Genomic DNA, 113432 nt, shown 5'->3' with positions numbered 1-113432 from the left:
ATAGAATGGAAAAGACAGGCGATTTCTTCAAGAAAATTAGAGCTATCAAGGGAAAATTTCATGCAAATAGGAACATAACAAAGGACAAAAATGTTGGGGATTTAACAAAAAACGAAAGAGGTTGAGAAGAGGTGGCAAGAATACACAGAAGAACTATACAAGAAAGATCTTAGCATCAATGATAACTATGATGGTGTGGTTGTTGATCTAGAGCCAGACACCTTGAAGAATACAGGCAAGGGGGCTTTAGGAAGCATTACTAATAATAAGGCTCAGAATTCTAGCTAAGCTGTTTAAAATCCTAAAGAAAAATGATGCTGTTAAAGCGCTGCACTAATGTGTCAGCAAATTTGGAAAACTCCAGAGTGGCCACTGAATAAGTTTACGTCCCAAGGTAAGTTTATGTTCCAGTCCTAAAGAAGAGTAGTGCCAAGAAAAGTTCAAATTACCCAACAATTGTTCTCATTTCACTTACCAGCAAGATTATGCTTAAGATTCTTCAAGCTAGCCTTCAGCAATATGTGAGCAGAGAATTAGCAGAAGAGCAGAATGGTTTTTGAAGAGGCAGAGGAACTAGAGACCAAATTTCCAATATTCACTGGATTATGGAGAAAGCAAGAGAAGTCCAGAAAAAAATCCCTTTCTGATTAATTGACTACACTAAAGCCTTTGACTGTGTGGATCACAACAAAATGTGGTAAACTCTCAAAGATATGGGAGTAGCATATCATTTTACTTGTCTCCTGAGGCACATGTATGCTGGCCAAGAAGCATCAGCTAAAACCAAACATGGAACATCTGATTAGTTTAAACTTGGAGTAGAGACAAGGTTGTATAGTGTCACCTTGTTTATTTAACTTATATGCAGCCTTGATTATTCAAAAGTTTGAATTAAGGTTGGTGGGAGAAATACTAATATTTCAGAAATGCAGATAATACCACTTTGATGACAGAAAAATAAAGAGGAATTAAGAAGCCTCTCATTTAAGAGTGAAAGATGAGTATCAAAGCTGATTTGAAGCTTAAGATTATAAAACAAAACTAATATCTTGGCAACTAGCTCCATCACTTCCTGGCAGGTAAAGGGAAAAGAAATGGAAGCAGTGTTAGATTTTATATTCTTGTGCTCAAAGATCACTGCAGACAGTGGCTACAGCCTTGAAATTAAAAGAAACTTGCTCCTTGGAAGGAAAGTGATGACAAATCTGGACAGTATACTAAAAAGCATAGGCTTGACCTTGCTAGCAAAGGTCACTATCATCAAGGCTATGGTTTTTCTAATAGCTATGTCTGGTTGTGAGAGTTGGACTATGAAGAAAGCTGAGTGCCACAAAATTGACACTTTTGAATTGTGGTGCTGGAGAAGACTTTTTGAGACATTGGACAGTAAAGGGATCAAATCACTCAATATTTAAAGAAATTAACTCAGGCTGTTCAATGGAAGGTCAAAAACTGAAAATGAAGCTTAAATACTTTGGATATAAAATGACAGCATGGGACTCATTGGAAAAGACCGTGATTTTGGGAAAGATGGAAGGTAAAAGGAAAAAGGGATGGCAGGAGATGAGGTGGATAGACAGTGTCAAGGTAACAATAAACAGGAACTCAGACTTCAAGAGATAGTAGAGGATAGAAATTCCCGGCATACTATAGTCCATGGAGTCATGGACTAGTTGGACAAGACTGAATGACTAAATAACAAATACCAATTGTCTTCTGTTCTGGCCAGAAACTGAAGATCTTCCCCTTTCAGATTAATACTTTTATGATGGTAAAGTAAACCATATTTTGTCTACCCCTTAATCATTGAACAGGCATTACCTCAGATTAACTGAGACCTAGGAATGGCCTTAGTTTAGAAAGCCCAAGGTCACTCAGTTCATCTTGGGCCATTATCAGTTGGCTTGACTTTTGTGTTGCCACTGAACTCTGACTCTGGAGGAGAGAGTGAGGCTGACAGTTTTGTGCAACTCTGCCTCACTTAAATACAATTCATATGAAAGTCAAGATATCATTCTCATAATATCATTGATCCTCTTCAAGAACAAAGTACAAACGATACTAAGTTGGCCAATATGATCCATCTGTCAAGCTGTTCCCAGATATGAGCCTCTGAAGCTTTAGTAATGATCTTCTGGCAAATAGGGCAATTTTGTAGAGTAGTAATATAGACTATAGAGTTTTGGACCTGTAACTACTTGTCTTATGCTGTCTCATAAATTATATTTGTTAATTAAAATATGAAGCAAAAAATGATACTAAACCACTCTCACAGGCACTACATGAATCTTTTTCCTAGTACATACACCAGGCACAGGTACATGGCAATATAAGAAATGGCTAATGACTTCTATAACCTTAGAAAATATAAATGAAATTTTCTGTAGTCATAGTAACTCATAATATCTGGTGACTGGAAACTGATTGTAAAGAGCTAGAAGAAGTCTGAATTTCTACTTTCTATGTATTCCTATTCAATAACATAGTGAATCCATAATGCAAAGGTCTCTTTATTTTGGCCAAGTTCTTTGATTTGGTCATTTCGAAAGTCACTTGCATGGATAAACAGACTTTTATTGTTAACACAGAATTCAGTATTTATCAGCATCAAATTAACCTTTGGAACTGCAGAATACATTAGAACAAAGATTATAAACCTAATTTGTTTTTCAATATATATTTTTAAAATGTATTTCAATATAATTGATTTTTATAATTGTATCTATTTTATTTTATACATTTAAAAATTGTTCTAAGAGGGATTTATAGACTTCATAAAACTCCCAAAGTGTTTCATGACACAAAAATGGTTAAAATCACTACATTATGGTTGAGAAAAATAGAATGACTTTGATATTCTTAAAAGTGAAAGGAAACTATGGAAATAATGAATTGTCCTGACTTCTTTTCTATATTGAATAGCTCAAAATGCCTGTAATAATCTGAATGAAATACCATCTAGTAGAAGACATACAAAGTGACTATCTAAATTTGGTAAACAGATACTCAGCAGGGTAACTTCCAAATCATTCTCAGACTTGTCTAGTCAGGAGAAGTCAACAAGTATTACACTGTGCTAAGCTAAAGTGAAAAACTTAAATATATATATGTGTGTGTGTGTGTGTGTGTGTGTGTATAAAATTTTAAAATTCAGTGAACATATTACTATCTTTTTATTACTATAAGCTTATATGAAATGGAAGATGCTAGAAAGAAAAGAAATGTCAATTTTCTAAATTACATTAACTCAGCAATTTATTTCTATTTGACTAGGATTATGACCAGATAAGATAGTTAATCATCACTAGAGTGATTAAAATTTAAGAAGAAAAAAAAAAACACTGAACTTTCTACTTAAAGACAGTCCATTCAATATCAACAGGAAAGGGGATGGATGTACCACTGCTGAAACTGAATTCTTAGTCTAGGTAAGAACTTCTAGATTTGTTCATTAAAACGTTTTTTCTGTCCAACCAGTTTTTGCAAGCAGTATGAATAGTCATAAAGAATATTTCAGTTTTTCAATATAAAGTTCTTTTTACGACTTTGCTCTTTTATTCAATGTATCTATACTTTGCCTTTACTTTGTGCTTAAAGATAAATTTGAGAATTGTGCATAGCTTAATTTTGAAGTGGGAAGAACTATTTCTATTTTTAAGTCCCAAACAGATAGATAAAGATAGATAGATAAAGGTAGAGAAACAGGTAGATAAAGCAGAATGTTTGAGGAGAGTTCCAATTCCTTTTGTCTCATTCCCAACTTACTCTACTTCATTACTCAAGTATATACACTTTTTTCAACTGGCCAAATAATTTATAAAGAAAGCTCATCTCCCCACACCATTCATGTACTTTCCATGAATAAGTCATTGATCACAGACACTGCTAGTAGTTGAGGTAAGGGTAATTTTGGAAAGTAGTTGAATGAGAATAGAGAGATATCAGGGCACACCTGCAGGAAAATTATTTCATTTTGATAGCAATTGATGTGAATTAAAATTTAAAAGGAAACCAGAGACAATTGAAAATAGTATCTCTGTTCCCCCTCCTTCAACTTCTTGAGATTCATGGCATTTTATTTTCAAGACTCAAAACAGTAATTAAACTCCCCATTCCGATACTCTGAGGGTCTCAGGAAGGGGGGAAGGGGGTGCTACCGGTTTACATAAGTGACATGCAGTTTTAGAACTATTTTGGTGCCTTAGAAGTACTGAGATTCCTAGGTGTAGTTCCAATCACACTAACTGGGCAACCTCAGGAAAATCACTTACCCTTGAATACCTGAAAGGAGATTGTGATTTGATATCTAAGATCCTTTCCAAATCTAAAATTATATGATTCTATCTTCTCGCTCTTAGCTATCTTGACTTACTATTAAGAAAAGTATAACTTCTTGGAGGTAAGAACTCTCAGTATTTTTCCCTGATGAGACTACAACTAAACTGTGTTTACATCTGGGTCCTAGGACCTTGATAAACTAGAGGAGTTAAGCCTAAATAGTAAAAGGTTTAAAGTCCATGTTAGGTAATGAAGAATGGAAGGAATTGAGAATGTGTTTCATTTAGAAGAAAAGATTCAGGGGAAACATAATAGTTCTATTAAAGTGTTGAAGACTTTTCATTTAGAAAAGAAATGACTTATTCTGCTTGACCTCAGAGGGCAAAATCAGAACCAAAATGTCAAAGTTGCAAGCAGATAGATTTAGGTTTGGTGTCAGGAAAAAAAAAAGAAAACAAAACAGATTTCTACTAAGTAGAGCTTTCCAAAATCAGAAAGGGCTGTTTAGAGAGGCATTGCGCTTGTGCTAACCAGGGTTTCACAGGAAGATTGGATGACCACTTGTGGGGTATGAGTTGAAACAGATGATCTTTTGAGTCCCTACCATCTCTAAAATTCTGTGCGTTTGTGATCTTCTAACTCAAAATCTAGTGATCTTTCCCACCCTGCCATACTTCTACTAATTATGAACAAGGGAATGGGGGAAATACCTGTTCCCATTTAATCAAGTATCATATTTCTCTCTTCCTTTCAACAAATATAATCCCATGCAAACAGGCTCTAAAATGTATACTAGCTATTACAAATAAAATATGGACAGCCCCTGCTGTTTCTTGTTTTCATTTACATTCCTTTAGCACACATTTCATACTTTCATTTTGACTAAATAAAGAACAAAGCTTTAAAATTTTTAAGTTGGCATATTGTGTGTATATGTATACACATATACACATGTGGGTTTTATATGTATATATGTACACATTCATAATTACATACATGTATTATATGTAATACAAAAAGAAAAGGATGTGTTGTGATCTGATTTTACCTACTTCAGTGAAATCAGTGAAATCACAGATAGAAATATGTAAGTTTATAAAAGTGTATGGATATAAATGTGTAGACATATCTTACATCTAAATGCAGTTTTTTTGTATATGCAAGCGTTGTACACAAAAATATACACACATACAGCCATGAGTTATAATATACTGATAAGTGAAATCATGTTTCAACCAAATATATCATCTTATATCATGGATATTTATTGGTTTATAGCAGCACCTACTCTGCAACTCACAGTCTTAGAGAATTTCCTGGGACACTGGGAGGTTAAGAGGTGGGCCCTTTGACACAGGGATAGTATATATTTGAGGCAAGATTTGAACCTAGGTGCTCTAGATCCTAAGAGTTTTATTCATGTTCATTGGAGAAGAATTTCATATCTCTGTTTGTTGAATTTCTATACATCCTGCAAAACATAAAAAATGCTATCTCTTGTTGATTCGGACCTAAAATTTTCTATTTTAATGTCTCTTCATTTTAAAATGAGGAAACTGAGGCCCAAAGAGGTTAAACAATTTGTTCTAAATACAAAAGTAAGTAGCAGAGTGGAGATTCTTAATCAAGTCCTTTGACTTCAAATCTAGTGATCTTCTAATACATTGGAATCTTCTCATGCTTTCAGATAATCTTTTATTCTGAGCTTCTTTAATATGTCATCAATAATTCTCGCTAATTAAGAAAATATTCTCTTGCTCGTTGTGTTATATTCTCATTTCTTTATGATTAAAGACCTGTGACTTCACTGGTTTAAAAAACTCCCACTGAAGAAACCTTCTTCCACTTCAATCAGCAGTTATTTCATGACTGAGTCACTAAGAGTTAAAGTAACTTGCTCACAGTCACATAGCAAGTATATGATAGAGCAGAACTTGAGTCCCCAATATTTTAATAGATAATTCCATAGTTTTCCAAGACCAAATGGATTTATCCATTGATGTGCAGCTCCTCTGGTCACCACCCACATGTTTCTGAATAGTTCTGGAAGAAGCTGAGAAAACATGCTTGCTATGTCCTGTACAAACAAACCAGTAATCTCAACTAGGACCTTTCAAAATCAAAGCAATGTTACAACTTTTCCCTGATAACCTAACCTATTCAATGCAGCTGCTGTTCCAAATCTTGTTTTTTATTTACTCAAAGATCCCATGATATCTCTGCTGAAAACCTTTATTATTTCCTCAGCAGAATATTGAAGTTATTCACCACGTCTTCTCTCCCTTCTCTTCTTCAACATTTCACACACTTTAGACATCATCTTCTATTATTTCTCTTGCATTCCAGTCTCTAATGAGGTGACACTTCCACTTACCAAAGTAAACTCATCTACATGTATCCCTCATCCTATTCCTGTGGTATTTTCTATATGAAATTGCCCTCCTCATCATCCCCATTCTCTCTCAAATTTTCAGTCACTCTCTATATACTATCTTCTTCTCTGTAACCTGCACATAGTCTAATCTTCCCTACTCTTAATAAAAATACTTACTATATATACCATCTTAGCCAGTTATAATCAAATATCTCTCATCCTTTTCTCAGTGAAGGGCCTTGAAAAAAAATCTTCTACAATCATTATCTCTACTACTCTTTTTTACTCTCTTCTAAACCCTGTGGATTCTGATTTCTGATCTTATCACTCAACTAAAGATGGTCTTATTAAAGTACTTCTAGTACTAAAGCACTTACTAAAGTACTCTTAAATATTAAATCTAGTGCCCTATTTTCAGTCCTCATGTTTCTTTACTTCACCAAAACATTTGATACTTTTGACTATTTTCTTTCCTATCTGGGTTTTCATAACTTTCCTCCCTTTTTTATCTTCTTCCTGTCTGACCACCTGTTAGTCTCTTTTTCAGGATGTTTTTCCATGTCATGATTGATAACTGCCAGTGTCCCCCAAAGTTCTGTCCTCAGTATTCTTATGTTTTTTCTCTCTGTTTTCTCACTTGGCAATTTCTTCAGTTCACATGTTTTTATTATCATCTCCATACAGAACATTCCCAGATCTATATATTCAGACGTAGTTTTTCTCCTGAACTGCCATCCTATATCATCAATTGATTTGTCCGCATCTCAAACTGAGTGTCTTGAAGGTGTCTCAAATTCAACATTTTCAAAACAAAATTTATAATAAATCTTCCCTTCTTCTGAATTTTCCTATTATTGTTAAGATGGTCATCATTCCTCCTATAGCCTATTTTCAAAATCTCAGTTTTATCCTTGGGTTTTCTCTCTCAGTCATCAAGTATTTATGTACATACATACATATAATGCATATACATATATATACACATATCCAACCAGTTGCCCAATGTTCAAATTTCTTTTATTTTTGTACAGCTATAACATACATACCCTTCTTTCTGCCTACAGAGGCACTGCCTTATCTTAGACCTTTATTATCTCTCTTGGACTATTGCAATAGCTATCTAATTTGTCTAACTTCCTAGATTTTTCCCCATTCCAATCCACTCTCTACTTAACTGCTATAGGAAATTTATAAAAGTGTAGATCTGCCTATGTCACCTTCCCCTAATCAGTTAAACTAGAGTGGTCCACTCTTACCTACAAAATTATATTTAAAGTATTTTGTTTTGCAATTTAAAATGCTATACTACGTAGTTACTTCATATATTTCCAGTCTTCTTATATTCTCCCAGCTATGAACTCAAAGATCCAGCCATATCAGCCTACTCACTGTTCATAACAAACAACACTCTATCTCCCATCTTCTTGATTTTGTACTGGCTCTTTCTTATGCCTAGAATTCTTTCCCTTTCAATCTCTTACTTTGCAGATTCCTTGACTTCCTTTAAGCATCTGCTTAAGAACCATCTCCTCCAGAAAGTCATTCTGGTTTCTCTAATTGTTGGTGCTATTTCTTTTGTTAGGGGCAAGACTGATGCCAGTACTTTTTTATCTTAGATTCAATGTTTGGACAAAAGTGGCACTTCTAGGAAATTGAACATTTACTAAAAAACAAAAAATTGTTTAGCCCTAACATAGTAAGGATATTAAACAAAAGTAAAATATACTTAATGTTAGTAAACATGTCTTCTCTCCATATAGAAAGGGCAGTAGAAGAGGTTATGGTTTCTTTTGTGATCTCTGGATATGCACTATATCTGAATGACCCTGGACAATGTGGGTGGGATTTTTTTGTGCCCTTTGTTGATCAGTAAACCAAAACACTACCAGAAGTTAAAAGGAAACTGTGTTAAGGAGGCATATTTTGAGACTTACCCTACCCTCACCCTTAATGAATCAAGTCCTACTTTTGTAGCCTTTTAGGGAAAATCTATTCTAACCCATATTGAGGAAGTAGAGGAGGACTTTGGTGTTCTGATTTCTATATGTTGAGTCATCAACTAGAATGTAAGTTCCTTGAGGTCACAATTTCTTTATAGCCCCAGTGCTAAGTATAGTGCTTGGCACATATTAATTTTTAATAAAAGTTTATTGAACATGCCTTTTTCAAACCAATCCTCAAACAAAGGCACAGTTGTTTTGTTTATTAGGCCTATATTTAAAGTTCTTCTAGGTTAGTAACATATTCATTACACACTTACGTATACATTTATAAATGAGCTGTATTTTATCTTAGATCTCTTCTTCTCATACTTATTCCATCTTCTTGAACTGAAAGAGACCTGAATCCTTCTAAAAGACCTGTCTTCCCAAGTTCTCCTTAACAGCACAGGATTCCCCTGACACACTGGTCCAAAAGGAAGAGAGGAGATTCACTTCGTTCAGCAATGACACTTGCAAGCCCACTCTCTGCCTTCATCATTCAGTAACCTCTCTTCCTTAGAGGATCACTGTATGAAAATACATCACCTTTTCAAGATACCTAAAAGAATTCATCTGCTAACCCTCTCATCATTCTCCCTCCTTTCTGAAGGAGTTTCATAACTTCTAACAAACTTCCTGTCCACTCTAGCCCATATATTTTTAGTTAAGAATTTTATCATTGTATTGATGTTGCATTAAATACCCTGGCCTTCCAATTCATGAATCCAATCAACTTCTAAAACCTCTACCTTTACTACAATTCAGCCACATATATCAACAGTCATTCTTAAAATCGCTAACTTCCTTCAAATCACAATTTTAGTGCTGTACAAAAGTCCTCCCTTCTCCAAATTACCTTGTGTATGTTTTGTATATTTTTAATTTGTATGCATACATATTTTTCCCAGCTAGAACATAAGCCCCATGAGGGAAATACCACTTTCATGTATGTTTTTGGAGTTCTAGTACCTAGCAAATTGTAGCACATTGTAGGTATTTAATAAATGCTTATTGGTTGATTGACTAATGCAACTAAAACTTAGATCCAATTATACATGCAGATTTAAGTGCATACATACATACATTGAAATGTATGCATAGGGAGGTGGAGCCAAGACGGCGAAGTAGAAGCAGGGACTTCTAGAGTTCTCCTCCCAGGCCCAGCCAAATACCTGTAAAAAAAATTACTCTAAACAAATTCTGGAACTGCAGAACCCACAGAATGGTGGAGTGAAGCAAATCTCCAGCTAGAGAGAGTCTAGAAGATCAACGGGAAGTGTCTATCATGACACACTGAGAGCAGAGTGCAGTCCAGCATGGACCACATCAACATAGATCGGATCTGAGCAGGCCTCAGGGGACTGAATCTCTGGTACCTGTGGCAGTTTCCAGACTTCACAACCCCAAAAATGCCAAGGAAAAGTTAGAAGATTAATGGAAAAACACCTGTTGGACTTATGTGAGAGAGTAGAATGGTCCAACCCCAGACCCAGGAAGATGGAGGGAGTCTAGAGGAGCCTGTGGCAGCTACAGCAACAGGGGAAGAGACAGTGGCTATTTCTGGAGCTCTAGGCCCACAGATTGTGGAGGGATCAAGTGACTGATAGTACAACCCCTACCCCCACTAGAAGCAGAGAACTATCTTGACAAAGAGTTCTAAAGTCAAGTAAATGTCTGGGGAAATGAGCAAAAACAGAAAAAGAATCAGGCTATAGAATCTTACTTTGGTGACAAGGAAGAACAAAATATATAAACAGAAGAAGACAACAAAGTCAAAGCCCCTACTTCTAAAGCCTCCAAGAAAAATATGAATTGGTCTCAGGCCATGAAAGAGCTACAAAAGGATTTTGAAAATCAAGTAAGAGAGGTAGAACAAAAATTGGGAATAGAAATGAGAGTGATGCAAGAAAATCATGAAAAATGAGTCAACTACTTGCTAAAGGGGACCCAAAAAATGCTGATGAAAATAATGCCTTAAAAAAATAAACTAACCCAAATGGCAAAAGAGATACAAAAAGTCAATGAAGAGAAGAATGCCTTAAAAGCAGAATTGATCAGATAAAAAAGGAGGTCCAAAAGCTCACTGAAGAAAATAATTCCTTAAAGCTTAGAATGGAACAGATGGGAGCTAATTAATTTATGAAAAATAAAGAAACTATAAAATAAAACCAAAGGAATGAAAAAATAGCAGACAATGTGAAATGCCTCACTGGAAAAACAACTGACCTGGAAAACAGATCCAGAAGAGACAATTTAAAAATTATTGAACTACCTGAAAGCCATGATCAAAAAAATTTCTTTCAAGAAATTATCAAGGAAAACTGCCCTGATATTGTAGAACCAGAGGGTAAAACAGATATTGAAAGAATCCACTGATCACCTCCCAAAAGGAAAACTCCTAGGAATATTGTAGCCAAATTCCAGATCTCCTAGATGAAGGAGAAAATATAGCGAGCAGCCAGAAAGAAACAACTTGAGTATTATGGAAACACAATCAGTATAACACAAGATCTAGCAGTTTCTACGTTAAGGGATCAATGATATTTCAGAGGTCAAAGGAGTTAGGATTAAAACCAAGAATTACCTACCCAATAAAACTGAGTATAATATATCAGAGGAAAAAATGGTCATTCAACAAAATAGAGGACTTTCAAGCATTCTTGATGAAAAGACTAGAGTTGAATAGAAACTTTGACTTTCAAACACATGAATGAAGAGAAGCATGAAAGGTAAACAGGAAAGAGAAATCGTAAGGAACTCACTGAAGTTGAACTATTTACATTGCTACATGGAAAGATATTTGTAACTCTTCAAACTTTTCTCAGTATTACGGTAGTTGGAGGGATTATATACATATGGACAGAGGACACAGGATGAGTTGAATATGAAAGGATGATATTTAAAAAAATAAACTTAAGGAATGAGAAAGGAATGCATTGGGAGAAGGAGAAAAGGAGAAGTAGAATGGGGTAAATTATCTCTCACATAAAAGAGGTCAGAAAAAACTTTTTAAATGGAGGGAAGCTGAGGGAGGTGAGAGAGAAAGAGTGAACCTTGTTAGCAGATTTGGCTTAAGGAGGGAATAACATGCACACTCAGTTTGGTATGCAAAACTATCTTACACTACAAGGAAGTAGGGAAGAAGGGACAAGCAAGAGTGGGGGAAGGATGACAGAAGGAAAGGCAAATGGGAGGAGGGGGTAATTAGAAGTAAATACTTTTGAGGAGGAACAGGGTAAAAAGAATATATGGGGAGCAGGACAGGATGGAGGTAAATATAGTTAATCTTTCACATCATGACTGCTACGGAAGTGTTTTTCATGACCACACATGTGTAACCTATATTGGACTACATGCCTTCTCAGTGGGGATGGGTGGGGAGGGAGGAAGGGAGAAAATTTAGAACTCAAAGTTTTAAAAACGAATGTTAAAAATTGTTTTTACATGTAACTTGGAAATAAGATATACAGCCAATGGAGAATAGAAATCTATTTTGCCCTACAAGAAAATAGAGGAGAAGGGGATGAGAGAAGGGAGAGGTGCGATAGAATGGAGATCAGATTGGGGGAAGGAGCAATCAGAATGCACAATGTCTTGCAGTGGGTGGAGAGGAGAGATGGGGAGAAAATTTGGAATTCAAAATCTTGTGGAAGATAATGTTGAAAACTAAAAATAAATTAAGAAAAAAAGAAATGTATGCATGAACACTATGCCATTACATTTAGAAAATACATATGCATAGATGGTACGGTGGTACAGTCAACTAGTTGCTGGAAAGCTCTCCTTGAAATTAGGAAAAAAGACTAAATTCAAGTCTTGTCTCTAAACCTTATTGACTATATAAAACTGAGGTTGAGGAGTTAAGAATCATTTAACCTCTTAGTGGCCAGTCAACCCTATGCATTAGTAGACTTTCCACACTGGGAAAGTTAAAAGAATGAAACTGTACATCTGGACCAAAAAATAAAATACCCATACACATATACATATTTAAATAATTCAGTGGTTCTTTCTGTGATCTTTTTGGTGTGGATTCAATCAGACCACAACTCATCCATACTTTCTTATTTATTGTATATTGTTCATGTAATATATACTAATTGTCTAAAAAAACACATATTTTATTTAACCATAAAGTAAAAATGCATAGGAAATCATGCCTGTTATTACAAGAATAAATGAAAAGCAGAAACAAACTATAGATGCCTAGATTTCATTTTTAATCACTGATCTGAATTTTTGCGTGCATCATGCAGTTGTACTTGCTGAATGACAAAAAGAAATATTTACCCAGATTGCAATGGAGATAATCATTCTCTTGACAACAATAGGTACAAGTAAGGCCAAGGGATCCTCCCATCCTACCCCATGTCAGTGAATAGCTGTGTGGTCTCTGGAACATTAGAATTGGAGCCCAAGGTTATTAGGGCTCTGGTTGTAGTTCTTGGGTGACCTTGCAGTTATAATACATTTTGTACTACTATGTACTCAGTTTCCTCTTCTGCAAAAAAAAAAAAAAAAAAAAAAAAAGATCAGCTGATTTTAATTTTCCTTCTAGACCCAAATGCATTGACCTATGGAGTTTTTTCCCCTAGTAGAGCTAGGAGGGAAAAGGCAGTCATGTAATTTTAGAACTGAGGGAACTTAGGAATCATTAAATCAAACTCCCTCCTTCCACAGATGGAGAAACTAAGGAGAGATGACTTCCTAAAAGTCGCATAGTTGTGAATATACATAATACACACATACACATATGCACGCACATATATATGTATATGCACGCACATATATATGTATATGCACATTTAATTCAGTTTAATTCAATAAACATTTATCAAGCTTTTCCTGGGTATGGATCATTGGTTTTAGTGCATGAGAAGAAAAAATTGAGAGAAGAGAGAGATCCTAAACTCAAAAAGGTTGCAATCTAGTAAAAAAAAATATTCACAAAATAAATATAACACATGACATAGCGAGGGCATCAGGGAAGTGTAAGTGATTTGCTTTGAAATATCTAAGGAGGTAAAGATTATTACCAGCTAGGGGCTGTCATGAACAGCAGCAGAGAAGAGATGAGTGGATACTTAACTGTGGATTTAAAGACTGAGTAAGAATTAAAGAGCTGTAAAAGTGCTTATGTGTTTATATAGGGGGCAGTAAAATAGGCATAAGATAATTATATGTATATGTGTGTATACATGTATATATATAGGGTATATATGTGTGTGTGTATATGCATATATATGTGTATGTATGTGTGTATATATGCATGTGTTTGTGTGTGTGTGAGTATGTGTGTGTGTGTGTGTAGGAAAAGGATAATTTTCTGTGTGGTACAGTGAAAGATTGACATTCTTGGAAAATCATGGGAGCCAAGGTAACCAAGGTGGAACAAACATATTTGGGTTAGAATTCAGGCTAGTGATGGATATTTCAGAGCAAAACCTCCATCTGAGAAACGTTCACAATGCCCTTCTCCCTCTTTTCTGCTGATCTAAATCTTACCCAAATGTCAAACATCAGTTCATATCCCACCTGCTCCATCATGTCTCCTTAAGTTTACAATGATCCCCTTTATTCTCTGAATTCTTATAAGTTTTCTAGTCTTCAATATGCAAGCTAGCACTGAATATATTATTGTGCATTGCCTTTCTGTTGCTTCTTGTGTAAGTGTGTAAAGGCAGCAACACTGACATACCCAGGATGGCTGCTAGCACAAATTCTTAGATCTGTTTTACTAGAAAAGATAGCTGTGTAAGGGATCAACAATCTTTTTTAAATTACATTTAATTACATTACATTTTAATTACAATTAATTACATTTTAATTACATTCAAATTACATTTAATTATATTACATATTATAATTTTAATTACAATAATCTAATGTAATCACATAATTTTAAATTACATTTAATTTTTTTATTACATTTAATTAATTACATACAATTTTTAATTACAAATATAATTTGTATATTTTGTATATTTTATATTGTATATAAATTGTATTGTATATATTGTATATTTGTATAATTTGTATATTTTACAAATTACATTTTAATTACATTTAATTACATACCAAAAGTCAGCACCCTGAACTTCAGAAAAAATATGGAGAAAATATAACCAGAGAAACAAAGACCAACAAACAGATCTCTTCTGCCTGAATCAAAGCAATATTGCTATACACTTTACATACATCTCTGGATCAAGAGAAACTTTACATCTGAGCAGTCAGGGATCTCTGAACATACTGTCACTCAGAGTCTCGACCAGGGCAAAACAAACTCCTTCTCATAAGTGAGCCCCCAAAGAAAAATACCATCTAAGAGCATATATACACTTCTCAGAGTCAAAAGCATCACAACCCTTGTGACTCAGTGCCTAATCAACTTAGTATCAAAAGGTATGCAAGAGTTTCTACAAGCAAGCCTCTGCTAAGCAAACTTCCCTTAATGGGATCCACAGGAAATCTATTAATGGGAGGGAAAGGTCTTATATCCCATTAACATTACAATGAGTGTTCATTATCTTGATAATAAATTACTCATAGACAGGAACACTGTCTTATAGTTCCTTTGTATTCATCAACCCATAGAATTTAAGAGGTAGAAGTTAATTCTATTAAACAAACAAGTTATGTTGTTCAGTCATTCAGTCATTCTGACTCTCCATTACTCTCTAGACCATACAATTCATGGGGTCTTCTTGACAAAGATACTGAAGTGGTTTGCCATTTCCTTCTCCAATGGATTAAGACATAAAAAGTTGTGAGTTGCCAATGGTCGCACAACTAATAATTGTCAGAGGTGAGATTCGAACTCAGGTTTTCCTGACTCCAGGGCCAACACTCTGTTTACTGAGCCACCTCGCTGCCTCCTAAGCCAACAAATAGTAGGTACCTACTGTGTACAAGGCAGAATGTTGGGAAGTGAGGATGAAAAAAAGCAGGTCCTGACACAAAGGAAATTAAATTCTATTTGGGAGTAACTTTAGAGGGAGACTATTTAATCTAACTCCACAGTTTACATATGAGGAACTGAGATTCAAAGAAATCATGCCATAGCACATAGAAATCATGTGTAGCACAAGGTCACATAGTATTTAGTGACAAGTCTGGGAATAGAACACAATGTTCTTTTTCCAGGAATTTTTCTCTTTATCATGTTAGTGGAGACCTGAGAGGGTATTGGACACACAGAAGACTTTCCAGAATTCTTGATACTTGATTTTGATTGATGCGAATGATGATAATAATTACAGCAAAGTGTGGTGGGAGGGGTACATCCTCTAGGTGCACAAAATAAATATAAGTGTAAGTGATTTGCTTTGAAATATCTAAGGTGGTAAAGATTATTACCAACTAGGGACTGTCATGAACAGTAGCAAAGAAGAGGTGAGTAGATACTTAATTGTGGCTTTAAAGGGTAAGTAAGAATTAAAGAGTAAGAAAAGTGTTTGTGTCTATAAATGGGGATGGCACAACAGGCACAAGATAATCATATATGTGTGTGTATGTATATCTGTAGTCTGGGTTTCATTCCAATTTAGTCACTAAAACTGGCTATGTTATGTACTCAGTTCTCTACTCCTCTCTGAGTCCTGGTTCTTCATTTATAAAAGAAGGGGTTTGACTGATCAGTCTCAAACATCTGTCCCATTAATAACATTTAATGTTCCTTTGATATGGAAAGATGCATCACAAGATAGGTGTTGGGAAAGAAGAAGGTAATGATCATTTCACACATTAAAATAAAGAAAAATCTGATCTTCTCCCTCTAGGTAATAACTTCAAGAAAAGAAGACATGGCAGCAAAAACAGATCTCTCAGACTCCAGAAAGAACTCAAATCAATATGCAACAGATGTACAGTCATCCGTCAAGAAGAAAATTAAGTGTATCAATGGCTTGAAGGTTCAATGAGTTACATTCTTTTGATATTTAAATAATTGTATTAGGAATTGTAGCTAAGAGGAAAGAAATTTCCAATTTTTGGAGGTAAAAATACTGTTGAGAAGAGACAGTGTTGCAAAGTGGATTGAGAACTGGTCAAGGTGATACAAATCCCAGGGTTCAAGTCTCACTACCAACACATACTGCTTATATAACCCTGGAAAACACTTTAAGACTGAGTTGCAAAGAAAGTTTTGATCTGCATGGGTGGAGAGAATTCCTCACTGAGAATTTATGGTGGTGGTATCAGAGGCCCCATCCAAAAGAAAAAATAACCTAAACAAAACTTTCTAGAATAGTCTTACTTTTAAATAAATACCCAACACTGTCTCCTTTACATCTAAGTTTAATATTGCAGGTTCCCAAAACCCTTAAATAAGCCTGGGAACATCTCAGTGATGGTTTAGTGGTGAAATTACAATTTTAGAGGTGACAAAGATTGAAAATCTGAACCTCAGAATTTTGATTCCTCCATTTGGTTCCTCCATGATACTTGGCAGATGAAAATGTGTGTGTGTGTGCATGTGTGTGTGTGCGTGTGTGTATGTGTGTGTGTGTGTGTAAAATACATGACACTTTTCATGTTAATAGATAAAGTATCCATCCATAGGAACTGTCCTCATAAAAGTACTGAGCACTAAATATGAGACTTTATCAGAAAGAAAATGTTCTGGATGATCTCAGAAAAAAAGTAGTCCCTTTGCTTGAAAAACCATAAACAAACAGGTAACAGCAGAAGAAGAAGGGAAAAGTAGTACTTGTAGCTGTTGAGGGGTACTAGGATAGCTAATGACCAGAAAAACTTGACTTTCTGTCTTACTGAGACATGTCTGAAAGAGTGGAGGATTATGGAGAATTATGGACTACGTGCCAGAAGCTGTTCTAAGTGGTAAGGATACAAATACAAAAGGGAAACAGTCCCTGTTTTCAAAAAGCCAGGATTCTAACAAGGTGAGACAAAACAGATTAGGCAGTGATGCCCCAGGAAAGAAGTCCTGGTCTAGTGATAGTCTCTCTAAGGCAAGTTTCAAAGTGACCAGGGTGGACGGTGGGCTGGATATAAAGCATGATCTATTCTGGGGCCAGCTAAATGAAGTGGGTTAGGTGAGTCTGCACACAACAATTGGAAGAGTATATGTATGTGTGTGTATATACAAACATACAGTATTATAGGTTCCAATCAAGAAAGCTCAATCCCAGAACAAGAGTTCCAAAGTTAAGTGGATTGAGTTCTCCAGGGATTGGAGGCATGATTTCTGTATGCTTAGTGGCAGAATCCTGTTCCAGATGGAGGAAAGCATCAGAAGAAGCAGGGAAGATGGTGCCACAAGAATCGTGCTAGAACGAATTTACAATGGAGTCTGCAATCAACAGTATATGGATTTAGGACCATAGCAATCAGGAATCAAAGTTTGGCTACTAGAATAAGGACTCAGTGGATATCTCCACTACAAAAAGTCTACAGGATTATATCTGGAAACAAAATGTAAAAGATCATAGCCTCCTGGCTTGAATGTTATCCTTCAATCTAAAGTATTATCTCTCCTTCTCTTCTGTAGTCACTTATTCCATGTTTCCAGATCCTTTGACTGCTACTTCTCCCTGAGTACATCGCCACTAGGTGAATGGAATCATGTTTTCTGATTTGGAGGATGTTGATCCTTAGTCCCCTTGCTTACCCTTTGACTTTCCCTTGTGGGCTAAGGAAAGATCAGTTTAGCAAAACTCTACCTATATCCTATTTGATTTGTCCCTAATTCAGGTTATGTAGTGTTACTTAGCCTTTTTCTATGTTGTCAGCATCTGCTATCCTACCCTTCACTGAAAAGCCCTCTTTTACTTTCAAAACAACCATTTGTTGAGACCATCCAAAGGGAAAAGTGAACGTAAAGTTGAGAAAAAGGCAGAAAAAGGATAAAAACTTTAAAAAAGTAGACTGAACCAGCAAAGTTTTGCCACTAGTCCTGTCCTAATAGCTGAGTAACCTTGGTGTAAAACTTTTGAGCACCCAAGTTCCTAATCAAGAATCAGAGTCGAGGTAAATTCTCCTTCCACACAACTAAGCAGTCTGTGGGCTATCCAGGCAGCCCAAAGTTGACCTACTGAAAGTGCTGTCTAGCACTTCTGTAACAACAGGGACTCACTAGAAACTGTGTTGAGTAACAAAGAGCAAATAGTGCCATATTCATTACATGAAGCCATCCAGAAACAAACTACAGGGAATATCTGAGATGTATAGATCTTCAAATGTGGTATAGCAGAGAGCTGTACCATTTTTTCATATCTACTATAATGAGGGAAAATTGAGCAATGTTCCCAGAAATTTTAGACTACTTGATATTAAGGTTACAGAATGACTTTGGCAAGTGGTGGGGCTTCCAATGAGCTTCTCTATTACAATAGAAAGGGCAAAAATGATAGCCTCAACTGGGAAAACGACCCCCCTTATCCACACCAACCAACAAATCTATCCCCATTTTGCCTTTCAACTGATTTGTAACTCTGGCAAAGGCATGTACTAATAGTATCCTTACTATCCAGATATGATTGTCGCTTACGTGGTAGCTCTCCAAAACCTCCCATTCACACAGGGCTCCAATTTTCAATTAAATGTGGCTGTTAGGAATGATGGTCATCTTAAATTTTTATCTAAAGATCTGAAAGTCTTCTTCTACCCAAAAAACCACCGCTCAGGCATAGGACCTATTGCTACCTTCATTTCCAATGTTAAGAATGAAGAGGATTTAGGGTAGATGGCCCCATGTAGCCCTATAATCTTCTTGGAGGCATGAGGGAAGAGGTGGCACTTGCTTTTTCTTCTTTTCTTGGTATATTCTGATCAGAGTACTAAGAGGCTGACCAACTATCTCTCTTTTAATGATCCCATGTTTTGATAACCAGATTCATAATGCTTCTTTATTTAAGGAAACTTTTCCTTTTGTCCCTTGTGAATGGCCTAATTATGAAGGGTACTGTCTGCTTAACCTTATGGAAGACCACCTTAACCTCAAACTTGAGGGTAGTATTTGTTCAGATCAGGAGAGTAATAAATGGGTAACCATCCATAGGAAGCATTTGCTTTCAGAAAGGAGGATACAATCCAGGAACTCAATTCTAATGTTCTGTCATGCTCCTAACCCCAAAGACCCCACCCAAAGGAACTTTGAACTCTGTGCCTTGGATGTTGGGCTCTCATACATCAGCATGCACTTTATCTTGTCTAGAACTAAGACTTCATGTAGTTTTCAATCTATCATTTTCAAATAATCCCACAGAACAGATACAGCAACCCCCAACCCCTTCCAGTTCCCTTCTATGTATTCTTTTTCTCACTAAAATGTAAGCTTTATGAAGTTAGGGAAAGTTTGATTGCAATTACCTGTATCTCAAGTGTTCAGCATAGGTCTGGGAACACAGAAAGTGCTTAATAAATGGTCTGTTGATCTTCTATGAAGTGGTCTTCTTCTAGAGAGATAAGATCAGTGGTCAGTATTGCATAACTATTTGATAAGCCCCAGTTCCCAAATAGTGAGTGTCATTCTGAACCTGCCTGTAGGTTAGAACAGCAGCAGGTAAATCATCCATCAGGGCTGAGTCCTCATAATTCCTTTCCAAACTTACCAGAACAGGGATAGGATTCTATGAGGACTATATAGTGTGTCAAAGTTTCTTTCTTCCTCTTCTTCTTCTTCTTTTTCTTCTTTTTCTTCTTTTTCTCCCCTCCTACTCCTTTTTGTCCTCCTCCTTCTCCTTCCCCTCCTTCTTTTTCTTCTCCTTATTCTTCTTCATTTTTTCTTCTCTCCTCTTCCAATTTCTTTCTTTCTTCCTTTTCTTCCTCCTCCTCTTTGTCCTCCTCCTTCTTCTGCTTCCCCTCCTCCTTCTTCTTTTCCACTTCATCCTTTTCCGTCTCTCTTCCTCCTCCTTTTTCTCTCCTCCTCCTCTTCTTCTTCTCCTCTTTCTCCTTCTCTTCTTCTTCTTATTATTATTATTTTGCTTAGCATAACTAAATATAATGAGTAGAAAATACATAATCAAAAAAACTGAGCTAGCTGATTCTTTAGGTAATTACTAGGGTGGGGGGGAATAACTAAACTCATACACCTGCAAAATGGTGATAAAGATTGTCAGCTCCACTAACTGACAGAAGTCTTGTCAAATGATAAAATGGGGACTAATGATTTGAAGATTTTCAAAAGGAACTTTGCATATTGTCATTTAGGACTCTTTTACCCATAAGTTTTTCTTCAGCTTAATTTGTGCCTGGACAATTAAGAAAGTATGTCAAATGTTAGAATGAGTTCTAAATAAATGACATGTAACTCTGACCTTTTACCCAGAAAACACAAAGTTCTATTTGTTTAGGGATTAATGAAAAAACCTTTTCTGTTTAAATATTTAAGTAATATTTAAAGAGTAAGATGGTTTATCACCAGGAGCAGGGGGGTGCGGGGGGGCTATGAAATGCAACGCGCTGTGATGTCATGAGCTGTCATGTTGTGTTTGTTCCTCTTGCTGTGAAATGCACATTACTATGCTTCCTTTTAAAAAAGGTAGGCTTAAGGAAGTAGCAATCAGGGATAACCAATAAGCTCACCAAGGATTATATATGATGCTATATTAAAGAGAAGACACTGGGATTTATACATTCAATCTATTAGAATTGTCTGAAGAAAATATTAGCAGTAGGGAGAGTAACACAGTTATTGAATGTATTTGCAGTCACTGTTTGTCTACTTCTCTCTCTATAGACATAGCCCTGTCTATTGTAGACTGTATTAGATGATCAGCTGCACACACTTGGCAGATGCACAGTTGTAACATGGCCCTAGTTGCTGACCATTCTATGCCTGTATTGAACCTTTCTCCACTACAGGAGAGACAGATAAGTTGACAAGCAGTTGTTCCTCACCAGGTCCCATCCAGACCCCCTGCAGATAACAATAACAGGCAGGCAGACTGGTAGACTGCTCCTGGCCAGGTCTTCCACCTTCCCATAGCTCTAAGCCTCATACTGTCCACTGTCTTCCCTCTTTTCCTTTATCCCATCAAAGTAGCAATAGCACACTTCTCATTCTTAGTATGGTCCCCATCAAATACTGAACAGTAGACTGCTACATGCATTTGTCTCTTATCTTACTTAGACAAGTAAGACCTTCATACTCTTTTTAAAAAGTTATACTAAAGGTAATTTAACGAGTATTATTTAACATAATTGGAGATTTATTCAAAATTTTTTCTCTACTCAAAAATAAAATTTCTTCTGATATTATTTACCTCTTTTCTTTCAGATGAATTTTATTATAATTTTTATTTGTATATTTTTACTACCACATTAACTTTAGATTAACTTGGAGCATTTTTCTTCTGTGCCATTATGACTTAACCATGAACGTAGAATTCTGTCTAATTGCTCAAATTTTTTATATACTTCTGGAGAAAAAAATTTATGTTGTGATTATATAATTCCTGCTCATAACTTGCAAATATTTCATGTGTTTTGCTATTTTAATAATATTTTTTCTTTCAATACCTTCTTCCTTATTTTTGTTAATTACTTCCTTGGGTTTAATGAAGTTGATTTTTCAGCAGCTCTTTCTTATTTGTTTCCCCAATATTTAATAATAAATGCTTTCTAAGTGAATGCTTTTGAATGAAATTCTTTTCTAATTGAAGCAGGGCTTCATATCTGATCATATGACTATGTGCCTTCTGTGCTACTCTTGTCTTCAAACCAATCTCTAACCTCCTTTGGGAAAAGGAGTAGGGTCTTCTATTCAAGCCTGAAAATTCTCACACCTCAATATATCCTTCATATCCTAGTGATTCTGAAACCCTCTAGGTCATTATGCAAGTAGCATTCCCAACCCCCATCAGCTAATCCTTTATTACCATCCACTCAACCCTTCCATGGCAAAGTTCAAAGCAAATATCACCTCGCCTTTCCTCTGTGCCCTGCGGTATGTCTCTTACATAAGCAACAAATTTCCCTTTATCCTAAATTTTTTCCTCTTACACTCTTACTTACACATCTTACAGTCTTTCAGCTGTTAGTAAAACTTGGCTTCCCTCATGATGACACAGCCTCCTTGGCCAACCTTTCCAGTGTTAGCTCTACCTTCAATTCATTCTCCTCAGCTCACTGTTCAAAGCAGGGAATTAGAATACTCCTTGCTCTTCATTGTGACTTCCAGGTTCCAGATTTATCTCTAATAACACAATCAAAATCCTGTTAGTTGTCTGCAAATCACTCTCCTTTCCTCAATGATTTTGGTATATGGCTCACAATTTTTCTCTCTTCTTTAACTCCTGCCCTGATACTAGAATACTTCAACTTGCATGTTGACTCTCCTTCAAACACCCTAATGATTCAATTCTTCAACCTTCTCAATTCCCACGACCTAATCCTCTACCCCACTTCAGTAACACAGACACAGTCAAACACTTGATGTCCCCAGTACTCAAAGATGCATCAAATTCAAAGTATTCCAAAATCCCCCATCCAGTCATAATTCATTGGCTTTCTAACTCTCCTTCTGCTTTCTCTTACTAAATCCTACTCTTCATCCACAGCATCCAATCCTTTGACCCTCATTCCTATACCAGACTACTTCCCCTGAAATGGCCACTCACTTCATGTTTCCCTATCTTGACTCCCTGGGGAACCAATTCAACTCCATACTGTCCTCCTCTCTTGACTACCTAACCCCTTTATTATTTCACTGATAACCTCTTGCCAAGACTCAGCCTTGGGTCATTCTCACCATTCTTCATTACTGCTCCTACTCAAGCTCTCCTGAACATAAACGTGTGGGGGGGAAATCACAGAACTATTCTAACTGAATGCACTTCTAATGCATTATAAAACCTTATGTTTGTACGTAATAGGGAATAAGAAGACAGGAAAAGATAAAAGCATTCATAAAGTGGTGGTGGCAGAGGGGGCAATCTGTTAGAGAAGGCAAGATGGAACTGGATAAGTTAAGGTGTAAATTTGCCTCATCATGTGAGACAAATATAATGCAAAAGATAGATGGGGAAGAAGGCACATATGCAATATGAGATGAAGAACAAGAAGGAAGCTCAGGGCAAATGTCATCATTATTTTTTCCTGTAAAATATGAGGCATTTTTTTCACCTGAGAGAGTTGGGGGGAAGAGAGTTATGGGGAATTCAAGGAGGAACAAAAAGGTTTGGAAGAGCCACTTTGGAGAGTAGGATAGTGAGTTGATGAGGTAGGTAAAGTAAAATTGTCTAGCATCATTGAGGGCTTAAGAACTTGTCAAAAACAAAGTCCCAAGAGTATGTAAACAGATGAATTATGTACTCAATTTGTATTACTGCTTTATGAATGGGATATATTTCTATTCTATTCTAAAGAAAAATGCTAGAGACTTAGACATATAATCATTCAATAAATAAGTCAGACAGTAAATGGCACCAGGCAATATACTCAGTGCTGGGGATACAGAAAGAGGCAAATAGCAGTCCATGTACTCAGTGAGTTCACAATCTAATGAAGGAGACAACAAGCAAAGAAATAGGTACAAACAAGCTGAATATAGGATAAATGTGAATATTTGGCATTCATATAATTAGTAATAATATAAACAGTACATAATTCATCTGTTAGCATACTCTTGGAACTCTGTCTTTGACAAGTTCTTTGATGTAATCAATTCCGTTAAGCCTTCCAACTCTAAATCCCAGTAGTCTGGAAGAAGTGGCTTCCCAAGATGGGTTTTCTAAGCTTAGATCTAGTTAGTCAAGGATATTTGGCTAGTGTCAGGCAGCAAGCTTTGGTTCAGGTCTAAAGAAATCCTATTTTTCCTAAATCTTGAGACAATAAAAACACTTTATTTTTGACCATATATTTATTATCCTTAAGAGTATAGCTCTTTTGGAGAGAGAGAAAAAGATGCTTTCAGTAGCTTAAGTAAGAAAACAAGAAAAAAGTTAACAAAGTTGCTTTTAAGCATGTAAAAATACTCCCACCAATACACATCCACCTATATGTGTATGAGTATATATGAACTATCTAATGCAAATGCTTCTATTCTATAAATCAATCTATAAAGCAATCAGTCAACATTTATTAAGCACATACAATGTTCCAGGTACTGTGATAAGCCATGGGGATACAAAAAGAGGCAAGAGTCCCTGCCCTCAAGGAGCTAACAGTCTAATGGGGGAGACAGCATGCAAACTAGACAGACAGACAGACAGGTAGATCCATAGATACATAGAGATAGAGATATATACACGAGAGATAGAGAGGATAAATAGGAAATAATTAACAGAGGAAAATATCTGAATTAAGAGAGATTGAGGAAGACTTTCTATAGAAGATGGGATTTTATTTGGAATGTAAAAGAAGCCAGGAAGGTCAGTAGTCAGGGTGGAGGAGGGAAAGGATTCCAAGTATTGGAGATAACCACAGAAAATGCCTAAAGACAAGAGATGGAGTTTCTTGTTTGTTTGAAGTCAGAAGGCCAATGTCCCTGGATCAAAGAGGATGTGTCAGAGAGTCATTTATAAGAAGACTGGAAGGGTAGGAGGGGGCTAGGTCATGAAGGATTTTGAATGGCAAACAGAACATTTTGTATTTGATCCTACAGGCAATAAGAAACCACTGAAGTTATTGAGTGGGAAGGTAGAAGTGTGGGAGGAATTATTGGACCTGCATTTAGGAAAATCACTTTAGTGGCTAAATGGAGGATGGATTGGAGGAGGGAGAGGTTTGCAGCAGGTAGACCTACCAGCAGACTATTACAATAATCAAGGTATCCACTTTCACTAGAATGGTGGCAGTGTCAGAGGAGAGAAGGGGGAATATTTGAGAGATTTTGCAAAAGGTAAAATTTACAGGCCCTGGCAACACCTTGGATTTGAAGGAGATAAGGAATACAAGAGAGGAATCCAAGAAGACTCCAATGTTGTGAGCCTAAGGAAAATAATATTGCCTTCTCCAGTAATAGGGGAGATGTGGAAGAGGGTAAGAGGTAGTGAGGAATCTAAGAAGACCCCTAAGTTGTAATGAGCCTGAGGGACTAGGATGATTATGTTGTCCTCTCCAATAATGGGGAAGGTAGGAAGAGGAAGGATTGGGGTAGAAATAATGAGTTCTCTTTTGGACATATTAATTTTAGTGTATCTACTAGACACCCAGTTTAAGAAGTCTACAAGACAGGCAGAGATGTGAGAGTGGAGGTCATCAGAGAGACTGGGACAAGAAAGGTAGATCTGAGCATCATCAACATGCTAATAATCATTAAAGATGGTAATTAAATCCATGGGAGCTCAGGAGATCATTAAATTAAAAAATGTGGAAGCCATAAACTAGAAAAGGATACAGCAAAGGAGACTAAGGAAAAGCAGCCAGACAGGTAGGTGAAAAATTAGGAGAATATTATCCCAAAAATCTAGAGACAAGAGAATATCAAGGAGGAAAGGGTGATCAACTGTGTCAAAGGCTGCAGAGAGGTCAAAAAGAATGAGGATTGGGAAAGGACTATTGAATTATTGGATTTTGCAATTAAGAGAACATCAGTAACTGTGGAGAAAATAGTTTCAGTGGAATTATGTTAGAAAGTAGATTGTAAATGCTTAAGGAGAATGAGACAAGAGAAAGTGGAAGAACCTATGGTAAACAGTATTTTAGAAGAGTTTAAGTACAAAAGGCAGAAGAGATATAGCATGGATGGAAGGTTCAAGTGAGAATTTTTTCAGAATGTGGGAAACATGGGCATGTTTGTAGGCAGTAGTAAATAAGCCAGTAAATGGAAAGATTGAAGATAAGTGAGAGAATGGGGATGACAGAGGGGGCAGTTTATTGGAGGGGATGAGATGGAATGAGGTTCTTTAAACAGGCATTAGCTTTGCTAAGGAGTAAGACCATTTCATTATGTGAAATATGGATGGAGGAAAAAACTGCAGAAGGCATCTGAGTGACAGGTGATGAGAAAAAGGGGAGAAGAGAAATTTCATGGTTCTTGGCCTCAATATTTTTTGTAAAATATGAGGTAAGCAAGGTTCTCAGCTAAGAGGGTGGGGAAAGGGGAACCATGAAAGGTTTGAGGAGAAAGGAAATGGTTTGGAAGAGCTACTGTGGAAAGTGGGGTGGTGAGTTCATGCGGGAGGCGTAGTAGGATTGCCTAGAAGAAGAAAAGACCTAGTTGAGGTTATGTCGGATAAATTTATAATGAACCCAGTCACAACAGTTGCGTGATTTTCTCTACCTTCATTATCAATGGCACATGTGTAGGAGCTAAGGGAATGAATGGTGGAAGTGAAACAAGACTGAGGTTTGGCTGAGTATTATCAGTGATGTATTTGGGGGGAGGTGGGGCTAAGAATTCAAGAGAGGAGATAAATTTATGATTTTGTTATACTCATATTTTTCAATTTTATCTTATAGTACTTAATACAATTTTTCTTTTCAACCAGCACTACAAAGTTTTTATTTCCACTTTTCTTCCTACTAGGCTTCAGCAGATGAAAAACAAAAATAAAAACTGCATTGAATAAAGCAAGAATTTACAAATATTCTCGTTAAATTTCAGCAGTAAGGCAGACAAGACAAAATTAAGAAAAGAGACTAAAAATATTAGGCAATCGGAATGTAACATTCATTTTCTTTTTGGGGGGCTTTTAGCTCTTAGCTCACTATTTAGATGTACTCCTAAGAAAAGGATTGTACATTAAAATATTGTTTGTGTATTCACACACACACACATATGTGTGTGTGTGTGTATATATATATATATATATATATATATGTATATATATATATATATATATGTCTCCATATGTATATATGTATGTGTGTGTGGAGGGAAAGAGAGAGCGAACTGTGAAATGAGCTATATTTTAGCCCTGCAACTCCACTTACTGGATTCTATAAGGCTTTCTCTTTATCTTAGAATAAATAATAGGTAATGTGGGACTCCATTCTAAGGCTTAAAAACAACACAGGATCAAAGGTCTATAGATTTGGAGTTAGAAGAGACTCCAGAAGTCATCTATTGTAAACCCCTCATTTTACAAATGAAGAAACTAAGGCCATGGGAGGTTAAGTGACTCGACCAATGTCAGTTAGGAACCTCAGAGGTAGGATGAGATTCTCAGATTCCAAAGCCAATGTGCTTCCCACCTTACCAATCAGCATCCAATTCCATCTGCTAAAGTTGCCAGGAGTATCCTGGCAAATTTTGCTAGGTGTTTTCAAAGTAATAATCATTTTGCATTCATAAATATGAATAGCACCTATGACTACAAACACTTTACATTATTCTTTTATTTGTACCATAGGATAAGTTAAGGCTAACATTAAACTCAGTAAATTAGCTAACTTAGTAAATCAACCAGTAAGGTCACTCCAATAGCATTATTCAGAAATGACTGCATTTTGTTGATTTATATCTTGGAAATTAACTACAATTATTAATTAATTCTCTAAGTTTTTCTGTCATATCAGTAGTATATGTTGGTATTGTTGCCTGCTTTCTCATAGCTTCTTCTCTTAATGTTGTTATTTAATTGCTATGACTAGCATTTGTAAGGTTTTTTTTTCAAATAAGTTGCCATACTTGCTCACCCTAAATATTATTGAGAATGCTTCTGGTGTTAATTCATTATAATTACTGCTAGCTATTGGCTTTTTTACCATCTTATCTTTTCTAATTATACGCAAAAAAAAAAAAACTTTCAACATTTGGCAGTTTTTTGTTTGTTTATCTTGTTGTTTTTGGTAGGTAATTGGGATTAAGTGACTTGCCCAGGGTCACACAGCTAGTAAGTTTCTAAGGTCAAATTTGAACTCAGGTTCTCCTGACACCAGGACCAGTGCTCTCCACTGCACCACCTTGCTTCCCCTCACATTTGTCTTTTAAAATGTTAAGTTCCTAATTCTCTCTTTCCCTCCCTCTCCTGCCTCCTCCTTGATAGAGCAAGCAAATAAATATAGGTTATGCATGTGCAGTCATGCAAAACATATTTCCATGTTAGTCATGTTGTGAAAGAAAATACAGACAAAAATAAAACAAAAAGCTAAAGAAAAAGTATGCTTTCAACTGCTTAGAGATTCCATCGGTTCTTTCAATCTGGAATTATATAACATTTTCATCATAAGTCCGGAATTGCTTTAGATCATTGTAATGCTGAAAAAAGTTGTCACTCACAGTTGGTCATCATACAACATTGCTGTTACTGTATATACAATTGTCTCCCAGTTCTGCTCACTTCATTTTGCTTCAGTTCATGTATGTCTTCCCACATTTTTCTGAAAGCATCCATTTTGTTATTTCATATACCATAATAGCATTACATCACAATTATATACTACAACTTGCTCAATCATTCCCCAGTTGATGAGTATCTGCTCATTTTCAAATTCTTTGCCACTACAAAAAGAACGCACGTGTGTGTGTATTTCCTAGGATAAATCCCACCTGTGTGTATTTACATATATGTATGTATGTATATATTATATATATATATATATATACAAATAGGTCCTTTTTTCTTTTTTTAAATATCTTTGATCTTTGATTTTATCAAACTATGGTCATTTGCTGCTATGTATTGTGAACCCACTCTATTCCACTGACCCACTGCTCTATATTTTAGCCAAAACCAGATTGCTTTATTGATGGCCACTTTGTAATGTGGTTTGAGATGTGGTATGGCTAGGCTACCTCCTTCACATTTTTCACTGATTCCTTGATATCCTTGATGTTTTGTTCTTTTGGATGAATTTTGTTATTATTTTTTCTCACTATGTAAAATAATTTTGGTAGTTTGGTATGGCACTGAATAAATAAATATTTAGGTAGAATTGTCATTTTTATTATATTAGGTCTGCCTAATCATGAGCAATTAATATTTCTTGAATTACTTATATCTGACTTTATTTTTCCAAAAAAATGTTCTGTTATTATGTTTGCATAGTTCTGGGGTTTGTCTTGGCAGGTTGATACCCAAGTATTTTATATTGTTATTTTCAATAGAAATTCTCTTTCTCTTGCTGCTGAACTTTGGTGGTAATATAAAGAATATTGTTTCTGTCTGTGGGTTTATTTTATATCCTGCACTTGTGAATTTCATTAATTATTCTGTTAATGATTTCAATCAGCTTTTAGTTGATTCTCTAGGATTCTTCAAGTATACTATCATATCACCTGCAAAGAGTAATAATTTTGTTTCATCATTGCCTATTCTTATTCCTCACATTTATTTTTCTTCTTTTATTGCTATAGCTAGCATTTCTAGTAGAATATTTAATAATAGTGGTGATAATGGACATTCCTATTTTACCCCTAATCTCATTGGGAAGGCTTATATCTCTTTCCAGTTACAGATAATGCTTGCTAATTGATTTAGATAGATACTACACATCATTTTAAGAAAAGCTCCATTTATTCCTAAGCTTTCTAGTGTTCTTTGATAGGAATCAATGTTGTCTTTTGCCAAAAGTTTTTCTTCATTTACTAAGATGAAATTTACATTTATTATTGATGTGGTCAATTGTACTAATAGATTTCCTAATGTTTCTAATGTTCAACCAGTCCTTCCTTCTTAGTATAAATCCCACCTGGTCATAGTAATTGATCTTTGTCATATACTGCTGTAATCTACTTGCAAGTATTTTATTTAAGTTTTTGCATCAACATTCACTAGGGAAATTGGTCTGTAGTTTCTTTCTCTTTATTTTTCCTTCTTGGTTTAGGTAACAGTATCATATTTGTGTTGTAAAACAAATGTGGTAGAACTTCTTTACCTATTTTTCCAAATACTTTATATAGCAATGGAATTCATTGTACTTTAAATGTTTAATAGAATTCACTTGTGAATCCATCTGATTCTGAGGAGTTTTTTTCTTAGGGAGTTACTGATGACTTGTTCAATTTCTTTTTCTAAGGTGGAGTTTTTAAGAATTGTATTTCTTCTTTTATTAATCTGGGCAATTTATTTTTTGTAAATATGCATCCATTTCACTTAGATTGTCAGATTTATGTCATATAATTGGGCAAAATTTCCACTAATAATTGCTTTAATTTCATGATCATTGGGGGTGAATTTACCCCTTTCATTTTCAATACTGGTAATTTGGTTTTCTTCCTTCTCTTATAAACTCAAATTAAATAATAGTTTATCTAATACATTGTGGGGGTTTTCATAAAATTAATTCAATGGTTTTCTTAATTTCAATGTCATTGACTTCACTTTTGATTTTCAGAATTTCCTGCTTGCTATTTAGTTCAGGATTTTTAACTTACACTTTTTCTAGATGTTTTAATTGCACGCCCAATTCATTAACATGCTTTTTCTCTATTTTACTGATGCAAACATTTAGATATATAAAATTTCTTCTAAGTACTGCTTTGGCTACAGCTCATCAATCTTGGTATCTTGTCTCATTATTGTCATTCTCTTTGATGAAATTATTGACTGTTTCTATGATTTATTCTTTGATTCATTCATTCTGTAGGATTAGATTAGTTTCCTGCTAATTTTTATATATTTTTCATGGTCCTTTATTGAATGTAACTTTATTGCCTTATTATCTGAGAAGAATGTATTCAATAGTCCTGCTTTTTTGCATTTAATTATGAGGTTCTGATGCCCTTACACATGGTCAATTTTTGTGTGGGTGCCATGTACTGATGAGGAAAAGATATGTTCCATTCTATTCCCATTCAATTTTCTCTCAAGGTTTTTCATATCTAACCTCTAAAATTCTATTCATTTCCTTAACTTCTTGTTTATTTTTTGGTTAGATTTACTTAGTTCTGAGAGAGGAAAGTCAAAGTTCCCCACTAGTACAGTTTTGCTGTCTATTTCTATTTAATTTTCTTTTAAGAATTTGGTTGCTACATTATTTGGTATGCGTATGTTTTAGTATTGCTAATACTTCATTATCTTTTAGCAAAATGTTGTTTGCCTGATTATTTATTTTAATTAGATCTACTTTATGTTTTTGCTCTGTCTGAAATCATGATTGCTATACCTCCTTTTTTTTCACTTACCACCACCCATTTTCCCTCCTTTGTAAAAGCTCTTTCATACCTCTTTCATGTCAAATAATTTACTCCATTCTGTTTCTCTTTTCTCCTTTCTCCAAGGACATCCTTCTTTCTAACCCCTTGATTCTTTTAATATTATCTTATCATAGTCATCTTTTGCACCTCCTTTTCCATTTTGCCAATTATGCTTTTTAAGATATTTTTCTCATTGGCTTTTTTTCTCTCTTTTGCCATTTGGCTTAGTCTATTTTTAAGGTGTTATTTTCTTCGGCATTGTGGGGGGATCTTCTTTAGCAGGATATTGACTTGGTTTTCATTATTTTCTTGTATCACTCTCATTTCCCTTCTTAATTTTTCCTGTACTTCTCTTACTTGATTTTCAAAATCCTTTTTGAGCTCATGCATGGCTTGAGACTAATTCACACTTTTCTTGGAGACTTTGGATGTAGGAACTTTGACTTTGTTGCCTTCTTGTGTTTGTATCTAGTCACCAAAGTAAGATCTACAGTTTTTTTTAGTTTTCTACAACTCCTTTTGTTCTACTCAATGAGCTACCACTTGAGTTCAGGCCCTCATCACTTCTACTGTAGATTATTGAAATGATTTCCAATTAGGTTTTCCTGCCTCAAATCTCTCCCCAACCTATCCATTTTGAATTTAGTTTTTTCCTTTTAATTTTTTAATTGTATTATCAGTTCATTAATCCATTCTTCTCTTTGTTAATATGTGTTCAGGGATATAAAAGTTTTATATGTCTATAAGTCAATTTAGCTTGCATCTATAAATTTTGTCATAAAGTCTTATGATTATTCTAGTAAAAAGACTGTGGTTTCTTGGCTTTCACCAAGAAAGATGTATGGGAAATTCAAGGAGGACTAGAACCTCTAATGTAAGAGCTTTTCTGATCCCTTTTCAGGCCTATTCGTACACCTTTGGAGTCTACCTGCCACTCCAATCTCACCTGTAACTTCAAGAAGTTATAGCATATGCAGTGGTCACACCCCAATTAACCATCATGACTGATAAGTCAGGTTGAGGGTAACCAACAGGCCTTAAACCTGTCAGTGAGTTGAGGAGGGCTGTCTACCCCAAAACATGAAGACTTTCACCAGCAGAGTGGGTGAATGAGAACAATTTGTTCCGATCATTAGGAAGTCAGCAAAAGCAGGCAGTGAAGCAATTAGAACTTGGGAGTCAGTGTCATTGAACCAAAGAACATATTGGGGAAAAAGGGATTGTATATGAAAAAAGCTGGAAATGTTGGAGGGGCAGGTTATTCAGTACTGTCAATATCAAAGAGATTTTATATTTGATCTTGAAGGTAATAGGGAAACTGGAGATTATTGAGAAAGATAGTGACATGATCAGACCAGCATTAGTGGAAGATCACTTTGGCAGCAGAGTGATGAAATGGAAGGGGAAAAGTTTAAGATGCATTGTAGAGAATAGGAGGCATTTCAAAAGTGTTGTATTCACCCTTTCTGAAGAAAAAAAACTATTTCTTACCTTTTTCTCCTGCTCCAGTGAAATATCACACAATTTCTTTCTCCTTTCATCGGACATTAGGATTTAGAACTGAAAGGTGACTTAAGGATTATCTAGTCTAAACTTATTATTTTACAGAGAAGAAAAATGAGGACCAGAAAAAGAAAGTGACTTACTGAAAGTCACACAGTAGGTACTAAATAAAAGACCAGAAAATGAGCTCAGGTTCTCTGACTCCAAATTAGAAATGATTTTACAAGAATGATCTTTAGAAGATGGCGGAGTGAAAGCAACGACTCACCTAAGCTCCTGGAAAAACTCTTCTGGATATATCTGGGGGGAGAGTCTGACCAGACTTTGGAGGTGTAGAATCCAGTGGGAGACGGGCTTTGACAGATTCGGAGCCCAGGCTGGACTGGAAGGTCCACGGGAGGGATCTGTTCCGCGGGGGTAAGACCCCAGCGCACAGCGCAGCGCGGTCGGCGCGGCAGGGCGGAGGCGACCCGAGGGGACCGAGAGTGGCGGGCGAGACCAGCGGAGCAGGAGATAAGCCAGGCCGAGCCAACAATATCAGCACAACAGCCTTTGAAATCTTCAGCCTAAAGACGGGACTTCAGTGGGTCACTACTTGAACATCCAGGAGCTGGGATGCCGGAGTGATCAGTAAGTGCTCTCCCCTCCCCCCCGATGACCGTGAGGGAACCATAAAATTCTTCCCCAGATTGATCCTGGATCAGTGGGAGCAGCAGAAGGGGGCGGGTGGTCTCATAACACCAGAGGCTGGAGAGGTGGCAAAGGGGGATTCTTCCCACCGTGGTGGAGGCTATCTGGAGGGACAGATGACCCAGGGCAGAGAAAAATTCGCACTGAGACCCAAGCAAGCCGCAGCCCGGGAGACGAGCCCCAGGAGGGGCGGGAACACGCATTAGCCTCTAGGCGTGCCCCAGCCCTCCAGGGGAAAAGGGAAGACAATAGGGAAGCTGGGATCACCATCCCCCGGACCTTGCCTTTGCCTCAGGCCAGCTGAGGAGATATCCTGAGACCAGACCACACCTCCCACACACCTATCAAGATAAACCCAGGGTTGATCTGGGAAACAACAACAACAAAAAAAAGCCTGCTTTTAGCCTAGACAAACATCAACTCAACTTAAAAGATCTGTATCTTCTGACTGAAAGAACCAAAAGCTACAACACTCAGCCAACATCATGAATTGGAAAAAGCAGACGAAAAGTGAAAAAACCATAGAATCTTTCTATGGGGATAAGGACCAAAACACAAACACCAAAGAGGTCAGAGCTGAGACTGTACTTCCATCTGAAACCTCAGATGGGACTATGAATTTCTCGCAAGCACAACTAGATTACCTGGAACGTCTGAAGAAGGATATAAAAGAAAAACTGGCCAATGATTTTAAAACCATAAAAAAAGAATTCACTGATGAGAACATCAATCTGAAAAAGAAAATTGAAGAAATGGAAAAGGAAGTTCAAAAATTAACTGGAGAGAATAATTCCCTAAAAGGAAGAGTTAATCAAACGGAAAAGGAAACTCAAAACCTAATAGGGAAAATTGATCAGATGGAAAAGGAAACCCAAAACCTAACTGGGAAAATTGGTCGAATGGAAAAAGAAGTACAAAAATTAAATGGAGAAAATAGCTCCTTAAAGGGAAAAATTGGCCAGATGGAAAAGGAGATGTGAAAGCTAACTGAAGAAAACAATACGATCAAGATTAGAATTGGGCAAGTAGAAACTAATGACTCAATGAGGCAACAAGAATCAGTCAAACAAAATCTAAAGAATGAAAAGATAGAAGAAAATCTAAAGAATGATCTTTAAAATTTTTTGTGGTTCTAATATTCCATAATACTATGAATCTTCATTATCTTTCTTCTTTCTAATCATCTTCTAGATTCAATTCCATCTTTGGTTGTCACTATCTGTATGACCTAACACTTAGTCTATGCTTTATATTCTTTTTTTATAGAATGAAGCAGCTGAATCTGTTAGCCTCTCACATCCCTACCAGTTATCTGTCTCTTATCCTTAATTATATTTTTCTTCTCATCCAGGTATCCTAGAATCTCTTGAATAAGCCAATATTTAGGAATTTCTCAAGCTCTTTTGCATAATTCTCTGACAGGGAAATATGATTACAGTAATTAACATACATAATCTTTGGTCCTTCAGATAGGAAAACAAAAAGGACATATGTTGAATAGCACTGAGAGAGTTCCTTCATGTCCACATCTGATTTTCACATTGAACTGTAACCTTTTGTAGCTCCCCTAACAAACTTTCCCTGAACAGCCATAGACAAATGCCTGTTTGCCTCTTGGTGCCTTGTTAAACATGTGATTAGGACTATTGTTTTTAAACTTAGCTGCTTCTCCCCCCTTCACTTGTGAACTTCAGTTAATACATTTGATGTTTGGAAGAAAATATTGTTTATTTCCATGGCTACCTAAGGCCATCTAATGATGGATGTAGGAATTCATCATTAATTGGTTTTAAAATGTCATCACCCTGGCAACTCTGCCTAGTGAAGTTATGAAACCTGAGCCAAAGGAGTCCTTTACTGACATGCTGGTGGTAAGGTTAACATTCTTTTATTGAGATCTTATTCTAAGGTTGAAAACTGTGAGAAAGATAAATGCAATATTTATGAAAGTTGGACACACTTATGAGAATAAAAATGAATGCCATATTTTGAAAGAAGTAGAGATTGCCTTAAGTTTATATATGTGAACACAGAAACACTTCAGCCATTTCATTCAACCATGTTTTCCTTTCCATTTTGTCCCTTGAACAGATGTTCATGATAGCCCTGACATTCAGTTATATTTGCAAATCACTTGCAGCAGTTGTTATGAAAGGCACCATCACTCAGATAGAAAGAAGATTTGGTACAACATCCTCAGAAGCCGGTTTAATTGATGGAAGCTTTGAAATAGGTAATTTTATTTCATTAAAATCAGTGCCTAGTCCATGGGTGGGGAACCTACAGCCTTGAGGCCACACATGGCCTTCTAGGTCCTTGGGTGCACCCTTTTGACTGAGTCCAAGTTTCAAAGAATGAATACTTTTATTAAGGGGATTTGTTCTCTGAAGTTTGGATTTGGTCAAAGGGCCACACTTGAAAATCTAGAGGTTTGGCCTTGCGGCTCTAGGTTCCCCATCCTTGCCCTAGCCCCAAGTCTTGGAAACAAAAATAACTTCGCAATTTTAACCTCTAACAAATTAATTACTGCCTAATTTCATAATGAGTCTTTCACCTTGCTCTCTCTATGTCTCTGTCTGTCCTTCTATCCCTTCCTCTCTCTGTCTCTGTGTATCTCTCTCCCTTTGTCTCTCTCTGTGTCTGTCTGTCTCTGTCTCTGTCTCTCTCTTTCTATTCTCTGTCTGTTTGTCTGTCTCTCTTTTCCATAATTTTTTGCCATCAAAAGTACATAGCATTCCACTTATTAACAACCAACTGCAAGACCTCTTTATTTTATCCCATCGCCGCCCTATATTTCTCCTTTTCTTTACTGACAGACTTCTTAAATAAACTTTGAAAATGTTAAAGTGCTGATGATGTAAAAATTGCTCTCCAAATAATTTTAACCATGCACAACTGGATTAGGTTGCCCCAGGAGATAATTGATCTCTTCCTCTCTGAATATCTTCAAACAAAGCGTGGTCTATGCAAAAAACATGGTAGAGAGAACTTTTATTCAGATTGGACTATGACCTCTAAAGTCCTTTCCAAATCTGTGATTCTAAATCAGGTATAAAATCTCTATTTTTTTCTTATCCTCTCAACATGAGATGGCAAATGGAATATTCCACCTTCTCAATGTTCAAATAATTACTCAGCCATGAATATCAGTGCACAGAGAGTTAGTCTCTTTTTGAAACCTCTCTCTCTCTTTCCATTAACCTTCATTACTCCTTCACCGAGGTCTCTCCATGAATGACTTCACCTTATCTTTCTATTAGTTATCAAATTTTCATTTCTTATCTATAATCAGGTAAACTATATGCATTGCAAGATCATAGAACAATGTAGTTAAATGGTACCATTGAAAGGGAACTGGACCTGGAGTTAGGAAGATCTGTGTTCAAATCTGGCATCACTCTTAACAGCAGTATGGTCCTAAACAAAGCACTTAACTTTTGTTGGCCTTAATTTCTTCATCTGTAAAACTGAAACAATTGTAGCCCCTACCTTCCAGGATGGTTGTAAGGATAAAATGAGATATTGGTTAAGTGCTTTGTAAACCTTAAAAGACTTTACAAGCTATTATTAATTATTTTCCCGGTTATTAAACTAGAAGTTCTCTAATTCTTCATATTCAGATCACTAAGCAGATTTTATTCTCCAAGAACTCTAATGCTCTTTCCACTACTTGCCATAGAAAATAAGCAACTACTGTTTCAATACTCTGAGTAAGGCAAAAGTCAGTGACTTCATCCATTAGAACCTGTACGTAGATCTGTCCTTCATAGTACTGTCAAGGTAGATTTAACTCAACAGTTGCTTTTCACAGAGTCAGATTTAGACCTCTGCCAAGTGAGTTTTCAAGGTTCTGTCCCTTACATATATATTTATCCTCTTTGATTTTTGCCATATATTTGACATTGCTGAGAAGTTACCTCATTCCTAAACCTTAACTAGTCCTGTAATATATGACTACATCACTGGCAATCAAGAGGTCTAGGTTCTAGTCAAGTTTTTGCCAAGAACCAGTTCTGTGACTTCAAGTAACATTTAACCTCTGTTGAGCTTTTTCACCTGTAAAACATAGGGATTAGACCAGATGATATGTGAAGTGACTTTCAGCTCTAGAATTTCAGGAAATTATATTATCCTGGTTTTCTTCCTGTCTCTCCAACCATATCTTCATGGTGTAATTCATTTGTTTTTCTTGTCTTTTAACTGAAGGTTTTCCTCTTCTTTATTACTCTGTTTTCATCAGATAACTTACTTATTCTAAAAGGTTTTACATATTGACTGCCTCACAAATCTAGATAACATTTGATTTCCATGTTCATATTACATTCACCACCTGTGTATCTCTATTTTAGTCTCACTCTATCTGAAACTCAATGTGTTCAACCAAAAACTCATACATCAAATGCAAATTTGCTCAACAAAATCAATTATTCATTCTTTTTCCTATATTCCCTATATCTGTCAGTGATACATTGATGATACAATAGAATGCAAACTTCTCAAGGTTCAGAACGAAACTGTTGCATGAGTTATTTGGAACAAGGAAAATGAACTACTTGTCCTACAAAATAAATCTTTAAAAGTTTTGTTATATCTTTAAAAAAAGTTTTTACATGCAATATCCTCTATCTTTTCAGTAATCACTTATTGTTCATGATTTGGCATTATGATTGGTATTATATATTCTGCAGTGCTTCATCATAAAACTGCACTTTTATTACATCAGTCATACTTTTGACAGTCTATTTTTCTAAACCTAGCTTTGATTATAGCTCATAGGTTTTCAATTGAGTATAAATCATCTGAGTTCCCAGTCCATTGAAAAGTATTTATTTACATCTTTTAGATAAATATTGTAGCCTTACATAATATGTGACATGGTGAGAAGTCATGTTGTAGTATTCCATTTCCATTTGGGGATCTCTGTGATTTTTTCTTAACAATTCTACTTCTCAGTATACCAATACACTTCTTGTATATTATTTTCATAATAAGAATAAAAACTCCAGGACTGATACGAAAAAGATACCTAATTTGTGGACATGTATAGATGTTTTACATTATGATGTCTATTCTCATATATTAAAGATTCCTTGAACCTCTGATGACATTTTTTTTCTATAGCCATGAATGCAAATGTGAATTTCACTGGGAAAAAATACTGTTCTTTTTGCAATATTCAATACCCCCAGTCTTTGTAATTCCTGGCCCATGATTAGCAGTTTTTTTAAAACAATGGTTAAAAGCTTTTTTGTCCTTTTAAACTTGTTCTCCATCTTACTTCAAGGAAACTATACTACCCTATAGAGAATTTAGCAATAACTTCTCCAGCTATCAAATTCCATGGAAGGATTTGTTTGTGTTCTAAAGATTAAATGAGTTCTTTCAATAGATTATTCCATTTCGGCATTTTTTTTTTCATTTCCAAATATACTTTCCTTCTACTTTGGTGCTACTAATCCTGTGGATTTTTTTGTAAAAAAATGTACCAAGTGTATTAGTTTATCCTTAGACATAAGCTATTTATTGTCTTGGAATAACTTGATCAATCCCAGTCAAATTATTTGGTCATTGTAAATAATATGCCATCTTCATTCTCATCCTTATCATGAACCTTTGTTGATTTTCTTTCCTCCTTTCTCTCCAAATAAAATCTCTTTTACTTTCAAGACTCAGATTAAGTTTCACCTCCTTCCTGAATCCTTCCTTAGTTATTCTTTCCCTTATTTAGATTTTGACTATTGTAGTCTTGTTATTATACTTAGGATCAAACAATTAACCAATTTTTCTATTTCATGTATGTTCACTTGGTGTCATCAGATAGATTCTAATTTTCTTCAGAACAGAGGTAATACTTTTAATGTTTTATTTTTTTACTTCTACTTCCTCTTAGTGACTATGAGATACAATGGCCTCACATAACAAGTGATCAAGTCTTACCACTTTTAGAGAATTAAATTATACGAAAATGCAATTTTTCTTCTTCCAGGCAATTTATTGGTGATAACTGTGGTAAGTCACTTTGGAGCCAAGTCACACATTCCACGGATAATTGGAATTGGGTGTTTAATTATGGGAATTGGAAGTATTATAACTGCATCACCTCACTTCTTCATGGAATAGTAAGTATTTAACAATTATCATTATTGTTTACTTGTTTCAGACATGTCTGACTCTACGTGACCTCATTTGGGGTTTTCTTGGCAAAGATACTGGAGTCATTTGCAATTTCCTTCTCCAGTTCATTTTACTGCCCTAAGTATTAAGTAATATTCATTTTTAGATATTGCAGAATGCCAAATTTTCAGATTTGTTGCAAATGTCTCTTTCAGAAAGTTCTCTATGTTTACGAAAATGTGGGGTAAACTTTCCACATACATTAGTACAGATGCTAGCTACTTTTATAGCCCTATCTAGGCTTATGAACAACAGCTAAAAAGGCTTGAGAAATCACAGGAAAATCAATGAAAATTTTCATCTAATATCTATTTCATGTCTGTTTTTATGGATTCCATAAAAACCAGTAGAATTTATCATTTGGGTAAGAAGAAAAAGCATTAGATGAGGAGTTTAATTGGCAATTAACCAAATGAATATTTTGCTTGTGTTAGAGAGAAAGGGCGATGTAGATGAGGTAATTAGATAATCTCTAAGATTACTGTCATCTCTAATATTCTATGCATGAAATTGACAGAAACATCTATTATAACAGTTTCACATTTTCTTCAGTGTAGATTTTGGGAAATACTTTTAAATGTAGGATTGCAATATGTAGAGACCAATGCCCCAGTGAATGAGATACTACAATTTGAAAAATATTCTCCTATTGGCAAAACATATATTTCCCTAACAAAGGGAATTAGTGACACTGTAAGTCAATCAATTAATCAGTCAATCAACCTCAACCATTTATTATTCACTGCTATGTGACAGGAACTCTGCTAGTATAGAGGCTGTAAAAACAAAGAAACAAAAATAAATTAGAGTCCCTGCCCTCAAGGAGCTTACATTCTATTATGCAGAGACAGCATGTTCAAATATGAATAATGAAGAATAAGTTCAACGTAATTACAAAATAGTTTGGGAGTGAGACCACTTACAATGTGTACACAGTGATGTTTGAGTTACAAGTTGAACTAATTGAAAAATTCTTTAAGTTGGATATGATGCATTCCAGATATAAAGGATGGTCTAGAAAGGGAGATGGAGTGTGATCTGAGCGCAAAAGAGAATTTGAGTTTGATGGAAATAAGAGTAATATATAACAAGATTAGAAAGACAGATTTAGGCCAAGCGCTGAAAGATTTTACAAAACAAACATAAGAGTTTATAGTTTATCCTAAAAACTCTGGGCAGTCCCTAGGGTTTATTGAATAGGGGAGTGACAGTAGGGTGGACAGTAGGGAGTTGGGGAGAGATTTGAAGCAGGAAAATCAAATTGGAAACCATTTCAATAACCTACAGTGGAGGTGATGAGGACCTGAACTTAAGTGGTAGCTTATTGAGTAGAAAAAAGAAGTTGTAGAAATAGAATGGCAAGATTATGCAACTGATTAGATAGAATAACTAGAAATTCATATAGCACTTTTAGGTACATGAAGCACTCTAAATATATTATCTCTTTTGATTCTCACAATAATCCTGACTTGCTATTATAGTTTGTATATTTTAGATGAAGAAACTGAGGCTCAGATTACCTTTTAAGTGACCTACCCAGGACCAAATAGTTACTAAGTGTTTGAGACAGAAATCAAAACTCTTGTTGACTCCAAATATAGCACTACTCTCTCAACTACACCAGAAAATGTGGGAAACAGTATTACTGCACTCAACAGAAATAAAGAAGTTCAGCAGAGGGAAGATTTTTGGGAAAAGTTACTGATTTTTATTTTGAATATGATGAGTTTGAGGTGCCTTTATGAAATTCACTTTGAAATGTTCAATAGAAAGATCGTAATGGAGGGCTGGAGCTCAGAAGACAGATTGAATATTTTATATGTTTTTGGCATGTAGGTGACAAGCCTATCACTGGTATTTAGAGGCTATGACTGATGTGTAGCAAATTTTAGGTAGGACTACACTTCTCTACATGTTATTTCACTTGATACTTAACTAATTCTCATCTTGCATTCTAAAGAAAGCGAGGCTATCTTGTATAACCTTCTAAATTGCTCCAAGTCAATACTATGTATAATAATTTGAAGAAACCAATGTTCCTACAAGTTTTTGCTCATCTCTCCACATATAATATTATTTTAATTTTCTAGGTTTAGAAAATGTCAGTTATTAGATATGTATATGATTTATTCACAGTATAGCTAACAATAAAATAAGGATAATCATTATTTATAATGGAGCAAGTGTAAGAATGATTATATCAAGAATATCTCTAAATGTTTACTTCACAAATGAAGTCCCATGATTAAACTCTCTTAAAATATATTAATTACTTTCTTCCTGATAATTAAAGAATTCTATTTCTCAAGAATCAAGATCTCTTAGCCCCATCTCTCTGTCTTCAAATAATCCCTTTCTTCACCCAAGATAATTCAAACTGACTCAAGAATGAAAGTTATTCTTCCACTTTCATCACATGCTGCTCATAAATGACAAGTAAATTGGTAACTACCCAAGATTTCATTTCATCCTACAGATATGGTTAACAGCATCCATAGTCTGTGTGAGAAGGACTATTGAAGTGGGGGATACAGACCCTTGGGAGCTGATGATAGTATTAGAAAGGAAAATTATAGAAAGAGGAAAGAAGAGGAATACATAGATAATAATCCAGCCATGGGGACTAAGATGGAGGGGGTCAGACAATTAAGAAGAGAAGCAGGAAATAATAGTTCCATGAAAACTCAGAGTAGAGAATATACAAGACTAGTGAGAGGTCAGCAATGTCAAAGAAAAAAAGAGGGGTGGGAGGAAACTTCCAGATTCATCATTTAAGAGAAGATTACTAACTTTGAAGAGAGTAGTTTAATCAGTGTCCAAAGGCAGTTTGCAGAGGGTTTAGGAGAGAATGAGAAGAGAGAAATTGAAGACACAATCTATACACAGCTCCTTCTAGAAGTCTGGTTGAAAAAAAGGAAACAGACATAAGAGCAGACCTCATAGGGATGGTAAGCTCCAATGAATGGTTTTTGTTTGTTTGTTTTATAATGGAACAGATATGGTCTAAAGATGTTCTCTAAAGATAGCATAAAGGAATCCAGTAGACAGAAGTTGAAGATTTTAGAAATTGGGGATGATTGAAAGGGCATTAAAGTACAACATAATATTTAATTTCTTTTAACATATGGTAGTACTTCAACTTAAATATAAACGTTTTTCTCTGGGCTCTATAACTTCCTCTAAAGCAAAGGAATTACTGAATAAACCCTTTTTGGTGAAGACAGCTACATCTACCAAGCCTTGCTTTAAAAAAAGTTGTTTCCTTTTCTTTTGGATTCTACCCTCTACATCAACACCATAGAAAACTTTTGATTAAAACATTATATTCAGACCTTAAATAAAGAAGAAATAAAGTTAAACTAAAAGAATTCTATCTCATATTCCACCCTTGTTTCTGTAGACACTAGAATGGATTATCAAAAAAAATTTAGTGTCTGTCTTTGAAGACTATAGAACATGGTTCCAAAGTATACACATATAGATGTATACTTAAATACATATGTACATAAACACACAAAAATATATGTGTGTGCATATGTGTGTGTGACACATACATCTTACGTTGGGTGAAAAGTTCAGTCAAAGTCAAAAGTTGTCTTTCATTAAAAAGAATTGAGTATTGTTTTAGGGGAGGTAGTTTAAAACAAGAATTGTTTCATTTTTGCCTCTGTATTCTCCATACCTGATATGTAGTAGCCATTAATAAATCTGAATTGGTTAATTGAGTCAAATATCCATTAGTCATTCTGTCACTCTGAATACCCCCTTCCCTCAACTCTTGGGCAGAAGGTGTCATATCTAATTGGTCTACATGAAGTAAAGCAAATTGTGCTTGTTTATTTTTCCTTTTCTTTCTATCGTTTTCCATCTTCTGGTTATTTGTGAAATCCAGCCAGGAAAACTGCTTTGTTCCCTTCAGGAATAAATAGCTATGATTTGCCCTTTTAATCAGTTTAATGCATAGATAATAACTAACATATTCCTATAATAAGCAATGAGGATCCATGTCTTTGGCCCCACTTTCATGCATGCCAAGAGGAATATGCGTATACATACACAAACAAAACAGAAATGGATTTTTTCCATCCCTTTAGTAGTGTTTAAGGAGTCCTTTTAACCCTTACTTACTGGCTCTATTTGGGAAAGATTATGTTGTTTTTTTCTGGTAGGTATTCCTAATACATTATTATCTACCTTTATCCATTTACTGAACATAGTGCATTATAAAACTAGTCTATAGGATGATAGCATGTAAAAATGGGAATAACTTATTTGGCAATGCTTTCTTTAACATTTCAATTATATCATCATAGTTACAGGTATGACTCAGCATCACATGCTAAGCCATTTGAGAACTCAACAGCAATCTACACTCCTTGCTCAGCTGATCTCAATTCAAGTAGCAATAACACATCATCTGTATTATTAGAGTCAGGTAAGCATGAATGATTCTTAATGCAAAAAAGAAAATCAAGAAAGTGTTTCAAAGATAAATGTATTTCTTTCTCCTAAGGTAAATTATTTAGCTGACTATGAAAAATACATCTGACATCTAATTGGACTAATAAAATTAAGGTCAAATAAAAGAAACATAAACATATTCAAGTAGAACAATAACATAGATGGATTAGTATATCATGCTAACAAACCAGATTTTTTGTGTTCAAAGGTTGCAAAAAAGAATCTGGTTTACCCATGTGGATATATGTGCTGATGGGAAACATGATACGTGGAATTGGGGAAACTCCGATTACACCTCTGGGAATCACATACATTGATAATTTTGCAAAAGAAGGACATTCTACTTTTTACGTAGGTAATGTACATTTGTGATCATTGGCCACATTGAATTCTTTGACTGCTTTCCAGTCTTTCAGGGGCAAATAATCAAGGGATTCATTGTCATTAGATCACTTCAGTCCTGCCAAGCCTAGAGGCCTGTATTGGGCTACCCGAGTCTTCCTTACCTCACCTCCTGAGGTCTTCGGCTGGCCACGCCTTGCACGCATGAGAGAAAGGACGTTCCAGAGTCAAACAGGGGTTGAGCTTTATTACAGGGTTTCGGTTACAAGTGCAGGGGATCTTCTTTCTTAGGATGAAGAGGGGGAGATTTCCTAAGGAGGCTAAGCTTAAGGGATTGGAAGTAGAAGTACAAGCGGGGGAGAGAGGGGGAGGGGAGAGAGGAAAGAAAAGAAGCGGAGCCCTACTTTTCTCTTTGGCTCCACACGTGCTAAGAGAGCTTTTAGGCTTCCTCAATCCTACTTAATCTTCAGCCACACAGTTTGCATCTCAATACCGTGCTGTTAGGTAACTAGGTGTGCTCCAATCCGGGACGACCTCGAGGGCAGGGAGACTCCACCCATCAGGTATCTCCGGGGGAGAGGCAGAAATACCCGAGCTAGCCGAGCTAGCTCGGTCTGACCTTCTCGAACCCCCGCTGTTCATGGAGGGCCTCGTAAGACTCTAAGATTTAGAAGTCCCACTTTTACCTGCCCGAGACTGTCCACACGGAATTGAGCTTCCAGTCCCAACACAGTCCAGCCTTGGAAAAGACAGCTTTCATCTTACTCTAATTCTTAAGCCCTGATCCCTAAAAACAGCACAGAAATACTTATGTAGAGAATAGTGAGGAGCATTTGAATGATTTTACTACCAAACAAGATGAAGAAACATTTAGGTGGTTAAAATAATGAAGAGCAAAATTATAAGAAGTATAATTATCAATTTTTTCCTGTATGTATAACTCGAACAAAGCATATTTTTAATCCTAACTCACCTTCCTCCCTGACCCATCTTCCTGATTTTATCTCATCTCAGCAAGTCAATCTAATATGGGCTGAGTATTGTCCTTAGTTTTTAACTGATAGATTCAATTGGATTGAACTGATAGCCTTTCTCCAATTATAGATATGGCTATCAAAGTCCCAAGACTGAAGGAGAAAACTTTAAATCTCCCTTACTTTGCCTGTCTTTCCTCTGTTTCTCCTAGCTAAATATTTTTGTCCTTGGCCTCTGGCCTACATAAGGAACTCAAAGCCAACTTTTTATTCCTTTGGCACTCTAGATACAGCCCTAAGGAAATTGTAACCTTGACCCTAGCTCCCTAGATGAAAAAGACCCCATATTTAGGAACTAAGCTCAGCCTTTTTGCCTTACTTCTGAGAGTTGTCTTCCAATATATCCTAGAGCTCTGATGGCAGAGATGAAGGATCTCTCCCTCAACTTGGCCCTTATTAAAGCATATCCTTAAATAGTTCATAGGTGGCCATGTCCATTGAGAAGTAATTGTCTCTTTACCCTGAACTCACTATTTACTAAAGACCATGTGGCCTGACATAAGATGAATATAGTGTGCTCATGATTGAAATGGCCTTTAAATATACTCTCCGTTGCCTTTTTCATCTCTAGTGCTCACATCATTATCCAGAGACTAAATAATACTAAGATATTCTTCTACCAATAAGGGGGTTGGGAGAAGTTATCATTGTAGAATTAGAATGTGTAACTATTTTAAATATGTTCTGTCTTGATTGCCCTCATAATAATATTCTATCAATATCTTCTTTTGATGAAAAGAGAGTTGTTTTAAATAATATTTTATTTTCCCCAAATACATGTAAAATCAATTTCAACATTTTTTTAAAGTTTTGAGGTCTAAATTCTAACCCTCCTTCCCTCCCCTCCCTGAGATGCTGATCAATTTAATATAGGTTATACATGTGCAATCATGTAAAACACTTTCATATTAGTCGTTTTGTGAAAGAAAACTAGAAAGAAGGAAGGAAGCAAGCTTCAGTCTGTATTAAGATGGTATCAGTTCTTTTTCTGGAAGCAGATAACATTTTTCATCATGAGTTCTTTGGGATTGACAGATTATTGTATTACCGAGAATAGCTAATCATTCCCAGTTCTTCATCCTACTATATTGTTCTTACTATGTACAAAATTCTCCTGGTTCTTCTCATTTCTTTCTGTATCAGTTCATATAAGTCTTTTCAGGTTTTTCTAAATTGATCCTGCTCATCATTTCTTTATAGCACAATCACACTCCATTATGTTGTTATACCACAGCATGTTCCGTCATTCCCCAACTGATGGGCATTCCTTCAATTTCCAATTCTTAACCACTGGAAAGAGAGCTGCCATAAATATTTTTGTATAAATATAGGTCTCTTTTCCCTTTTTTATCTCCCAGGGATACAGACCTAGTGGTACTGCTGGATCAAAGGATATGCACAGTTATATAACCCTTTGGGCATAATATTAAATTTCTCTCCAGAATGGTTGGATCAGTTCACAACTCCCCCAATGCTGCATTAGTGTCCCACTTTTCTTACACCTTTTCCAACATTTATCATTTTTTTCTGTCATATTAGGCAAGTTGATATGTGTGAGGTGTTGCCTCAGAATTGTTTTAATTTGCATTTCTCTAATCAATAGTGATTTAGGGCATTTTTTCTCACATGACTATAGCTATCTTTGATTTCTTTGTCTGATTGACCTATATGCTTATAAATATGACTCCATTCTGTATATATTTGAGAAATGAGACCTTTATCAGAGATGCTTGCTGTAAAAATTTCCCCCAGTTTCCTACTTTCCTTCTAATTTTGGTTGCATTGGTTTTGTTTGTATAAAAACTTTTTTTTAGATTTTTTTAGAATTTTTCAGAATTAAAATTATCCATTTTGATTCTCTGTATATCTTGTTTGGTCCTAAATTTTTCTCTTATCCATTGATCTTACAGGTAAACTATTCCATGCTCTCCTAATTTGCTTATGGCATCACCTTTTATGTCTAAATCATGTGACATTTTGACCTTATTTTGGTATACAATGTGAAATATTTATCTATGCCTAATTTCTGCCATACTGTTTTGCATTTTTTCCATAGTTTTTGTCAAATAATGAGTTTTGTCCCCAAAAAAGGAATTGTTTTAAAGACACCTGTTTCTTCGGTGGATATAGTGTTTCACTTACAAAAAAATAGCATGTTAATGACACAGTGAAACTATATGGGGTATTTTTTTGGTAATTATTGAATTATTTTGTAATATTTTCAGGAATTTTGCATTCATTGGCAATGATTGGCCCAGTACTGGGTTTTCTTCTGGTATCATTATGTATAAAACTGTATGTCGACATTGGATATGTAGACCTAAGTAAGTATTATCCAATCCATCCTAACAGTGTTGTGATATAGAATTATATATATATATATATATATATATATATGTATATATGTATATATATAGTGTTATATAGAATAATAATATAGTGTTATGATATAGAATAATAATTTTTTTCCTATTTTACAAACTGGTAAACCATGGCAATCAGGAACAAGATTAAGTTTAGCATTGTGTATATCATTCTAACAAAACCAATTGAAATTAACACATTCAAATAATCATTTGGATGCTTTTTATATGTGATCCAATAACTAATTTGGGAAATTTCTCCTATTTTGAACTCAACAGGTGTTTATCGAAATAAACCATTCTTTTGGAAGAATGTTATATAAAAATAAAAAATCATTATGAAGTTATTAATTTGGTAATTGGCAAGATGTCCCAAATATTTCACTTCACTTGGAACTAGTTTGACCAATTTCACTTCATGCAATCTAAAACATGTGTCCACACTGGGACACTAAAAGTGTTTTGATAATTTTTATCATCTAATGCACTTTCTGTGTGTTTTCTGGTTAACTAATGACTGGATCTGATTTCTTATTTTTAGAGTTACTGTGGAGAGTAGATCCCATTGGTCAAAGGAAAACACAGGAGACATAGCCAAAGTGCTAGAATTGTTTGTGTATCTGCTCCTTCTGGGGCTCTTTATGTAACTATTTTATTTACAATGATCTCTAGAACAATTTCTACTTTGTGTAGTGATCACTCCTGACCAAGTCCTCATGCTCAGGATGCCAGAATCCTTTGAGCAGAAACTCCCTCCCAAAGGTCACAGTCTAGGGTTTCCTTGTAAAGACGTTCCACAGTGGGACCTCTGCATAAATACCTTAGGAAGGTTGTTTTAGGAAGGTTAACTTCCCCAGACCACTAAAAACAGTTGAATATAAAGTCTTAGACAAGTATAAGCTTGTTGATGAACATTTTCCTGACTTCAGAATAGTGGTACTCAAAACTTTCCCACGGATAGACGGATAGAATCCAAAAAAAAAAATTATTTTCTATTCCAAAAGCCATATAACTTGTTTCTGTTGCTCTATAAGCAAATACACCTATCCCCAAAAAACAAATTATCACTAACCCCTGTTCAAGTTGTTTCAGCTGTAGGCTAAGACAATTTGTTCATTAGTGATTAAACTGAACAAAGGTCCAGATCACCTGACTTCTAGCTCCAAGCCCATTCAATTCAATTCATTAAATTCAACAAATATTCTTAAGCAACTGCTGTATGCAGAACACTAGACAATGGAGAAGATACAAATTTGAACTAAAATATTGGACCTTTATGGACACTATTATGTAGTTACTACAGAAATAATTAGCTGATTATTTTTCTATGAAGCTGGTCCTTGGAAAGCAGGAAAATAGTCCTTCAATGAACTCTTACTGGAAGACTTCTTGCTTGGTAGAATCTACCAGAGATAACATGGTCATTAAGAGTTTTTTGTCACAATCATAAGCAAGTGGAACAAAACTAGACCTGTCTGTCTGCCATAATGTGAGCCAATTTTCAAATTGATATGATTTAGTATCAAGTTGGTATTCCAGAGCCAATTAGTGTCCTTCATAGCAAAATTCAGATTTTTCTCTAGCTACTGATACAAGATCAACCATATAATGAGATCATCATAATAATAATCTATTGATAATAATCATATTTAGGAAATTTTGCTTCAATGTCCACTCCAGTGGGGGGAAAAGGAGCATTTAACTGTACTGAAAAATATCCCAACACCTACCATTATGTATATCAACTTGGGCAAGTCAGTCTCTGGACTTCAGTTTCCACTAAGACATAAAGCAGTTAAACTAGTTAGTCTCTGGGGTCCTCTGTGGCTTTGAAATTCTTATGATTTCTCCAGTGTTGTTTGAAAAAACCCTATCTCGTTGAATAATTTAATACTTGGTAAATAAATCCAGTAATATTTGTACTTAAAATGAATTTGTTGTTGTTGAGTCATTTCAGTCATGTCCAACTCTTCATGATCTCATTTGGGGTTTTCTTGGTAAAGATACTGGAATGATTTGACATCTCCTTCTCCAGCTCATTTTACAGATGAGGAATTGAAGAAAACAGGGTTAAGTGACTTGCTCAGGGTCACATAAATAGTAAGTATCAGAGGCTAGATTTGAGTTCTGGAAGATGAGCATGCTATCTCCTGGCACTCTAACCACTGCACCACTTAGCTAAATACTTAAAAGAAAAAAGTGATATAGTCAACTAAACCCGACTCCTTCTAGTCACCTGTTCAGTAAGGCTCATAAGGATGAACTAGTAGGTCACTCACCACTTAACGAAAGTAGGCTTACTTAGCCAGAGAACAGAAAGAATACTCAACAAAAATGCTATAGCACATAGCCTGGGTAAACATAGGTTCCGTTCACTTACCTGAACAAATATATCTGATTAGCAGGGCCAAATACAGTGACCCTTGGTACATCTGCAAAGTCTAAAGGGTCATAACTGCACCTAGGTGGGCCTTTTATGCCCTTAAGTAGTCAGGAAATCACATCCATTTAGGCAGAGGTCACCAAGAAATTGCATCAATGAAGATATGGCTTGAACCTTAGTCCCCTGGGCTAATGAAGTCTTAAGAACAACTTTTTTGTCTTCCAGTCCTCAAATTTACTATTCCACACTACATTTCTGAAGAAGTATGTCAATGGACTATTATTTAATTAAATAAACTGGTATACCTGGTCTATATTTTAGACATATATTCCATTTTGAATGGTGTATAATTCTATTCCATTATCTGGGATTTATACAAATCCAAAATTGTTTGGGATTAACTGTTTAGCCTTACATAATCCTAAACCTCAAACAGCTGAAGACAGAGGCTGGGTCCTATTTCATCTTTTTAAATTTGTTATTGTTGTTGAGTACCCAGCAGGTACTCAATCCATGTTTGTTGCACTATATATTATTGAATTGAATTTAGTCAATAGAATTATTCTTTCCTTTTCCCATGTGGTTTTGATATATTGATGTTTTACTAGAATTAATATTTTCTCATTGATTTAACTGCCTCTTGTATTTTTCATTCATCTATTATTCATATGAATTTTTCCTGTTTGAATGTGTTTTCTCAATAGATAAAGATAAATGGGTGACAAATTTTCAAGGAAAAAGAAAATTGTAACAGTTCTTAAAATGACATGTTTGCATTGTGAATTTTTAAGAATTTTTTTTGTTATAGGTACTGTAACGATAAAGCCAACCGATTCCCGTTGGGTTGGTGCTTGGTGGCTTGGCTTTCTCATAGTGGGAATCCTTAGTATTGTTTCTGGAATACCATTCTTTTTCATTCCTAAGAGTTTGGAGAAACCAACAAAGGAAAAGAAAAGTCCTGCATCTTTGGATGTATCTAGTACCAATGAAAGTATAAGCCAAAAGACAAATTTTAAAAATCCGGCGCAAATAAAGGAGTCTAAAGATTTGACAGGTGATTATTTCACATTTAGAACTAACTATGCAAATTAAGAGAAGCACATTAGTGTATATATGCATGTAATAGGTGGGAAGAAAGAAGGAAAATTCAAATTTTTTCACTGAATGGTAGGATAATTTTTTTTAAAAATCTCACGTTAAATGTGTAATCCACAGAAAGAGAGAAAAGGAAGTTGTTTGTTTAAAGATGTTTAAATATGTGAAGAGTATTGTCTATTCACTGAATTGTAGGATTTAGAGTGGAGAGATCATCTAGTCCTGCCCAGTAATTTTATAGTTTAGAAAACTGGGGATAGAAGGAATAGAGTTACTTACCCAAGGTGAGATAAGTTTGGATTCAAACTCAGGTCCTTGAACTCCTAATCCATGGACAATGATAACATTCTCCAATGATACATGCTTCAGCCTCTAATTTTTCTGACTGTGGTCTGGGGTAGAATTAGATACATTTATTCAGAGTTTGTTTAGTCACATTGTCATTCTTTTTTTCCCTCTAAGTTCCTCAAACTTCAACAGTTTTTTAAAAAAATGAATTCCTATACTCTTTGTACCTTGTTCCAATTGTAATGGTCTAATGGATCTCCCTACTCCTCCTGCTTCTTTCCTTCACCTTCCCACACATACACACATACACACACACACACACACACACACACACACACACACACACACCAACTCTCACATATATACTGGGCAGCTGTATTCTTTTCCAAGGATGCTGTGCTGCTATACTTTGTCTCCAAAAGGTACTAAAAATATTTGACTGTTTATTAGTGTAACAGTGAGTGATCATATGGCAATAAATCAAGTGAATGAAGATATATTACCAAGGAAATGTATAGCTCTAAAATAAGGAGAACTGGTTGTACGGTGGGCACAAGGAATAATACATGAAAAGCCAACCTGCTGCACTGAGATCCATAAAATAGAAAATGGACCAAAGGCAAATCAGAAGTACATTGGCTGGATGTTTTTTGGAGTTGCTATAGAAGAACATGGCCAGAAGCTCATAGAATGAGAAAGGTCCTCTAATCCCTACAATATGTGCTCTATCAATGGCAAGAGTATCAAATTGAAATGATTATAGATGAATTGAAATATTTAACTGGTATAATAACCAATACATTGACACCATCCTGATAAGTACCCCTGAGAAACGACCAAAATATCTAACGATATACCACCCTGTAGCAGAAATAGCAATACATTTTTTACTCTGGAACAAAGCAAAACAGCAGTATTTAAAAACCATCATTGGCTAATATTGTGACCTTGGGCAAACCACCATCTCTCTAAGCCTCAATTTTGTCTTCAGTAAAATGAGATAGCATTGGTGTATTTTCTAATTCTATGATTCTATGAGAATTATTTTATACCCAAGTCTACTACTAAGCTTCCCATACATGAAAAGGGAGCTATTTCTTAAATGTGCTGAATTATCTTTTCCAAAAAAGTCTTTTATTTTTTCTTTTAGGTTTTTTCCACTCCTTAAAACGTATCCTTACTAACTGGATGTATGTCATCTACTTGATTTCATCATTGTTTACCTTTAGTGGCTTTATTGGCTATATTACCTACCTGGCAAAATATTTAGAACAGCACTTTGGCCAGTCAATGTCTAAGCTGAATGCTTTACTTGGTAAGTTTTGCTATTTGACTTTACTACGTCACTTACAATGAACTATTACAGATTAAGTAAAATTTTAAATTATCTCCTCTATATTTGAAGTCCTCCTAAAGCTGGGACCTTTCTGTCTCTTAACCTTATTTCATATTACTCCCCTCTCAAAAATTTATGTTCTAACCTAGGTATATTATTTGCTCCCTGACTAAAAATTCTTGAACAGTTTTTCCCTATACTTGTAATATCCTCTTATCTCTCTTGAATTCTTATTTATCTTTTTTAATGTTCTTTTTTGATATTTAATTTTTATTTTTCCCAATTATATGTAAACAAAAAATTTTAACATTTGTTTTTCTAAAATTTTGAGTTTCAGATTCTGTTTCTCTCTTCTCCCCTCTCCTTGAGAAGGCAAAACAATTTGATATAACTTATACATGTGCAGCCACGCAACACATTTCCATATTAGTCATGTTACCAAAAAAGAATAATACATAAACTTTTAAAAGTATGTTTCAATTTTTATTCAGACTTCATGAGTTTCTTCTCTGGAGGATAGCATTTTTTTTGTCATAAATCTTTCAGAATTATCTAAGGTCATTGTATTGCTGACAAAGCAAACTCCTTCATAGTTGATCATAGTACAATCTTGCTATTACTGTGTACAAATGTTCTGGTTCTGCTCATGGCACTTTGCTTCAGTTCATGCAAGTCTTTCCAGGTTTTTCTGAAACCATCCTGCTTGTCATTTCTCACAACACAATAGTATTCCATTAAAATCATATACCACAACACGTTCAGTCATTCCCCAATTGATTGATATCTCCTCAATTTCCCATTCTTTGCCACAAAAAAAGGGCTGCTATAAATATTTTTGTTCATATAGATTTTTTTTTCTTTTTTTATAGTACCTGAATGGTACTGCTACTTCAAAGAATACGCATAGTTTGAGAGTCCTTTGGGCACAGTTCCAAATATCTCTCCAGAATGGTTGGATATGTTCACAACTCTACCAATAGTGCATTAGAATCCCAATTTTTCCACATCTACTCCAATGTTTGTCATTTTCCTCTTCTGTTATATTAGCCTATCTGATAGGTGTGAGGTGGTACCTCAGAATTGTTTTAATTTGCATTTGTTTTAATCAGTAGTGATCTAGATCATTTATTCATATGACTATACATAGTTTTGATTTCTTCTCCTGAAAACTGCCTATTCATATCTTTGCACCACTTATCAATTTGGGAATGATTTGCATTCTTCTATTTGAAACAGTTCTCTACATATTTGAGAAATGGCCCTTATCAAAGAAATTTGCTGTAAAAATTTTTTTCTCGTTTTCCTACTTTCATCCTAATCTTGGCTTCATTGGTTTATTTATGAAAATCCTTTTTAATTTAATATGATCTAAATTATCCATTTCATGTCTTATATCTCTTTTTTGATCATAAAGTCTTCTCTTATTCATAGATCTGATGTAAAGTATTCCATATGTTATCACCTTTTATGTCTAAATCATATACCCATTTTCACCTCCTCTTAATATATGGTATGAGATGTTAGTCTACACCTAGTTTCTGCCAAATTGGAAAGCAATTTTCCCAGCAATTTTTGTCAAATCATGATTTCTTTTCCCAAAACCTTGCATCTTTGGGTTTGTCAAAGACTAGATTACTATGGTCATTTACTACTGTGTATTATGTATGTAATCTTTTCCACTGATACACCACTCTATTTCTTAGCAAGTACCAGATTGTTTGGGTGATTATTGCTTTGTAATGCAATTTGAGATCTGCTACAGCTAAATCATATACCATCACATATTTTTTCAATGATTTTCTGATATTGTTAACCTTTTGTTCTTCTGGGTAAATTTTGTTGCTTTTTTTCTAGCTCTATAAACTGATTTTTTGGTAATTTGATTAGCATGGCACTGAATAAGTAAATTGATTTAGGTAGAACTGTCATTTTTTATACTGGCTTTGCCTCTGTAGAGCAACTAATATTTTTCTAATTGCTTAAATCTGACTTTGTACAAAAAGCATTTTATAATTCTGTTCCTATGATTCCTAGTTTTGTCTTGGCAAGGAGACACTCAAGTATTTAATATTGTCTGCAATTAATATAAATGGAATTTCTTTTTCTGTCTCCTGCTGCTGGACTTTGATGGTAATATATAGAAATATGGATGAGCTACGCGAGTTTATTTTATATCCTGAAACTTTAAATATTTGCTAATTATTTCAACTAGGTTTTTAATTGATTCTCTAGGATTGTCTATCATCATATCATCTGCAAAGAGTAAGGTTTTCTTCCCTCTTTGCCTATTCGAATTCTTTCAACTTTTTTTTCTTTTCTTATTGGGATAACTAGCATTTCTAGTACAATATTGAAAAGTAGTAGTGATAATGAGAATCCTTGCTTTACCCCTAATCTTACTGAGAAAGCTTATAGTTTATCCGCATTACAAAAAATGCTTGCTGGTGATTTTAGATAGATGTTAACCATTTTAAGGAAACCGTCATTTGTTCCTATGCTTTTTAGTCCTTTTAATAGGAATGAGTATTATATTTTGTCAAAAGATTTTTTTTCTGCATCTATTGAGATAACTATATGATTTTACCATTTTTGCTATTATTATGGCCAATTATTCTGATAGTTTTCCTAATATTGAATGTAAATCACACTTGCTCATAGTGTATGAACTTTGTGACATATTGATATAATAATCTTGCTGGTATTTTACCTAAAATTTTTGCATTTAACATTTTTTACATTTATTCATTAGGGAAATTTGTCTACAGTTTTCTCTTTATATGTTGTTTTCCTATTTTAGGTACCAGCATCATATTTGTGTTGTAAAAGGAATTTGGTAGAACTCCTTCTTTGCCTATTTTTTTTTTCCAAATAGGTTTTATAATATTGGAATTAAATTGTTCCTTAAATACTTGGTAGAATTCCTATAGATCCTTTAAAGCTCAACTCAAATGCCACTTCCTGCAGGAAGTTTTATCTCATTGGTCAATAATAACCTGCCAACTTGGATTTCATTTAGCACTTTGTTTTACACTCCTCTTATTCATTTACATCATGTTGTGCATTATAGTTATCTGTATTAGACTTTCCCATTGTAGACTCTAAAATTTCACTAAGGCATGGACTTAGTTGCATCTAAATGTTGTATTTCACAACCCTTCCATACTGATTTTCACATAGCAAATGCTTAATAATTGATTGTTGGTTTAATGGACTGAAAAATTATCTTATTTTCAATCTTTTCTAACAAATTGTTTCCACGATCATCCCCCTTCACATCTCCATATCTCCCTGTCTATTCATTCCTTCTCTAGAATAGACTCTGAAGACCTATCTGAGATTCCCATATCTTTACTAAATACTCACTAGACCCTCCCATCTCTTCAAGCTATTGCTCTTCAGCTTTTATTACTTTCATAGATAAACTTCAAGGGGAAAAGGAAAATGTACATTTACTGACTGCATGTTCTTCCCTTTCACTAGCTTCTCAAATCTCTGCAATCCAACTTTTGATCATATTAGCCAGGTAAAAATTCCTTCTCCAAATTAATTAGTGATCTCTTCATAGCCAAATCTGAATACCTTTTCTCAGTTCTCATCCTTCTTGACCTTCCAGTAAGAGCTGACACTGTTGATCACCCTCAAATCAACTCTGGGATATTTTCTTATGTTGGTTAAACTGTGTCTGTGTGTGTGTGTGTGTGTGTGTGTGTGTGTGTGTATTGTGTGCCTCTGTGTATCTCTCTGTCTTTTTCTTTCTCTACCTCTCTATGTGTGTCCCTATCTCTGTCTGTCTCTGTCTTTGTCTCTGTCTCTCTGTATCTCTGTGTCTTTGTGTGTGTGTCTCTCTCTGTCTCTGTCTGTCTCTGTCTCTCTCTGTCTCTCTGTATCTCTGTGTCTGTGTGTGTCTCTCTCTCTGTCTGTCTCTGTCTCTCTGTATCTCTGTGTCTTCTCCTCCTCACCTTCCTCCTCCTACTTCTCCTCCTTTTCCTCCTCCAGTGTTCCTGTCTATTCCTTAATCTCCTTTGCTATTTCATCATCCATAGCATTTCCCCATCTGTGGGTATAAATCAAGGTTTACTTTGTGCTAAAAACCAGTGGATGTTTTTTTTAGCATAAAGGAGTGTTGTACTTTGTCAAAGATTTCTTCTGCATCTATTGAAATGGTTTTGGATGGTTGAGATTTTTTAAATGATTAATTATATTGATTGTTTTCCTAACATTGAACCATCTTTGCATTCATGGTATAAAACCCACTTAATCATAGTGAATGATTTCTTGAATAAATTGTTGTAACCTGTCTGACAGAATGTTATTTATAATTTTTGAATCAATGATTATTAATGATATTTTCTTTCTATGTTTTATTTTTCCCTGGCAAAACATGTTTGTTTCATAAAAGAATTCTGGTTGGTTTCTTTCTCAATTTTTGAGAATAATTTGTATAATATGAATATTAATTGTTGTTTAAAAGTTTGATGGAATTATCCTGTGGATCTATCAAGTCCAACAGTTTGGGTTTTTTTTGGTAGTCCCTTTACAGCTGTGTCTATTTCCTTTTCTAAATTCAGATTATTTAAGATCTCTATCTGGTCTACTGATAGTTTGGATATTTTTGCAAGCACTCTTCTATTCCCTTTGTTTTCTCAGTTTTGTCAGTGTATAACTTTGCATAGTATGCTTTAATTATTCTTTTTATTTTGATTTTCCTGTGATTTCACCCTGCTCACTTGCTTTTTTTGTCTATTTAATTTTCTGCCACCTTTTTAATCAGATTAGCTAAGGGTTTACTAATTTTATTAGTCTTTTCAAAGAGCCAACTTTTAATTTCATCACATTCATGTATTTTTGTTTTCAGTTTACAGTTCTTCTTCTAATCTTTAGTATCTCATCTTTTATGGTTATTTAAGCTTTATTTGTTGACTTTCTAATTTTTAAATGCAGACAGTTCATTTACCTTCTCTTTTTTTCTGTTTTGCTAATGTATGATTATAAAAATATAGTTTTCCCCTAAGGACTGCTTTAGCTACCTCCAAGAAATTTTAGTACATTGTTTCATCACCATAATTTTGTTTTATGTAGTTATAGTTTCTATGATTTGTTCTTTCACCTACTCATTATTTGAGATTTCATTTTAAGTCTCCATTTGCATCTGTATCTTTTGTGTGTGGTCCCTGAACCAATTTTTGTTTTTATTGCGTTGTGATCTATAAAGGACATGTTAACTATTTCTGCCTTTTTATATTTGTTTACAATATCTTTGGACCCTAGTACATGGTCAATTTTTGTAAAAGTCACATGTGGTGCAGAGAAAAATACATGATCTTTTCCTACCTCATTTAGAGGACATCAAAAGCCTTAACTCTAGTATCTCTAGAAATTTTCAGCTCCATATTTTCTCGCTGGTTTATCTTTCTATTAGTCTTGTTCAGAAGTGATAGAAGGATATTTGAGTATTCTGTAACTATTGTGTAACTGTCTGTATTTCTGAAGCTCAGAAAATGTTTCCTTTATGAATTTGGATGCTAAGACATGTAAAGCATTTAAGTTTATTACTGATAGTGATTTGCTGTCTGTGGTTACTTTCAGAATAATATGGTTTCCTTGTTTATCTTTTTTTAATTTTTTTAAATGTTTGTGCTGTCTAATAGCATGATGACTACGTCTGCTTTTTTATACATATGATGCAAAATATTTTTTCCATCTCAGTTTTATTTTATGTATGTCTTTGTTTTTTTAAATGTGTTTCTTACATTCTAAATAATTACACATGTATAACCCATATCAGATTGCTTACCATCTTGGAGAGGGGAGAGGAACAGTAAGGATAGAATTTGGAATTTAAAACTTTTTCAAAAATGTTAAAAGTTGTTTTAACATGTAAGTAGGGAAGAAACAAAATATTATTAAAAAATGTGTCAGTGAGAGATTGTAGGGCTTTGTTTTCTTATTCAATCTGTTGGGCTTTTTTCCATTTTTATTGGTTTGCTCCATTGACATTTAAAGTTATAAAAATTAGTTTTATATTTTCCTCTATCTAGCTCTAATTTTTTTTTCAGGTTATGATTGTTTTTCCTTCTTCTGATATAAACACAGTATTATGTACTTTCAGTTACTTTGTCTCAGAGTTTTTTAAGGCAGTCCTATTCTTGGTGGCTCTCTTCTCCTTCCCCAATTGCTTCTCATCCATTATCCTTTTTCCTTTAGGGCTTTGCTTTTATCTAGTTACATATTTCTTCTCCCTTTCTTCTTCTTAGTCAAGTAATTCTTGCCCCATTCCCTCCACCCTTTCAGCTAGTCATGTTCATTACTTTTGTTTCTTTTTTATTTCACTTTTAAGCCCCTTTCCAAAAAGAATTTCTTTCATTCTCTTCTTTATTCATCTTCTCTTTCATTTTCTGTTTTCCCCAGAGTCTAGAACCTCATTCTCTTATTTATGACCCCTATAATCATCTTGTCTCTCTCTTCTCTATATTCTTCATGCAATCAAAGTTTCCAAGATATCCATTCTAGGCTTTGCTCTTAGGCACTTTCTGCCACTGTCTTGTAGGGCTTACCCCATTGTGCCTCACTCTCAGTACAATGCCTATTTTGGCAGAGGTCAAAGAGAACAGGACTTCTTGGTGGCTCCTTTGGGGGTTGGATCTTAAAGTGTCTCAGTCTCCTCCCACACTGGGAAACTCAGTCTCTGTTCCAACTGACTTTTGGGTGGTCAGAACTGGTCCCAGCCAGATGGTATGCTCTTTCAGACTTGGTGGAATGCTGCATAACTGCCCACCCACACAGTGTCCTCTCCAGTGACCTATTCTATTACCTCTGTTCCTTAGTTCTCTGGTCCAGAACAGGCAGTGCAAAGCAACCAGCTCCAACAGTTCAGAGCCTGCTTTTTCCTGGCACTGGAAGAGACTGCATTTCGACAATGCTGCTTTCCCTGGCCCTAGCATTGGTACTTCCAGGTTTCAGCACACATCAGGCTTTAGGTTTTGAAAAGTCATGGCTAAATTTGCTGTTGAGGCCCTTGGAATCTTCCACAGCCTAGATCAAGGGCTCTACTGACCTGGAAAGAGGGAGGGGGGCAGGATATAGAGTTGGGCTTTGATGTAAGCCTGTGTTGAGACCATAGGTCTGCTAGTTCAGACCTGATGCTGGTATTGTGGGAAGGAGGGGAGAGGTGTTGAATGGGCTCAGGGGCAGGAAGCATCAGTTCTTGGCTTTGTTTGTTTTCTTTTTTAAGCTTCTTTTGGATTCCAGGTTCCTACACCTTGAAAATAGCTGAAGTTCTTTTATCTTTGGTCTGCAATATCTGTTTGGGAGTTGTGAGAGATTGTGGAGATCAGAGAAAATGTCTAATCTACCACGTTGTTGGTCATGAGATCTGGAAGCCCCATTGCAGTCATTTTTATTAGTACTTTCAGATATATTGAAAGAACATTTCTTGACCTGATTTTGGAATATGAATATGTGTGTGTGTGTGTGTACACACTAAATCAGTGATAAAAAAGTACAAAAAACACTGTAATAGCACCCAACCTCTTCAGTGTACTTGCCTCAAGATTACATAGACCAGAAGATTCAGCTCAAGGGTCACATATTGCCTTTTGCCGTCTCCTAGTTGCTAATATCCTCTTCTATAAAGTATTTTGCTTCTATTTCAGAAGTATTTATATATGCACATGTTGTTTTCTTCACTAGAGTACAAGCTCCTTGAGGACAGGGTCTGTTTTCACTTTTTCTTGGTATTCCAGTACATAATACAAGGCTGGCACATAATAAATACTTAATAAATGTTGGTTGATTGATCAATTCATTGATTATGTTTCAGACCATGTAGTATAAAACAAATAGGGATTTTTATCTTAGATTTCCTTTACATACTGCTATCCCCCAATAAAATATAGGCTGTTTGAGACAGGGTCTGCTTTTGTTTCTGCTTATATTTGTATTCTCAGTATTTACCACAGTGCCCGGCACCTAGAAAATGCTTAATGAAGGTATGTTGACTGACTGACTACTTAGTGTGCACTCAAGCAATTTAAGTCTTGACTAAGGAATAATATTGGAATGGACCAAGGCCTTTTTAGGTAGAGACCATGAGATTGATGAGAAATGAAAAGGGACTATGGTCTTTATTTGAGGAAAGAAAGAATCCTCTCCTGCTGGTTGGGGAGGTATGACCTATGCCTATGGTCATCAGATGTGAATAGATGGCTTCCCCTATGAGGAATGGTTAAGTAGATTACACCTAGGCTTTCAGAGAATGTGGAAATGCATTAATGAGCTGAAGACTTTAATCCAAAAAATGCCTGTATTGCCCAACATATGCTAGAGAATGATGGTTACCTATTCTCAACTATCTTTTTTTCTTTTCTTCTTTCCAGGAGTAATAGCAATGCCTGTAATTTGTATTTCAGTTTTTTTGGGAGGATTTATTTCTAGAAAATTAAAATTGAAAACCCTTGGAATTGCCAAACTGTTCTTCATTTCTCATATTTGTGCTATCGCTTTACAAGTACTGCTTCCATCATTCAACTGTGAAAGAAGAGCAGTAGCTGGCTTAACAGTAAATTATGATGGGTATGCACCTATTATTGATCACTTATATGATAATATGAATATATAGTGATGTAATGGTATTATTGATCAGTTTTAATTACATAAGAACAACTATTATTCAATTATATGATAACAGCATGTATAATTGCATAAATACGACCATATATAATATATAACACATATTATGCCACAATTTGTAAATCTCATGAAACATATATATTGTAATCTCACGTATCATGTGTTATGATATATGATATAATATAACTTATTACACATTATATAATCATATCTTATATGTTATATAACTGAGATTATGTTATGTGATTATACAACATACCTTATCAATTATATGATAATGTAATAAATAGGCCGTTAAGTGTTACAGCGGATAGAGCACTGGACCTGGAGTTAGGAAGATCTAAGTTCAAATTCTATAGAAGATACTAACTGTGTGACCTTGAGCAAGTCACTTAATCTCTGTTTTCCTCAGTTTCCTCAATTAGGAAATCATGATACTAATAACACCTACCTCCTATGGTTGTTGTGAGGATCAAGTGAGATAATATTTGCAAGACCTTAGCACAAGGCCCAAAATATAGTAAGCACCATGTAAATGCCATCTATTATGATGGGTTTTTTTTTATTTAACATATACCACAAAAAATGAAAGTATATTTTGTACTATATCATCCCAAACATAAATAATCAACTGATTTCCATCACAAAATAGACCAAAATCATGGGACAGATTTTATATTTACCCAAAACATTTAAAATCATAAGGAATTTTTAAATCGTAGAAATCAATGGGGCTTTGAAAAAGCAGTAATGATATAAACTTTCTGTTTTATAATCTTCAAAAGAAGATTCCATGACCACACTATTAGTCCATTCTGAAGCTTAACAATTTCTGTAATAAAGATCTTCATAACATTAAATGAAATTTTCTTATTTTGCCAGTTAATAGCATTTCCTAATTCATTTTCACTAGAAGACATAATAATAGTAATACATATTTAAAGTTTATGTAACATTTTAAGGTTTACAAATCACTACATAGGTGGCAAATAGATAGGACACTGGGCTTGGAATCAGGAAGACTAATCGTGAGTTCAAATCCAACCTCAGAAATTTACTCTGGACAAGTCACTTAACCCTGTTTGTCTCAGTTTCTCATCTGTAAAATGAGCTGGAGAAGTAAATGGCAAACAACTCCAGGATCTTTGCCAGGAAAACCCCACATGGGATCATGAAGCTGAACATAACTGAAACCACTCAATAACAACAACCACAAATACATACACACACATATGTATATGTCTGTATGTGAATGTGTACATATGTGTACGTATACTATATAGAATACATATTACATATATATATGTAATTTCATTTGATTCCCACAGTAACCCTGTGATTTAGGTGCTTTTATAATGTAAACCATAGATGAGATAACTGAAGTTAAGAGTTGAAATGATTTATTGAAGGTCACATAACTAGTAAATTATTGAAACAGGTTTCTAACCCAGGTCTTTCTGAGTCCAAATCCCACATCATAATGCTTAAAACTTCTCTAAAACTTTGGGCTCATCATCTACATCTACCCTAAAAACATTTGAAAACCATTCTTCGGTTACACCTCAGTCTCCTTTTTTTAGTGTACTTGACTCTCTTAACATCCTTTACCCTCCCTCACTCAGGGGCAAGATTTACATGCACACCTCCAGCTTTCTTGTGATGTTCAGGACTTCCCACACCAAGCATGTGCGCGACCAGAATTGACCTGCTTAGTAGTTGTATCATTGGCTTTCTGACCCCCTAGAACAACCCTCTGCCATGGGTGGTTCCTTTTGACTATTCAGACAGTTGGGGAAATTTCTTAATTAGAGGTAAAGAACTGAAGGCTGCCTAGTGATGTTAACAGCATCATGAAAACAGAGCAGTACTTTCATGGAAGGCACAGACTTCTCAGGTTTTTTTTTCCTAGAACCTGATTAAGAATCAGAATAAAAATGAAGCAATGATGTCATTAAAATGTTCACCATCTCAACCTTCTACCTTAACATCTACTTATTTTGTTATTATTTCAGGCAACCCTCTCACCACCAGCACAGATCACTGGCTAGCTATCTTTGGTATAAATATTCCTCATGTTTACCCCGAAACCTATTGTGTTTTAAAAGTTAAATAAATGTTCCCTTGTGTTGGTCCTACAGTCTGACTGCAGAAATAGCCATCTGGCATCTTAGCAACACACTCCTTTTTTTCCTACAACTCAGAAAGGAACAGGAATATCACCATTTTTGGATGTATTAATTGGTCATAGTATTGTGGCAATTAACTCACGTAGATCCAGATGATCCTTTTCTCATTCAATTTCCCTTGATTTTTCAAAACTAATACAATGCAGCAAGGTGCTATACCTAAAATCAGGATGCCTTGAGTTCAGATTCAGCATGAGACATGAGCTAAGTAACCCAGGCAAATCCCTTAATTTCCGACTGCCTCAGTTTTCTCATTTGTATGATGTCAATAATAGTAGCACCTAGTCCTCTATCTCCATGGTTTTGTGGAGATATTTGTGACACACTTTGCAAACCTTAAAGTCCTATATAAATGCTAGCTATTATAATAATGTATAATGCTATGGCAATGTATTTGTTTATATGATGAAAGGTTATCTATGCAAAATAGCATTTGGCAAAAATATATCATATATGTGTACATATACATATGAATATATGTTTCATCTATATGAATAACATTCATAGAATTTTTGAGCTGAACAAATAAAGTCTAGGTCCAGAGAAAGTTGTCCAGAAGGTTATATCCAGAATGGAATGGAAGCCAAAGCTAAGTCCATGGCACTCTCTTCTAGGGAAGTGGCCTCTTTTCAATAACTTATAATGAGCTACATTTGTTTCTTTCCTTAATTTCATTTGTTGCTTGTGATTCTTTTGTAAATATAGAAGTAAAATATACATTTTAAAATGTTGCTTTTGTGATATCTTTATCAGCTTTGTTTCTGTGTCAGCTGAGAAGACAACTTTCTTCCTCTTGTTTCTGATAAATGTTGACATTTTTACTGCAGGAATGACCTAGAGACACATCCTCAGAACGTCTCATTTTCTTTCTGCAACTCAGACTGTAATTGTGATCCCAATGTATGGGATCCCGTCTGTGGGGACAATGGACTCACTTACATGTCTCCCTGTTTGGCTGGATGTAAATCTTCAGTAGGCCATGGAAAGGACTTGGTATGTATGGTGATTGTTGTGTTTTCTGCATCATAATCATCATAGATTTAATTGGGCAATTGCATTCAATTCAGTTAGTAACTGATCATTTTAATAATATGCTCAGTCTTTAGAGTGGTACCATTTGGCTTATTGCTGAATACAGAGAAGTTATCAAATACATTTGTCACTAACTGGGGCACAGTATATGTGGACACAAACAGGCCTTCCCATACCTAAACACCAAACTTTGAGTTCACACTGTCACATATCTCTTAAATTTTTAAATATATATGTTTGTATATATGTGTGTAATATTATGATATTTGTAGGCAATATGTAAGACACTTTCCAGAAAATAGGAAGCTAGTAAAAATGGAATTAATGTTCTATGTAAGCAACAATTCTAGGATAGAAAACTGCTTCTTCTAAAAAGTTTTTACACTGAGTAATTAATTAGGGATGGGGAGAGGAATGTATTTAGTTAAATCTTGACTGTCAAAATAATTGACCATTTTTGACTTCCATTCAATTATCTATGAGTATTTTCACCAACCTATTTTATAGGCCTAGTATGAATGAAAAATAGTCTTAAAACTTTCATTTAGCATTGAGTTAAGGACATATATCACATACTGGTAATAATAATAAGGACCTACTCCTTGAATATGGCTACTTACTCCTGCTGGAGAAGGAAATGGCAAACCACTTCAGTAACTTTTCCAAAATAAATGGGACCACAAAGAATCGGACATGAATGAAAAGAATGAACTAAAATCTGATCCACTGAGGGAACATAGTGAGAATCTTCCAGTGATGACAATAGCTTTCTATGTATCATAGTCAACATCCCTTCTGGTTTCAGATAACATACATAGGTCCAAGGGTGTCCACATCAATCCCAAAGTAGAAAAGAAAGTCTTTCCCTTGGAATCACAACTAGACTTAGTGGTACCTGAACACTAATGCTTTTCTCATTGTCCCTCTGACCTCTCAGACTCTGGATCTTGTCTGCTGGCAGTATTCTTCAGACTATTTCCTTAGACTACACTTCTTATTTACAACAGAGGCAATGTGGTAGAGTAGAAAATATTAGCTTGGGAGACAAGAGACTAGGTATCTAATTCCTGTTCTTCCACTGACTAGTTGAATGATTTTGCACAAGTATCTTTACCCCATATGATGTCAGATTTCTCATCTATAAAATTAAAGGGCTTGGACTACATGACCTCTAAAATTCTTTCCAATTTTAAAACTTCCAAATGTCTATAAATCTTAGAAATTATTACATCCTTGCTGACTCACCTATCTCCTAGTTTTAGCCCATGATGGTAGTCTAGTTCCATTGCCTTGCTGTGCCCAGTGTCTCACAATCAACATTGAACCAATAAATATTTATTAAACACTTACTATGAGGCACTGTACTTGGTCCTGGGAATATAAATATAAAAGCAAAACAATTTCTGTCGACAAGGAGATTACATCCTCTCAGGGAAGATAATATGCATACCTGGCCCTGGATCAAAAACTGTGTCCTAAAGGACTTAATTAATCCTTTAATCCTCCCTCACCAAACTCTTGCCCAAAGGCCATTGGTCCTCCCAGTGGTTGCCTCTTCTTCTTAGTCCTCAATCAAGAAGCATTTATGTATTTACCATGTGCTAGGCACTATGCTAAGCATTGGGGATACAAGGAAAGGCAAAAACAAAACAAACAAACAAAAAAAAGAGGTCTCTACCCTCAAGGAGTTCACATTCTAGGGGAATGAAATTCTTAAATTTCAAAACAAGATATTTGAGAAAGCTACAGTTCTACATTTATATCCCACTAAGAATTATTAGATAGCTCTTAATGATGTGGCATTGATGTATATAATAGATTACTGGAAAACTGATAAGTCCTAATGTAAACAAAACAGTTCAGGTTATCCATTAAGAATTCCATGACCAGAAAAATGGTATCTCATTAATTATGATATGCAGTGTGATATAAAGCCCATAGGGCTAATTCAGCATCAGTATCTTGGAGCAATACTTCCTGTCAAACATGAGCTAGATCCAGAATTAGAATGGAGGAAGAGAGTAGGCAGAGTATAACACATTATCAGTGAAGAATTTCACAGATGGGCCATCCCCTGACTGCTTTTTAAAGAGGCCTATTCACTGAATGGGCATTACCTCACTTTAAGTGAATACCTGAGAAGGCCTTAACTTAAAAGATCAAGGTCTCCCATTGCATCCTGGGTCATCTCCAGTCATCCTGATGATTATCTGGTCACTGGATCCAAATGGCTCAGGAGGAGAAAATGAGTCTGATGACCTTGCACAGCCCTCCCTCACTCAAAACAAAGTCAAGTGCAAATCATGTCACCACTTCTCTGATGCCATGGTCCTCTTCAAAAATGAAGGATGATCACAACAGCCCCTGTTTCGTATTACATCTAAGTCTGAACTCAGTGGTGCTTTACTTCACTCCCTGGACATCAGATGCCTAGCTTTCAAGTGGATGCCCTCCACTTAACCTTCTACTTCTCAACCAATATTCAAAGCAACTTTGTCATAGCTCCAGGAATGAATCTATTAATTGATTTTCTATTTCTATGTAGTTCTATTCAAGCTCCCTGTAACTTTACAAAACAAAACACCCCTCCTTTCTCCTCATTTTTATATGGGTGGTATTCCACTCTTAGAATGCAAGACCCATAAGTACAGAAAAGGCATTTCCTTTGTTTCTATTCTACCCACAGTCCTACCATATTGTTTGGCACATGATAAATAATCAACAAATGCTTTTTTTATTAACTTATTTTTCATCCATATTACTATAGGCAAAATATATTCAATATAAAGACAAGATCATTTTAAGAAAGAAGAGAGGTCCTATCAGCTGGAAAATTTAGGTTACAGAAGGTCATTGTGTGCATGATATGCAAATATAGCAAACCTCATTATCATTTGTGCAGATAGAATTGTAATCACATAGTTATACATATGAGTGTATGTATGAACATACATAAATGCTCACCACATTTCAATACTTGAAAAATGTATATATGCATAGTAATGAGTCAGTAGTCCTACTTAATAAGAAATAGGTGAGAATGGATAGGTAAAAATGAGTGAATGAGTTACAATGAAGTTGGCTAGAGATGAGGCATTAACTGTGAGTAAAACAGTATAGAAAGTTAGGTTTAAATGATCAGCTAATGATGCTTCATTTGCATTTTAGATATTACACACTAATCTGTTTATTTTTAATATAATGAATAAAACACTAATAGTTCCTTCCAAATAATTTCCAATAATGGCTCAGACCATAGAGAATAAATGAAGGGTTTTGGGAAACCTATTTACCTTTCAAATCATCATGGTAGTAGTGGAAAGAGTACTAAGCTGGGAACCAAGGGGTCTGAGTTCAAATTCAGCTCTTGCTACTTATTATTTCCATGGTCCTGATCAATTCGATTCCCTTTGTGACTTTCAGTATTCTTATCTATGAAATAAGGATTTGGTGAGCTTTTTTAAAGATAATCTCCAAACTCTAACACTATGATCAAATGAAAGATTTTACCTACGAAAGGAAATTTCAGAATTCTCCAATATTTAGTTTTGTAGATGGATGGTTCTTTTTCAAATATAAAGAAATGTTTTAAATTCTGTGTTGAATTTTGTAAATGCATTTTTTAATAATTTTAATATTATTTTTAGGTCTTTCATAACTGTAGCTGTATTGAAGCTAACAATTTTCAATCCAGCAAAACTTCAGCTCATTTGGGCCAGTGCCCAAGGGAAGATGATTGTTCAAGAAACTTTATCTATTACATGGTAGTGCAAACTTTGGGCTCCTTCTTTATGGGATTAGGAGGTTCTCCTAAAACAATACTGGTTTTTAAGTAAGTAATGTAAAAATCATCATTGTTTGCATAATTACACAAATAATTCTACATCTTATTAAGAATCAACTAGATAAAAATATATATTAACCTTTTTATTTTTATTAAAATAAAGAAATGCTGGATTGATAGAATTCAGTGTTTCCCAAGAGCTATATTTTGGGATTTTTTCCCATATAGATATTGGGGGGGGGGGTGTTTGTGTGTTCTTTATACAGTAAAAATTCTAACTCTAATGCCAGCATTAGCTGGTATAATATCTTTCAAAAAATTTATGGATCTATTTTAACAGTTATATCATCATCAAGATATATCTTTCAAGAAATATAAAAAGGCTTACAGATATCCCAGAAGCTTCAAGTTTTCACATCACCAATATATCAAGAAAGGAGTTATGAAGGCAGTGAATATGTGGAGCACCAAACAATGTATCTAAGACTAAAACTAAGTATATCTTACCATAAAGGAAAGGACTAGTTGATTGGTTGGAATTTCCTTTGAAATCAGTTTATTTAAGAACTGGGAATTTGCACTTTAAGAAAAGAAATTGGGATGAAATACTAACTCTTCTTCAAATATTTTAAGGTCCATAGCATTAAAGATGTACCAAACTTCTTATTCCCCAGGATACAGAGCTAGAAACAAAAAGCAATAGTTGCTGAACAGCAGATTTAATGTAAATTGATGTAAAAAAAAACACCTTCTTAACAATTAAAACTAGAAGAATAGAATAACTAATTAAAAAGTGGAACTGGCTGCCTTAGGAGACTACACATTTCCTTTCTTTTTAGAAGAGCACATGTTGAAGAAGAAAATTATGTGGTTGGACAAAAAAAGCCTTCCAAGATCCTTTCCAATTCTTATTCTGTGAGTCAGCATAAAACCATATTATTGTCTGCTTAACATGAAAGTAAAAACTAATACCAAATTAATCGAAAACATCAATTAACAAACATTTTAAACACTTATTGTGTTCCAAACACTGTATAATCTCTGGGGGTACAGAGATACAGCATAAACAGTCCCTGACCTCATGGCATTCACATTTTAAGAAGAGAGTCAACATATATCAATCAGACCATACTGGATAAGTATAAAATTGATGGAATATAATCATATTGGGTATGGCACTGAAAGCTAGAGAAACCAAGAAAGATGCCCTGGAGAAGGTGGCACTTGAACACTCCAGTTATGAAGAACAAAGACTAAAAAGTCACTGAGATGGAAGATGGTATATTGTGGGAGAGAATGAGCAAATAAGACAGTATGGCTACACCATAGAAAATAGAATGTAAGAAGACTGAAAAGTAGAAAAGGATGAACTGACGAAGAATTGTAAAAGATTAATACAAAGAATATCCTAAACATAATACAGAGCTACCAGAATTTAATGAGTAGAGGCCTGGGGTAATGAATAGAGGTTTGCGTCTATGTATCTGCAACATAATCAAACCTGCAATTCAGGAAAATCCCTTTAGCAGTTGAGCATGGGATGATACTCTAGATAAGGAGACTAGTTAGAAGTTTAATGTGACTTTCCAGGAGAGAGCTGTCAACAGCCTGAATTAAGAAGTTTTTGTATGGGTGGAAAGGGAATGAGCATGAGATAAGTTGTAAAAAAAGAAATTATAAAATTTGGCAAATGGCATGAATTAAGATGTCAGGGACAATGATAAGGTTCTGAACCTGAGTGACTGGAAGGATGGGGGACTGATAATAGAAATCTGAAAGCTCCAGAGAGAGGGAACACTTGGGAGTAAAGATAATGAATTCTGACTTGGACATGTTGAGCTTGAGAAGCCTACTATGATCCAGTCTAAAATGTTCCAAAGGTTGGTACAGTAAGACTGAAAAGAATAGGACTAAATAAATTGACCTTGAAATAATCTTCACAGAAATGAAAATGAAGATCTAGGAGCTAAAAAGATAGCCAAGAGAGTATAAAGAAAAAAGGAGAAGAGGAGTGAGGACAGAGCATTGGGAAACATCTACATTTAATTGATGTGAAAGACTGAAAATCTGGGAAGAGAAAAAGTAATTGTAAGAGAAACAGAGACAGCAAAAGACACAGAGAGACAATGAAACATACAGAAAGAAATGGAGGCGGGGGAGAGAGGGCATAGAGAAAATAGCATCACAAAAGCCCTGGGAGGAGAGTGTACCCAGGAGGAGATGAGAATTAACAAATGCTGCAGAGAAGTTAAGAAAATGACTATAAAGAAGAACCCATTTGATTTGCCAGATAAGATATCACCAGTAACTTTTAAAAATTAGTTTTCATTGTATGCCAAGTTGCAAAGGGTTTAGAAGATGGTGAAAGGAGTTGCAGTGGTTAAAGATTGCTTTTTCAAGGTCTTTAGCTGAGAAGAAGATAAGAGATAGGGAATGACTGCTGGACAGCAGGGCAGCGTCTAGGGATGATATTGTTAAGGAATGAAGAGATGGCTTGATTGTAGGCAGTAGGGAAGGAACCAATACATAGGGAAAGCCTGAAAGTTAGAGAGTGATGAAAGATAAAGGTGGAGGCAATCTGCTAGGAAAAAAAAGGGTTAAGATGCAAAAGGGTTGGCCTTGGCAATCAGAAGGACCCTCTCATTGCCAGATATTACAGTAAGTGAATAGATATTGCAGGATGATGTCAGAGAGATGTTCCATGAGGAGGAGTGTGGAAAAGGGAGCTCTTAGTTAATGACCTGATTATTTTGGTAAAATATGAGGCATGAGAACTGAGCAGGAACACAGCCATCATAGCAGCAAATGCAGAAAATTATATGGGCTAATAGTGATTGAGGATAGTAATGTTTGGTCTACTGAAACTCAAACACACACACACACACACACACACACACACACACACACACACACACCAACAGACCTAAGCCAGAGTCAGAAATTTACAGACATTGTATCAGAAAGCCAGTGAACAAACCTCTACCCAGAAGCATTGCACCTTGCAAACATTGAAAACTTATAGGCCACCAGACTGAGCTGTAAAAACAGCATGAGGATAGAAGATAAAAAAAATAGAAGCTTGGCCCAGACATCCCTCCAGAAATGAGAAGAGCCCATCATTAACATAAAGGCCAAAGTCAAGAGTAGGTTGAAGAAATGATCAAATGACAACAAAAAGAAGCTGTTCATGAAAATCTACTATAGTGACAGGAAACCTCAAGACCAAATACAGAAGAAAATGACAGAAATATCCACAAGCAAAGCCTCAAAGAAACATGCACATTGGACACAAGCTCAACAAGAATTCTTAGAAGAATGTATATGTGTGTGTATAAACAGCAAATTATATACATATGTGTGTGTATGTGTTTTAAAACCAAATACAAACAGTAGAAGAAAATGGACAAAAAATGAGAGTGGTACAAGAAAAGTATAAAAAGAGAATTAATGGCTTAGTAAAAGAGGTACAGAACATTATGGAAGAAAATGATTCATTAAAAAGCAAAATTAACCAAATGGTAAAAGAGATACAAAACCTTACCAAGGAAAATAACTCCTTAAAAATAGAACTGGACAAATGGATGCTAGTGACCCCATGAAGTAGTGAAAAAATAGTTTTTAAAAGTTAAAAGACTAAAAAAAAAGAATAAAATGTGAAATATGCCATAGAAAAAATAACTAACTTGAAAAATAGAATAAGGAGATACAATTTAAGATGTATTAAATTACCTGAAAGCTATGAACAAAAAAAAAAGAATCTAGATCTCATATTACAAGAAATTATGAAGAAAAACTGCTCCATTTCGGAGGAAAAAATCAAAGTTATGAATAGTAATATGAAAAATGCTCCCAATCACTAATAGTTGGAAAAATAAAATCAAAATAACTTTAAGTTCAGCCTCACATACATCAGATTGGCTTAGTTGACAAATACTGGCCATGACATGGGAAGATTAGCACACTTTTGGTCGAGTTGTGAGCCAATCCAACATTTCAGGAAGTAATTTGGAACAATGCCATATGAATGTTGACCAACAAGGTTATATTAGGTCTATAAACAAGGAACATCAAAAAAAGAGAAAAAGAACAAATATGAACAAAGATATTTAGAATAGTTCTTTGTGTGGTAGCAAAGAATTGAAAACTGAGAAGATGTCCATCAATTGGGGAATGACTGAGCAAGGTGTAATATATGACTGATGGAATACTATTGTGCTATAAGAAATGATGAAAGGGATAATTTCAGAAAAAGTTAGAAAAATATTTAGGAATTGATGCAATATGGAGTCAGCAGAACCAGAAGAAAATTGTACAACATAAGAACAATATTGTAAAGATAACTAAATTTGAAGGACTTAGAAACTTTGATTAACACAATGACCCACCATAATTCCAAAAGACTCATGATAAAACATGCTATCCACTTCTAGACAGAAAACTAATTGACTTAGAGTGCAGATTGAAACATATTTTTCTTTCTTTTTCTTTTTTTTAAAAATTTTTAAATTAAAATTAAAAGCTAACTGGGGATTTATTTTTTGATATTACGTATTTATAATATGCTTCATTTTTCCTGCCTTCAACTTAGGTGGAATATGGGAAGGGAAACATTTTTAACTAAAAACATGGTAATCATCCCTGTGCTTTAAAATAATAAGAAGAAAAACAAAGAGACAATAACTAAACAAATAATAGACAGTTCTAGTCCTTGTGGAATGCTTAAAGACTTTTTTGAGTTCTGTCTTACATATGCCAATGGGAAATGGACCATTTTAGAGGACTATATAGTCAGAAGATTTGTCCATATTGCATGTATTCGAAATGCATTAAGAATGGTGGTCATTACATAATTTGATAATCAGGAGTTCTCTTACTACTCTTGTTTTCATTTTAGGACTGTTGAGCCTGAACTGAAATCACTTGCAGTGGGTCTTCATTTACTGGTTCTGCGAGCACTAGGTATGAAGTACATGTGTGTGTGTGTGTGTGTGTGTGTGTGTGTGTGTGTGTGTGTGTGTGTGTTTATGAATTATTACGAACTCATCAGTTCTTAAAATGCTTGTGAAGTTGAATGCAACTTTTAAAAAATGTTTTTAAAAATATTTTTAAATGGGAGAAATTGTGTTAAAGATTGGAGATACTAGGACTTTCAAAGACATAATTTGTGCCCTCAAGAGGCATACAACATAATGAGGGGAAGAGATAAATACATAAATATGATGCAAAATAGAATGTGATGGAAGCAAAGTATAGATCCAAAGAGCTCTAGCAAAAATTAAAGGGGGATGGGAAAAACTTACTGTTTTTAACAGGTGAAATCGATGAGGGTTTCATGAAGGAGGTGGCTTCTGAGCTTATCCTTACAGAATGATTTCAATAGTCTTATGAAGAAGAGAAATTGAATTTCCACCAAGAAAAATAGGATTCACAGAGGCGGGCGAAAGCAGTGCAAGATCAAAGGGCATCTAATGAACCAACTTAGCTGAAACAAAAAATATTCAAAGAAAAACAGTATAAGTAAAAATGGAACATTTGCTTAGAATCATATTGTGGACACTTAAAATTCCAGTTGAAGACTGAATTTTGTTCTAGAAAGAGTCACTGAAGTTTTTTTATTTTTTAAGCAGGAGAGTGACCTGGTGAGATCTATGCATTGAGAAGTTTATTTTGGCAACTTTGTGAAGGAAGTACTAGAGAAGAGAGAGACAAGTTAAGAAGTACAATTAGGAGATTATTATAGTAGTTGAGGCAAGAGCTTATGAAGATATGCATTTGGGTGGTTGCTTTGAGTATAAATAAGGAGATAGATTTTAGAGATGTGGAGGTCAAGCCCAACAAGTCATTCAGCTGATCTGATAGGAGGTTGATGGAAATAGGAGTCTAAAAAGACAATTAATTTTGAACCTGGATAGCTCAGGGATGACCACCAACACAAATACTAAAATTGAGATGAAGGAAAAATTACAGAATTTCAGATCTGGCATGGATGTCACAGATCATTTAGATCAACCCCCTTGTGTTTTTGACAAATATTTTTATGGATGCTCTTTTTTTAACACCTACCAATGACTCTTACCTAACTAAAAATTAAAGAAAACTCACCCCTGTAACAGAGTAAAAATAAAGCAAAGCAATGTATTGGCTATGTATGACAATGTATATTTCCTTCTGCATCTATAATCCATGTCCTTTCTTCAGAGAAAAGGAAGGCATGAAGTTGTATATTTACTGAGTTTTAGGATTTTGGACTTTAATGACCATTAATTTAACCCAGACCCAAAGAAAAACCCTGATAACACTACACTTTTGAAATTGAAATCTAAAGATATTCAGTGAAGGTGAGGAGCCATTATTGGCAACCTATTTCATTTTAGGATAGCTGTAATCATTAGATAACTCTCACATCAAACTTCAATTTCCACCTTTGCAATTTTTTCCCTTTATTCTGAGTTCTCCCCTCTTCACCCAGCGAAAATCTAATTGCTTTCCTAAATACTGAAAGATAGTTATCACACCCCTTCCCTCTGCTCCCAGCCTTCTCTTTTCTAAACTAAACATACCCTTGCTGCCAAGTCATAGTTGGTCACTGAATTGATCACAATTCTCTTTTTTTTCAAGATTTTCTTTTTCCTTTATGCTATTTTGGAAATTAAATAAATTCTTCTTCAAGTTCTGCTTAATTTTCTCTTAATCTTTACATACAAGTCTAGCTAACAATCTCTGAATTTTTAATATTCACAATCTCATATACCTCAATTATTTCCTATTACATTTATATAGCAAAATTTGTTCAGTTATTCCCCAATATTTTCATATCACTACTTTGCTATTGCAAAAATTGCCACTATAAATAATTGTGTATATTTGGAATCGTTTTCTCTTGCTTTGACCTCACTTAACAGATGAGGAAACTTAAATAATTTAATGCAGGATAACTTGGGTCTAATAAGCGTTAGAGCTGGATTTTGAAATCAATGTTTTTGAATTGCAGTCCCCCATCATTATTATTATATCAAGTATTTCAGGAGAGAAAACCTAGGAATTTTGTTTAAATATATTCTGTTTGAGGTACCATAATATGTCATTATTATTCATGATTCATTCCAATGCTAGATAGTTTCCAATGTGAGAAAAGGAATTTAAAAAGAAAAAAAGTATTTTCTTAGTGATTCAAAAAAAAATGAAATTTTGAAGGCAACAAAATGACTGAACTTAAATAGAGCTGAGGACAGTTTATTGTTAGCTTTGTTATTATTATATAGATGGAGACAGAACCTGTGATGGGAATCTCCCATAGATCATCAATCCTTTCATCAATAAAGGTTGGTTTCTTCTCTATAACATATTCCTAGAAGGTTGTCTAAAGCACTGAAGGCTTAAATTATTTGCCCAGGGTTATATAACCAGTATGTATCAGAGGTATGACTTAAACAGAATCTTCCTGGATCCAAAACTATCTCACTTTATCTTATTCTCCTTTATATCTTCTTTGGTCATAAGCTCATCCCTTATCCATAGATCTGACAGATAAATTTTATCATGCTCCACTAATTTGCTTATGATATGACGCTTTTTGTCTAAATCATGTATATATTTTTTTACTTTATCTTGGTATAAAGTGTGAGATTTTGATCTATACCTAGTTTCTAACAGACTGCTTTCCAGTTTTCCCAGAAATTTTTGTTAAATGGTGAGTTCCTGTTCCAAAAACTTGGATCTTGGGTTTATTAAATATTAAAATACTATGGTTATTTCCTACTGTATATTAGGTATCTAGTCATTTCCATTGATCTACCACTCCATTTCTTAGCCAATACCAGATTTTTTTATGATTATCATTTTGCAATATAATATGAAATCTGGTATGGCTAGGCCGTCTTCCTTCACATTTTAAAAAAATTGATTTCCTTAAAACTCTTCTTTTGTTCATCCAGATGAATTTTATTATTATTATTTCTAGCCCTATGGAATAATATTTTAGTCATTTGATTGATATGGCACTAAATAAATTAATTAATTTAGGAAGAATTGCCATTTATATAATATTGGTTCAGTCTACTCATTAGCAATTAATTTCTTCAATTGTTTAGATCTGTCTTTGTTTGAAAAGTGTTTTGTAATTGTGTTCCTATAGTTCCTGGGTATGACTTAGAAGGTAGATTTCCAAGTGTTTTATAAAGTTTGTAGCTATTTTAAATTAATTTTCTCTTTCTATATCTTCCTATTAGGTTTTGTTGGTAAAAATATAGAAATACTAATGATTTATATGGGTTTATTTTATGTCCTGCAACTTTGTTGAAGTTGTTGATTGTTTCAGCTAGATTTTAGTTAATTCTCTGGGACCTTCTAAGAACACTGCCATATTCCATTATTTATTCATCACCTACCATATGACAGGCATGTGCTAAGTGATGAGGATACAAAAAGAAGCTAAAACACCCTCAAGGTGCTTACAATTTAACAAATAAATGCAAATAAATATATTCAGAGCAAGCTATATACAGGTTAAAAAGGAATAATTAACAGAGGGAAAGCATTGGAAGTAAGAGGAATTGGCCAAGTCTTCTAATAGGAGGTGGGATTTTAGTTGGGACTTAAAGAATTCCAGTGAAGTCAGTAGTCAGAGAGGATGAAGGAGAAGGGAGGGCAAAAAGAAGAGGACCTAGGACAGAATACTAATAGTCACAGTTAAAGGTGTGAAGGAGGATTCAGCAAAAGAGACAGAAAAGGAGTGTTCAGATAGGTAGAAAGAAAACCAGAAAGTGGAGGGCATGACATCTCAAAAACCTAGAGATGAGAGAGTATCACTGAGGAAAGAATGATCAACAGTGTCTAAGGCTGTAGAGAGGTCAAGCAGAATGAGGACTGAGAAAAAGCCATTGCATGTGGCAACTAAAAGATCATTGAAACTTTGGAGAGAGCAGTTTTGGTACAATGATAAGGTAGGAAGCTAGATTGTAAGGAAGGATAGAGTGAGACTGTAGAGGCACTATTGGAGATGGCCTTTTTTGAGGATTTTAGCTACAAAGAGCAGAAGAAAAATAGGATAATTGCTAACAGGAATAGAAGGAAGAAGTGAGGGCTTTTTCAGGGTAGGAAAGACATGGCCATGTTTTGCAGGCAGTAGAAAAGAAGCCAGTAGAAAGACAGAGACTGAAAATAAGTGACAGCAGAGATGACAGAGGGGTAACCTATAGAGGAGATGGCATAGAAGGGATCACTTGAACAAATGGGGGGGGTTCTTGTTGGTAAAGAATAAAGCTCATTTCATTATATGAAACAGAGGAGAAAGTAGCAGAAGGCATTTGAGTGATAGGAGATGAGAAAGAGGGAACTCATGGTGAATGATCTCAATTTTTTTGTAAAATATGAGGCAAGGTTTTCAGCTGAGAGAATAGAGGGAATCATCAAGTTTAAGGATGTATGTAAATGTTTGGAAGAGAAACTGGAGAATGAGATAGTGAATTGACAAGAGAGGTATAGAAAGAATTGTCTATTTAAGGTAACATAGCAAGAATTTGTAGTGGATCTAGCCAAAACAGTTGTATGACTTTTTCCACCTTTATTCAGCAGGACATGTGTATTTATGAAGATGAAATGGTGACAATCTGAGACTTGGTTGGGCATAATTGGTGGTAGGATAAGGAGGCTAGGCATTCAAGAGAGGAAGACAGTCTATAAGTGAACTGGTTCACCAAGGAGTCAAGATGGGAAAAAAGAAAAGAGTTAACTAGTATAGAGGAGATGGTCTGAGAGAGAACTGAGGGGTCAAAGAATTGGACAAAGTGAAGACAAAGAGTGGAGTTATGTAAAGGAAGACAGAGGAAGAGGTAAAAGGTCAATAGATTAAGATCAGATAATTTGCAAAGAATTTATAGCTTTGTTTCCTGATTACCTAATCTAATTCCTTCCATTTTTTTGTTTTGTTTTGTTGCTTTAGCTAACATTTCTAGAACAGTATTGAATAACGGTGGTGAAAATGGATGGGGAGTCTTCTAGTTTATCCCTGTAATAGATAATGCTTGCTTTTCATTTTAGATGTATATCATTTAAAATTTTAAGAAAAACTTCATTTATTTCTGTGTTCTGTCATGTTTTTAGTAGAAATGGGTGTTACATTTTGTCAAAAGCTTTTTCTGCATCTATTGATATAATATGATTTATTGTTTTTGTTATTTTTATCATTAGCTATGCTTGTAGTTTTCCTAATATTGAACCAGTCCTACATTCCTGGTATTGATTTCATCTGGTCATAGTGTTTTATATCTGTGATGTATTGCTATAATCTCCTTGCAAGTATTTTAACTTCTTTGCATCAATACTCATCAGGAAATTGGTCTTTGCATTTCTTTCTATTTGGGGGGGGGGGGCATTCCTGGTTTAGGTATCAGCATCATATCTGTGTCACAAAAGGAATTCAGGAGGACTCCTTCTTTACCTACTTTTCCAAATAACTTAAATGGTATTGGAATTAGTTGTTATTTAAATCTTTGGTAAAATTCACTTGTAATTTTATTTCATACTGGGGATTATTTCTTAGGAAGTTCATTTTTTTACTTATTTAATTTCTTTTTCTAAGATAAGTTTATTTAACTATTTTTATTTCCTTTTCTGTTAATCTGGGAAATTTATGTCTTTATAAATCTTTATCCATTTCCCTTATGTCACCAATTTTATTGGCACATAACTGAGCAAACTAGTTCCTAATAATTGCTTTAACTTCATCTTAATTGGTGATGGATATAGTTACCCTTTTCACTTTTGACAATGGCAATTTGGTTTTCTTCTTTCTTTTTAAAAATAAAATTCACAAAAACAATCTGCCATGCTCAGAAAAAATTAAAATAAACCCCCTACTATAAACAGTAAAACAAACCAAATTCCCATATTCATTACATCCAAGAATGCAGCTCTGCACAGCTAACCCATCATTTGTGTTTCAGGATGTGGGTAGCATTCTAAATTATCAATCCTCAGGAATCATGATTGTTCAGTGTCTTAATTAAAGCTCTTAAATCTTTCAAAATTGAAAATCTTTTTCACATTGATATTGTTACAATATAAGTTGTCTTCCTGGTTCAGATCACTTTACTCTGCATTAGTTCCAAGTGAAGTTCAAATGTAACCCTCTTGATCCACCCCTTTTTTTGTTTGTATAGATTTTTTTTTATTCCCCTCAATTATGCAAGATAAATTCCCCATAAACATTCCTCCACTTTTCTTCCCTAGTGAATCCTTTCCCCCATCACTTTTCATTTTTCTTTTAATATCATAAAAGCATAACAAAGATAAGTCCCAGGCAATCCATCTTATTAGACTCCCTCTGTAACTTCTGTGACATTTCAATTCTCAACCAATGCTTGCATCATCATTCCACATTACTTCCCACAAATATTTCAACCTTAAAAAGGTTTTTCCTTTAATTGTTCTGATATATTTGCCTTTTTATCTTTCTCTTAACTCCTGTGTTTATTTTTCATAGTTTTCATACTCAACTCTGGTATTTTCCTCAGGAGTATTTAGAATTCTGCTATTTCACCAAAGATCCATTTTCTTCCCTTTTAGAATTATACTTGGTTTTGCTGAGCAAGTCACTCTTAGTTGCAATTTTTTGGGGTTATAGAATATCATATTCTATGCTCTCCACTCCTTTAGAATAGCAGCTGCTGAATCTCATATGATCCTGATGGTAGCTCCTCAATTCTTGAACATTGTCTTCCTATCTGCTTGCAATATTCTCTGTGACCAAAAAGCAAGAGATTTTGGCTATATTTCTTGTGGAGAATGGCAGGGTTTTCATCTGGGGTTTTTTTCCAAGAGTTTTGTAGATTTTTTCACTTTTCCCTCTGGTCTAAAAGGAGTTAAGTATAATTTCATGATTTTTAAAGCTAGAATGTCAAGGCTCTTTATTTTTGTCATGCCTTTCAAGTAGTCCAGAAATTCTTATTATTTTGTCTAATTATTTCTATCAGTTATTTTCATATCAGAGACTTTATATATTCTTCCTTTTCTATCTTTTGATTTTATTTTAATATTTCCAATGGTCTCATGGATTCATTGGATCCTATTTGATCCATACCAACATCCAAGGACACTCTTATTTGGATGATTTGATACTTTTGTGCTAGGCCATTTATCCTTTTTCCAGTCTCTTCATGTCTTTCATTTTCTTTTTCAGATCTTCCTTCTATTGCTCTCATTTCAATTATATATTTTTTATTTCAAATTTATTATTTAATTATTTTTAACATTCTTTTTTTTTATTGAGTTTCAAATTCTTTCCTGTACTCCAGCCCCTCCCCACACACTGAAAAGGCAAGCAATATGGTATCAATCATATGTTTGAAATTACACAAAACATATTTCCACTTTAGCCATGTCACAAGAAAGCAAGAAAAGTAGAGAGAAAATTATGTTTCAATTTACACTCAAAGTTCATCAGTTCTCTCTCTGGAGGTGGACAGCACTTTTTATCATGAGTTCTTTGAAATTGTCTTGGATTGTTGTATTGATCAGAGTAGCTAAGTCTTTGATAGTTGATCATCATTACAATATTACTGTTACTGTGTACAATGATCTGTTTCTGCTCACTGCACTTTGCACCAGTTCATATAGGTCTTTCCAGGTTTTTCTGAAACCATCCCCCTAATCATTGCTTAGTACAACAGCATTCTGTCATAATCATATACCACAACTTGTTCAACCATTTCCCAATTGATGGGCATCCCCTCAATTTCCAATTCTTTGCCACCACAAAAAAAAAAAAAAACTACACACACATACACTTATACATAAAGGTCCTTCTTCTTTGACCTTTTTGGGGTATAGACCTAGTATTGATATTTCTGGGTCACAGGGTATGCACAGGGTATTTGCCTTTTGGACATTGTTTCAAGTTAACTTCCAGAATAGCTGGACCAGTTTACAACTTCACCAACAGTTCATTAGTGTACCTATTTTTTCAGATCCCCCATAGCATTTGTCATTTCTGATGGATGTAAGGTATTAGAACAAAACTGCTTTAATTTGCATTTCTCTAATCAATAGTGATTTAGAGAATTTTTTTCATATTATTGTAGATAACTTTGAGTTCTCCTTTTAGAAACTGCCTCTTCATATCATTTTATCATTTATCAATTGGGGAATGGCTTTTATTTTTTATAAAACTGTCTCATTTCTCTACATATCTGAGAAACAAGACATTTATCTGAGAAACTTGCTGTAAATTTTTTTGATATTACTTCACTGTCTATGGCATCTTTTAGCAAAATGTAGTTTTCCTGATTATTACTTTTAATTAAGTCTAGTTTTGCTTTTGTTTTTTCTGAGATCATCATTGCTACACCTGCTCATTTTTTTTACTTCAGCTGAAGTATAACAGATTCTGTTTCAGCCCCTTATTTTATTTCTCTGAGTGTATCTCTGTTTCAAATGTGTATCTTGTAAACGACATACCATTGGATTCTGGTTATATCATTTTTAAACTCTTGCATTATTTCTTCTAAGAATTCTAATTAATCTTGTGGGTTAGCTGTGATTTTCTTTGAGGTTTTGCTTATAGGCATTTGGCAATTATTATCTTCTTAGTTTTTGTCCTAGGCACCTAGACCTCAAAACTATTTTATTTTGTTTAGTCATTAAGCATTCTGCTTTAGGTAACCTTTTTTTTTTTGAAAGCCTAACTAGGGACTCTGGGAACTAAATTAGTAATCCTGACTCCATTCACCCCAAGGGAAAGCAGGCATTCAAATTCTGCTCTGATATAAAAGACCCTGTTTAGGGCTCTTGGCACTGAGTTCTCATTCCGAACACCTCTAAGAAATCCTTCACTGCAGGTCTAGCTTAGGGCTCTGGGAATGGAATTTATGCTTTAACGATGCTGTGTTCAGGAGGTTGCGTATAATATCAGCTGAAATGTTTATTTAGCTTTGAGATCTGGGCCCTGAATCTCTAATCCTGGCTGAGCAATATTTCACATTGTCTGCCCCATCACTTACTCTTAAAGTCAAACTTGTGATCTGGGACTTATAAGATAACCCACTGTAATCTCCCCTTTGATTTCCTTATCTATATTATCTTTTGTGCTTCTTAGATTGTACTTCTTAGATTCTTAGTTGGGGGTGCAGAACTTGACCATACTGTTTCCTTTCATTCTGTCATCATGGATATATTCTATTCCAAGGATTTTTCCATGTCTTTGGTGTCCTTTCTCATTTATATTGGTTTCTCAATGCCGATAGAATTGTACCACAATTGTTTGTAATATGAATCTTCTCTAAACATAGTTGGTCCAATCTGACTGTTTTTCCCACTTTTGTCCTCATTTCTACTCACTTTTCATCCTTCTCTATTAGCATGTCTGAGACTATGATGTTAGAACACAGTATAGTAGACTTGATCTTTGATGTCGAAAATTTTGTCCAAATGTTTTTTTTCAAATCTCATTCATTTTTCTTCTGGGTTTAGTCCTTCAATTTTCATGCTTGAATATCTTTTAGATAGTTTTTATTAGCTAAATATTTTACAATTATTTTCTTTAAAACTGTTTTATCATCCACACATGACTTTTATGAGATGATATTGATCATAATTATCCATCATCCTTCAGAAAATTTTACAGATGAATTTATATTTAGAAATGCATGGCCTCTGGGGAATCATCTCCTGGTTTGGCAAAGCAAGTAAAATGTTTGCTGCCTAATGAATATCCTGAGGTCCTTTCTGGTCTCTTTGTTGTGGAAGTTAATTATATTAGTTAAACATTTAGATGAAATTATTACTTGATGAGTATATCATTTCTGTTGTCTTTTTTTTACATTTAAAAATTTCAACTTCATGTTTAAATAATGTGGGATATACAAAGAAATTCTAAGAATGAGAGAGCACAAGGAAATGAAAGCAACAGGAAAGGCTTCCCTCATGCAGAAGAATCATTGGAACTTTGAACTTGCACCATATGTGTTCTCTGTCTCTCTCCCTTTCTCCCTTGCTCTTGATGTCATTCACTCTTTTTTCTCTCTCACTATCCCTTGTAGTCTTCCTTCACTCATTCCTATTCTTTTTTCCATTTTTTCTGTTTTCATGGATGTTACTTCATGATAATCTAACAAGCTACTGGTGTTTGTAACAAGGAAAATCTTTTGACACTATAGATGATAGTCTAGTCTCTGACAAGTCCAGAAATAATCCCTGATACTTTCAATGTAAACTAAGTTGTACTAGTTTTCTCATCCATTTGGGAATGAAAGAGAGAGAATCAAGATACCTGTTTGTTTTGCTAATCAAATTTAACCAGTTAGAATATAGAACAGTTGCTTTTGAAATATATCCTTTAATTCAGAGGTTATTAACCTGTAATTAAATCCATTTTTAAAAAAATAAGTGTTTTAGCATAATTGGTTTCCATTGTAATGTGATATATCTTATTTTATATTTTAAAAAATAGCATTTTGAAAACTAAAGACTTCAAAGGATTACTAAAGAATCCATGACACAGAAAAGGTTAAGAATCTCTGTTTGAATTTGACATTCGGTTGTTTATTACAGGAGGAGTTCTAGCTCCCATTTATTATGGAGCAGCAATAGATTCATCATGTCTGAAATGGGGTACCAATAAATGTGGAGATAAAGGGGCTTGTAGAATATATGACTCCAGATCATATAGGTAAGTTGATATTAAGAGGTTCCATAAATCACTTGATTTTTTACCAATGACTCTGCTTACTCAAAACAAATGAAACTATGTTATTCTTTGATTTGGAAGGCATGTTCAATTTGGTGTAGTTTGTCTGAAAGGGCTGAGACCCTCTCCAAGAATCCTGAATGAAAGGGAAAATATAGAACTGATGGCAATAGAGAATTCAATTCTACCATTTTTTTTTTCCTCAAAGCTATTGATTTATAGAAGGCATGAAGATAGACATCCTTTTTTTTCTACTCCACAAAGAGATAATGTATTCTAATGGAAAAAAATAATTGTAATTTACATCTGGTACTTTATAGAAAACAAAGTACTTTCATGTTACATACACATCACCTCACTTCAAAAATCACTAGAAAAGGTGGGAATCAAAATATCTGAAATTTTTCCTTGTACTACACAAAATGTATGACCTTGGACAAGTTACTTAACCTCTCAAGTTTTGATTTCCTTATCACTGAAAATGGTCTCCAAACCTCAGAGAATTATTAAATTTAATTCAATAATTAATTTAATTCAATAAAGATTTATCAAGTATTTTATACATGCAAGATATTATACTAAGTTCTGGGGATACAAAGATGAAAATGACAAATTCTTGACATTATAGTGGTTACAGACCAGGAAAAGGGTTGAGATAACTTAACACACTTTAATTAACATATGCATAGAAGTCAAACTGAGTGATAGGGAAGGATAGATAAGTTCTAGCTGAGGGAAACAGAGGAGATGAAAGCAAGCATCAAGAAGGAAGTAAAACTGGAACTGAATCTTGGTAGAGGTGAAGGATTTCAGTTAGCAGAGATTAGGGAGCCACATTAGCTAGAAGAAAGAATGAATAAATGAATGAATGAATGAATGAACAAATGAACAAAAATTTGCTGAGTGCTTTTTATGTGCCAAGCATTACGATATGTGCTGGGGATACAAAGAGAAAAAAAAGTAAGCCAGTGCTTGCTCTCAAGGAGCTCATACTCCAACTGTGGGAGATAACGAATAAAAAAGAATTCATCTACAGGATTGTTGGACAGCCCTGGAAGTTCTAAGGGTGCAAGAATATGACAATGACAATAAGAAGCTCATGGGTACTTAGGATTCATCAACAAGCCAAATAATGGGGGGGGGGAAGATAGTGATTATGGGGGGCACAATGGCAGAAGGTATTATCTGATGGTCCTTAATCTCCCATTAGATTCATGGATCTCATCAGGTCAGGGTGCCCCAGGAGTCAGAGGAGGGGTAAAGGAAGAGCAAGGAGGAAGGATGCCTTTTATAGATCTTGCTGGGGCTGACAGGTAGAAGGAAGACTCACCATGAGGAAAGGCACTACAGTGAGAGAGGACAAAATGAGATCAGGAACAAACTGTTCAGTTTAGCTAGAAAAGTGAGTACACAATTTCATATACTAGAAGGCAAGACACCTTACTTATGTAAGGTGTTAGCAAATGACCCTTAATCCTGAACTGGTTGCATCAAAGTTGGTATTTACCCTATAACTACAAGCAATAGGAAATGGAGTGAAGAATTGACATATCAAATTGACATATACCAAATCGAACTCCTTCTTGTGGATCAGTAAAGGAGACTCAGTGCAGTAATGGCAGCAAGGATTCCTCACAATGAATGGCTATACACTACAAATACAAATGACAAGAAGTTTTTAACCATCTATTTTTCAGCAAAAAAAGAAATGTAGTATGCATAACCTCTACTAAACCATGTGATAAATGAGGAATTCTCTAGAAAATCAGGTATTACAGGTGTATTAGAAGTCTTTTTTTCTTAAAAGTAGCATGACAATGGATAGATCACTCTCTAACAGATTGAATCTCTTACAAATACAAAATATAAAGAAGTTAAAATGTTGATGGGATAAGTCAATGATCTGGTTATTTGGACAAAAATGGGAACACTAAATACAGGTCATTGATTCTGGTTTTCAGTGGATCTAAGCTCTCATTATGGCAAACCATGGCAGATTTGAATATATATATGAGTTTGAATGTTGCCTCTGACACTAGTTTTATCAACATGAGGAAGTCATTTAATCTCTCTGATCCTCAGTCTCCTCATATGTAAAATGGGGATAATAATACCACTAATGGATCAAATGAGAAAATGTATATCAAATGCTTTGTGAACTCTAAAGAGTTGTATGGATGTGAGTTATTCTATGATCCTAAATTTTTCTGGCTCTATTCTTGTCTCTCAGATGGGTCTTTTCTCAGTCACCTGTGCTGGATCTTTCTCTCTTTTTTGCCATCCTAGGATTTCTCTGCAAACTTTCTTATTTGGGTATCTTTTCTACTCTCGGGGATTCCAGAGTCATCTCCCCGCGGATAGCAACCAAATCTATTTATTCATCCCCAATCTCTCTCCTGAACTCCAGTCACACATTACCAACCACTTTACTGAACATAGTCCCTGAATAGGAGAATGTCAGTTTTGGGAGGGGCCTCAGTGGAAATCTACTCCAACTCATTCTCCAAAAGGCATTCTTACTATAACATATCTGGCAAGTGCTCATCATAAAGACACAGAGCATATGCTACAGCACCCTGGAGTAATTATACCCTTCTCAGTCCCCTCAAACACTCAATTCACTACACCAGGGGTTCCCAACCCAAACTTAATGTACCCCAGTATAAAGGACTTATCTAGGGGGCATGGAGAATACTTTGACCTGATTTTTGAACTCATTTCCAATTAATAAAGTTATAAAGCTTTTTGATGTATCTTTGGGAAAGGATATCACATTCTTAATAAACCTGCTCATAAGAATTTAATTATTTTATTTTTTATATATGATAAGTTATTGAATTTATTTCCCTTTTATTGAATTGGGGGTACTGGAAGATTTTTTGAAATTCAAGGGACACTCAGAGTGAAACAGTTTGGAAAACTTTCACTACACTCAAAGGTGAGGCCAATGCTAACATTCTCTCTGGGCTTATCAGCAGGTATGTCCCATGTTCTGTGTACTCCTATGTAAATCATAAAGTCTCAGTCTGAATGAGTAGAAATCTCCCTTTTTCTGAGACATCCTATTTCATTTGGGATAACTCTAAATGTTAAAAAAGGTTTTCCCCCTAATATCAAACCTAAATTTGCCTTGCACTAATTGCCCCTGGTTCTACCTTTGGGACCAGATAGGTCAGTTCTAATTGCTCTTCCACATGACAGTCCTTCAAATATTTAATATACTCATCATGTCCTCTCCAGGTCTTCCCTTCTGCAAGTAAAACATCATTATTTTTCAAACAAAATCTTTATTTGATCTGCATTCTCAAATCACATCTTTCTGATTTACCATTGGTATCTCAATATCATATATTCAAAATGTAACACTTCTGCTTTGAACTTCTTCTCCACTCCCCCACCCCCATATCTACCCCAACACACTTCCTTATTCCTGTTAGGGGCACCACCATCTTTTCAATCAGTCTTGTGCACAATCTTGTTGCTCACCTTTCCACCCTCCTATCCAATCAATTGTCAAAGATTGTGAATTCTGCCCTCAGAACACTTCTTACACCATTTCTTTACCTACCTCTCACTTTTCAGTCCATCCTCAGTTCATTTTCATCAAGACATGACCATTACCCTCATTTAAGCCCCTAATCTTCTCTCTACTAAACTATTATAATAACCTCATAAGTGATCTGTCTTTTGTCAGTCTTTCCCTTCATCAATCTGCCATCCTCAAACAATCTCTATAATCTTCCTAACAATAGAAATGTCAGTGACAATGTCATTTCTTAACCTGGGATCTGTATATTTTTAAAATATTTTGTAACAATACCAACACAACTGCTTTCTTCTGTAATCTGTATTTTATGAATTAAAAAAAATATTCTGAGAAGAGGTTCATAGGTTTGACTAGGTTGCCAAAGTCTATCACACACACACACACACACACACACACACACACACACACACACACACGTTTAAGAACCCTGCATCAGAGAGAAAAATAATGTACACACTGCTCAGAATTTCATTAAAGCCCTATACAAGTTGGTTTCTATCAAGTTCTCTACCCTTATTTCCTGTACATACTTTTCCACTTTAACAATTCTATATTCATCCAAAATAGACTTCTCACCATTCCTCACTCTCAACCTTATATCTTCAGTTCCTTTCAGTTTAGACAGAATGTCCATTGTGTGCACTGCTTTCTTATAGCTCCATCCTTCCTCATTTTTGTCTTCCTTCAAGGTTCAGATCAGGCGTCCCCTTCTTTCCTGATCCTGCACCATTCCTTCCCCATTTTCCAGTTTTCTCTCCCTGCTAGTATATATCAAATGAATTTGAATCTATCTGAAAACCTATTCTATTCCTAAATAAAATGAAATCTCCTTAAAAGCAGAGACTATTTTTCTCTTGGTATCTAGTGCCTTACATTCTATATGTAAATATATGTGTTTAGATTAATTGAATGTTGTATTTCAATTTTCAAGAGACCTGTTCTGTTCCATTTTAACCAGTTTGAAGATCATTCTATTTGACAGAAAAAAAATTTAGAAAAATAGTTCTCTTTTCTCCATTATCAATTATACTCATCCAATCCACCCACTCTGAATTTCTCATCTTTTTCATGCCTTTACCATAAATGGAAAGTCACTTTTTGTACTCTGAGTACTTATTTCCAGCCTCAGAATTTTTTGAGTGTCATCATTAGCATTCTTGACCCTTACCTCACAAGATCATGCACTCCGTTTTATTTCTTCTCAGTAACCTGATGTCACTTCAATAACTTGTACATTTCTTGTCAAAATCTAAAATCCCCTCTTTCTGACTCATGAAAATAATTTGTGTTTTGGAATTTCAAATTGGATGTGGCATTGCTATCTTATATTCAGGTCATCCAAATGTGAACTCATCTTTTCCTACTAACTTCTTATTCACCCAGGTTCCCAATCTAGTTGACATTCTCAACTCAAATCAATTCTCAAATCAAAGTCCTGTTGATTTTAATATTGAAACATCTCTTGTATATGTTCTCTTTTCTCTTCTTGTAGTGCCACCACCCTGTTATAGGGCCTTACTACTTCACACTTAGACTATTACAATAGTCTGCTGGTTAGTCTTCCTGCTTTAAGCCTCTCCATACTCTCATCCACCCTTCACTAACCTATCAAATTGACCTTTCAAGCACAGGTCTGACCATGTCACTTTCCTATAATGAATCTTGTGGCTCCCTATTGCCCTAAGTCCAAATATAAAATTCTCTGTTTGGTTTTTAAAGGATCTCATAAAATAGCCTCCACCTACCATTTCAGTCTCCTTGTAACTTAATTTAGTGCATGTACTCTGATCCAATGACACTGGACTCTTTGTAAGTCAAACAAGACAATATATATTTTCACTAGCTGTCTCAAATTGCTGGAATTCTCTCCCTTCTCTTCTCTGCCTCCTGGATTCCCTGGCTTTTTTCAAGCTTTATCTCATATCCCACCTTCTGCAAGAAGCCTTTCATGATCTCCCTTAATGCTAGTACTTTCCTTGTATCCTGTAATTTATCATAGATACAGATTGTTTGTACACAATTATTGACCTATTTTTTGTCTCATTAGACAATAACCTTTTTGAAAGAAGAGAGGGATTTTATTTTGTCTTTTTTGTATCCCCAGCACTAAACACAGTACCTGGCACATGTAGAAACTTAATAAATGTTGGCTGACATCTTAACTTGAGCAAAATTTTATTCTTGAAAGTAGCCCATTTCTTTTGGGCTGACTTTCATTATAGGCCACTGGATTCCAGTTCTGCTTCTCTAGAATCTGAATTCTACTTCTCTCAACATTTAAGATGAGTAGCTTGCTATATTCAGTTTGTGGCTTGTGTTTGCTTTCTCTAAAGAGTCCTCTTATTTTCACTTTGGCAACTATTTTCATCTTATTGGTCAACATCAGGCCCAGAGTAGCAATATCTGTTTCCATCTTTTGAAGGATTTCACATCACTAAGGCAAGTGAAAATTTTATGTCTCTTTCATCTCCAGAGAGCACTTAGTCAAATCATGTGATGATAGATTTAAAGCTAAGTCATGGAGATCTTCTGACCTAACCCCATTATTCCAAAGGTGAAGAAACTGAGACATAGAAACAATAAATGTCAAAAGGTACATGGGTAATAACCAGCAGAGTCAGAATTTGAACCCAAGTTCACTGACTCTAAAATCAGGACTCTTCTTCCTATGTAAGTTCTGAATGGTTGAAATTTTCTGTCTCTTATTGCTTCCTGCTTTGCTGCCATATTTGTGATAGGTTTCCATTTCTTCTCTCTTCCTGAGTGGGTAACAGCATATTTGCACTATATTGCTCCTTTTCTCTAGTGATCTTCACATAAAAATCCCCCACTTCTAGTTGAAAGATTTCTTACCTCAGTATATCTTCTTATTGAGTAATGCAACTCTACCACCCCAAGGCTCTAATTTGTTGATTCTGATTAAGTTGTACCTTTTTCATTTTTTCACATATCAGTGATATAAATGTGCCCCTTGTGTTAGAAATGTTCATGCCATGAAAATCACAAACCAACTTGAGAGATTCTCTTACTCACTTTAGCTGATATTCTCAAACATAAGACCTGGGGAAATGTATTCATTGTACTACGAAATACACTGAAACTGGTTCTTGCTTGTAAGCACAATATTCACAATTTTCTAAAAGGGCAAAATAAGTGTTATTAAAAGGAGTAAAACAAGGCAGAGTTTCATGAATGAGCCACAAGTAGTTTTAAAAATATGTGGAGCAGAATGACATGGATGGAGCATGGATATGGAATCATGAAGACCTGAATCTGAAATCTAGCTCAGACACTTTGAAGCCATGGAATCCAAACTATTAATTTACCTTCTCTGAGCTTCACTTTCTTCATGGAGATAATGGAACACAGAGTTGTGAGTATCAAATGAAATGGTAAATGTAAAGTATTTTACAGGTCTACAAATACTCTACAGTGTGTCCCAGAAATTTTAAAGAAGTTTTAACAATCAATCAATAAACATCTATTAAGCACATATTGTATGTCAAGCACTGTGCTCAACTATTAGAATTAGAAAACTGTACTATACCTTTGGGGACCTGATGCACGTCAACTATTATTAAAGATATTCCCAGATTCACAGTCTTCAGTATAAAGCTACATCTGACTGAAATTTCTCTAAAAGTCCTGTCACTATCAGCCAAAGGTAGAAAAAAAAAAAGACGCATATTGTGACAGCTTTTATCTTCATTTTCTATCTATTTTTCATGATTCTTTCCAACACGATGGTACAGAAAACTTGAGTAAAAGTCTTTAAGGCCATATAATTTTCTGGTCCCAACTCTTCTATGAAAACTGTAGGCAGAACCTCCAAAGGCCTCTCCTCGCCTGAAGCAGATTGCCTGTCTTTGTTTCTTCTCTTTTTGTCTTTGATCCCCCTCCTATTCTACCAATAATCAACTTCATCTTCCACCATGCCTGCCATCTAATGAATGATTATTTTTCCCCTTAGTCACTCATATGAGAAGAATAGAAGGAAGGGAAAAAAGACATCATGACCAATATGTCTGCTTGATGACAAGCACTAGGGTCACTGGATTTATTACCTACTCCTTTAAAAACTTGTTCCAGATGCAAATGAACCAACAAGTTTCTCACAGGAGTTAACTCTACTGGTAGTACATCAATTTATGAAATGAATATATTTGGTTCATAAAGGCAAAAAATCTTAATTTCATTTTTAAACTATTCTTTTTTAAATAGCTTCTATAGTCAGGCTGAGACATTGAAGGAGTAATAAAATATAATTCTAATTTTTGTCACATTTTAATTTGATTATTTCTATATTTAACAATTCATTATAAATCCTCTAGAAGATTTCTATATAGTACATAAATTATTCTATTTCATTAAAAATTTTAAAGTTGTGTTTTTTTATCTTCTTTTGCAGAAACATCTTCTTTGCCTTGTGTTTTGGGTTAAAGATACCAACAGTCATCTTATATATCATATTATACATGATTATGAAGAAAAAATTTGGAGAAAACAACACTGGATCTTCTAATAGTGAGGGAACAGATGTGGATGAATCAAACCTTAAAGAGCCTTTAAACAATAACAAACAGTTTTTACCCTCTGCTAATGAGAATGGTGAAACACACATCTAAAAAAGGTTGTACTACTACTTGTTCACAACCAAGATTCCTTTGCTTCCTTCTTTGATGAGATCCAAAAGCACCTGGAGCCAAAATGTCAACTAGGAGCAGATATTTGATTCAGTTACAAAGCTCTTTTTGAGCTGAAACTATCTGTTTCTTTTCAATGAGAATACCTCCATTTTTTTCTTACAGAACACTAATCAGGGATATGGAAGTGATAATGACACAAAACCTAAATGAAAAAAAAGGTGGTGGAAATTTCTTGCTGCTGTGTAATTCTATGATTAGGGTGAAAGAACATTGTTCACATATCATTGAAAACTAAAATTACTTGCTAGATTTAATATATAATTGGAGGACAAATATTTGTTCAGTTAATTATTACTATGAATTAGTCAAGTAGGTAGATATTCTGAGCACAGTTCAAAGGAAAGATGAAAGAAGAATCTATGTTGCCAGTTAATTCTTGCTAACCAAAAAGAAGCTCTTGTTTAACAAACTAAACCTATATGCAAATGTATGAAATTGTCATCCACTGTGAAATTGTGTCATTCACTTTCTTTCACTGGGACAAAACCAAGGCTTGAGCATTCAAACAAATGTAATACAAGGAATTCTAAATTTCTACATTTTTTTATTCTCATGGTAGAAATGATGGCAGATATGTTTGCAACACCTTGTGAATTGTCTTCCCATTCCTGAAATGAAAAATCTTGATCTAACATTATTCACTTTCTGATATCTAGTAATCAGGATTGGCTTAATTTATGAATAGAACATCAATAATATTTGCTTGCCCCTACTCACTAATGTATGAAATTACACACTGGTAATATACGGAGCCATATCAGTCATTCTAACTGGAATGAGCTAGTGATACTATATCAGTCAATCATGAGTCAAGAGGACCATTGATGATTTATTCTACACACCTTCAAAAAGAGAGGTAGTGAACTAAATATGCAGAATGTGGCACTTTTTTATGTGGTCAATATGGGAATTTGTTTTATCTGACAAATAAAATACATTTTATTTGTTACAAGGGTTTTGTTTTTCTCTTTTCCCCAAGGGGAAGAGAGACCCAAGAAAGAGAAGAGAAGTGCTTATTCATTAAAAGGAAAAAAATAATTTTGAAAATGAAATGGGCTATCACAGGAGATAGTGTTTTCATTTCCTTGCAAGTCTTCAAGAAGAAGTGGCTATCTACTTGTTCGATGGATATGTTATGGTGGGGATGTCTTTTGGATATTGGTTAGTCTAGATGGCTGCTGAAGCCTCTTCTGGTTCTCAGATTCTGTGATCCATTCCTACAGGACCAATTATCATAAAATAGAGATGATTTTCAAAGCTGTATACAAAGCCAGAACCCATGAAATTCCAGCTGCCTTTTCAGATATCGTTAGTCCAAAACCTGCTCTGCACCTCAGAATATGAATGAAGGGATAATTCATATTTCCAACATCATAGGACCCCGATGTCTTCTGCTGGCATTATCACACTCTTCACACTAAGTTGGACTTTCCTCTGCTAGATATATAATTTTACAAATCTCTTCTGGTCCCCCCCCTACACACACACACACACACACACACACACACACACACACACACACACAATCTCTACTTGTACTTTACTCGTCCTGCTCTGTTTGGCAAGTGATTTCTGCTAGACATTGCCCCCTTCCACCTCTTGACCTCATCCCTTCAGAGCAAGTTCATCTAAACTTCAGTAGATTGTGGATGAGATCGTGAGAAACAACACAAGTGATTCAAGGATCACAAGTCAGGGAGTTTATTACTCACAGGAATGCAAGTCTGTAACTTCCCAAGCCCAGTCCCATGGGCAAGCATTGATTGGGATATAGCAGCAGTATGGTGAGATCAAGATCCAAGAGCAATGGGTCTCTCTTCTCACATCAAATTGTTGTTGCTGGGCAGATTCTCAGGGACTGAGCTGAAGAGGGATCTTAGGGGCAGTTAGTGTGGGTGACCTAGACTGGAATTTTCCCCTATAGATTACAAGGCTATCAATAGGAAAGTTTATTAACCTTCCATACCTAGATTAATGGAGTTTGATAAACTGATTATATTCAGTAGTTTTTGTATTTCTTGTCTAAATGAAGCTAACTAATTATTGAGAACTTAGGAACTTTCCTAATGGGAAATTCTTTACTGTCCTATACATTAGTCAATTAGTGCCCAAATGTGGAATCATTTCAGGCATTAAGCCACTCTTTCCATGTATGGTAGCTAGAACCTTACTAAGATAGTCTGAAAGCTCTTTAGTCATAACTAATATACCTAGCTAACAAAATCTAAACTAAGGTCTGAAGCTATTAGGTTTTTCCTTTCCTAAACTTCTGCTTGTTAGAGATCAAGATCTTGTGTTACAGAGAAGCTCCAAGATTAGCACTCCAACAGTCATATATTCCCAAGATCCTTTCTGGTTAGACTGGATAAGAATTAGAATCAGAATAAAGGATAGTCTGAAGAGGCAACACTAGTGTTCTCCACTTTCCTAGTTCTGTCTTTGTTATTCAAATCCTAAGTGCTTTGATGTTTTTTTGACTACTGTGAATTATTGTTATGATTTAAATGCTTTTATAATGTGATAGTACAGGAAGGTACAAAGTACTCCTGTACTTATATCTAGTTGCTTCTCTTTTTTTTACCTTTTTACATGCCTGTCTCTGTTGGCCACCCTTTGATTTGACATTACAATCATCCCTGTTAAACAGTACGTTGCATTACAGAACGTTCTTGCTATAAATGACAAGTTAAAACCTTTGTGCCTTACACATAATCACTCACTTACTTGCTTAGGGAACATAGTTATTTATGCTGAGCAAGGAAAAATAATCCTAAGAGTTCACTTTGCTACCAGTCCCCACCATCAGAAAAGAAAATCTTGCTTAGCAACAACAACAAATATAAGCTAGTAAAATTCAATCTTATTTAGCAAACATTTCATAAGTACTACTGGGGAAGGGGAAGGTAAGCATTTTATTAAGCATCTCCATGTGAAAGTCACTGATGCTAAGTGCTTTATAAATATTTTCTCATTTGATCCTTACAATAATCCTGGAATGTAGGTGCTGTCATAATCCTCATTTTACAGTTAAGGAAACTGAGACAGATATTAAGTAACCTGCTCAGGATCTCACAGATAGAAAATGTCTTAGGTCAGATTCAGAATTCAGGCATTTCTAACTCCAGGTCCAATGCTCAATCCACTCTATGTAGTTACCACCTACAAAATTGGTTTGGTTACAATTGCCAGACACTTTACACAAGCAACAGTAAAAGGAAGCTAATTCTAGAAACCAGATAAACTAATAGTGCCACACATATATAGCATATGTAAATAGTAGCACCCCTCAGATTTCTGGGCATGCTTCTCAGTCTATCCATCACAGTCAACATCCAAGGAGAGGCAACTATTGTGGAAAAGGGACCAACAATGTTCATCAACTGCCAGTAATTTACAGGACAGGCAAACCAGCCTAACTGAAGCAATAGGTCATCCTGAGCCAGAACAGGAGGCAGGAAAAGGAAATATCACCACCACCACCACTGTCCCCACTTGTCCCCATCATCACTTTGACCAGCATCTCCCCTCTGGTCCTGATGGAGAAAGTCTAAAACTCTGAACCTGAAAGCCGTGGAAATATCAATGCTTCTACCCCAAAATTGAAAACCACTATCCTAGGAAGCACTAGGAATCCATTGTGGTGATGCAGCCTGGCAATCAATTTGGCAAGTACTGCAGCCCTATCTGTTGAAGGCCTAGAAAAGAAAGTTCTAGTCACCAAACCATAGAATGATGCAACATCAGAAACTGCTATGACTTAATCAGAGTAAAGGCATTTCAAAACAAGCATTACTGTTTTGCCACCTCACTGTAAGTACCATGGGACCCATCCACTTGACCTGAAGCTAAAAACTTTCATATATTTTGTCTCACTCATTAGAATTTGAGCTTCTTGAGAGTAGAAACTGTCTTACTTTTACTACTTGTATGCCCAGAACTTATTACAGAATTTTTCACATAGCAAGTGCCTAATAAATGCAAAGAGCAGCAAGGGGGGAAGAATGAGTATTTATTAAATGTCCACTTAATTAAGTGCCAGTCCCTGTGCTAAGCACTTTTACAAATAATATCTCATATCAGAGAGGACATTCAAACCAGAAATTGTGGGCATAAATACAAAAAAAGGTATGAAAGTGAGAAAGAGCAAGTATTTTTCAGTGGAAAAAGAATAATCTTGTATAGTTGTAGCATTAAAAGCATCAAAATAAATTGCATAAATTAAGGCTAGAAATATAACATGACACTAAATCATATAAGATCTCAGACAAAGGAGTTCAAAATTTATTCAGGAGGCAATAAGGAATCACTGAAGAATCTTGAGCAGATAATTGACTAGACCTATGCATATGGGAGACTATTCCAGCAGCCATTTGACGAATACATCGGAAACACTGATGTAGAAATACCCCTTGTTAGACTATTGAAATAATCTAGGTAGGTTTATACAGATCCTAAATGGAGATAGTATCTGGGGGAAAACAAAAGACATTCAAGAAAAGACTTCGTGACTGATTGAATGCAAAAGGTGAGGGACAGTACCAATATAATATCAAAGTTTCGACATGGGAAACAAATAAGGTGGATACGTTGATAGAAATAATAAAGTTGGTAAAAGGATCAGAACCAGAGGAAAAGAAAATATGCTGACTTTAGATATATTAGACTTGAGATAATAGTGTATAATTCCTATAAGCCAATGGAGAAGCCTGTTTGGAACTCAAGAAGAATGGTCAATGCTGGATATGCGCATTTAGGAGCCCTCAACAGAAGTCAAATTACAAACAAAAGAATATAAGGAGAAAAGGGTCAAAGACAGTAGAGTCACCTGCATTATAGAAGTCAAGAAAAGGATGAAGAGTCAGCAAAGGATACAGAGATAAAGCAGTTAGAGGCAGGAGAATCATAATGCCAGTGGATAAGAGGTGGAAAGAATTTCAGGCATAAATTAAGGCAATGCTCTCAAATTACAAATGAGAAAATTCAGGACCAAAAAGATTAAGTTACTTCCCTCAGACCACGAAGATAGGATAAGTAATAAAGCTAGAATCTCATCCTATTTTTTTGGACTCCCGACTTCTTCCAATGCCCCAGATGGTCTTCTTTTTAAAAAAAAATTATTTAGTTTTTCATTACATTTTGCATTCCAAGATATCTCCCTCCTTCCTTCCCAATTCCGCACTATAAAAAGCCAACATTTGACACAAATACACACACATACACTTGTGTGTGTGCTGTGTGTGTGTGTGAAACCATACAATAAATACTTCCACATATCAGTTCTTTCTCTGGAGGTAGATAGCATCTTCCTTCCTAGGTCTTTTCTTGCTGCTCTGAACATTCATATTACTCATAATAATTTAGTTATTCAAAGTTAGCCTTCGATTACTATTGTTATTTCTGTATACAGCATTCTTTTGGTTCCACTCATTTCACTTTTCATTATTTCATGCAAGTCTTTCCATGTTTTTCTAAAATCAACCTGCTCATTTCTTTTTTTCCTACAATATAATTCTATTTATTTATTTTCAGTTTTCAACATTCACTTCCACAAGATTTTGAATTCCACATTTTCCCCCCATCTCTCCCTCCCACCCCAGGACATCATATACTCCAACCACCTTTTCCCAATCTGCTCTCCCTTCTATTACCCCCCTCCTTCTCCCACTCTCCCTCCCCTCTATTTTCCTGTAGGGCAAGAGAGATTTGTATACCTTATTTCCTGTACAATTTATTTCCTAGTTGCATGCAAAAACAATTTTTAACCTTCATTTTTAAAGCTTTGAGTTCCACATCCTCACCCTTCCTTCCACCTCAACCATCATCATTGACAAAGCAAGCAATTTGATATGTCATATATGTGTAGCCATGCAAAACACTTCCATAACAGTCATGTTGCAAAAGGCTAACCACATTTCCCTCTATGCTGTCCTGCTCTCCATTTATTCCATTTCTCCCTTGACCTGTATCCCCACAATAGTATTTGCTTCTGATTACCCCTTGACCTAATCTGTCATTCCTTCTATTATCCTCCCTCTCCTTTCCCTTTCCCCCTGCCTTTTTGCAGGGTAAGATAGATTTCCATACCCAATTGAATGTGTTATTCCCTCCTTAAGCCAAATCTGATGAGAGTCAGGTTCACTCATTCCCTCTCACTTCCCCCCTTTTCCCCTCCATTGTAAAAGCTCTTTCTTGCCTCTTTGATGTGACATGGTTTACTACATTCTACCTCTCCCTTTCTCTTTCCTCTCCACAGCCTCTACCAGTTCTGCCATACCAGCACTTCTCCTTGCCCCAGGACCTCCACCCAGGACTACATCCCAGATCAGCCTCTTGATTCTCCCTCTGTCTGTAGGCTGAGAGCTCCAGAAGCAGTGGCAGTTGCTGCAGCCACCCTGGGGCTGGAGTCTCCTCACCAGGTGAGAGAGCTTTTCCCTTAACCTCTGAAGCTGTCTTTGGCACTTGTGAGTTGAGAAGATGAAACTACTACAACTGCCAGTGATTCAGCACCCTGAGGCCTATGCCAGTCCATCCGTGCCTGTGCAGCCTATACTAGGCTGTGCTGTGCTGTAGAAATCTGTTTCAGTCTGTCATTTTGTGACTTCCACTGCTTTAGAATTTGTTTAGAGTCATTTTATAGTTATTTTGAGGGGTTTTGTGGAAGAACTCAAGCAGGCACCTGCTTCTACTCTGTCATCTTGGCCCTGCTCATCATTTCTTACAGCACAGTAGCATTCCATCACAATCATATAGCACAACTTATTCAGCTACTCCCCAATTGATGACCATCCTCTCAGTTTCCAGTTTTTTGCCACCACAAAGAGAATTGCTAGGAACATCTTAGAATATATCAATCCTTTCCCTTTCTCCTTGACTACCTTGGGAAATAGACCTAATAGTAGTATTACTGAGTCAAAGGGTATAAACACTTGAATGAGTCAACTTCCAGGAGCCAAGATGGCAGAATAAGTCAGAAAATCATCTTAATTCTCCCAAATTCACCTCTAAATAACTATAAAATAAAAATAAAATTCATCTCACAATAAAGTCTGGGATGGCAGAACTAACAAAAAGATGAGGTGAAACAATTTTTCCACCTCAAGACAATTTGAAAGGTCAGCAGAAAATGTCTATCTCAGTTGAGTAAAAGGGGAATGCAGTATAGGTGAGCTATGTCCAGGCAAATCAGCAGTAGGTGATGCTCCATCAAGCCAAGCAAGAGGCCCTGAAACCTAGCACAGGTCAACCTAGCACCCCCAGTGCAATAGCAGATATTCAATCAAAGAAAAAGAACAAATTAAAAATCACCAATTAAACAAATTGGAAATCCTAAAAATAAAAGATGAGATTAATTAAATTGAAAGCAAGAAAACTATTGAGCTAATAAATAAAATTAGGAATTGGTTTTATGAAAAAACTAATAAGATAGACAAACTATTGATTAATTTGATTTTTTTTAAAGGAAAGAAACCAAATTACCAGCATCAGAAATGAAAAGGGTGAATTTGCCATCAAGGAAGATAAAATTAAAGCAATTATTAGGAACTATTTTGCCCAGTTATATGACAGTTATACAACCCGACAATCAAAGTAAAATTGGTGAATATTTACAAAAATACAAATTGCCCAGATTAACAGAAGAGGAAATAGAATAATTAAATACCTACATGTTAGAAAAAGAAATTGAACAAGTCATCAATGAATTTCCTAGGAAATAAAAACCCAGGGCCAGATGGGTTTACAAGTAAAGTCTACCAAACATCTAAAGAATAATTCTTACAGCACAGTAGATGATTCTAACCTATACAAACCATTTGGTAAAATAGATGAAGAAGGAGTTCTACTAGATTCCTTTTACAACATAAGCATGGGGTTGATACCTAAACCAAGAAGAGCTAAAACACAGAAAGAACATTATAGTCTAATTTCCCTAATGAATATTAATGCAAAAACGTTAAACAAAATACAGTCAAGGAGATTACAGTAAGATATCACAAGGATCACACACCATGACTAGGAAGGATTTACCCTACAAATACAGGGATGGTTCAGTGTTAGAAAAACTATCAGCATAATTGACTCTATCAATAATAAAGCCAAGATGAGTTATGTAATTATACAGAAAAAAAAGCTTTTAACAAAATATAGTACCCATTCCAATTAAAACCACTAGAAAGCAAAGGAATAAATGGAGCTTTCCTTTAAATGATAAGTAGCCTCTATCTAAAACACATCAGCATCAGAAAGTATTATCTGTACTGGGGAAAGCTACAAGCCTTCCCAGTAAGATTAGAGGTGAAGCAAGGATGCCCATTATCACCACTATTATACAGTATTGAACTAGAAATGTTAGCTATAACAAGAAGTAAAATAAATTGAAGAAATTAGAATAGGCAATGAAAAAACAAAAGTATCATTCTTTACAGATGATATGATGGTATACTTACAGAATCCTAGAGAAGCAACTAAAAAACTAGTTGAAATAATTAACAACCTTAACAAAGTTTCAGGATATAAAATATACTCACATTACCCTAGTAAAGATAGCATTATTAAGAGTTATACATAATCCAAAAGAGATAAATAAAAAAGTGAAAAGAACCTATTTGTACAAAAATATATTTATGGGGCTCCATTTCTGGTGGCTAAGAAATGGAAAGAGAGGGGATGTCCATCAATTGAAGAATGACTGAACAAGTTGTGATCCACTATAATGGAATATTATTGTACTGTAATAAATGATGAAATGGATGATTTTGAGTGGAAAAAACTTGGAAAGACTTAAATCAACTAATTTAGAGAGAAGTGAGTAGAACTAGGAGACCATTGTACACAGCAACAGCAACAAAGTATAATAAACACCTATGAATGCCTTAGCTATTCTCAGCAATACAATGATCCAATACAATCCCAAAGGAAACATGATGAAAATGCTATCCATCTCCAGAGAAAGAACAGATGGCATCTGAATACAGACTAAAGCACACCATTTTTCACTTTCTTTCTTTTTTTTGTTTGAGGGTTTTTTTCCCTACAAAATGACAAATATGGAAATGTTTTATATGATTGCACATGTATAACCTCTATCTCACCATCTTTGGGAGGTTGGGGAGGAGAAAAAGAAGGGTAGAATTTGGAACTCAAACTTTAAAAAATGTTAAAGTTGCTTTTACATGTAATTGGGGGGGGAAGTTTTATTTTTAAAAGTTACACATATTTTCCCATATAAGAAGTAAACAGTTGAACCTTATTAAATCCCCTATGATTAGTCTTTCATGTTTGGCTTTTTACATTCCTCCTGATTCTTCTAAGTCCAATTTTCTCTTCAGTTCTGGTCTTTCCTCAAGAATACCTGAAAGTCCTTTAATTCATTAAATATCTTTTTTTCCTTGCAGGATTACACTCAGCTTTGCTGGGAAGATTTTTTTGGTTGCAAACCCAGCCTTTGGAATATCATATTTTATGTCCTACAGTCTTTTAATGTAGAAACTTCTAAATCTTGTGCTATATGGTCTGTAGCTTCACAGTATTTAAATTGCTTTTTTCTAGTTGCTTCTAATACCTTTCTCCTTGACTGTGAAACTTAGCTATAACTTTCCTGTGACTTTCACTTTGGGATGTCTTTCAGGTGATGATGGATGGATTTTTTTTCAATTCCTATTTTACCCTCTAGTTCTAAAACTTCAAGGCAATTTTCCTTGATAATTTCTTGAAGTATAGTGTCTAGACTCATTTTCTGATCACAAAGTTCTGGTTGTCAAACAATTCTTATGTTCTGTCTACTTAATCTCTTTTCCTGGTCAGTTATTTTTTAATATTTCATATTCTCTTCTTTTTTTTCTATACTTGAATTTTGTTTTATTATTTCTTGATGTCTTATGAAACCATTAGCTTCCCCTTGATCAATTCTAATTATTAAGGAGTTATTTTTTTCCATAAGTTTTTAGATCTCTTTTTTCAAATGGTTGGCTTTCTTTTCAAAATTTTCTTGATTTTCTTGCATTACTCATTTTTTTTCCCAATTTTTCCTCAGCCTTTCTTATTTGATTTTGAAAGTCCTTTTAAAATTCTTCCAATAGTTTCTTTGGGCTTTTGACCATTTTACATTTTTCTTTGAAGTTTAAAAGTAGCTATTTTGACTTCATGTTCTTCTTCTGCTTTTGAACCCTGATCTTCTCTATCACCATAGTAGCTAACTATGGTCAGGTTACTTTTTTTGTTTTTTACTCATTTTTAATGTCCTGTTTCTTGGCTGTTGACATTATGTTAGAGTTGATATCTGCTACTGAGGTGTGGAGGATAATATCTCAGGCTTCAGATTTTTCATGCTGTAGTTTTCTGAGCTCTAAGGTCTTTGACTTTTGGGTTCTTCCAATGTTCTATAATCCAGTGTCAGGTGTGGTAAATGACGCTCTGGCTCACATTTTGGTCTATGAGTAACTTCAGACACTTCTGTCCACCCCTGAGCTGTGACCAGAGATGATAGCAGTGCCATCACAAATGTTCTTGCTCCCTGCAGTCCCTTTGGTGGCCATAAGCTCATCCTTCTGTCCTGAAACAAGGCCTCCAGTCTCCCACAACTAGCAGAGTCTCACCTCTGCAACTGCATTCAGTAGTATGTGCTCACTCCTCCTCCCTCATAGCCACAGTCCAGGGCCCTGTAATCATCTCCTGATCAGTCTCCTTATGCCCACATCATTCATGGGGTGAAAGTTCTCAAAGCTGAGGCTGACACCAACACAGCTGTCCCCAGGGCTTGCTGTTTGTTGACTTGCCAGGTGAAATATGCACTTTGCTAGAGTCAGACCTCCTCAACTTCCCTCCACTCCAGGAGGCCATATCTCTCCTAACATTCTACCAAGTTGTCTTAGACTAGATGACTGATTTACCCTGATTTTTAATTATTTCTGCTGCTCTAAAATTCACTTTGAGGTTATTTTATTTGGGAGGAGGGGGAAATTTGGGAGAGCCAGGTAATTTCCTGTCTTATTGTACCATCTCCCCACAGTTCCCTCCTCTAGACCATCTTCTAAAAACCAGAAGAACCAAGAGATTGTGATATGTCTGAATCCAAAAAAGGAGAGATAGCAAAGAGTAGAAGGGAATAATCAACTGTATCAAATCAAGAAAGGAGAGACCTGAGGAAAAAAAGTCACCATATGTAGAGATTAAGGGGCCACGGATGACCCTGGAAATAGCATTTTCAGTAGATTGGCAGGAACAAAAGCAAATTGCAAGGGTTAGGAAGAGCACAGGTAGTAAGGAAAGTAAGGTGTCTTGTAGATGTCTTTTTCAAAAAGTTTTGAAGTGAATGGGAAAGAAATGTGACTATACCAGGATGTGAAGAAAGAACAGGATATAGGTTTGTTTGTTTTTTTAGGATTTGGGGAAGCTGAGCATTTGTGGACACATATGAGGAGAAGCCAATGGAGATGCATGACAAATAGGATGTAATTTCCAGAATAAGATCCTGGAGAAATTAGGAGGAAAGGAAATCAAGGATGGATGTGTGTGTGTGTTTGTGTGTGTGTGTGTGTTTGTGTGTGTGTGTGTGTGTGTGTATGTATGTGTTGGTGAAGAGCAGGGACAGGCCTCTCTATAATACAACCATAAAATTTCAAAGCTTGAAAAGTACCTTAGAGGCTATAGATTCTCTCTTTCTGGATTTCTTAACTTGGGGTTCCATAATCTTTTTTTTTCTTTTAACTAAATTTTCTTTTCTTCAGCAAGCAAAAAAATATACCTCTCTCCCTCCACCACCACTACCCCACCTGAGAAAAGTATAAAATCCCTATATAAAAGTACAAAATCCCTATTATAGTTAAGCAAAACAAATTTCTGCATTAGTCATATCCAAAAGAAGTCTCATTCTGTACTACAAGTGCTTCATCTATCCATCAGGGAACTGGTAGAATGTTTCATTACCAGTTCTTTTGAGTTGTAGTTGGCTATTACATTGATCAGGGTTCCTTTAGAGTAGTACTTAGAATATCGTTGTCATTGTATAAGTTGTTCTCATGGTTCTACTCATTTCATTCTGCATTTATATATCCTTAGAGTTTATTTTGCAGAGAACTAATTCCTCCCTCAGTCACTTCCCCTTTAGTTCTCCCTTCTTCCTTTTCACTCCTGTCTTCTTATTTAGTGAAATATATTTCTCTACCCAAGTTGTGCATGATGAATCAAAAGCCAGAATTAAGGTTGCTAAGAGAAATATCAACAATCTCAAATATGCAGACGATATAACTGTGATGACAGAAAGTGAAGAATTAAGAAGACTCTTGAGAGTGAGAGAATGTAACAACTGGCTTGAAGCTTAACATAAAAAAGAATAACCTAAGATCTTAGCAACAGGTCCCATCACTTCCTGGTAAATAGAAGGAGAAGAAATGGAAGCAGTGGTAGATTTTCTATTCTTGGGTTCAAAGATTACTACTGATGACAACTGCAGCCATGAAATTAAAAGACACTTGCTACTTGGAAGGAAATCTATGGCAAATCTGGTTAGCATACTAATGAGAGAGAGAGAGAGATGACCTTGCCAAAAGGTCCAGGTAGTCAATGTTATGGTTTTTCCAGTAGCAATGTATAGCTGTGAGAGCTGGATTGTAAGGAAAGTTGAGCACTGAAGAATTAACACTTTCAAATTGTGGTACTGGAGAAGTTTTTTGAGAGTCTACTGGACAGTAAGGACATCAAATCTGTCAATACTTAAAGAAATTAATTCAGGCTGTTCAATGGAAGGTCAAAAGCTAAAGGTGAAGATTAAATACTTTGACCATATAGTGAGAAGGCAGGAGTCCTTGGAAAAGACCCTGATGTTAGAAAAGATTGTAAGCAAAAGGAAAAGGGGATAGCAGAGATTGAGATGGATAGATAATGTCATGGGAATAATGAAAATAAACTTGGACAAACTTTGAGAAATAATGGGGGAAACAAGGACCTGGCATGCTACGGTCAGTGGGGTCTCACACACAAGTCAACAACTAAGCAACAACAATAATGTTTGCAAAATTGCTTATGCATGTGACAGAAAAGCTAATTAGACTTTCATTTCTCAATGCTACCAGTGAAAATTTATTAATCAAATACATGGAAACATTAGTTTGTACAATCTATTAGGTTATTCAGCATTAACTCCACAAGGAATGATCCACCAACCTGATTCCCTACGGTTTCCCAGTAAGTATACTTCATACCACTTCTCATTGACAAAGTTATCTCTTTGCCCATCCAGAGGCCATGTTTCCTTTTGAGATGGTTGCCTGATAATTCATCAATCTCTATTAGTTACTGTCATTTGATCAGCACTGTCCTCATGTGAAACAGAAAACTACATACAGAGTTAAAATAAATGTCTGGAGTAGCATTTAATACGTTTTAGCTAAAGTAAAAAAAAAAAAAAGCAAGAGTAGCAATCAGGATCTTGGACAAAGCAAAGGCAAAAGCAGATCTAGATAATTAAGAAAACTACATTAGACTAAAAGGTACCATAGACAAAATAATATCAAAATTTTTTATAAGTTTCTCTGATGAAAGACCTCATTTCTCAGTTAGAATTGAGTCAAATTTGTAAAAATAAGAGCCATTCTCAATTGATAAATGGTCAATGGATATAAATAGGAAGTTTTCAGAAATCAAAGCTTTCTATAGTCATATTAAAAAATGCTCTAAATTAGAGAAATGTAAATTAAAACATCTCTGAGGTACTATCTCAAACCTATAAGAAATGATAAATATTAGAGGCAATGAGGGAAAAATAGGTACAATCATGAACTGCTGGTGGAGTAGAAAGAGAGAAGAATTATATGACTCTTTGGGGGGGTTACAAAATTTGCACAATACTCCTTGATGCCACTTGTATAAATTTCAGATATAGTTTGGACTTCACTTTGTGAATCCCTACTCCCTACCTCTTCAGCATCTTTGAACTTTGGAATCTTGAGCAGAAAGGGAGTTTGAAATTACTAGTAAGGTTAATTGTTATTGCTACTATATTAACGGTAAGGTCAATGTACGATGTAATTTGTTCTTTCTTACGGTCAATTCAACATTTACTACTCTTACTCTGGTGCCTCATCATAGTACATAGAGTTAAGGCTATCGTAGGAAAGCATAATCTCTGCCAGATACAATCACACATCAAAGATGCATCAAGCAATTGCATGTTGATCTTGCAATGATAAACAAACATAGCTGAATCCAGAGAGGCTTTTTAGAGGATGACTTTTTTGTTCCAAATAACAGCTACTGAGTCATGGAGAGGTTGTGATCAACAGTGAAAGTGCTCACACTGATGAAATCATGCGTCCTTGAACTATGGTCCAACTATGTTAGGAAACATTGTTCAATTTGGCAAATATTTGTGTGTCTGTTGGATGTAAGTCATTTTCCTAATCACTATGATATCTTTCAAGGTAGCAAGGAAAATAAAATATACATACAGAATTAAAATGCAAAATAAAATGTGTTACATAGATGAGGGAAGCAAACAAAAGATTTATGACCATCCAGAAAAAGGTGAGATCAATCCTGACAGAGGGCTATGTCTAATTTTCATAGAGAAAGAATTATCTGATCTGGTCCTTAAAACATGGATATTATGTTTATAGGTAGGGAAGGGAGAAATATATTTGAGAGACATAAAAGGCAATGTCTCAGAGGAGGAAAACCCAAGAAAAAGTTAAGGCTCTAGTGATATTCCTACTTGTCTGGAGAACTTGTATAAGTGAACAGGAGAAAGGACAATCTCTCAGGCGTGCCTGTATTGCTTTCCACTGCCTTAGTATGTGGTTTTCTACACACAGATAAAAGTCTCCGGGCTGGGCAAAGCATAATCCTCTCCTATATTTTTCTCTTAGGAGCTTGGCAGTTTAACAGTTTACATAGGTAGGCTCACCATGAATCTTTCCACTTTTCTTTGAGTTATTAATAATTTTAATGCTACATAACTTGCAGACATACTGTACAACAATGCAAAAAAATTGATATTCAAGAGATTGCCTTTTGAATCAGAAGTTCAAGTTCAGATGGTTAGACCAATATCCTTTACAGAGGTAGAAGTAGGTACTGAACCCATAATTTCATTGGCATAGGAAACTCCCTCTATCATGGCAGATTGTCACCTTTGTAACTTGTAGTCCTAAGAGAGTCATCTAGAGCTGTGAGAGGTAAATTGCTTAGCCACTTAGACAGTTAAAAAAACTTAGTTAAAAAAACACATAGCCAGTTATTTATCAAAGGTAATCTTTAAACCCAGTCTTTAACAACTCTTTATCCACAATGCAATACTATCAAATTTTCTTTATAGTTCTTAGATATTTCCAAGTCACTTAACCTTGTTTGCCTGTTTTCTTGACTGTAAAATGACCTAGAGAAGGAAATTGCAAACCACTCCATAACTTTGTCAAGAAAACCCCAGATAGGGTCACAAAGAGTTGGACACAACAACAAAAAAACAACAATGGAGACTTTGTAGTCCTTCAAAGGCCAGTACAATTATAACTTTCTTTTAAGCAAATAGGAATATCTGGAAAACTTCACCATCAACAGAGAAATTTTTTTGTTTTGGGCTATCCACAAAGTACCTAAAAAGTCAGACAAACACATTTGGCAAAAATATTTTCTTGTTTACCATCTTAATTGATGTCAATACTTGGAGAATGGATCTAAAAATAATTTCAGATTTTTCTAGTGAAAGGAGCTAGCCTGAAAGACTCAAATGCATATTTTTTACATCTTTTCTTTCTTTCTTTTTCTTTAACTGGGCGCCCTCTAGTGGAATCCAATTTTAAACAAAGTAAGCTATTATGATAAATCATTGTCTAAAAGTATGTCTTAGTCCCCAAAATAAGTATGGTTAAGGAGATAAATCTAATGTGAATGTTTATTCTTGAAAAGTATAATAGATAACCTCCCAAATCATCTACAAAGAGTAAGCATTCATTCCTCTTCTTTTTACCCCAAGTTTACCAGTCGGGCAAACACAACCCTCTAAACTTCTAAAAGCACATCAAATCAAATCCTATGCCATTTTTTCCAGCCCGGGGCATATGTGTCTGTAAGATATGTTGGAGAAACATAATGGAGAAGACTTGATCATTGATTGGATATTGGGAGGATAAAGGAAAAGAATAGATTAAGGATGATAACTGAAGCTGTGAGTCTTGGCAACTGGCAGTATGGTGATGTCCTCAGCACCTACATTCATAGCCTTCTATAGTCTGCCACCCATTTACCTTTTAAGTCTTACTTTGTCCAGACCTAGACTGCTACCTTAAGAAATGTTTGTATTGTAAAGGCAAAAGAGAGAGTTTCAGTGAATTAATGGTCATAAAACAGTCACCACTCTCATACATAGCCTAGTAAAAAAAAATGTGTGTGTATATATATATATACACATATATATATATGTATATATGTGTATATATATATATATATATATATACACATATATATATATAAAACCAGCACTAGGAAAAACTGTGATCAAGAAGATCAAAGACAGACTACTGTAAGTTCCTCTCTTTAGCCCAGAACTGCACAGGAATATAGCCAGAAGCCTATGGGCACTTGAGAAAGGGTGCCGGTAAGGGAGGCAGAAAACAAGAGTTACCACAAACACCTTGAAGTTTGTGAGTGCTCTGAACATGGATGCACTGTACTGGGGACTGAGAGAAAGCAAATGAAAGCAGTCTAGGGACAGAAGGCTATGAACTTTCCTGGATGTACCAGGTACTCTTTACAGCCCACACTCAAGGAGCCAGAAATATGAAAGCACTCTAAAAGCAGGGGTGCACTAGGGGGTCTGTACTCAGCTGATCTCACAGAGTGAGAAGTGTGTAGGTACTCTGAATGAGCAAAAAGAAGAAAACAGTGGAATTTTTAGTAATTGATACCTGAAACCACAATGATTTCAGCCCTTGTGTGCCAAGCAATAGAGCAGGTGCAAAACAGCTCACGTTGGTAACTCTTTCTCCAGATAGGACAGGACAGGTTAGGGCACTGCATGTTTCAGAACACTTAGGGCCGCCACAAGAGAGAGAGTCAAATTGACAAAGAAATACGCACTAAAAGGCCTTGCAGGAGGCTTGAAATCAGTTTGAGCTCTAACATCCCACTGGGGCTTATCAGGGCCCCAAGACGGGAATGAACCAACCTTGACTTGGGAACTGTTTAGGAAAGCAGAACACAGAAGCGCCAAGACCAGCATCTGCAATGAAGCATCAGAAAAGAAGTCAAGAACCATGGACTGTGGCAACAATGGAACCCAGTCCCAGATACACTTTCTAGAACTGTAATGGAAAAATCATCCATACTGAAGAAGGGGCAATACAAAGAAGGACTTACCTATCCTATCTAAGCGTACAGGAGGGGCAGAAACTTGACTCTGGCCCAAAGTCTCAATACAGTAATTGTGACTAGTGATATGAGCAAACAGAATTAAATACCAAACATATTCTACAGGATAACTCAGTGTTTTCAGCAGGGAATTTTAGGAAATAGCTTGTGAATTCTTTCTCTTCTCATTTTGCCATCTAAAGATTCTAAAATATCTGGGTAGTTTTCTTTTGTTATTTCTTAAAATATACTGTCCAGGCTCTTATGTTTAGTCATAATTTTCAGGCAGTCAAATGATTCCTCATTTATATCCCCTCAACTTGTATTTCTGGTCATTAAGAAAATGTTAACACTTTATGTTTTCTTCTATTTTTTTAAGACTTTTGACTTATTCTAATATTTCTTCTTATTTCATGGAATTTAGCTCTGCTTATTCCATTTCAATCTTCATATAATTCACTGCTTAGGTAAAGATTTTTACTTCCGGCACCTACTTCTGTTTACCTGATACAAAAAGACTGCCAAAACAACAAAAACCAGGGTCTTTTAATCAAGGAAAGAGAATTGCAATTCGAGGTGCCAGGCAGCACCAAGTACTGAAGTGCCTGAGAGGGGCAGAGCTAGGACAGGATTTAAATAGCACCTAAGGCACAGCCTTGGGAATCTGTTACATAAGTTGCTTTGCATAACAACAGGAAGTCCACAGAGAAAGGAGGATAACCTGAGGTTGGAGAAGGGGAAGAAGGAAGAGGTGACTTCTGGCCAGAACATGGGCTTGGCCTCCAGGTGCAGCAACAGGGAAAGTGGTTTGGACCTGCTCCAAGCATGGAGTCAGTTGGGATCAAAGTGAGGTAGCCCCCTTCTGATGATTGCATTCAATGATTCTTCCAAACTATTTATTTCCCTTCATTTTTTCCCCTCAATAGTTCTAAATTTTTTTTTTATATATTTCTTCTAGCCAGTATTGGAGGCCTTGTGCCAAAGTCATTACTTTTTCTGAATCTCTAGGTTAGGGCTGGATAAGTAATTCCAAGAATCATCTGCAATCACTCTACAGATTACAATTGAATCCACGGGAGCTGATAAAATCATTAGGTGAAAGCATATGGAGGGAAAAAAGAAGAGAGCCTTGGAGAAAGCTTTGAGGAACAGTCATAGTTAACAACTATTACCTGGTTAAAGATACTGAAAAGGAGCAGTCAGGTAGGAGAACCAGAAGAAAATGCTGTCATGAAAACTTAGAGAGAAGAGGGGGAATGATAGTGTCAAAGGCCAAGAAAAATGAGGATTGAGAAAAGACCACTAGATGTGGTAAATAAGAGGTCATTGGTACTTTTGGAAAAAGCGGTTTCAATCAAATGATGAGGCTGGAAGCCAGATTGCTGAGAGACAGGAAGAAAGTAACAGCAAAGGAAATGAAGGCCAGCCTTCTCAATTAGCTTAACCATGAAAGGGAGGAGAATTACAGGATAATGGCTAATTTAATAAATTCTTTATCCATCTACCCAACTAGCAGCAAACATTTAAGCCCTTACTCTGTACCAGGCATTATGCTATAGTATTAGGGATACAAAGAAAGATCAAAACATAGCCTCCTCCCTCAAGAATCTTGCATTCTAATAGGAAGACAATGTGTAAAGAACTATGATTCTGAAGTCTCTAAAACCTTAGTTTTCTCATTTTTAAAATGTGGCTATCAGTTGCAGCATTGCAGGGATGCTGGGAAGATTAGATCCAAGGCATGTTGTTAACTTTAAGGTGCTATATAAATTGAGCTATTATCATCATTATTATTACAAATACAATAGCCAAAAAGATAACAAGAAGCCAGAAAAAACATCAGTCTAGGATGCACTAATAATGTATCCAAAGTGTCAATCAATCAGTCAACAAGTATTTATTAAGCATCTACTATGTGCAAGGCACTATGCTAAGGGCTAGGGATACAATGAAAGGCAAAAACAGTCCTTGCTCCCAAAAAGCTTGCAGTCTAACAGAGGAGACAATATTGAAATAACAATCTATAAACACGATATGTACACAGTGAATTGAAGAAAATTAACAGAGGGACAGCACTACCTTAAGGGAAATCAGGAAAGGCTTCCTATAGAAGGTAGGATTTTACTTAGAACTAGAAGGAAGCCAAGAAAGCCACGAGGCAAAAATGAGGAAAGAGTGTTCCAAGCATGGGGAATAGTCATCAAAAAATGTCCTCTAGTTGGTAAATGGAATGTATTGTGCAAGGACAAGCAAGGAAGATGGTGTTATTACATCTTGTGTGTAAGTATGGTATAAGAATACCAGAAAGTTGGGGTGGGTTAGGTTAAGAAAAACTTTGAATGTCAGAGGGTTTTTATATTTGATCCTGGAATATACATGCATACATATATATATGTGTGTGTGTATACATGTGTGTTATATACATATGTGTATGCATGTATATTTGTATGTATATCACACACATATATATGTGTATGTGTATATATATATATATATATATATATGGTTTTGTGCGAAAGTGTGTGTCTGCATATATATGTATATACACATACACACATACATACATATATATATATGTTAGTGTGTGTCTGTGTCTGTGTCTGTGTCTGTGGAAAGAGAGAGAGAGAGAGAGAGAGAGAGAGAGAGTTCCACTATACTTTGCCATGGTCAGGCCATATTCGGAACACTGTGTCCAATTCTCCTCACCACATTTTAGGAAAGGCATGAACAACTTGGAACATATTAAGAAAAAAGCAACCAGGATGGTCAGCATTTTCCTATTTGAAAATATGTAATATGAGGATAGGTGGAAGGAATTGGTGATGTTTAGTCTAGACAAGAAGACAATATTGACATAAGAACTAAAATATTCGAAAGATTCATGTGAAAGAGGGATTCAATTTGTCCAACATATTCTTCCATCTTCTTCATCCATCTTCTTCCACATTCTAATTCTTCCAACAAGACTTTCAGACATGAAAGGACAGATGGAAGTAGAAAGGGATCAAGTAAGGCGTGTCTAGCTAATCTAGAATGCTAGGGAGGCCCTCTCTCTTCTTAATTCTACTATCCTAGACACAACAAATAGGCTATTTGTGGCTATGATAGATCACTAGGTGATTCTAGAAGCACACTCAACTTGCTCGATGCTCACACAGTGAGAAGGGGGTAAGTAGGAGCTTAAAAGAACTGAGGACATAGCAGATGACCATCTCTTATCTGGTATGTTCATAGCAGGGC

At 35.3% G+C, this 113432-nt stretch overlaps 1 protein-coding gene and 1 long non-coding RNA gene across 2 annotated transcripts; one reads left to right on the top strand and one right to left on the bottom strand.

Annotated features, from left to right (window-relative positions):
- Nucleotides 1–3334: 3334 nt before the first annotated feature.
- Nucleotides 3335–93807, top strand: LOC140533608 (solute carrier organic anion transporter family member 1B1-like). Its single transcript, XM_072653553.1, has 15 exons — nucleotides 3335–3428; nucleotides 16416–16547; nucleotides 35906–36047; nucleotides 39801–39933; nucleotides 44302–44423; nucleotides 44658–44804; nucleotides 48051–48149; nucleotides 51380–51625; nucleotides 53105–53269; nucleotides 61666–61861; nucleotides 64932–65097; nucleotides 68784–68968; nucleotides 73815–73879; nucleotides 84467–84584; nucleotides 92558–93807. The coding sequence occupies exons 2-15, from the start codon at nucleotides 16440–16442 to the stop codon at nucleotides 92772–92774; spliced, it is 2109 nt and encodes a 702-aa protein (XP_072509654.1). The 5' UTR covers nucleotides 3335–3428; nucleotides 16416–16439; the 3' UTR covers nucleotides 92775–93807.
- LOC140533609 (uncharacterized) lies at nucleotides 12803–20917 on the bottom strand. The gene is made up of 3 exons (XR_011977002.1): nucleotides 20208–20917; nucleotides 19966–20051; nucleotides 12803–13135 (listed from the first exon to the last, which is right to left on the bottom strand). It is a non-coding gene; the product is annotated as an uncharacterized lncRNA (long non-coding RNA).
- Nucleotides 93808–113432: the final 19625 nt, after the last annotated feature.

This window comes from Notamacropus eugenii, chromosome 3, assembly GCF_028372415.1.
Source record: "Notamacropus eugenii isolate mMacEug1 chromosome 3, mMacEug1.pri_v2, whole genome shotgun sequence".
Lineage (NCBI taxonomy): Eukaryota > Metazoa > Chordata > Mammalia > Diprotodontia > Macropodidae > Notamacropus > Notamacropus eugenii.
The sequence above is the reverse complement of the archived record's forward strand: the minus strand, read 5'-3'. Positions and strand labels throughout refer to the sequence as shown.

Bases quoted from the DNA above. Each gene is read 5' to 3' on its own strand.
- LOC140533608 (XM_072653553.1), top strand. From the start codon at position 16,440: ATGGCAGCAAAAACAGATCTCTCAGACTCCAGAAAGAACTCAAATCAA. The intron at 39,934-44,301 runs GTAAGTATTTAA...ATATCATCATAG, and splicing joins CCTCACTTCTTCATGGAATA to TTACAGGTATGACTCAGCAT. The intron at 53,270-61,665 runs GTAAGTTTTGCT...TCTTCTTTCCAG, and splicing joins TAAGCTGAATGCTTTACTTG to GAGTAATAGCAATGCCTGTA.